Genomic DNA, 123824 nt, shown 5'->3' on the forward strand with positions numbered 1-123824 from the left:
AAAGTTTTCTAAGGATCCTTCCCCCTCAAAGAGGTCACCATTGCAGCTGTCTCAGAGCTGTACCGGGGCTTGGGGAAGCGAAGGTGCAGCCCTGCACACACGCTATGTCAGCAGGACCTCCGCTGCCAAGAACTCAGAGTTGCTACTTTGGTAACCTTTGACTTTTCAAGCAGCTGCAGTCACACGTGACCCAGAGGGCAAAGGTGAGCTGAGGCAGCCTGAGTGCCCAGCCCCTGGCAGAAAGGCCAAGCCCAGGAAGCCCGCAGCTTTAGGAGCTGTTGCTGTGGCTAACACCCAGTCAAGTGCATGGAAAATGCTGATCAATGCAACCAGGCAGAAACTGTTTTAAGACCTTATAGGAAGGTGACAGTCACATTTGAACTTGTTCACATTTTGTATGCTCATATACTCAAGGATTAGTTATAGCTGCTGCATTACAAGAGACTTCAGTTAAAGAAGTTTCATTTCAACAAACTAATAATCTAGGGAAAAGGATGGCTGAAAGATGTATTTATGTTCTGTATGTATGAGGTGGCCACCTGCGTGTATGAAGTGTGATTGTGAGTGCATGAATCCTTACAAAAGTCTACTAAAGTTGCTTTGGATATAGTCACAAAAGACATCAGGTCAGTGTCTTGACAGGAAGGGTTGGCGACCTGCACCTCCCACAGCTGACCCCCAGAGCCAGTTGGCGGGAAATGGCCAAAGCAAGCATGGCCTGAGAGCCAAAGGAACCTGTATGGATGACTCAATAGCCTTTAGCAGAGGAGAGGATACAGATCCTCCTAATTTTTGTGGTTAAAAAAGAAATCGGGGAAATGGAGATTGATACAAGATTTGGGAAAAGTTACTGAGAAAAAGCCTCAGGGAACTGCCACCCTGTTAGGCCCCGCCTAGAAAGGTGTCTGTGTAGATGCAAATGAGACCATGTCAGCTAATAAAAGCTTTATAGGTTGGATTAGAAAAGACAACTTACAAGCTTTAAACGATTTTCAAAAGTTCTTTGTGATATGTGCATCAGCAGATATGCTATATTGATTATATACTTATAGACTTCCCATGAAGCATAGTCCAACTTCTGTCTTGTGGCAAGGGGGACTATTGTTATGGTTGCACTTACCTGTTTCCCCAGCCAAAGTGTTAAATCCTTATTTTAAAGCAGTGGCTTATATGGTACAGAGATGTTGTATGGAGATATTTTGTCAGGGAATCAAGTGTAATACATGGTTCCTATACCAAACAGCAAGTTGATTGGTTGTTCTAAAACAGTGATTCATGGGCAATTGCTTTTGCTCAATTTTGGGGGAAAAATTGATAACCAGTTTCCAGCTCATACTGTTACAATTTGCACTAGTGCATCCTTTTATATTCCCTGAAATTTTAAGGAGTAATCCTGTAAAAAAAAAATGCTATGTTAGTTTTTACTGATGGTTCTTCTAATGGAAGAGCAGCTTATGTTATTGATGGCAAAGAATATGCAGAACAGCTCCCGCTTCAGCTCAGATACTTATGAGCTGTTGCAATGGTTTTCCAGCTTCTAGTAAATGATTCGTTTAATTTGTATACTGACAGTCATTATGTTTTTAAAGCTCTTCAAGTGATAGAGACAGTTCTGTGCATAGGAACTAGTAATGACTAGGTTAGAATACTATTTGGGCAAATTCAGAGTGCCATTCATCAAAGAAAGTCACCACGCTTTGTGGGTCATATAAGAGCTCACTCAAAGCCGGGAGTTGGTGGCGCACACCTTTAATCACAGCACTCGGGAGGCAGAGGCAGGCAGATCTCTGTGAGTTCCAGAATGGTCTACAGAATGAGTTCCAGGTCAGCCTCCAAAACAATACAGAGAAACCCTGTCTCAAAAAAAAAAAAAAAAAAGAGCTCATTCAAACCTTCCCGGCCCACTGGCTGAAGGGAATGGGTCAATGGGTAGATTAACAAAAATTGTGACATTATCCCAGGTGGAACTAGCTCAGCAGTTGCATAACTTTCATCATCAAAATAGCAAATGTCTAAGAAAGCAATTTAACCCTGGGCGTTGGTGGCACACACCTTTAATCCCAGCACCTGGGAGGCAGAGGCAGGCGGATCTCTGTGAGTTCGAGGCTAGCCTGGTCTACGGAGTGAGTTCCAGGACAGCCTCCAAACAATAAAAAGAAACCTTGTCTCGAAAAACAAAAAAAAACAAAAAACAACAACAAAAAAATCTAGTTGCAGAAAGCAATTTAACTAGAGAGACTGCTCATCAAATTGTTAAACAATGTGCAATATGATGTGTACCCACAATATTTACACATAACTAATTTAGGAGTAAATCCTCAAGGTTTGCCTCCTAATCATTTATGGCAAATGGACATTACTCATATTGCAGAATCTGGCAAATTAAAATATGTGCACGTGGCAGTTGATACGTATTCAGGCTTCTTAGTGGTCACCACACAAACCAGAGTAGCAAGCAAGGATGTGATAAGTCACTGTTTAAAATGTTTCACTTACATGGGAGTTCCAAAAGTGATAAAAACAGACAACGGATCTGGATACACTAGTAAAACCATGACAGAACTCAAGCAACTTGTGCTCCAGTCAAGTGGAAAGATCCAGGCACCAGGCAATGGAAAGGGCCCGTTCCTGTCCTAATATGGGGTCGAGGGCATGTTAGTGTTTTTTTGCAGGAAGAAAAGGAGACTCGGTGGCTGCCAGACCATTTGGTGTGATGTGTGGAGCAGAGGAAAACCAGACCTGAGACCAAAGGAGCCTGCCCAAGCCAGTTCCAGTGAGATCTGCTGAACCTGTGTTCCTGACTCCTTGATGTCACGGATTCTACAGTCTGAGAAAGAAAGGAAACAGGTTCGAGATTTCCAGCTCTCAACAAGCCTGCTACATCGACTTCCCAGACCTGTGAGTTCTCATCCTGGAGCCGACCAAGGACTGGAAGACCAGTAGTTTATCCACACCACACCTTGAAACACAAAACCCGTTTTGCCAGTTTTTTCCCTTTGGGGAAAAAGGAATCATTTAGAACAATTAAACACTATTATGGACATGATATGTGGCAAAAGCCACTCTTCAGTATTTGAACAGGACACAGACAAAAGTTTTTTAGTTAACACTCAAGGACTGTGATATCTCAAACCTATTTTTGAACTTTACAAACAGTAGAGCATTGGATTTTAGATAGGGAAAAGGAATTGTGGAGTTATTCATACTCCACCTACCATGAGAACATTTTATTATCCTGTGAATTCAAATTCTGAGAATTGTAACCCAGTCGATTTGTATGTCTATTGTTACTAATCATACTGAAATTATTAATGTTTGTAACCTTTGCTGTGCTGTGTAAGTGTTTATGGATGTAAGAGGTCAGAGCTCATTCTGACAGGAATTTGATGTGATGCTTATGAGTCTTTGGGTACGATGTGATTTGAAAGGCAGACTTTGATATAGCCAAAGTCTTCCCACATCAATTTCAAAAGGCCATTTTAACTTGGTTCATCCTTTCCTTCTGCAGGAGATTGTTGTAGCTGTAAAAGCACATATGTTGCTTAGCACTATCAGGTTTGCTTGTGAGCTCTCCTTGAAAAATTGGCTTAGAGGTGTGTGCCATCAAGCTATGTACCAACCCCTAATGTTCTTTGTTACAGAGGCTGCTGGCTAGAGATGGGTAAGCTCTTCTTGCCTCCAGGAAACCTAAGACAGGTCACACATGACGGAATATGTTGTCCAAGGATGGGTAAGCACTGGAAGGTTGAAGGAGGAGACCTAAGACAGGCACAGCCATCAGTCCTGTTGCGGAAGCACAGGTATTATTTTATTAACTTAAAAAGGGGGAATTGGGGCTGGAGAGATGGCTCAGCAGTTAAGAGTACTGACTGTTCTTCCAGAGGTCCTGAGTTCAATTCCCAGCAACCACATGGTGGCTCACAACCACCTTGAATGAGATCTGGTACCCTCTGCTGGCCTGTAGGCAGAAAGCTGTATACACAATAAATAAATAAAATATTTTAAACAAAAAAAAGGGGGAATTATTGGGACCCGTATATGGAAGTCCATTCCATCTTGCCACAAGTTCAGAGAGCTCAAAATTACTTCTCTTGTCTTTAAGATATTAGCTTAATGGCTGCAGGATGCCCTGGCCTTGATGGTGAATGACTCCTATCTAAATAACAATAGACTTGGGCCCAGGCGAGTTCACACTCATCCTGGAAGGCTGACACGTGCAGCTATGAAGCACCTAAAAGCCAAGTAGTACATGCAATAATTGCTATTTGCCCTTTATACATGATAATAGAAGTCTTCTGCCATTGTTCCAATGGTTGGTTACTTATGATGTATGAATAAACAGAAGTGCATTCAGTATGAACTGAAACTGCCCTCCTGACACTATCCTATGTCTCTGTCTTTGCTTTAACATCTATAGCTAGCCTTTCCTCATCCACACTCCTCCACTCAGGAAGGGACCCAAGGTGGCTCAGCTGGTCCTGACCACAGCCCTACAAACACCAGTCCATGATAGTTTTATGTCAACTTGACATAGGCTTGAGTCATTTGAGAGATGGGAACCTAAATTAAGAAGATGCCTTCTGAGCTGTAGGCAAGCTTGTAGGGCATCTTCTTAGTGATTGATGTGGGAGGGCCAAGGTCATTCTGTGTGGTGGTCCTAGGTTTTATAACAAAGCAAGCTGAGCAAGCCATGAGAGTAAGCTAGTAAGCAATTGTACTCTTCCATAGCCTTTATCAGCTCCTCCATCCAGCCTCCTGACTGTTAGTTCCTGTCCTGACCTCCCTCAATAATGAACAGTGATTTGCAAGCATAAGCAAAATAAACCCTTTCCTCCCCAAGTTGCTATTGGTCATGGTGTTTCATCACAGGAGGGAAAACCCTAACCAGGATACTATGATAGACTCACACATGCACGCACACGTTGGAGACTCTTGAAGAAATGTTCTAGCCCCTACCCTCCCCCAATCTGGGGAGTTCAGAAGAGACCTAATAAATGGAGGTTAGAGCAGTGAGACTGGGGTTGCCCTTCACCAAGTGATACCATCTCCATACTCCCTCAGTCCCCGTGGAGGCAAGTTACTATTATGTCTTAGATTTAAAGGACACCTCTTTCTCTGTTCCCTGCATCCTAGCAGTCAGATCTTATTTGCCTTGAAAGATCCAACTTGAAGGCAGAACAAACCCTTTAGACAGTCCTACCCTAGGGACCATCCTACCTTAGGGATTCAGAGACAGTCTGTGTTCATTTGGATTGGCATTAGCCCAGGATATCATGAACTGGTCAAGCCTCCACGTAACCTTACTCCAGTGTGTTGATGACATTACTTTGTGGGCCATCTGAGGTAGAAAATTCCCAGGGAATCAAACCCCTCTTCAACTTCTTATCTAAAAGGGGATATAAGGTCTCAGGAAAATCAACTCTGCTCAAGTTACACAGTTGGGGATGTTAGTGGGAAGACATAGCCTGAGTCTGAATGGATCCAGTCTATTCCAGTGCACACCCTTCCTCAGACTGTGAGGCAGGGAGGGATTTCTTTGTGGTGACAGGTGAGCTGGATTCCTGGATTGTAGAACTGTTAGGCTCCTCTACCACTACTTGGGGAGAGTTTGTACTCATGCCCAACATAGTATACTAGACATCCTAATTTGAGTGGAATCTTAGTTGTTCATGATGAACCCATGGCTTCCCTCCTGAAATCGGAAGCAAGGTCTCACCATGTTTTTGCTGGTGATGGTACCCCTCCCCTCTGGAAAACAATAGTATGACATCCAGTGTTCTGTCCCTTGTTTCCAATGAAGTGAGGAAATTAAGGTCTTAGTAATCAAACTCATAGGATTAGATTCTGTTGTCCAGAATAATAGTCTTGTGCCCATGGGATATCACTGGGCAATTATATAAAATAAAACCCAAGGGAATTTTATTTCTGTCCTAGGCTGTAAGTTAGATAATGACATCTGACTTCTGCCCTTGATGAGAATGGGACCCAGACTTCACCCAGACATGGCCTCTAGTGTCCATCCCCATCAAAGAATCCATCTGATACATGGGAGGTGGCATTTACTGCTGGAAAGAATGCCTACAATACCATTGCTCTCTCTGATCTCTTGTGTGAACACTAAGCACTTCCTGTGCACTACAGGGCTTTGGTAAGGAAACAGTTCCTAGACTCCTTAACTCAGTTCAGGAGCCGAATATAATATCAAGAGGAACAAGGGTTCCAGCCTGGCCATTGGCTGGCTGTGTCACCTCCCAGTGGCTCAACTGTTTCATCAGTTAAGTCACCTTTTGTCCACATTCTTCTCTGAGTTGGAGACCAGAGAAGCCTTCCTTCCAGCTTCTGGCCCATGCAAACAATCAGGAGTGGCTAGCTAGGGCCAGATAGCCTTAACTTGGGATGCTTCTTTTTTTCAAGGTTACTTGGGTAAACTCAGCATGGAGGTAACAAAGTCAGCAAGCCCAAGAGGTAACTCTGGATGAGCAGGGAGGGTGGGTTAGATTAGGGGGTAGGTCATGACAGTGAGACACGTCTGTCCCTGGCAGCACCAATTTAATTTAAAAAGGGATGATGAGCATTGACGAACCTCTACATGGAGTTCATTTTCTTTGTGGAAAAGTTAGCCACTGGGCAGGAAACTGCTATCGCCCTGACTGCTGACAGTATGCTGTCCAAGCTGTATAAGCAGGACACAAAAGAAAGTGGATGTCAAACTTTGCCGAGACAAGGTAGGACAGCCCTTTAAAATTGCTGCTTCACAGAAAAGTCTATCAGACATCCTAGGCCTGTAGGCCAAAGATGGCTGCCCAACATTACAGAGGAACCTTGGGTGACTGTCCAGGAAGCCAGCCATTTCAGTCATTTCTTTTTTTTTTTTTTTTTTTTTTTTGGTTTTTCGAGACAGGGTTTCTCTGTAGTTTTGGAGGCTGTCCTGGAACTCACTTTGTAGACCAGGCTGGCCTCGAACTCACAGAGATCCGCCTGCCTCTGCCTCCCGAGTGCTGGGATTAAAGGCGTGTGCCACCAACGCCCGGCCATTTCAGTCATTTCTATAGTTTTGGAATTTTCTTGCTCTATACTTGATGTTTACTCAGGTAATATTATATACTTCTTGACTCTTGTATGGGGATTAGAAACTAGATAATATACAGTTTTCCTTGTTACCAAATTGAGAAAAAACTTACATAAGAGCTATAAATTTGCCAGGCAGTGGTGGCACATGCCTTTAATCCCCCCAGCACTTGGGAGACAGAGGCAGGCGGACCTCTGTGAGTTCGAGACCAGCCTGGTCTACATGATCTAGTTCCAAGACAGCCTCCAAAGCCACAGAGAATCTCTATCTCGAAAAACTGAAAGAGAGAGAGAGAGAGAGAGAGAGAGAGAGAGAGAGAGAGAGAGAGAGAGAGAGAGAAATTTATAAGGTTGAGAATCATAAAGTTTAAATTGTTTATCTAAAAAGATATTTTTAGGTCTAAAAAGGTATTTTTATGATGATAATACAAGTTATCATAGAAAGTGGTTTAGGTATGTAAAGTTTCAGACTCAATAAGATAGGATAGATAATACAGTACTTTCTCCAAATCTGCCAAATACATATGGACTAAGCATTGTGAATGTATTTATTTATCTATTTATTATGTAGTGTTCTGTCTGCATATATGCTTGAAGTCAAGATCTCACTACAAATGGTTTTGGGCCTCTGCCTTTCCTGGAAATCCAATACTTTGTTTGTCCCATGGAATGAGCTCAGCAGACCTCCTGGACAACCATGCCTTACCCCAAGAATCCTGAACAGAGGAAGACTAAGACGTTTTCAGGAGTAAATGTGGCCCCACTTGTAATTACAGCACTAAGGCTGAGACAGGAGGCTTGCTGGGAGTTTGAGGTCAACATGGTCTACCCAGCCAGTTACAGACAAGTCAGGGCTACATAGTGACACTATATCTGAAGGTGGGGGATAGCTCAACGTTGACTGGCAGAGCTGGGTTAATTCATGGCCTCTAAGATAAGTCAACTTGGTTGCACTATCTGGCCTGCTGCCTGTGCAGACCACCTCTGTAATGGCTATTTTTGGTTGTCAACTTGACCGCATCTGGAATTAACTAAAACCCAAATGGCTGGACACACTTGTGAGGGATTTTTTGATAATTTAATCATTTGAAGTGGGAAGATCTACTTCCAATCTTGTTTTTGAGGTGAGAAGATACACCTTTAATCTGGGCCACACCAGCTGAGAGCCAATGTGACGGAGATAAAAAAAGGAAACTTGCTCTTTGCCTGCTAGTTTTCACTCTTGCTGGCCAGTCCATCCCTTCACCGGCATTAGAGCATACTCAGTATTCTAGCATGTTCTGGAGACCAGCTGAGACATTCAGCCTTGTGGGCTGGACAACTACTAGGTTCTTGGGGCTTTCATTGGTAGATGACCATTGTTGGACTAGCTGGACCACAGCCTGTAAATCATTTTAATAAACCTCCTTTCTCTCTCTATAGATTCATTCTATAAATTCTGTTCCTCTAGGGAACCCTGACTGACACATTTCATTTTTAGTCTCCATAACAACTATGTTTGCCTATTTCTATCTGGGTGGGCTGGTAGGTAGATTCCTGCTTATCTGACTGACACATTTCATTTTTAGTCTCCATAACAACTATGTTTGCCTATTTCTATCTGGGTGGGCTGGTAGGTAGATTCCTGCTTATCTGACTGACACATTTCATTTTTAGTCTCCATAACAACTATGTTTGCCTATTTCTATCTGGGTGGGCTGGTAGGTAGATTCCTGCTTATCTGACTGACACATTTCATTTTTAGTCTCCATAACAACTATGTTTGCCTATTTCTATCTGGGTGGGCTGGTAGGTAGATTCCTGCTTATCTGCTTACTTGCCTGAGGTCCAGATCCTGACACCATTCTCCCTAGTCTTCCTGTCACAGGAACAGTAAACAAGAGTCTTAACTTCTCCAACATGCTCGCATGGCATGACAGGTTTCACTCTGTGCTGGAGTCCCATTTCAGGTAGTGGGGTTGTTGCCTGCTGTGGCTTCAAGTTCCAGTTGTTGTGAAGACATCCTTACAAAATGTCCATAATATGTCAGATTTGTACATTTGCTCCTGGATCCCCTCAGCGTTTGCTGCTAAGCTCTGGTTGACCCAGGAACCTGGGTTATGCTGACTTCTGCTGCTGCTACTCACTCTCTAGAAGCATCTTCCAGACCTCAGGCCTGTGCTAGTCCCTAGTCTCTGGGCTTCACGGTCCCTATAGAGAAGTTGCTGGTTACTCTGTCCTATCCCCAGCCTGACTCTGTCCAGAAGAGACATCCATTAAGTGCTGAGTGAAGGACCACCATGAGGCTCTTGACACATGAGATCTTATTTTGCTCTTAAATTCCTCCTCTAGTCTTTCAGCCTCCATCTTGTGACAAGTGGCCAGAATGACAGTTGCTGTTAAGAATCAGAGCTACAAACAGATGGTGGTAGCCCACACCTTTAATCCTAGAACATGGGAGTCAGAGGCAGGCAGATCTCATTGAGTTCAAGGCCAACTTGGTCTACAAAGTGATTTCCAGGACAGCCAGGACTGTTACACAGAAAAACCCAGTCTCAAAAAATAAACAAAAACAAAAGGAGTTATAGTCACGTTTTTTGCCTCAGGAGTGGTGGGAAGGCTAGAATGTCTAATGTGCACTGGGCTACATCATAGAAAACTGATTTACTGGGCACATGATACAAGGTCTTCAGTACCATCCCTCCCAAAGCCCATGCCCAGCTCTGAGCCATACCTGGCAGAGGCACAAGTCCAGGCAGATTGGTCCAGACATGGAGTACTACAGGCCACAGGAATTACACATTGAGATCTCAGTATACAAAATCACTAGGCTGACCCATCGGGATCATCAAGCATTCCAGTGGAGGAAACTCCATTTGCAAAGCTTTGGGGACACCTGCCTTTTGAATAGTCATTGTCATCTCTGTAGAACCTTTATAAAGTCATAGCACTTCCCTTTTTCATAGTGGGATTCATCCCAACCCCCCCCCCCCCGCAGTGTATTAACCAATTATCTACTTAAGCCATCTTCAGATTTTTATTTATCCATAGTTTATACTGCCCAAGGATAGAGATCTACACACTTTTAAAAAATAAACTAAAACAGGGTGAGATGGTGAGAGCCTTCATCATTTATTACAGAAGTAGCAAATAATATTCTAGATAATATTCAACCCACCAGAATTAACTTCTGATGGAGAAAATATACTGGGTGCTTTATATTTTCAAAAACTGCCCCAGAGAAAGGAAATTCCTTATCACTGGGACCTCAGGAGTAAGAGCTGCAGTCTCTGATCTCACACAGCCCCTCCCTTTGATCTAGCGCTGGCAGAAAATGCTAATACAGAACAAGTTTCTTTCCACAGCTTATGCAAGTTGCCATGACGACCTTGATGCTGTTTCCAGCTACCACGAAAGCGAAAGCAAATTCCAGGGCATGCATTTTTACATCTATCAATTATAAACTTCTAGTGTTTCTTCCATGTTTTACATTTATCAATCATAGTTTAACCACATAAATGTAATTTTACGGTACTAACCCCTTACTCCTTTTAACCATCCCCCACCTCTAAAGTTTGTCCACAGGTTTTACAAGTCTCCTTGCTTTCACCAAGACGTCCTGGCTTGAGAGATATGCATGCTGTATCTTTGTCGGTGGGTATATAAATTTGAAGCCTTGTGGGATAAAAAAGAACTTTTAGAGAATTTTTAAGGAGAAAAGAACTTTTGAGGAGAAATCTTGGAGTCTTGAGAGAGAACTTTTGAGAAGAACCCCCTTTCTTGAAGAATAAAAAGCCATGAGGAGAATGATATGTGTATGAACGGATTCATTCACCCTCAGACCTGTTAGCCAAACCCTACCCAACTGCTGTAAGCCTCCTGCCTGAAACCTCCTTAATGGGGACCCAGCCTGTAGTCATAATGTTGCCGTACCTGGGATTAGGGCTTAGTAGTATCTGCAGGGCTGGTCCAAGGCCAGGATAAAGGCATCTCTAGAGACCCCAAAGCAGACCTGAGATCTGGAAGCTCACAAGGTGGTAGCCTGTTTGCAGGGGCATGGTCACAAATAAATCAGGCATGGGTCTATAAGTGAGGAAACTCTGGTTTGAACCAAAAGCCCCAGGTCCAGCACCCTGATTCTTAGTTTCCACCCAGAACTTACCACTAGTAGGTACATAGAGGCAGTACTCAGGCCTGGAGTGCGTTATGAATAAGTCCTCTGCCTGGTGGCTGTGTTGGGCTACCTCCACCAGAAAACCCTTTTCCTTAGCCAGGTGTCCTCCGAGTACAACTAGAATTCAGGGTCATTCAGGCCAAAGTAAGGAAATAGTTCCTAGACTCCTTAACTCAGTTCAGGAGCCGAATATAATATCAAGAGGAACAAGGGTTCCAGCCTGGCCATTGGCTGGCTGTGTCACCTCCCAGTGGCTCAACTGTTTCATCAGTTAAGTCACCTTTTGTCCACATTCTTCTCTGAGTTGGAGACCAGAGAAGCCTTCCTCCCAGCTCCTGGCCCATACAAACAGTCAGGAGTGGCTGGCTAGGGCCGGATAGCCTTAACTTGGGATGCCTCTTTTTTTCAAGGTTACTTGGGTAAACTCAGCATGGAGGGAACAAAGTCAGCAAGCCCAAGAGGTAACTCTGGATGAGCAGGGAGGGAGGGTTGGGGACCCTGGGCAGATGGTTTGGAGGAACAACCATTTGAAGAACAGACAAAGTCCAGGGATGTGGAGGGAAAGTGTAATCAAGGAATTTGGAGGCCAGGTTGCAACTGACAGAGACCCAACTCCAACAGGCTTCTCCACTGCGCAATGCAGCAGCCCTGGGTGTCAGGCCTCACGCACCATCCAGGGCTTTAGGCAGGCGCCCCTTTCCTGCCCCCGACTCCTCAGTCTTGATTCTTTTCCAGGCAGCCTCTCCCACTAGCAACTCTGGCCTTCTCTTCCTACCTCTGAGGTAAAAGCAGCTGCTCCTCAAAGCAGTAGTGCCCAGAGAAGTCCTCTAGTTGCTTGGCAGTGAACCCATCTCTGTCTCAACACTGAAGCCAATTTAGCTGACTTGCTGACTTAAGCACTCATTGACCAGGAACCCAACAGTAGGGTGGGCTTGGCCCCCAAAGGCCCCTTAAAATGTACAGGGGCCCTGAACCTACTGTGCTGGATAGTTTTATACCAACTTGACAAGAGCTAGAGTCATCTGAGTGAGAAAACGCCTCCATAAGATCAGGTTGTAGGCAAGCCTGTAGGACACTTTCTTAGTTAGTAATTGATGGAGAAGGCCAGCCCCAATGGGTGATATCATCCCTGGCTGGCAGTACTGTGTTCTGTAAGAAAGCAGACTGAGGAAGCCAGTAAGCAGCACTCCTTCTGGCCTCTGCATCAGCTTCTGCCTCCAGGTTCCTGCCTTGGCTTCCTTCAATACACTGTGACTTAGGATGTGGAAGTCAAATAAACCTTTTCTTCCCCAAATTTCTTCGGTCATGGTGTGAAAACCTAAGACACCTATTGAGGAGTACTCTGTGTGCTTCAGCGTCTGGGGGCCTATGCTTGAGCATGGGGTGGAAGTGAGAAGCCAAGAACCAACATCTCCAAGCAATGGGATGAGTTACAGGGGGCGGGCACAGGCGGCAGCATGTGAGGGTAAAGCCCCGGAAGGCAGCTGTGCAGTTAGGAGGACAAAGATAACGAGGGAGAAATGACAACGTGAAAGGCAGCAAGGGGAGGGCAGGAGACAGGCTAGAGATTTCACCAGGCATTTAGATAAAAGCTGGTTATGGAGTACGGGGAACACTCAGGCAGGCAAGTCAACCCTTAGCCTGCAGGAAACCTCAAAAACACTCATGGAGCTGGGCGAGGCTGTTTCCGAGGCCTAGCTCCAGTCATGACCCTGTGGACAGCCGTCTGGGAGTCATTACCTTACTTCACTGGCCAGCTCGGGGATGGTAGAGCCCAATTCAGCATGGTAGCCAGCCATGCCTTTCTCAGGGAACCTCCAGCCAGGTACCAGACTTCAAGAGGCAGTGATCTCTTTGTCCAGGTGGCTGAGTCTGCCTCATGATCACACCTGCCAAGGAAAGCTGGTCCCTTCCCACCCTCAACCACTGCCAAGGCCCTTCAGCACTTTAAAAAAGTCATCCAAGGAAACAGCACCGAACCCTGGCCCCAGCTCACCTCCGGCTTGTATGTGCACACACTGCTTCAGGACTTTGCAGGGCTTCCATTTGGCAAAATTGTCCTTTGTTAGACTAGATCCTGAGGTCTAATCCCCAACATGTGGACAGCTATCCTGTATATGCTGGACAGTGCAGTGACCCAAGGCTGGGAACCCATGCCTCTTAACCTTCTTGTAGGTGCTGTGTTCTGCACTGGCCAGCTGTCTCAGGACACACCTGTCCCACTTCTGCCATCACGGCGGGCTAAGTTGCTTAGCTGAGATTAGGAAGCCCGACTCCCCCCGCAGCAGCGCCCCCCTCCCCGCAGCCTCCAGCGCCCACAAGACAACGACAAGGGTCAAGGTTGGAACCGTTTATTGCGCCCCAGGAGGGCGGCGGGCGGAGCAAGGCGCCGCGCAACCGGAGCGCGGGGTGGCCAGCGGCGGGCACGGCAGGCAGGCGCCGCCAGGCCATTGGCGCCGCCAGGCCGGTAACCATGACGACGGCCGTTGCCAAGGGTGAGAGCCAATGGAGGCGTCGCCAGGGCCGTTTCAAAAACCTAAAGCAAACAGAACGCAGCATCGCTGGGGGAGGGGCGGGAAAGGGACAGGGAGTGGGGACCTGGGCCAGGCCGAACCGTACGGAACCGGTACACTGCGGGATTGAGACAGAAAACTTGACAACGTCGCCGGCGTCACTTGCGGCCCTTGGGCACCTTGGGCACGCTGGGTTTGGCCGCCTTCTTCACCTTCTTCGCGCCGGCAGCCGCCGCCTTCTTGGCCTTGTGCGCACGCCGCTCCGGCTGCGGCCTGGCAGGCGTCCTATCCGCCGCCGTGCGCGCCTTGGGCGCGGGGCTGCTGGCCGCCGAGGCTCCGCGCCGCTCCGCGCCGCCCTCCAGCTTCTTGCGGTTCAGCTTGAAGGAGCCGTTGGCGCCGGTGCCCTTCACCTGCAGCAGCGTGTCGTTCTGCACCAGCGCCCGGATCGAGTATTTGAGGTAGGTGCGCCCGTTCTGCTGGTCGAACCACGCCACCTTCCTGGCCTCGGCGTAGATGCGCGCCAGAGAGGAGCCGCCGCGTTCACCCAGCTTGCGGATGGTCTCCACAACCAGCTGGCTATACTTGCCCGGTTGGTTCTTCTTGCGGTTCTTCCTTCTCTTGGGCTGCGCGGGCGCCGCAGGGCCGCTCGCCTTGGCCGCCTTGCGGGCCTTCCCGTCGGCGCTCGTCGGCGGCAGGGCCTCCTCAAGCTCCACAGACATGGTGGCCAGCGGGTTAGTGGCAGGCGGCGCGCGGTAGCCTGGGGGCCGCGCCGGGAAGAGGAAGGCGAGGGGCCTTGGCGGCGCCGGGGGGCTGGGGGCGCGCGGCGGCTCCAGGCGGGAGCGGCCGCGGCCGGGCCTAGGACCGGGCGGCAGGGCTGGGGCGCGGGTGGGGGCCGGGCCGGCCGCGGCGGGGCTCGGGGGTGGGATGCGGAGAGCCTTCGGGCAGCGCGGCGGGGCTACGCCGGCTCCGGAGCTCTGGGCGTGCGCGCTGCGCTCTGGCGGAGAGCGCGCCTCGCTCCGCTTTTATTTCCCCGTGGCGGACCACGTTGAGAACAACAACAGCCTGGGCCCAGGCCAGCTCCAACTTGTGCTTCTTGGAGTGCCTTCTGCGGCCGCTGGCTCCTCCGCCCGGGGCTTCCGGGCGCGGGTGCACCCTCAGCAGTGTACCCTGGCTGGGGTCCGAGCCCGCTGCGCGGTGCAGAGGCAGCATGCACCTAGGAGGGGCTCGGTGAAGCGGCACAGAGGTGTGTACCCCACGCTACACGAGCGTGGTGGAGGGGGGCTTCCAGTTTGTGAACAATTATCACGGGCCTGGGGCGAGACCTCAAGGCCCAGAGCTTTGCAAGTGACAGCCAAGGGTGCTCCTCAGGCACCCGAGTTAGGTTTGGGCCCAGGGGACCACAGGTCTACCCTCAAGAGGGGCTTTAATTTGTCCTAACTAACACAGGGTACGCCCTCACGCGGCCGACAGGAGCAGTGCGAAGAACTAGGCGGTTCTGGGGTGGGGGTCTCCTCTGGATCCTAAGGGAGTGCCCAAGGGAGGTGCCCTGAGGTGGCATGCTCAGGCTTTGGGCACTAGGCATCCCAAGACTGTGTCAGCAGAGTCAAGACCACAAGACCTCTCCCCAGACACTGCCTCACTACTTCCTGGCTCCAAGTACACCATTTTTGTGATGCCTAAAAGCAGCTGTCCCTGGTCCCCTAAAAACCAAATGGGGGCTCCAGGATAGGCAAGTGAGATTATGAGCCCATGGGGCATGTCTCAGAGGTGTGGCAGGGGAATGGCTTTTGGGAGTCGAATACTGCAACACTTGGTAAGGGAGGGCTTGAAGGTGGCGAGGTGGCAGAGTCAGGGGGATCTATGTGAGTTTGAGGCCAGCCTGGTCTACAGAGCGAGTTTCAGGACAAGTTTCAAGTCAACGTAGAGAAACCCTGTCACGAAAAAAACAAATAAACCAAAACAAAAACCAAGTATGACAGTGGAGAAGAGGATGGCTCAGGCAGTGGCCAGTCTGTGAAGGACACAGTAGACACCACTTAAGTCCATGCCAACTTTTGGGATGAGTATCAAGCAGTTCCCTGGCTTCGTGTGAAGGGAGCCTTTGCCTGTGTATCAGGAAGGCCCTGACTCACTACAGAGACCTCATAAACGGGAAAGGAAAACCCAAGATTCCCAGTCATTAGAGATGCCTTTCAAATAACTGGGACCACCTCCCTCCCTCCCTCCCTCCCTCACCCTGGTAGTCAGATTTCTCTTTGGGCCTCCAGCTCACAATTAAAGACACAGGGACTTACTAATTATGAAAGCTTGGCCTTAGCTTGGGCTTGTTACTAACTAGCTCTTATAACTTAAATTAACCCATTTCTGTTCATCTACATCCTGTCACCTATACCCATCCTGCTTCCTCCCTGTCTCCTCACATCTCACACACCTCAATTCCCTCTCCTACTTCCTCTCTCCGTTCCCAAGTCCCACCTCTACCTCCTGCCTAGATATTGGATGTTCAGCTTTTTAATATACTAGTCACAGCAATATAACTTCACACAGTGTACAAACATCCCACAACACACCCCATTCAAAGGAGGGGGGGTAAGGAACATTAGGAAGTTGACCGGGGTTTAGCAGAGATCAGAGCCTGAGTTGCCCCATAGTCGATGAGGCACAGTCTGTGTGTGGGGAGACTCTCCTGGACTCACTACCCTCTGTTTCCAGAGCAGCTCATCCTGGTGGCATCAGCTGATGACAGCCACTCCTATCTGCCTCCAAGCAGAAGCCTGCTTCCTCCACTCCTGTGCACTAGGATGCTGCCCACGGGCTCACTTACAGCTTCAGGCAGAAGGACTGACTTGTCTTTCACCCTATCCTCCCAGTCTATTGGTTCCTGTCCATCTGAAGTACCATAGGCAGGAAAAGGAAAGGTAACATGAGAAAAGCCCCTCACTATTGGATCTTGTTTGCTTTTCTTGCTAAGAGTCAAGAAACATCAATGCAACTGCTGAGCCCAAAATTGCTCACAGAAGTACAGTTTTCATAAGGCATCAGAACATCAAATGAACTGTAACTAGTTTGGGGCAGAATGCTTGTAACTGAGCTTTTTTTAAAAATCATATTAGTACTTCTCTCCTGCCTAACATTCAAGAATGCATCTCATAAAAGCACTATTTCTTTTACAAAAGATTTTTGTTTGTTTGGTTTTTGAGACAGGGTTCCTCCTTGTAGCCCTGGCTGTCCTGGAGCTAGCTTTGTAGACCAGACTGGCCTTGAACTCACAGAAATCCACCTGCCTCTGTCTCCCAAGTACTGGGATTAAAGGTGTGCGCCACCACCACTTGGCACAAAAGGAAAATTATTTAAGATTTTAAAGAGTGAGCCAGATCATATATTTTTACCCTACTTTTAAACTTTACTTGCATTTTATGCTTTGCTTAAATCTTTAAACTGTATTGAAATTGTATCCTCTGAGGGATGTAATTTAGTTGTTATAGACACTTCATTGTGATAGTGTTGTGTGTGTGTGTGTGTGTGTGTGTGTGTGTGCACGTGTGTACTCGTGTACAAGTGCATGACTTGGGTGTCTTTCTTGGTCACTCTACCTTTTTTCCTAGACATGGTCTCTCACTGAAACTTGAGCTCCCCAATTCAGCTAGCCTAGCTGGCCAGCAAGCCCCAAGTGTCTGCTTTTCTTTCTGCCTTGGCAGTACTTGACTTACAGATGTGCATGGACAGACCCATCTGGGCACCAGGGATTGGCACTCAGCTACTCCTGCTTGAGCAGCAGAGGCCTCTTACCCACACATCTCCCACCCATTCTCCTCCCCTTCCCCCTTCCCGCTCCTTTCTCCCCCTCCCTTTCCTCTCCTCTTCTTTCCTTCACACACCCTTGTCTTAGAATTGTGTATTAATTATAATTACCCTTAGGTTAGTGGTGAAGGGACCCAGACACAGCTCCTCACCACCACACTCCTTTCCTTAATTTTTTAGGGACCTCTGCTCAGGTCCAACCAATTTGTGGTTTTCATGTAGAAGAGAATTTCAGGACTAGCCACTATAAAGTAGAGTTGGAGATTGTTAGAAGAATGCTCAAGACAATGAAAGCATGCCCGAGACTGGGTTGTGGGCTTCAGTAAGGGAGCCAAGATGAGTTCTCTTAGTAATCATTAGCTGTGTGTACCATTTGGTGGCTCTCAAGTTACCTCTCAAAAGATTGCTAAGAAACCCTTTTCTTTCCCTTCCTCCATGCATAAAGCGTATGAGGACACACTCAGCCATGCATGTGCAGAGGAAGAAGTGGGTATCTTCCTCGATCACTCTCCACCTTATTTTTTAAAGATATTATACTTTGTGTTTATGAGTGTGTATAACACGAATAATAAAAACCCAGAGACAGATATTGGGGTTCAAACCTGTGATCAGACAAAACAGTCAGTCACTAGCTCTTACCTCTACCTCAGACTGAAATGGGTGATCCTGTCTCCACGAATCCTCACAGTACAAAGCAGACTGCACTGCTCTCCACCAAGCCTCAGACTGCAATTCCTGTCTCCTCCTTATATTTCTCTCCACTCCTGTCTTCACCCTCCTAGTGCTGGGATTAGAGGCGTGAGATCCCAGCTGCTGAGATCACCTGTGTGAGTTGTTTCTCTTTTAGACTGGATCAATTTTGTGTAGCTCAGGGTAGCCTTGAACTAACAGAGATAACAGAGATCTGTCTGTCTCTGTCTCCCGAGTCCTGGGGTTAAAGGTGTCTGCCACCACTGCCTGGCCTCTATGGCTAACTAGTGTGGCTGCTGGGATTATAGGTGTGTGTCACCACTGCCTGGCTCTATGGGTGTGGCTAGCTTTGCATTTTGATCTCCAGTAGCTTTATTAAATCATAATAAATGACCACAAATGTTTTGCCTGCATGTATGTCTGTGCACCACATGTGTGCAGACATCAGAAGAAAGCATTGGATCTCCAGGAACTGTAATTACAGATGGCTGGGAGCCACCCCGTGAGTGCTGGAACTGTACTTGGGTTGTCTGCAAGAACTTAACTGAGTTAACTCAGTGCTCCTAACCACTGAGCCATCTCTCCAGCACTACCACCTTGTTTTTTGAGTTGGTTTCTCACTGAACCTAGAGCTACGGCACTAGACTGGCTGGCCAGTGATATTCCAGGGTCTGCCTGTTGCCATTCCCATTATTGGGATTTTAGAGGCATGCTGTCTTACTGGGCTTATATGGGGATGCTAGGTATTTGAACTCAGATCCTCATAATTTTCATACTAGGAAGCACTTTACCCACTGGGCCATTTTTTTTTTAATAAGTGAGATTATAGGGTGGCTCCAAGGATGCCTTGGATGGAAGTACCTGATTAGTTAAAACCAGGAGCCACTAGGTCTACAGAATGGGTGCCGTGTGTGTGTTTTCTCTGTAAATGGGGTTTCTGCTAAGATTCCTAGAAAATTGCAGGCATATGTAGCTGGGGAAAGAGAATGGCCATAATCAGTTACTTGTGTTGGAATTCTTGTTTCTTTGCTGGTGAGAGGCTTCAACCAGATTACAGGGAAAGGGACTCCCCTCTTTTCTCATGTCCCATACTTTCCTCTGTCTCTCTCCTGCCTCACTTTTACTCTCTGAATATTGGAAACTCACTAGCTTTGATCCACTGACTTGTTCTGAAATGCTTTCTGAGAAGCAGACAAGGACCTGGCATCACCTAAGTGGAGGTCTAAGGGAAAGGGGACCCTTTAGGTGGCTGGCATCTGTGTATTCTTGATGCTGCTGACAAGTATACCCCAAACTAACCTGCCCTGCATCTGTCCAAACCCCACCCTCACCCCACCCCACGTCTGAGAGAGGGTCTGGGTGCCAGCCTGTGCTAATGGACTCCAGTCCTGTGCATCAGATAGGGTGAGCTCTGCAGCAACCAGGTTCAGGCCTCAGCCACTAGCCCTTGTCTTCCTTCTACTTCCTGGAGGCTCCTGCCTCAAGGACTCTGCTGCCTCCCAGGATTATTTCCTTCATAGCACTTCCATCATGGGATGCTGCATCTCTGTTTACTTGTGGGCTTGGCCCTGGCTAATGTTTTTTGTTGTTGTTGTTTTTGTGTCTATATGGGTTTTTTTTCTAGACAGGGACTTGCTATTTAATTTTTTTAAAAATTAGAGCCGGGCGTTGGTGGCGCACGCCTTTAATCCCAGCACTCAGGAGGCAGAGGCAGGCAGATCTCTGTGAGTTCGAGGCCAGCCTGGTCTACAGAGCGAGTTCCAGGACAGCCTCCAAAGCCACAGAGAAACCCTGTCTCGAAAAACCAAAAAAAATTTTTTAATTATATTTAGTGGGGTGGGAAGGGTGTAAGGACAGCAGGCGAGAGCCAGGTCTTTCCTTCCGCCATGTATGTATGTCCTAGGGATCAGACTCAGGTTGGCAGGCTTGACAGCAGTCCCAGGACCTGGTATTTCTCCTGCTGTGAGCTCTTCAGAACCGAGCTATGACTGCAGCACCTCCCGCATCAGTCAGGTGGCCTCTGAGTAAGTGACCCTTCTCTCTGGCATTCTTGTGACTGAAAGTTCTGGAGGACTGGGTTTAAGGGAGGCACTGAGTCAGATTGCCATTTGGGGGAGGGAATTTATTTGGATATTAACACCATGGAAAGAGCATGGTGAGGGCTCTGAGCAGAGAACTCAGGCCCTTGAGGCGGAGTGGGAGTCCCTTCTTAGTGGTTTCGGAAGAAAGGGAGGTTTTCTTCCTCACAGTTGGGTAGGCACATCACCAGCTTGCACTCCAGGGAAGGAATGTTGGACTCCACAGCTGTAAGGAAAGTTGGAAGGATGACTGTCTAATTGGGTGGAGCTCATTATACTCATAGCACATAGTCCGGCAGTCTGAGGTCTGTAAACTTCCTTCAGGGAATAATTAGTGTGCCTGCCATTCTCTTGGAAACAGGGCATCTGAGTGTATCAGAGGTCCACAGATACATGGGCTTTTGTAGAGAGCTTGCTATTCCTTCACAGCAGCTGAAGAGGCTGCTGTAGGGGACACACCCTGATTAATTAGCTCCCCATCTGAAACCTAATAGCACTATCATAGCAAGAAGGAAGCCGGTCTACAGCAGTGGTTTCCCCCCCCCCCAAGACCACTTTGTGGTGACCCCCAGTCATAAAATTAGTTTCGTTGTTACTTCATAACTGTAATTTTGTGATGTAAATATCTGTGTTTTCCAATGGTCTTAGGCAATCCCTGAAAAATAATCATTAAATCCTACAGGGGGTGGGGCCCACAGGTTGAGAACTATTTATGGGCCCCTGTTGCTGGCTCTCAACATTTTCCAATACACTGGAATGTTCCCAAGTATCTCCTGTTCAGGCAAGGAGAAGGCTGAGGGCCGAGGGGAAGCTGATTTTCTGGAACGAGATTTCACAGGATTCTGACAACTTGTCTGACCTCCATGCTGGAGAAGATGAGAGGGATGATAGTGTTGGGGTGTCCTGGACCTCTTTATTTGTTCCTGTTCCCTGTATGGCCACTAAATCTTTTTTCTCTACATCTTGTTTGATAGACCTGTTGAGGACTGGTGGCAGGACTTCCTGGGCTGCTAAGGCCCAGCCCTGGTCCTAACAGCTTGAGGACCACTCTCATTTTCATGTAGAAAAAGTAGCTTCAGTGATTGACAGGAACCAAAGTGCAGCCTGACTGAAGCAGCACACACAGACTCGGGAAGAACGACCAGGATTAAGATGCCACAACTTTGGCTGAGTGGCGGGGGCACCTGTTCCCTACAACCGAAAGGTCTCTAATAGTGGGGTTCAAGGATGACAATGAGATGCATTGTGAGGGTCAGGAGTTCATTATAAGAGTTATTAATGCCATAGATGGACAGACAGCAGCATGACTGTCTGTCCAAGGAGAGGTCAAGTCTGCAATCAGAGTCAGGCATCTTCTGAAGGATGGATGGGGTTTCACAGCCTGAAGCCAGGCTCTCTCATTTTGCAGTGAGCAGCAGGGAAGGGGGAGAGGTTGGGGGTGTGTGACCACAGTAGCCACAACTAATTCTCCAAGTGAATGTCTGGGCACTTGGCAGTCTGCTAGCTAAAGATTCATAGGCCGTGCCCTCAGGGGGATTCCCATCAGTATGTGGGAGCTGCTGCAGGTATGATGTCTGAGCAGCAGTCTGGTTTGGATTCTAACAGGCCTGCAGCCAGATACCTGACAGAGCCTGGCAAATGGTGAGAGGGCATGTGGTGTTCTGAAGTCCCAGGTCAGGAAAATCAAGTGGCTTTAGACCTGGCAGGGAGCACAAAGGAAAAGTCTTAGCCCCTAGGATGGTGGGGAAGGTGATTTAAGATGCAAATGAGTATTATGAAGCCAGGATGAGGTGTTTTTATTGGGCTGGGACACCTTTTGTCTTCACCTTCCAGTTTAGGCAATGAGCTACCAGGGGGGCCTTGCTGGTCAATGGAGCCTGGGAACCCCCAGTTGCAGACAGTCCTGGGACCTCGCAGAAGGCTTTGATTTTCTGAGAAAACATGTCCTAAAGAGGCCCCAGTGGAAAGGACTGAGCCAGCAGTCAGGGCTTCACTTTGAGACCCTTGCAGCCTAGGTGTAGAGTTCTCTTTCTAGGGTGCTCCACCCCCGTCTGCCCTCCTGCAGAAGCTGTGCTGGGTCATGCAGAGGTTTGAGGATGGACATGGAGGCCCTCTTTTGCTGTGCTCCATGTCCTGGACATCAGCACACCACTACCTAGGCCAGGTCTCAGATTCCTTTTTCATCACCTTCTCGTTTTCTTTGTGTGCCTTGAGCCCCATTTTAGTTTCTGGTGTTGTAATGTGCACAGATCTGTTTGGAGGGCACCTGTGAACTGGGCTTACAGAGTAGAGAGGGAGGGACAAATGGTTAGAACAGATGGGGGGGGTTAGTGGCTGAAGAAGTGGACTCTAGAATTTGGAATCAAATTTGGTGGGAGACAGCAGCCAGCAGAAACAAATAACCCCTACAACACTTAGGAAAGTCAGATTAGCAGCTCGGTTCCTGGAAGGGAGCTCGTTTATGCCACTCCTAGGTTTCAGCACCAGATGAATGAAAAAATAAGAGGAGGATGACACGACTATTCCTAAAGCATGGAGATTTGTATTGTAGATATAAGGGAGGGAGAAAGCAGGCAGAGGGGAAGAGTCCACGCCGAGCATGGCTGGCAGACTAAACTGGGCTACGAGAGGAGAGGAGGCTAGAGAAGAGCCACCCACCGAGAGGGACAGCCAGGGCCCAGAGACCTCGAGGCGACTGTAGCCAAAATGACTAGGGGTGGGGGCAGAGGAGGAGCACAGAAGCCACGCCCCTGGGAGGGAGCCATCTAGGGGAGGCGCAGGGTGAGAAGTGCTGGGAAGAGCCACAAGTACTGCCTGATGATGGGGGAGGGGCCAGAGTCTGCTTCCGTATGCTAATGGACACCTCAGCCATGTGTCGAGAGTGTGAGATAGTGATAGAAACAGAGGCAGTTTATTAAGAAAGAAAAGGGCACTCCTGAGGCTGTCACCACACACTTCTGATCCTTTATGTTACCGACATAGCAACTGCCTTCCGCACTTGTATACTGTGGGCTTTTCTTTAGCATGGCCAGGTAGACTTCCCAGGTTTCTTTGCGGAGTGACATACACACGTCAGTCTTGATGCCTCTCTCTCCGTCTTGTTACTGTGCTGGCACAGCACCACCGTTTGCTATCCTCCTCGGCTCTGGGGAAGACCAACTTAGAGAGCAGCTCTGCTCAACCCCGATGCTATTTCATTTCCTGTTTTCTGTTCTCACTGGAAGCTTCTGCTTCTTGCCTCTTGCTGTCCCTGCTGTCTGCCCTGGGCCCTGCCACCTGCCCTGTCTTTAGTTAGGAATTATTGTTTCCTATATTTTTGGCTCAAAAAGGGTTGACCAGGGGTGTGCTAATAAAGACCTATTGCTAGGCTTCATCCTAGATGATCTGTGCTCAGTGCCAGAGCTGGAAGCCTCCAGCCTTCCCATCAGAGCCTTGCTCCAGTTGCTCCCAGGACAAGGGTCCCTCTTTACCTGGTGCCAGTTTCCAGTCTTGGTGGACTCTCCCAATGGACCCCTCATCCCCCTCCAATCACACCTTGTTTTTGTCCCTGAAGAAGTGGTGGCCCCTAAGGAGCTGGGATGGGCTGAGAGGCCACTGTGGAAGGGCCTAGGTATCAGAATGAAACAAGCAAGACCTGTCAGCTAGGTTCCCATCTTGCTGGACCACGGACCTCTCTTGAGGGAAGGAGACAAAAACTTCCACCTAGGACAGCAGGGCAGGCCCTGGCAGGGGTTCCTGAGAACAGCATCAGATAGCCGGGAGAGGGGACTAAAGCTTGAGAGACTGGCTAGTGATAGATAGCAAATCTTTGCTGTTGGGTCCATGTAAGCCGCTGCTCACTTGCACACCACTTTCTAGGATCCTGTCATTAGCTAGAGGAAGACTCTGTAGCTCACTACTACACTGCCCGGCACATAGTAGGCCCTCAATAAATATTTGTTGAATGAATGAGAGGCGATTCAAAGCCAAGAACAGATTTTTGAGTGTCTCTGAATCTTTCGTGTCATCATCTCCACAGGGGACCTAGGTCCAAGAGCTTTATGAGGTCTATGCCACCTGACAGGGCTGGTGATGGGACCTCACCTCAGAGCCTAGCTAACTGAGGCTCTGTGAGGGACATAGACACTCCCTTTAATACAGAGAGCTCTTGTCCCACTAGATCTTGGGGGTCCTGAGCTCCCCCACTCAGGAGCCAGTCAGCAGCTGCTGGGCTCCTCCATTGCTTCTTCGCTGCCATCCCAGACGTGGGTGCTCAGCGGGATCTGACTGTACTGAGTCGTCGACACTGACCTCTGCCTAAAGGCCAGTGCTCCGGATCCTGCTCCCTGCTCTCCGTTTGGACTTTATCTCCTGGCCACATGCCCCTTCTTTGCTATTCCTCAACAGGTCATCCTGATTCCTTTTCATTTAAGCTTTTTCTGGCTAAATTATCTTTAATTGACTGCAGTATCCATTCCCCAGTCACAGAGACTTGGCCTTTACAACACTGAGTGATAGGAATCTAGAAATGCCATTCTATCTTCTGTCTTGGACTTATACTTATGAAAGATTAAAAAGCAAAGCAAACCTCACCAAGCCCGCCCCTCCTAGCACTGCTGGGAAGCATCAGAGAGAAACCATCCTTTGTTCTCCTAGTGTCATGGAGAGGTAGCCAGGGCCCTTAGCACGCCTGCACCTTGTCCCAGCCTCCATCGTACATGAAAAAGCTGAGCTCCAGCAGAGAAGGTGGGCCTGGGAGGCGGATCTGGGATACAGTCCAAGCAGATTGCCAGATCCTGGCCCTCACCCTTGCAGGGGTCACATAGAGGCATTCGGTAGGTCACCTCATGAGGGATGAGAGGTTGCAGGGTTGGACAGGGGTTACAGAAGAGGTTCACTCAGCTTCCTGGGTCTCTGGCTCAAAGACAACCCTTAGGTGTCCCAAGGGGGCTCCACATATGTGCAACAGTCCCATCAACTGTCTTGCCTCAGGAAGCCTGGTGGGGGTGGAGAAGTGGGGGGTTGGGCATGCTATTTGTTGGTTAAGGAACATACTGGCCCCAACACCTGTGTACTGCCCACACTGTGAAAGGTTCAGAAGGCTCCAGCTTATCATTATTGACATAACAGAAGAAACAAATTTTTCTGACAATTCTAGACTCTGGGTCTTTTCTATGTAAGGTCAACTCCTATGTAAAAATTGCCCAATAAAACCCAGCCATTTCTGTCCATTCTTCAGTGAGGGCTGCATAAGGAATAAAGCATATTTGGTGGAAAACGTTCATTCCACAAAACTTTTGAATTTTGTGTGTCTTCCCTCCTCCCTCCCCTACCCCTACCCAAGAAGTTTCAGGCCCTGACCTGGATAAAGAAAATTTCAGTTCTGTAACCCATACTTTTTACTCTAAAAACTGTACTATACATTCTCTTTACTTAAAGGGAACGGAACCGACTCAGCGGGGAGCACTTGCCTAGTAGTCTTGAGGGCCTTGGTTTCATGCTGCCACCAAAAAAAGAAAAACTTTACCAAATCAGTAACTTGCCCCCCCCCCATAGAAGTTTTCAAAGTAGATTTACGCGAGCTTTAAAGTTCAGGAAAGGATATATATTCCCCACCACCACCAGCACTAGCCAGAGCCATGATCTAGCTGTGTGGTGACCTAGTCCCTTAGACAGTCCCAGAAAGTGACAAGGACAGAGCACAGCATACACAGCCAAGAGGCGGGAGTTCTCCTATCTCTGGGTCATGCTGTCACTGAGCACGAGGCTTGTAGTTTCAGAGCAGTGTTAACTATTCATCTGGAAGCAAGGGCCAAAGTTCTTGTCTGGGATAACGGTATAGTAAGTAGTGAGTAGGCAGTACAAGGATATGCTTTTCACAAATGTTGCACACACACACACAAAATCAGTCCTGCCTCCCCACCCAAGCCTCAAATAAAAAGGTGTTCTTGATTTCGTTGCTTTCTAATGGCATCATTGCCGTGCTATAGCTAACGACACGTGATCAGCAGAGCACAGAAAGCCAGTGACTGTTATAAGGATTCAGGCATTATGCTGGCCTACCTCTATCACCTGGACTGCACTCAGGCAGTACCCTGGTCAGCCCAGGGTTCCATGGAGGTGCAAAGGACCCTTTAAGAGAAAGACCCCACCCACTTAACGGTCTTTCTAACCTCTCTTTTCCTGCTCCTCCCTTTCCACTCTCTCCCGCTCTCCTCTTTAGTGCTGTTCCTCTAGGGCAGACCCGACTTTTTCTGTCTCCCTCTTCTTTCCTGTCCTCCCTCCCTCTGTCTGTCTCTTTACCTCTTTCCTCTTCCCTTCTCCCTTCCATCTCTGTTCCTAATTGGCCAACACCTGCCCCTCCCTTTGCTCCCTGTCCCAGTAAACTCCATGTGGGTTTGTTGAAGTTTTGTGTTTCATTGTGTTACATCGCGAAGCTGCACCTGCAGCAAAAACAATACCATTTTGGGTACTGTGACTCGGATAGGCTCTCCTAGTGCCTGCATTTCCTCTCCTGGTCTAAGCTGCACTGGGACCTTGTCCTCATCTCTAGTTCACTTGCAACAGACTCATCTTCCAGCTCCCCGACCACTCCCCCCCATCCACCAGCAGCATTGGCTGCTGCAGCAAAGCAACGACTGTGGGTTCTGGGCGGGGACTTCTTTCATTTCTGGCTGGCCTGGGCCAGAACCAGCAACATGGGCGAAGACTTTGGGCACTTTTGTAGGCATGAATGACAAAACCTGAAGAATCAGACTTCTGCGAGCCGGGCATGATGGCACACGCCTTTAGTCTAGCACAGGGGAGGCAGAGGCAGGAGGTGGCCAGCCTGGTCTACATAGTGAGTTCCAGGATAGCCAGGGCTATGTAGAGAGCCCCTCCACCCTCACTTGGGAAGAAAGGCAGGGAGAGAATCAGACTGCTGGGAGTGGCTTGATTCACAGAGGCATTGATCCGATGAGTTTCTGCCCTTGCCCCATCCAAATAGAGAGGCCCTGGGCTTTTTATTTTTCCTTAAGCGTCTATAGGTCCTGCCCCTCTTGGGATGAAATCCGAAGTCTCTGGAGCGAGGTGTCAGCCACTCCCCCACCCCCGTTTTCCTTGAACTCCCATTTCTACCTGGGGGCCCTGTGTTGTTTCCGCTTTGCACTAGTGTCCCCAAACTTCGCCATACCCTGCCCCTCCGCAGAAAGGCCCTCTCCAAACACCCCATCTGAAGTAGGGTTGCCCAACCCCATTTCAGTGACTTTTGCATGTCTTTCCTTCAGGGCACTTCAAGTTTTGTGCGTTTCTGTGCTAGCTAGTCTCTTCTGGTCCTATCAGTCAGTCTGTGTAACCAAGTCCTCTATAACATGCTCACAAGCGTTCGTTTAAGTGAGCTAGGAAGGGCCTTGGCCCTGGTGCTGGGTACCTGCCCTAGGTGCCGCCAGGGGTGTGTCAGGCGACCCACAAGGCCCAGCCTAGGCTAGCAGGGACGAAGGAAGGGCTTGTTTCTAAGTTTGTCCTGACCTGCAGAGGGCCCAGCTCTTAAGAAGGGGCAAGCCTCCTCCCCAGCTCTCTGGCCCTGCTGCGGGAAGCAGCGGCACTGGTGCCAGACTGCCTTAGAAGCTCTGCAGTTGGCGGTTGGGGAAACGTTGGGAGCGAAGCGCCCAACCCCCCTCTTCACCCCATCTCCATGGATACCCACACTTCCCCCACCCACCAGTAACTAGGCGGCCTCTGGAGGCCTCCAGTGAGGACTGTGCAGCAGCCACTTACTGCGCTACCCCACCATGTCTGCTCACAGACCCTTCTCCAGAGAAGCGGTCAGTAGGACTAGGGAGGGGGTTGGGGGTTGGAATGTTTGTTGCCTGCTCAGACCTGCACTAGTATTTTTTGCAGCCCCACCCTCCTCTGTATGATCTGGTGAATGGCTGCCTAGCATAAGCCAGAGAGGGCCCAGAGGTTCCCCCTTGGGCCGTATTCCAGGTAACCTGAGGCCATTGCGTTGGGGACTGCTCCCCTCCCACACATCCGGTGCTTGTAGGTGCCTCCTTTTACTCTTTGCCTAGAAAACCGAAAACACTGCACAGACCTCTGCTTACCTTCTCCCCCAGACTGGACCATGCCTACGAGTGTCAGAGAGGCTGAGGGTGTAAGACCCTCTGTACAGGCCTGTAATTGTCCAGAGTCCCACAGGGTTGCAGCGTCTTTGGTTTGGCTGACCTGCAAGAAGACCCCCGGGGTACCAGCCACCTGAGACCACCTGGAGGAGCTGGCTTCTCCAGTGACTACAGGATGGAGGCCCATTCCTGTATCTTCCAGCATCTATGACTCATTATCTCAAATCCAGACCACTGGTCCCTGTGGTGTCAGGGACACTGCGACCAGTGGTTCCAACACTTGCCTGGGACACATAGCAGCCGCACTCACAACTCTAGTCTGGAATATTGTATTTCTAGTCAATTTTTGTCCCAGAAAAAAATGATAAAACACCAAGAAAACCAAAAAACAAAGCAAAACACACAGACCAGGTCAAATCCTTCTTAGGGCTGCTCAGACTCTCTGGCTGGGAGAGAATAGAAGCGAACCAAAGCACTTCCTGAGGGTTAGAGCTGGAGGGAGCAAAGGCTCTACTGCTGTGTGAAGCTCAGTGTGGACCCAGGCTACATGACCTGCTCGAGTAGTGTGTGTGTGTGTGTGTGTGTGTGTGTGTGTGTGTGAGAGAGAGAGAGAGAGAGAGAGAGAGAGAGAGAGAGAGAGAGAGAGAGAGAGAGAGAGAGAGAGAGAGAGAGAGAGGAGAGAGAGAGAGGAGGGAGGAGAGAGAGGGCACCAGCCTGCGTGCAGCTGGAGTTAGGGCAGTTGTGAACAGCCAGGTGGGTACTGGAAACACTGAGCCTCTGGAAGGGCAGCAGGTGCAGTCATACTTAAAAAAAAAAACCAAACCCACACTGATCCTCGCTCAGTCTGATAGCACATGCCTGCCATCCTAATACTTAGGAGGTTAAGGCCTTGTTTCAAAACAAATCCCTTAGATGAAGACAAAACAGAAGACAGTTCAGTGGTTACAAGCTGTGACCCAGCACTCAGGCAGGTTTACTGTTCCCAGGTCAGAGGGCATCTAGACAGGATGGACGGGGCCTAGAAAATCCCAAACTGCTCCCTTAGGAGTGTTTAAAGTTGTTACTTTTCTTTTCTCAGGGCCTATCCAGTCTTTACCAGTTCAATGTTTTGTTTCTATGAGAAGGAACTCAGCAACTTTCTAGACGCCTGCCTTCTCTGGTTATATTTCTTGAGGGTTCACCAGGATTTGAGAAGGACCGACAAGATGTATTATATACTTGACTGAAAATCTCAAAGACGGTTGAGTTGGCTGTAATGCATCCAGTACTCCAAGGCCCCTTCTGAGCAAGGGGACACTCCAAGCTCAGATAGCATGGTGAAACCCCAGTAAGTTCCCACTCCATTAGGGCTCCGGCTCTGATGGAGTGAGGTGATCTGATCTTTTTTGACTGGAAGGAGATTGCTCCCTTGAGAACCAAGGTAGACACTTAGGCTGCCATTCCTAAACCAAGAGGCTGAGCGAACTGGACCTCAAGAAATGGACACCAAAGAATAGATGGTTTTCCCAAGGAGGAAGGGGCAGAGAGGGCAGGCTCCCCACTCAGTATACCTGGGGAAGGTTCAGGGAGAGGCTCACTCCTCTGCCAGATTGCTACCTCACCCCATGCCCTCTTGGGCCCTCCTGTGAGCTTTGACTAGGTAGGCACAGGCACCTGGGGATAGGCAGCTGTGGGAAGACTTGCTCAGCTGCCTCTTGCTCCTAGTAGTATGCTGGCAAAAGCTGCAGCTGTCTTCCTACGTAGACACCAGCATTGCTCTGAGTTACAGGTAGGGCATGCCTGGAACTCGGAGGCTGCTGATAGAGCTAGCAGGGAAAGTTCCATCTTCTTGTTGGGAGTCACCCATGGGTGCTGGCAGTGCTGAAGGGTTGTCTGTCTGGAACCTATGTGTCTACCAGAGTCTTAGCCTTGGTCTTCCCTGTAACTCTCAAAAGAGGTATGAGTGAACCATATGTGAACTCTGAGACAGGAACTTTGGTGGCAGGAACAGCGTCAGGATGACAAATTGCTGAGAGCCTTTATCATTTATTACAGGAGTAGCAATTAATATTTAGGTATCAACCCACCAGAATTAGCTTCTGATGGAGAAAATGCCTGGGTGCTTTATATTCTCAAAAAGGCCCCAGAAAAAGGCGATCCCTCGTCACTGGGCGTTGGCAGTAAGAGCTTCAGCCTCCTGTCTCACACAGCCCCTTACTCCATTCACTCTTCTCCACATCTTGAGTTTAGCCGGACCGGACGCTTCACAAGTCACATCTCCCCTCTGAGACATGAGGTGTCCTCCTTTTCTCAAGATCTTATCTGCCTACCTGGCTCTTGACAGATAAGCATGCTTGATATCCTTAATACTGTCAGAAAGTTAATTGTATTAGATATATAAGTTGGAAGTCTTGTGGAAAAAAAAAGAACTTTTAAAGATTTTTTTTGTTTTGTTTTGTTTTTCGAGACAGGGTTTCTCTATATTGCTTTGGAGGTTGTCCTGGAACTCCCTCTGTAGACCAGGCTGGTCTCGAACTCACAGAGATCCGCCTGCCTCTGCCTCCCGAGTGCTGGGATTAAAGGCGTGCGCCACCAACGCCCGGCGACCAACAGTGCTTTATTCATCAACCAATAGGACAACATATACACAGAAGGACTTCCCCCATCACCCCTCCACATACATCCCTTCCTCTACCCCAAGCCTCCTTTGTAGCCGTCTATGAGTGAAGAGCTCTCTGGTGGCTTCGCAGCAGGCACCAGCTGTGGGGCTCAGTGGGAGAAGGCTTTATGAACACACCTGAGTCCCCGGCTCCTGTCCCCAGCACTTGGAACAGTCAGTCCATGGGGAAAAGAGAAAGGACCCTTCATTCACATCAGTTTTCCAGATGCCAGTATCAGCTAATAAGCAAAGGGATCAGCTTGCTTGGGAAGGAGGCTGGAGGTAAAGGCTCTGCTGGCTCTTGATGCCTGTCTGTCTGTCCATACCCCCAGCCACATTGTCTCTTCTTCCTTGCTGCCTGTTTTTTGCTTCTTCATGACATCTATGCTGTCATCTTTACTTTCCAACCGCTGTGACATAAACAAAAAAGGACATTGCCCATTCTCTAAACCAGGTACCTGTGAAAAGTTATTTCCTCTGGGTATTTGCGCTTGCTTACAAACTTGAGAAGTACATTTACTCCAGAGTTCCTCTTGAATGTTGGGTCTTATAAGACAAGAGATTCATTAAGGCCAAGGGGCACATAAAAGGTCATACTCAGCAAAGATTCTGAACAGACTTGCCCTTCTTTCATGGAAGCCAAAGAGGAAGAGAAGATACAGGCACCCACCCCAGAGGACGCCCTGCAGAGGAGACAGGGATCTGGACGATGTTCCCGTATATCTTTTTTTTTTTGTAATATTTTTATTTAAATTAGAAACATGAATGCTTCACATGTCAATCCCAGCTCCCTCTCCCACCCCTCCTCCCTTGTCCCTCCACCAGCCCCTCAGCCCCCCACCCAATTCCCACATCATTCCCCAGGGAGGCCCTTCTTGGGGGGATCTCTAGAGTCTGTCATTTCATCCAGGGCAGGACCTAGGCCCTTCCCCATGTGTCCAGGCTGAGAGAGCATCCTCTATTTGGAATGGGCTCCCAAAGATCATTCATAAACCATGGTAAACACTGATCTACTACCCAAGATCCCAGTGATTTCTGTGGCCTCTTCACTGAGACTACATTCATGGAGTCTGGATCAGTCCCCGGTTGGCCTCTCAGGCATCAGTCTGGGATCCCGTATATCTTATATGTCTTACAGATGGGGAGTCATCAGCAAAGGCTCCCCAGACTGTGTCCTTACCCACTGGGATCTCTTGATCATGGGCCTAAGAAGGGAATTGCTGATACTTTTCTGCACACTGGTTAAATCACCACTGTACGCAGACTCTGCATGGGTTCAGAGATCAGACTGGTTTCTTACTGAGGGAAGCTTTGGAGGATAGTTCCCGTGTCATTTAAGTACTTCACAATTTCTGCTGAGAGTTGTCAATATAAAGACCTTCAGGAGAGCCCCCAGAAGCAACAGAGTTTCGCCAGGTATAGCAGAGAGCCCTTGCTGCTGTAGAGTCTAGCAAACAAGGGGTTAAATTTGAGGCCTCTGAAGGCAGAGTGGCATGTTCTGAGTACCTGGGATAGATGATTCTCCTAGGTCTGGCCTCCCATGGTTAAGGGTGGTGTGTAACATCTAATTCCACTTCAGACACTACCTCCTCCAGCCTGGCCATGGCATGGTCACTATCACAGGGGCTTCTGCAGGACAGAAGATATTGCTCCCAATTAGATATCCCTACCCAACTAGGGGTGACTTTAGGCCATTAAAGAGTTGCCTTATCTGTAAGGACACTGTTACAGGTGCTACTTGTTGCGACCTTGAGTGCTTGTCCTGATGGCTGTGCAGAGAGATCCAAGAGGAGAGGTGGATATTAAGAGCCACTGTTGGATAGTGGGCAGGCTAGTTGGCAAATGACAGACCAGCATGTGTCTGGAGCCTTGCTGGTCAAGGCTGAAAGGAACAGTGAGCTGAATGAAACCTGTTTTAGTTGGATGACACTGGTCTGAGACAGGACACAAGTAGTCTAGCAATTATCTGAGGACTAGATGGGACTATAATAGCACAGGCTTGTAATGGGCTGGTAGGCTTGGTTTATGAAGGTTCAGAGGGAAGTTTTAGAGTCCCTTAAAGATTCTCAGGGCCATTCATGTGCTCCATGGTTCCTGGTCAGACATCTATTGTCTTTAAGAGATCAGCTAATGGCTGTAGGATGTCCTGGCCTTTGTGGTGAATAGCTTTTATCTAAATAACAACTGACCTAGGCCCAGGAGAGTTTAAATCTGAAGGCTAGTGATACATGCTGGTATGGAGTGACTGAAGGCAGCCACAGAGTGTCTTTAGGATTAAGGGAAGTAATTGCTCTCTGCCCTTTATACATGATAATAGATGTCTTCTGCCATTGCCCCACCTTTGGATGGTTACTCAAGATGACGCATCAATAAACTGGGCGCATTGAGTATTGACTGACCCTGCCCTCCTGATATGATCTTATGTCTCTTCTTTAATGCCCAGTCCTGAAGACATCAGTACGCAACATATGGCCCCTCAATGTGGGCCTAATATAGACAGGACCTGACAATCGAGGCTAACCTAGGTCAGAGGGACCACGCTGTCAGCCAGACTTGGTAATGTGTTAAGAGTCTCTCAAATGGCACTGGCTTAGTGGCAAAGAGCTGCAGGAAATACCAGGGCTGTGATGACCACTAAGAACAGCCGCAGCTGGCCTGAGTCCGAGATGAGCTGTGTGCTGCAGAAGGCAGAGCCGGAGAAGCACTGGTCGGATGATGTGTGGGTCCAGACACCGGATACTGAGCTCTTATTGTGTTGTTCCCGGGTTCTTCCCTCTTGGAATTAGGAGGGTGTGTATTTTTTTCTATTTGTTTCTCTGGGATTTGTGCAAATGACTTTGCATTGGCTCCTGGGCTTCCCCTAGTATACCAATAGGCTGAGGAGCTCCTACCTTTCTCTATTCCAAATCTGGCTGTGTCTCTAATTCTCTGACCAATCACGTGAGGCTGGAGGGGAGCAGCACCAGTCACATATGCAAATGGCCCTCCTGATTCCTCTCAGGGCTTGTGTGGTCTATTAAAGGAGGACATGGGCAGACAGTGGGGGACTTAGCCATGGATAGGGTGTAGAAACCCTAGTTTAGTCTGGAGGGACCAGACTAGACCTCATTAGTTGCTTGCTGCTTACAGATTTGACAAGTTCATCCGGGTGGACTGAGGAATCATGGAAGCAAGAAGGCCACTCTGATTCAAGACTTCTCTGTCCCCCTCTATCTCCTTGCAGATAGAACTGTCTGGTTCCAAGAAAGGTACATTCAGCTGTCCCTCAAACATGTGGCACAATTAAATCCCCAGGAACTCAAACAACCCTGTCTCTTTCCTGGTTAGGAGGCATGACCCCAATATTCTCTGGGACCCACACACATCCACAGAGCGTTCTTAGCAGTGTACACAGTAGAGGGTATTATAGACTTCCAATCACTTGTCACCCCAAGTCTAGCCAAAGCTTCAGGTTAGACCACATAACCCAGTAGGTAAGACCCATCTGGACAAAATAAGGAGGACAGGTACTCAAGTTCCAGCCAATCGTCCCTGGACTCAACAAGGTATTTCCTGTTCAGTGCAAACCACTGAGTTCAGTGTTAGAGAGGGACAAATGCTTTTGTGTATACATTAAGTTGTCACGTGCTGTTTGGGCTCACTGAGAACTGGCTCTGGAGGTGGGATTTGGCCCTCCCACCCACCATGTTTTGCCTCAAAATGTCTTCCAGTACTCCCTTTCCTAAGTCAGTCTGGCCCTGACACTGTGACAGGAAGAAAGGACAGCAAAATAACCAGAGTAAAGGCCTCTGACTATTATTTATTTCGCAAATAATAAAGCTATGTCTCTGCTATATAATATCCATTCAAAACCAAAAGCAGTTACAGGAGACCACTCCATCCATGTACTGTATGAAGACTGTCCTGTGTTCTAAGGTTTACGTAGGACCTTACCAAGCCCCATAGTTTACCAGCATGTATACAGGTAATGATAATTTATTATGTATGCAGTTTGGGTACAACTTTTATTAAGGAGGTATTGATGTTATGTTCCATTAAGATGGCTAGTGACAAGAGCCTGAGCAAGTTATATAAGGTATGTAGGTCAGAGTTCAATATACTGATGTCAGACCTTGGCTTAAATCAATGGCTACTGGTCTATTCTCTGTAATAGTTACAAGAACTGTCTTAAAGAACAAAAATGTATGTATGTAATTAAAGTTTAAGTGCTTGGATTTCACACAAGAGTTATCTAATATTACACAGTTGTTACAGAAGCAGATACCTTCTGGGTGTTCAATAACCACATTCAGAGGCTATGCTAAGGTGGTCAGAGGGATGAGACGGCAGAATCTTTCCATTTTTCTCTCCAAAGTCAATTAGGTTTTGGGGGACTGTAAGGCATCTCTCAAATGTTAGCTGTGGGGAGTCTCTTATTCTTTTGTTCAGGGCCATGGATACCCCACATGGTGAGCTCTACCCAGTGTCCAGTCTACAAAGCAGACCGTCAATACAGAAGAAAAATGTGCTCCATGTTTCCAAGCAAAGCCCAGGTCAAGCAAAGCCTTTGACTTGTCACACTGATGGAAAATCTGGTACAAGGAGTCTAGAGGAGCCAACGGTTCTCAAGTCTGTGACCCCTGAGGACCAAATATGCAAATGACCTCAACAGTGAAACAAACAAAAAACATGATTATGGTCACATGTATGGCCTTGAACACCCAGCAGGAAAGTATAGCTAAACAGTTTAAGGCAGTGGTTCTCAACCTCTAGGTTGCAACCATTTGAAAACATGTCTGGTGGTCTTAGGCACTGAGACAACTCTCAGTAGCAAAATCACAGTTATGAAATAGTGATGAAAATAAATTTATGGTTGGGCGGTTCCTAAGATCATTGGGAATGTGTTTCCTGGTGTTTGAGAGCCAGAGGTTGAAACCGCTGGTTTAAGGGCATCATATTCTCTGCATATTAGGCTTAGACCCATATGAGTTGTTTACACTGTTTCTAACAATTTTTTTTATTACATACAGTGTTCTGCCTACTACCAGAAGAGGGCACCAGACTGAATTGTAGATGGTTGTGAGCGACCATGTGGTTGCTGGGAATTGAACTCAGAACCTCTGGAAGAGCAGTCAGTGCTCTTAAACTCTGAGCCATCTCTCCAGCCCCCATGTATCTAACAATTTATTTTTTATTTCTTTTGGTTTTTTTGAGATAGGGCTTCTCTGTGTTGTTTTAGAGCCTGTCCTGGAACTCCCTCTGTAGACCAGGCTGGCCTTGAACTCACAGAGATCCTCCTGCCTCTGCCTCCCGAGTGCTGGGATTAAAGGTGTGCGCCACCAACGCCCGGCTGTTTCTAACATTTTTTAACTGAGAAAAACGCTGCCATGATAGGGCGCCAAGCCCTTGCCTGAAGTTCTCCTTTCTACAGGAGAAACAGTTAGCTGTAACTGAACCCTACGAAGTAAACAAACTCCAGGTGATGTGGTGCTCCGTCAGTGGTATGGCATGTCAGTGGTATGGCCTAGCAACGAGAACATTCTGAATCCTGTAAACTAAGGCAGTTCAGTTCTGCTAGAGTGGTGCACAGAGGCAATGTGAAGGGACAGTGAGCCCCCTAAAGGAAGGAGGGAACAGACTCCCCAGTAACCTTCCAGCCCTCAGCATATCCTACTTGGCAGAGGCCATACTCACAAACCAGGTTATAGGAAACAGCACTCATAGTTGTTGCTAGTGGTGGGTGTTTCTGTGTGATCCAGGGCCTCACCAGGCAAGTGTGAGTCTCCAAGTCAAACCCTAAGCCCAGAATTTGGCTGAGGTGGGCATTTCTTCACTACTAGAAACTCAGGAATGTGTCAGTGAAGTATTCCAGGGGTTTAAAAGGAGGGTACAAAGCTGGCTGTATGTAGGAGAATGTATTTGATTTTTTTTTTGAGACACCCAGGCTGTCCCAGAACACCACCTACCTCTACCTCTAGAGATTAAAAACATGTACCACCTCCCCTCCTCCAGCCTTGTATTTGAATTTTTTTGAGACAGGTTTCACAAAACTACGTAGCCCAGGCTAGCCCCCAACTCCCCTTCCTCTTGCCCTAGCCTCCTCACTGGTATATTGTCAAATCTGTCTTGGGGAAATGGTTTTATCAGATCGAGTGTGGCTAGATTTCTGACGGAGGACTGACCCTAAATGCTCAAGAGATCCTCCTGCCTCAGTCTCCTTCTGTTTCATCTACAAGTACATCACAATGCCCAGAAAAATGTAATTTTTAACAATGAGGTCTGTGCCAAGGGGCAGGAGAAGGAAGGAGAGCAACAGGAGCGTGAAGATTCTGGTGAGGAGGTCAATAAAACCTCAGTGGACACACTAAGAATCACTACTGATTAAAGTGGACACTAGGGGGCAGCCTTTCAGGCTTAGCACAGGGTTTATGTATGCTAGGTTACAGGTTTACCACCACCAGAAGAGAAAAATCTGTGGAAAGTGATAACTGTGATTTGGTGCCAGAGTCCATCTGCTTGTCTGACACAGACAGAACCCCCACCCCCACTCTAGGGTCAGGCTATATCTGAAAGCAACAAATGGCCCAAGGTCACCAGCATTTCATGTCCCATCTTTCCCAATACTGTGATTAAGAAAAAGATCCCCACTAGGGCAGCTATTCTTGGGTTAGGCTGACGGCAACCCTGCCTCTAAGTACCAAGAGGTCCAATGAACACAGAATATCCGCACACAGCCAAAGTCTGCAAGGAAAAAAAAAGACAGGGCAGCTGTTCTTTGTTCCTGTTAAGTTTTATTGGCATCACGTTCGTCTCTTTACAGAAGAACTCGGCCTACACCCTAGAATGTAGACTTCTGGAGGGGAAGTGCTCCGGGAAGCAAGCCATGATGCAGGGCAGGACCTCGGGAGGGGACACAACCCAAGAGGTGGGTGAGTTAGTGCTGGGCCACGCCTGGGTGAAGTGGGGAAAGGAGGGGTCTGCTACCTACAGGTACCACAGCCCTGAAAGGAGCGCCTTCTAGAACAAAGGTAGAGTCACCAGGACAGGTCAGGTGGGGTCTCCTTTCCTCTTAGAGTAGGATATTGATCTAAAGGGCATAGTAAAGTGTTGAACACAAGGAAAAAAACAGAAAAGGGAAAAATGAGAATTTAATCTTTGAAATAACAGCAATTTATCCATTGTACACACTACTGTATTATGCAAATCAACCTTTTGGAAAATTTAGACACAGAAGCGAATTGTCTAGTTCAGTTATCCCTCTGGAGAGATGAAAAGCTTTTTGGCTCGTAAGTCTTTGATAAAAGGCGTACATAATTCTTGTGTCTACTGTACAGAATACTGCTGCTAGCTGGACTTTCAAATTTGAGTCTCTAACACTCTTGTAATCCAGACAGGGTTCAACCCTCCACCTTGCACGCCTGCATTAGAGGACTTAAACACACAATCCAGGAATTCCTTACACTAATTTATACATTTTAATTGGTTGCATATATTAACATGTACTATAAGATTCTTTTCTAAGAAGCATTACATAATAAATGGATACTGTAAAAAGATCTGATTAGTTAAAAGTAACAAGCATTAACAGATACATACAAAACAGCCTGTTCAGAATGGAGGGGGGGGCACCAGCCTTCCCACAGGACCTTCAAGGAGGGGTAGGGGTAAAAGACCACAAGACCGTTAAAAAAAAATCAGATACTTAGACACAGATGAACTGTGAACAGTTCTCTCACTGTCCAGTGAACAAAAAGAGTAAGCGTTCCATGCCCACTGCACCCCAGAGCACCCAGGGTCTCTGCCATATGCCATACACAGAGCTCATGGTGGGTAACTGCCCCAAGAGCCTGTCAGGCACAGGCTAGAGTTTGCTTGCTGTGTGTGTGTGTGTGTGTGTGTGTGTGTGTGTGGTGTGTGGTGTGTGGTGTGGTGTGGTGTGTGTGTGTGTGCGTACACGCACATGTGGTGGATAACTGGTGTGTTTCTTTTGGCAGCTGGATGTGAGAGATCACGTTCTGTTCTGTTTAGAGGAGGAGGGACGCATATTGAAGGCCTACGTGTGTTCTTGGTCTGTGAAGGACTCTGTGCTCTGTGCTCACTGCCCCTTCAACAACTGCAGCTCTCTGCAGAGGCCTTCACCCGGTCATTCTTGTCCAGTTTGATGGGTTCAGGGAATTCATTGTACAGCTCCACTTCTGTTTCCTGGTCAGAGGAAAGAGAGAGAGGGTGATGACCTGGGACACAGGGACATTCCAGTCTTCAGCTTGGCCTAGGGACAGACTTGCCCTCTGCCTGCACACAGAAGAGTGGCAGACTAAGGAGGTTTGGTCAGCAGGAGCCATCTCCACAGCAGCATCCTGAGGCTGACTGAGCACAGGGTGCACACCCAGCTCCAGTGCTTTCTGTGGCCCCAGCACTGCCAGTCCTCACCCGTCAGCTCAGCCCTGCTCCCCATGCTACCACGTCCCACTGAGTTCTCTGGACTATTGTCCAGGAGCAGTCCTTCTTCCCAAGGCTCGTTTCCCACATGTTGTGGCCTGAGGGGCAGAGTGGTGGTTAATGTCATCACCTGTGCTGCCTGAGCAGCTAAGATGGGCTCCAGTCACTTCCTGGACTGACACTTGAACCGAGCGCCCACACACCAAGCCTTGGGGCTTACCCCTTAGCACTGTATCCAAGAAGGAAAGTTTCCTAAGCAGTACTGTTTTTATTTTATTCATTAAGTTACAAAAATGTGAAATATCTGTGAATACATGGTGAACACAGTAGGAGCTTTACTAGGGTCTAACATATCAAGTGTGTAACATAGTATTCTTAGTGTACTTACAAAGCTGGGCCACCATCCCATCAGTTCTGAACACTCATCACCCCAAAAGAAACTCTGTGCCACTTAGCAGCCATCTTTACAAATGTAGGAGTGGAAGCCAGGGCTTCATATACGTTAAGGAGGCACTCTGCCTATGAGCCATGCTTCACCCTAGACCTGTCTCCTTTCTGTTGCTATACATAGGGCTTTCCCTATCTTCCTCTGTAGCTTAGCCTGGCCCTGGATTTGTGGGCAATCTTCCTGCTTCTACAAGGAGAGCAAGCAAGCATACCATACCCCGCTTGTTGACACAGGCTTCATTTCAGCCTCTGTGCTAGAGCCTTGCTTCACTCCACTGCTCCTGTGGCTGAATGGCATCCATCTGCAGTAGATGAACCACCTTTTGCTTGGACACTCATCAGCCAGTGAACATTTGTGTTGTTTTGACTTTGGTTATTATAGGCAACAATAAATTTATAAATCATACTCCTGTCAGTACTGATATGTACATTTAACACAAAAAGCGGAGCATGAATAACAGCCTTGGACAGAACTGGTATCAGCCCAAAGTGTATATGCGGAAGCCCTAACCTCCAGTGTGCCTATGCCTGGAGTACACAGATTAGACACGGTTATCTATGGCATCTGATTTCACAGGACTTTTGTGTTTCTTTTTCAGATGGGGTCTCCTCATATGTATCTCAGGCTGGCATTGAACTCACTATGTATCAGAACTTGAACTCCTAGATCCTCCTGCCTCTACCCGGTGCTGGGATTACAAGGCATGTATTACCATGCAGGTTTATGTCATACTGAAGCTAGATCCCAGGGTCTCATGAACACCAGGAGAGCCCTCTATACCCACTGAGCTCGAGCTCCAGAGCTCAGAGCTGTTGCTACTGAGACAGCCCACAGGGTTTATCACACTTGCTCTCTTAGCAAAGCAGCCCTGTTTGGACACAGCCAAGAAGACAGCCATCTACATGACAGGAGAATCTCAAACCCAGTGAGTCAGCACCTTGGCCCCAGACTCTAAAATTGTGACAACAAAATAAAATGTCATATGCATAAGCTGCCCAATCTATGGTATTTTGTTATGGCCCACCCAAGTAGATAATACAATTCCCACAAAAATCTCAACAAGTTTCTCTAGTTGGAAGGTAGTTACAGGTAGGCAAAACTATACACTAAAGATAGTGAAATAAAGATGGTCCAGGTAAAGCTGTGGTTCTCAACTTGTGGGCTGGGAGCTGGGATCCCTTTTGGAGTCGGGCATCAGATATTTACAATTCATGAAACAGCAATGAAATATTTTTATGGTTAGGGTCACCACAACATGAGGAGTTGAATAAAGGGTTGTAGCATTAAGATGGTTGAGAACCACTGAGGTAAAGGAACCCAGGCATGGCCAAGACAGTCAGGAATTCTGGAAGAAGAGCACTGGTCACACTTCAAGGGAACAACAGCTACTTCCCACACTCACTCCTGCTGGGAATGTGGGTTCTCGGAAGGGAAAGGACCAAAGCTGAGTTATACCCAGGCCTTTAAAATGTATCTGACAGAAAGATGACTTTTTCTTGTTAGACACAAGGTTGTCTACATCCCAGGGTAGCCTCAAATTTGCATTGTTGCTGAAGCTGGCCTTAAACTCCTGATCCTCCTGCCTCCGCTTCCCAAACGCTGGGAAGATAGCATGTTCTACCACATCTGGTCTCTTCTGTTTTCTGTGCAGTCCTAGACCTTTCCATCCTCCACTCCCTTACCTCAGCTCCCTAAGTGCTGAAATGTCAAGCAAGCACCACCACAGCAGCTAAGAGCCTTTTCCCCTAGGGCCAAAGGCTATCAAAAACAAGAGCTGGAGAGGAGATTAAAGGAAGTTGGAAGGTAGGCAGAGGTAGTATCTACTCCCCAAGAGTTGATAAGGTCACTCTGGGCATACTCTCGAGGACCACTTCTGAAAGGACCACACATTGGTGTAAGGACCCTTAGTGAGTCAGGGAAGTAAAAATCCCCAGGTATCCTCGTCTGGAGAATTCAAAAGGAGACCTAGGTTCCAGGAAAGACAAGATGAAATATTAAAAAGCACAACAAATCTCATGAGAATGCACAAGGGGTCAGCCAAGATTCTGTGCTGGCCATTCAAAGAGAATATCATTGTTGTGGGATATTTTGATACTTGACACTCCTGAGACTGTTCAATAAAGTTATACTTTGAATTAGGGCAGAGCCAGTGACTTACTGATTTGAGTTCTCTTGGTTCTGGGATAAGGGAAGAGATGTGTTTTTGGGGTGTATCCAGCCCAAAAGGAAGGTCAGCTAGCTGCTACTCAACCTCTCTGAGCTAGCAGGTTTTCACCCCAGCCTTTGACTTCTGAGTCTTACTGATAGAGATTCAATTTAAAACTACGGGTGGGGCACTGACAGAGGGGCCATGGGGTGGCAGACAATGATGAAAATGTCAATAGTTTCATATGTAGCTGCTAAGCTGACAGACATCAGACCACCAGTAGCCAGCCTAGGAGGAGAGGCTCAAAGGGACAGTGCTATGAAGACAGCAGTTAAGAGTTGTGGCACCACTTACAGCTGGGGAGCTTCCCTGGGTGAACCACCCAGCCTCATCCTAACAGCAGCTCAGTCTAACAGAGCCTCTAGGGGTCATCTCACAGAAAGAGGAACAGCCGGGTGGAGGAAGCCTGACGGGTGCCAGTCAACACAACAGAAATAGGAGACAATTCCATGGGTTTGAATTTTCACATGGATACATACATACATGCTAAGAAAAATCCATGGAGGGTAGACTGGAGGGTGAAGAGAGCATGTTGGGAGGGCGCTTTCTCAGCATTTGGATGAACTGCCTGGGTAGGCCTACCACCACTGTCATGAAGCACTTTTGCATTGCCCCTCTAAGCCAGGACTCCTACCTCTGGAACAATTCATTCCAAGTCTCTGTCACCCACACAGCCAGTAGTTCTGTCCTGCTGAGAACCAGTGCATTATCAACCCAGCTTCTTAGAGGTGGGAGAACCTGCCTTGACTTTCAAGCTACCACCTACCTCACGTGTCCCTGCAGACACATACTGTTTTCTATATTGTGCATGATGACACCTTGTAGCCTGCTTTAATTTTCCATGGCCCACATTAAAAAAAAAAAAACCCATACTGTGACAAGTCCCAGGATCCTCTCTAGATTGGCTACACTTCCAGCACTACTATGTTGTCCTAGCTAGCCTTGAATTTGCCATCCTGTCTCAGCTTCCTGCAATAGTTGGAATTACGGGTCTACATCAGAGGCCTAGCCTCTACACTGCCTTGGCACATGGTACCTTCTCATAGAGGAGAGTAGTTGAAAGCTCTGAGTTCCCTGACATAGTTTGCTTATATTTCTTACTTGTGTATGTACATAACTACTCTCAGGAAAGTGTCACCTCATGGTTTGAGATTGAGTCAGAGGACCATGATCACCCTTCAGCGATGGCCTTGTGTCTTGAGGCAAAGGGCAGAAGCTCAGACATGATGGCAGCTGGGATCTGATTCAAGTTCATCTCATTAACTAGAAGCATTGCTAAGCAAGAGGCCTCAGGTGGCCTGATATCTTCAAAGTCCAGGAGCAAACAAGCCCACACCTCCTTCACCAGGGTGTCTGTTTTGTTCCCCCAAGGTCTTACTATGGAACTCATTCAAGGACCAGGCTGCCCTGGAAGGCTCTGTATCTTAGGTAAGTGTTCTATCACCCAGCCATACCCCAGGTCTGCCCTGTGTCTTCTACACGACTAACAAAGCCGTGGATCTCCAAAGGACTGAGGCAGAGTATGCTGTGACCTACCCATCCAGAGAAGTACCCTGGTTTTTCCAGCTGCAGCTTGGGAAGAAAGGCATCTAGGAAAGAACACAGGCATCACCAGAGGGCGCCCTGCAGCTGCAGAGCCCTGGACCCACCTGTTTAAGGGCATTCCGAGCAATTGTCTGGAAGGCCTGCTCCACATTGATGGCTTCCTTGGCACTGGTCTCAAAGTAGGGAATGTTGTTTTTGCTGTAGCACCAAGCCTGTGCCCTCTTTGTGGCCACCTACAGGAAGGAGGACATTAGTGACGTGAACAGTGGACAATGACTCAGTCCTCTCCAGCACAAGTACACAAGTGAGAACAGATCTGGGAATGAGGATGAGTGTGGCCTATAAACCTGGAGGTCTGGTCACTCTGCTGTCCAGTCAGACCTTATGGCCCTTAGCAGTGTGCCACAGGTCAAGAGCCAATCCCAGGAGGTGGAAAGTGGCTCCACGCCCATCTCTGGTATAACCCTTTCCACTTGCTCATCTTGGGCCACCTGAAGAAATGGCAAGTGGCACAGGTTTTGCAGCGCTCACCCCTTAGAGCTCTCCTTCCCCTGCCCCAGCCAAGAAACAGACAAAATCTGGAAAGGGAAAGAGATAGTCAGAAATAAGCTGAGCTAAAATTAACAAAACCATGTTCCAACAGAAATGCTGTGTAGAATCACAGCTGAGCCAACATGACTCAAGGCCCACAGCATTCTTCCATCCTGAAGTGAGAAAACCAATTCCTTCCTTTAAGGTACAGAGAGGGAACCGAGGTCCTGAAAACAAGACAGCCCCACATCAAAGTTGGCTAGGGTCAACCCAGTGACAAGCACTCCCACTAGCACCTTCCCAGATTATTCTGAACCTGGAAGAGAGCCCTCCAAACTCCAAGGTACCAGAGGACCTGTGATGGTAAGTGTTATGTTAGCACTTACTTGTCTGTTTTCAAGGTCAATCTTGTTTCCCAACACAACAAAAGGAAAGTTCTCAGGATCCCGGGGGCTGGCCTGGATAAGAAACTCGTCTCTCCAGCTGTCAAGGGTTTTGAATGTGTTAGGGGCAGTCACATCAAACACCAGAACACAGCAATCTGCACCTCTGTAGAAGGCCACACCAAGAGACTGGAACCGTTCTTGACCAGCTGTGTCCCAGATCTGCAAGAAGCAAAACACCTAGTCTTTAGGAGGTTCTCTCTTCTCTCTCTTCTCTCTCTCTCTCTCTCTCTCTCTCCCTCTCTCTCTCTCTCTGTGTGTGTGTGTGTGTGTGTGTATGCAGGTACACACGCATGTACAGGGGGAAGAGACATGAGCCTCCTCTATCTTCTCCCAGGTATGTACACAGAACATGAAGAAGGTACAGCCTCAACACTTATGTATTCTGGGAACTTCCTAAGGGCTTGATTATTGTGCTTTATGTAAGTGTTCTATGTAGCCACACAGGCACTGAACTTGCAATTCTTCTGCCTCAGCTTCCTTGGTGTTGACATTACAAGTATGTATTACCACCAGCTTTCCTAAGGGTAGTAGAAATAAAACATTACTGACTAAAATGAATATTTCTATCAATGGATTTTGAACAATGTCAAAGTGGTATTTGTTCTTAGTTTAATACGAAAGCAAAATTAATTAAAAACCCTTACTAAAAGATCTGGAGATACAAGAACAACAGAGTAGAAGCTAGCAACTGTTCAGCACAGTTACTGTCCTACATGGCCATGTTTCACTTAGGTGCAAATGGTATATGGAACTTAAAAAAATAAAAAAGAGTAGAAAGAGGAAGAGGAGGAGAAAGGAGGAGGAAAGAGGAAAATTGAGGCATTATTCCTGGCAAGTTTCTAAATCTACCTTAGCTTCAATCTTACAAATTTCATATTTGTCAATTAATAAAGAACAAAAGAATACAACCCTATGTCAAATGGTCCTTTCCCAAATGAAATGTTTTCTCTTTTATTTCCCAAATTATACCCATATATTTTACCTATCCAATGCTTTGATATAATTTTTTATATCAGAAGAAATTTGGAGATGGAACACATGGACCCATGAATGCTAAGTACACATTCTACCATCTGATAAGTATTAATAAAGCCACTACTTATTTTACAATTTATTTTTTTAAGAGTAAACCTATGGTTGGAGATGGCTCAGCAGTTAAAAGCACTTCATGGATACTAGGGTTTGATTGCCAGCTCCTACATGTCAACTTGTAACTATCTGTAATTCCAATTCCAGGATATATGATGCCTTCTTGTGGCAGGCAGAAATGTGATGCAGAGACATGCATGCACATGAAACATTACCCCGTGACACTTTCTCCTCACTCCCCAGGAGTAAAGTGGTTCCTGAAGAAACGTCTTACAGCAATAGTACTGTCCTCTTCTCATATCCAAACTTAACAGCTAATAGTACCCCCTACCTGATTACACTGCACTCTATTCCCTGACCATCCACACTCATATGCAGGGCTGCAATGAATACTCTTGATACTTCTCTCCTCCTGCCCACACTGAGAAGAGCACCACGCCTGCCTGCCTGCCTGCCTGCCTGCTCCATCTCAACATTATTCCAATTCCCTGCAATCAGGCTTCCTGGCCACTAAGGTTTCTCTGTGACTGCCAGATAGTTGTACTCTGCCCACTTAACACAGGCTGCCTGGCAGCATGTGCTCCTGTTCAGTAATTACTTTGGTTATTTGGGAATCACATTATTTAGGTATTTGATTTAATGTGGTCGAACTCAATCTTGACCTTTTATGACTTGTTCTGGCTGCACTTTAAATGTCAAAGGTCAAAAACAGCCTCTACTTTCCATCAGAACTTTGTTTTTCGAGACAGGGTTCCTCTGTATTGTCTTGGAGCCTGTCCTGGAACTCGCTTGGTAGACCAGGCTGGCCTTGAACTCACAGAGATCCACCTGCCTCTGCCTCCCAAGTGCTGGGATAGAACATTTTTATTTTATGCTTTTCTTACCTCACTCAGATCCTGAAGCCTCTAGCTACTCTATTGAAAGTTCTGCTCCAGCCCAAGTGGGAACGCTGTCCCTCAGAGTTCCCAGCCAGGTCCTATGCCTGTGTCTCATGGGCCTTCTGTGTGTCTGTGCCAATACCACTGTTCAGCTTACCAAGACTCTGAATGCTCATGCACACCTAACTTGTAGCTTCCTCAACAGTATCAGAAAGGTAAATGGTAAAACACAGCTACCAATACTCTTCTACTGGACATTACAATGCATAATTCCAATCCTGGTTTCCTTATAGTAGGACCCAAAGTGAGCCACACCTGAGGATCCAACTAACAGCTGGCCACAACTTTAGTGGGCATTTATGGTTTCCCTCTTCATCATTATTCCCAGACATAGTCTTAAACTCCTTACATGGGATTAGGTCTTGTAATTTGGAGATTATTTAAAGTTATATGGGAGGGTATCCTGTGGTGATATACGGTTTATGATCTAATAAAGCCTGCCTGGAGATCAGAATGCAAAGCTTGCCTCAGCCATAGAAGCTGGGTGGTGGTGGCATACATCTTTAATTCCAGGACTCGAGAGATAGAGGCAGATGGATCTCTGTGAGTTCAAGGCCACCCTGGACTACATGAGAGTGTATCAGTCTAAAAGAGAAACAGAGCTCAGGCCTTTAATCCCAGCACTAGAGAGAATATAAGGAGCTCAGTGCAGTCTCAGGAGCAGTCTGAGATTTGGTGAAGAGCAGTGCTGTCTGGAGATGCAATCTGAGGTTTGGTGGATCGCCCCTTTGGTCTGAGCACTGGTAGAGGTGAGAGCGCTCTGGTGGATTGGCCGCTTTGCTTCTCTGGGTTTTTATTATTTATACTACAGTATCCTTACATTCAATGTTGACATGACAACTCAAAAATCAATTTTAATATAAAAATTATTCCTAATTAAAAATTTCATTATTTTTTTATTCTATGAGTATTTTGCCTGCGTGTATGTCTATATACCTCATGCATGCTTGGTGTCCAAAGAAGCCAGAAGAGAGTATCTGACTCCCCGGGACTAGAGTTACATGTGATTGTGAATACCACAGAGCATTTGGGGATTCAAACCTGGGTCCTCTGGAAAAGAGCCAATGCTCTTAAACATTTCACCATCTCACCAGCCCACAATGGCCTTGAATATACTCTGTAGGTGAAGATGGCCTTAGATTTCTGATCCTCCTGCCTGCAGCTTCCAAGTGCTGGGATTACAGGCAAGCACCACCACACTCATTTTTATGCTGTTCCAGGGAATTAATCCAGAATTATATGCATGTTGTGCAATGTTGTGGAATATTATTTCAAGATGTGTTACATTTGATTATGCTTTGGAACATTTGTTTAACGATGTTGAATTCTTTTATGCTGCATTTGTTTAACTGTGAAACTGTGTAACTTTGCTTATCCAAAACACCTGATTGGTCTAATTAAGAGCTGAATGGCCAATAGCAAGGCAGGAGGGAGAAATAAGTCAGGCTGGCAGGGGAAGAGAATAAGAGAAGATTAGAGGAAGATCAAGGAATGAGAGAAGGAGAGAACAGAGAAGATGCCAACCACAGAGTGAAAGCAAGAATACAGAAGAAAAGGAAAAAGCCCAGAGGCTTTATGTGTGTGATTTATTTTAGGAGCTGGGTGGCTGGGTGGCCGGCCCCCAAAAGAGCAAAGAGTAAAAACAACCAACAATGCAAGTGCCTGAAGCCTTGGACACAATATAAAAGTTGTATCTGGGTAAGGAAATATCTTAGACCCATTCTGAGTAGACACCAAGGCAAGCTAGCTATCTATGCTTTCTTGGCTCCACAATGCTGGAGAGAGAACCCAGTGTCTCATGTGTCAAAGCATGAATTACTCTAGCTCTATGCTTTTAGGTTTGTTTTGTCCTTATTTCTGTCTGCGGGGAAGGGGGGAGAACCTGATGGAGGCCAGAGGAGAAAGAACTCATGTTTTCAGTATGAAATAAATCTGAAAACCTACATGACTATGCCTGGAGCTATGGATTAGTTGGCAACCTCATGATCCTTCCTTGGCTGCCATGGCCACACTTTTCTTGGCTCCTCTTTGGTCTTTTGAGAGTAGGTATCTTATGTCATTTATGTACATTTTTTTATGTATCTGTCCTGAGAAGTTGGTATTTCTGGATCTCTGAATTGGTGCAATGTCAGTTCTGGGAAATTCCTGGCAAACTTCATCTTTAATCTTTTTTCTCCAGAAACTGATTAAAGGAGAATCTGTGCAGAAATACACATAGCTCAATGGGAGAGTGCTTGCTGGGCCTGTGTAAAGACCTAAACAAAATACAAACAGCAGCTGGGCAGTGGTGGCGCACGCCTTTAATCCCAGCACTCGGGAGGCAGAGGCAGGCAGGGATCTCTGTGAGTTTGAGGCCGGGCTGGACCAACAGCCTCCGAAACAATACAGAGAAACCCTGTCTCGTAAAATCAAAAAAAAAAAAAAAAAAAAAACACAAACAGCAGGCGGATGTGCCCTCACACAGCCCCCCCTCCTTCTGCAAATCACCCATTTTCTGAGAAATCTTGGGCGGCCATTTGGTTTCCTGCAGTCTCTGGTTCCTTTTGTTTGTTTTTCTAAGACAGGGTCTCACTAAGTAGCTCTGGGTGTCTTTCACTCTGTAGACCAGGGTGACCTCAGAGAGATCCTCCCGCCTCTGCCTCCAGAGTGCTGGGAGGAAAGGCACAAGCCACCATGTCTACCCAGTGTCAGGTTTTTTTTTTAAACCTTGCCCAACCCCTGCAGCTTACTGTGCTTCTACAGTTTAACAGTGTCTTTCATCTATTTGGATGTTGTTTTTTCGCTTTTAATAGTTCTAAATTTCCCATATCCTCATTTTTATAGCAGTTTTTTTCCATTCTGGTTTCTATTCCCATTTTTTTTTATAAAAAAAAGACAGTCATTATGAAGAGATTTTGTGACATATGATTTCCTCATATGGTCAGGAGCATATCTTCTCACTCCAATTTTTTTGTTTGTCTGTTTTTGAGACAGTGTTTCTCTAGTTAACAGCCGAGCTCTTCTGGAACTAGCTCTTGTAGACCAGGCTGTCCTTGATCTCAGAGCTCCGCCTGCCTCTGCCTCCTGAATGCTGGGGTTAAAGGTGTGCACCACCATGCTTTCTCACTCCAATTTTAAGTGCCCCACAAACTAATCTTGGTTTCTGTCAAGAATGATAGAAGTTTTTTTTAAATTCAAGATAAAGTCCTGTTCTTTGAAGAGTATAAACTTAGATTCTACACATATGAAGCTGGATCTGGGAAGGCAAATCTTTAATTCCAGCTCCTGTAGAGGCTGAGACAAGAGATCTGCAAGTTCAAGGTCAGTGCCTAGGCAGCAGTTAAATGATACCTGTCTCAAAGACACCAGTTTAAAAAGGTCTGTGGACAAAACCCAACAGCAGAGCACTTGTGTAGCGCTTAACAGAAATCCCATGTAATTTCAAGTTCCCCACTCCCCAAGCACACACCAAAAGCAACCACCACACATGGACAGGCAGACAATGGAGGAATGCCTCAAGCCTATGAGTCCCCCAAGCACGGGGACACCGTGGGCCTGTCTCCCTGTCCTGCTTTTACAGGTGGTGTGGACTGTCTGTTTCTCAGCTTTAGCTCCCCACATGAGCATTTTACAGCCGAAATTTAAAAATCATCCCATCTGCTGAGGGATAATTCTTTTGTACACCGTGAAGATGTCTCTGTTTAACCTCCCCCACATAAGGCATCTTCTGATTGGCTTAATAAAGAGCTGAATGGCCAACAACTAGGCAGGAGAGGACAGGCATGACTAGCAGAGAGAGATAGGAACTCTGGGAGAAATCTGCGTTGAGTGGGATTCCCCAGGAGACTTGGAGGAAGTTGGACACACAGTATAAAGCAGTAATGAGCCATGTGGCAGAATTTTAGTTGGGAACAAGCGTAATCTAAGGCCAAGCTTTCATAATTAATCAGCTACACCCATCTCATGGCAGGAGCCCCTGAGCTGATCACAGTTTCACTTTCTTCTTTGTTCCTATAATCTGGAAATTTCCTTTTCTCAAAGTTGGTTTAACTTTCACTCAGATACTTTGAAAATCTCCAGATGTGTATATGTGGGTGGCCGGAGGAAGGCTGACTTCCATGACCTCCGCTCTCCCTACCTTTGTGCTAGGTGTGGTGGCAGCAGCCCATAGTCCTAGCACTCAGGAAACAGAGGCAAGACCAGACATTCAAGGTCATCATCATCTGCTACAGAGATTCAGGCCAGCCTGAACTTATGAGACCCTGTTGTTCCCCAAAGCCCATAAAAGGCTAAATGAAATACTTTATTCAACAAAGAAAAGAAAGAGGGGCTGGAGAGATGGCTCAGCAGTTAAAAGCACTGGCTGCTCTTCCAGAAGACCCAGCATCTGCATGGCAGTTTAACCCTATCTGTAATTCCAATTCTAGAGGATTCAACACCCTCAAACAGACATATATGTAGGCAAAACATCAATGCACATTAAAAATATAAAAATAAAATTTTTAAAGAAAATGGGGTTATAAATATGAGAGCCTAAAATCTGGTCATTATTGCCCACATAAAAGCCAGACATACACATTGGGAGCATCTATTATATATAATGCTAGTACTACAACAGGGCATATGCAGTAGGAAAATGAGAAAAAAAGACCCTGACTCAAAACAAGGTAAAAGCTGGATATAATGGTGCACACCTTTAATCCTGCAGTTGAAAACAAACACAGGTGAATATTTCTGAGTTCAAGGCCAGCCTATTCTATAGTCAAAGCTATAAAATGAGATCCTATCCTGTCAAATAAATAAAGAGGGAGGGGCAGAAGACAAAGATCAACACCTGAAGTTGTTTTCTAACCTGCACACTCATGCTGTGGTACACACATACCTGCATTCACACACATCGAAAAATTAAAATATGGGTGCCAGCCCTCAGCTCTGATGTGAAACTCAAAGATTAATCTTCTCTTGTCTCTTTAGTTTGATGCTGCTATACCAACTACCTGAGTGGTCATTATGGACCAGAAGACAAGACAAAAATATTGGGATTCTTTTTCTAGACATGTTTGTGCACAAGAACATGTATATACTACATAAATCCTCAACAACAAAAAGTGTACGGCCATAACATGAAGATTTTTGAAAGTGTTTTTCAATGGAACCACTAATACACTTGGGGCATTAAGCTAAGCAGACACATGGAAACACTAGACTGACTTAACAGAACTCAACCTTTTAAAAAAGGTTGAGTTGGAGAGATGGCTCAAAGGTTAAGAGCACTGGCTACTCTTCCAGAGGTCCCGAGTTCAGTTCCCAGCAACCACATGGTGACTCACAACCATCTATAATGAGATCTGGTGCTCTCTTCTGATGTGCAGGCATACATCCAAGCAGAACAGTGTATACATAATAAGTAAACCTTTAAAAAACAAACAAAAGGATTTATTTATGTGTTTGCCTGCACTTGTGCACCAAGTTGCATGCCTGGTGCCTGGAGAGCAGAAGAGGGTATCAGATCCCTTAGAACTACACTTATACGCCGGGCAGCAGTGGCGCACGCCTATAATCCCAGCACTTGGGAGGCAGAGGCAGGTGGATCTCTGTGAGTTCGAGACCAGCCTGGTCTACTGAGCGAGTTCTAGGACAGGCTCCAAAACAATACAGAGAAACCCTGTCTTGAAAAACAAAAACGGGAAAAAAAAAAAAAAGAACTACAGTTATGAACAGTGGTGCTGGCAACTGGTACCTGGAGAGCAGAAGAGGGTATCAGATCCTTAGAACTACAATGGTGCTGGCAACTGAACTGAGCCATCTCTCCAGCCCCAAAGGCTAGAAATAGAATAGGCAATAAACAAACAAAAGCCACCTTAATATCTGCTATAAGAAGTTAGGAAACACACAAAGGTTTCTGATCTGAAGCACTGGACAAAGACACTAAGAGATAAGCTGTATGGTGGCTCAAGACTTTAATTCCAGCAGAGACAAGTGCATCATTTTGAGTTCACAGCCAGCCTAGAGTACAACGTGAATTCCAGAAAAGTCATAGATACATAGATAGATCCTACAACCACCAATCTTAAAAAAGAAAAGAAAGAAAAATGAAGGCATTTTGGAAAACAGTAGGGATCCATCGGTTGCTAAATTTAGGGGGGGAAAAGCAGCAAAAACCAGACAACAAATAAACCTAGATAAATTAAATTTTATAAAAATTCCTAGTTGTCATGATATAAAATTCAAAGTTAGGTCCCAGCACTCGGGAGGCAGAGGCAGGCGATCTCTGTGAGTTCGAGGCCAGCCTGGTCTACAGAGCGAGTTCCAGGACAGCCTCCAAAGCCACAGAGAAACCCTGTCTCGAAAAACCAAAAAAAAAAAAAAAAAAAAAAAAATCAAAGTTAGGGTTGGGATCTAGCTTAGTGGTAAGAATATGTGCACTTGGCATACAGGAGGCCCTGGATTCCATCCCTACCATGCTCCACTCAAGTTTAAACTGGTTGCCTTTTATTTTATCTAACAATTTTATGAATATAATGGTAGGTTTCAGAAATAGGGAAGAGAACAGGTTGCTGTGGAATAATAATTTCTGTACACTGTAAATTATGCTGATTGGTTTTATTTTAGTAAAGAAGCTGACTGGCCAATAGCTGGACAGGATAAAGTAGGAGAGAAAACTAGACTGGGAAGGAGGGCAGAGTCAGAGGAGTCGCCATGGAGACACGAAGAAGAACAGGAGGTACAAGATGAAAGAGGTAACGCCACGTGGAAGAATGTAAGCTAATATAAATGGGTTAATTTAAGGTATAAGAGCTAGTAATAAACCTGAGCTATCGGTCAAGCAATTATAATAAATATTGAGTCTCCACAGTTAGTTATTTGGGAACTGGTAGGTGGGAAACAAAAGTCTGCCTACAACAGGTAGATGTGAAAAATAATTTAGATTCAATAAGCTGGGCCTGCAAGAGGGCTCAGCAGATAAAATGTTTTTGGTCAGTCCCAGAACACACACAAAGATAGAACGAACCAGTCCACAGAGTTGCCCCCCTCCCCCCCCGCACACACACACACACACACACACACACACACACACACACACACACACACACACACACACACACACAAGTAATACACTTTCAGGGTAGCAGCTCTGCAACAGCTTACCTGCATGGTGACAAGTCTGTCATCAACCATCACCTCCTTGGTCAGAAAGTCTGCTCCTATTGTGGCTTTGTATTGGTTACTAAACTTCTTATTCACATACTGGTTCATGAGTGATGTCTTTCCAACACTGGAATTGGAGAAAATCACAAGTCTAAGTCAAATTAGGGACTGAAACTAACTTGTGCTTTCAATTTAAAAAGCAACCTGTCTGGGCTTGAGATAGCTGAGTTGGTACAGTGCTTACCTGACACACACAAGGCCCTTTAAAACAAAACATTTTATCAAAGCAACCTACCTGTCACAATTTCAAACAGGTGCCTCTCTCTCAGCCAAGGGGAGCACTGACAAATCACCCTACCATCACATACTAAAAGGTTTGTATTTTCTTGGGATGGTGCAGGGGGAGGGGCTGGCAGGATGGCTCAGCAGGTGTGGAGGTTTGAATGAGAAAGGTCCCCAAAGGCTCATATATTTGAGTACTTGGTCTCTTGTTGGAGGATGTGTCACTGTGGATAGGCTTTAAGGTTTCGAAAGATACCTCTACACTCTGCCTAGCGGCTGTGAGTTCAATACTAAGCTCCTAGCTACTGCTCCAGTACAGGCTGGCATGCTGCCATGCTCCCCACCATGAGTCATGGACTCCCCCTGTGAACTGTAAGCACCCCAATAAACTCTTGCTTCTGTAAGTTGCCTTTGTCATTGTGTCTCATCACAACAGTAGAAACGTAACTAAAACATCAGGTAAAGACACAGCCAAACCCAGGGTTCATAAGGGGTGGCGGTGGGGAGTGGGGGTGGTTCTTGCAAATTATACTCTGACCTCCACACATGCACCAAGGCATGTGCAACTCACACACATATACAGACACAAAATGAATACCCCATACACATACAAAATAAATAAATGTGGTAAAAACAAATACAGGGAGAGGAAGGATTAGCTCAGTGACAGTGTCCCTTTGTTTCCAACACAGCATTACAAAACAAAAACACAAAACAAGAAACCATAGTACAGATGTCCATCATATATGGAACACAGTTTATAAATTTCAGTACAGGTAGCTCAGATGGCAGAGCTGATATATTAATTTTTTTTCCCTTCCGGAAGGCAGGCAAATATATACTCCCAAAAGAAATTTCTTTGCCGGGCGTTGGTGGCGCACGCCTTTAATCCCAGCACTCAGGAGGCAGAGGCAGGCGGATCTCTGTGAGTTCGAGGCCAGCCTGGTCTACAAAGCGAGTTCCAGGACAGCCTCCAAAGCCACAGAGAAACCCTGTCTCGAAAAACCAAAAAAAAAAAAAAAAAAAGAAGAAGAAGAAGAAGAAATTTCTTTAATAAGATGACTCTGCCATTGCAAAACCATCACTGTGATCTCAGACGTTTAGTGTGTTACTCAGTTTGACTAAGCAATACCAGGAAGAAGCCACTGACTTCAGCTGACACAGAGCAGAAAGCATCAGTACACAGCCAGAAAAGAATGTTCCTCCAAGCCAGGTGGAGCACCTCATGCCTGGGATCCAGTGCTTGAAAGGCTGAGGGAACAGGACTGGAAGCTTGAGGCCAGATTGGTCTACACAGTGAGTACAAGAGCAAGCTGAGACACTTTTTTCTTTTCTTTTTGGTTTCAAAAATAAAGCCTAAGCAAAGCACAACAAAAGAACTTATGAGATGGCTTGGCAGGTAAGGTACCTGCTGGCAAGCCTGATGACCTGAATTCAATCCCCAGGACTCCAATGGTGAAAGGAAAAACAACACATTATCTCCTGACCTCTATACACACATGTACACATAATAATAAATAAAATGTAATATTAAAAGAAGGCAAAGAATGTTCCTCCCAAGGAATTTTTTAAAGGTTTATTTATTTATTACATATACAGTATTCTGCCAGAAGAGGGCACTACATTGAATTGTAGGTGGTTGTGAGCCACAATGTGGTTGCTGGGAATTGAACTCAGGAACTCTGGAAAAACAGTCAGTGCTCTGAGCCACCTCTCCAGCCTACTCCCAAGGAATTTTTTTCACCAAGAAAACTTACCCACCAAGTGTTTGCTTAAGGTAATGCAAACTTTAGCTCTAACCTTTGTCCATAGTTTTCCACAAAGTAACAATCATATTCAGAGGACCTAGACATACACACAGTCCAAGGCAACAGTACTTGGCTGGGTGTAGCTCAATGGCTGACCACTGACTTCATGTGTGAGGCCGTGGGTTCCATGCCCTGTACTGCAGCATAATAGAACTCACAGGGGGAAGTGAGGTCTGTAATGGATGGAAGTCCTGAGACTAAGTTCAGCTAAGTCAGGGCAGCACAATCTAAGGACCGTATCATTTCTGACAGACACTATGCCTGCACTCCATTCCACTGGTATACAATTGCAGAAGCAAGGGTTCCTTAAGCAACTCAAATAGGCCAAATGAGCTTTGGAATAGAGGGGAGCACCTTCCTTTTACATGTTCTTAATGTCTTCTTAAACAGGGTCTATGCTGTCCAGACTGGCTTTAACCTTTCAGGCTTAAGTGACCATCCCATCTCAGCCTTCCAAGTAGCTCGTGTGACAGGCATGTGCCACTGTGCAACTTACTATTTTTATACACAGACCCTCAGTGAAGTAAGGCTGTCATGAGTCACATAAGAAACCAAGCCCGAAAACTGTAACAGAAAACTGGGAGGCACAGGCAGACAGGTCTCTGTGAGTTTGAGGCCTGCCTGGTTTACACAATGAGTTCCAGGACAACCAAGACTACAGGATAAGACCCTGTTTCAACTCCCCTCCCTCCCCTCCAAAAAAGGAAAAGAAAAAGCCTACTAGACAACCTTAATAGACATTGAAGAATTCATTACTTGGTAAGTGGGCAACTTAGAAACAAAATCCAGTCTTTTGGTCCTGGCTTTTCCACAGACAAGCCTTGGTCAGACACAGGAGGAAGGCATTGCACATGTGGGCAGACCCACATCTGCATAGACAAGGTACTAATAACAAGAGATCATAAGATCAGCACCGGCCAGATGATACAGAAGGAAATTCATAAAAATGAATATCATTTATTGCATTCAGACTCCCCACTCCCACCCCCCAAACAAAACCCAAACCCAAACATGTTAAAGGAAACAGTGATACAGCTGTGGCAGAGTGCCTGCCTAATGTTCAAGGCAAACATAAGCTCACATGCCCATGCTAAAAATCAAAGAACAAAAATACACAGCAAAGGAACATTTAAATCTCTTCTATTATCCCAACATTAAGACTAGAGTAAGGCCCAGAGCAGAGTGTAGAGCTGTCAGTCATGGCATCAGTGAAGTGAAGCTTCAAGCTCATCTGTGAGCTCACATCCGTGAGAAACACTTACCCAGAATCTCCCAGGATGATGACCTTCAGCAACACTTTCTTCCTAGAGGTCATCCTTTAAGCTGCAGGAAGGAGGAGAAAAGCACAGGTGAGCTGAGAAAACACCAAAGAGGACATTGCTCCTGGACTGCCACTCTACCCAGCCAGGAAGAGAGCTCCAGCCTCACTCAGATTGCCCCTGGGTCCTGATAGAGAGCAGTATCCTCAGCAGAACCATGAACCCTTGAGCTAGCCTACACAGCAGGGCAGGAGCTGCAAGGATGAAGACATTGCCCTCTCTCTCTAATGCTGGATCCATTCCTAAAATCAGCAGTTGGGACTAATGCTACAAACGCAGGTGAAGATTTGCCTCACTGCTTAAGCACTACTTTCTCAGCAAAGGAGCCACTTTACTTATTTTTCATTTTGTTTTTACAAGACAGGGTTTCTATGTACCTCTCTCTCGGTGTCCTGAAACTCTCTCTGGCAGACCAGGCTGTCCTCAAAAGTTTTTTCTGCCTCTGCCTCCCTGGTGCTGAGATTAAAAGCCTGAGCCACACACCTGGCTAGGAACCACTTTATTTAAGCAGCACTGGTGCTCATTAGTTTTATGTCAACTTGACACAAGCTAGAGAGGAGGGAACATCAATTGAGAAAATGTCTCCATAAGATCAGGCTGTAGGCTGGTCTGTAGGTCATTTTCTTAATTAGTGGTTGATGTGGAAGAGCCCAGACCTTTGTAGGTGGTGCCAACCCTGGGCTGGTGGTCTTGGATTCCACAAGAAAGCAGAATGAGCAAGCCAGGAGGAGCAGTCCAGTAAACAGCTATCTTCTATGGCTTCTGCATCAACGCCTGCCTCCAAGTTCCCATCTGGTTTGAGTTCCTGCCTTGGCTTCCCTCAATGAACTGTGACTTGGGATATGTAGGCCAAATAAACCCCATTGTCCCCAAGGTACTTTTAGTCATGGTATTTCATCACAGCAATTGTAACCTAACAAAGACACATCACTGTTTTGGAATAGAACATTTGTTTGACTATGTAAAGATGTGTTGCATTTGTTTGTCTATATAAAGATGTGTTATTGTTTTACCTTGTGTGCTTAAGGCACCTGATTAGTCTAATTAAAAAGCTGAATGGCTAATAGCTGGGGAAAGGAGGGATAGGCAGGGCTGGCAAGCAGAGAGGAAAGGGAGCCAGGAAAGCAGGATGGACAGTGTCTAGATGAAATAACCGAGTCTTGAGGCAGCACATAAATTAATAGAAATGGATTAATTTAAGTTTAAAGCTAGCTAGAAACAAGACTAAGCTCAGGCCAAGCATTCATAATTAATAAGTCTCTTTGTCATGATTTGGGTGCTGGCGGTCCTAGAAAGCCTGCTACACACCAGGCTCTCTCCCCCAACTACTGTTTGCTGCTTTAAGCACTTATACTCATCTGTATGTATGCTATCTATATTCTCCCTTTTCTAACAGTTTTACTCACTGTGTACCATTGCCAAGTAAAGAATTAACAAACATGGGATTAGCAGATGAACAGTACTTGGCAGTGCAACTCTAGGGATGATGTTTTAAAAAAAAAAATCATGCTTTGGGGTGGGGTGGGGCAAGGAAGGAGGACAGTGGCAGTGGGAGGTTACACAGAAGGAGTAAGGAGACCAAGAAGCCACTCAATCTGGAGAAGACATGCCCACTGCTACTGAAAAGTCTTCACCATCAGTAATGGTCACTGCCGCAGCCAAATGTAGAATTCTCCCTCAGAAGCATGCCTACCTGAGGGAGGGCTGCAGATCTACACTTGTGGACATAGCCTTGAAAGACCTGGAGTGAAAGAAGTCCACCCTGAAGCTGGAACAACACACACTTCATTCGATTTTGCAATTGTTTCTATGGCTCCTAAAAGACCTGGCTATGGAGTTAAGGAAGCCAGAAACATGTCTTGAGAAAGGGTCCTGACTATCCTATGACCCAAAGTCACAGAAGTCCTGGATAGGTGGGTGATTGTTTGGACTTAGCAATCACCCTTCCAGACCAAACACCACCTCCTTCAAGGTAGATGAGACCACATGAATATCTGTTTATTTTCTGGAATTTATTTTTTCAAGTAGTTCTGTAGAATAAACCTTCACACAGGAAAACTGTACACAGAAAAGAAAGGGAACGGAATGGCAGACTAGGCTGGCAAGCCACCTCAGTGGGTAAAAGTCTTTGCTGTCAAGTGTGACAACTGAGCTCAATGCCTGAGCCCCACATGGTGGGGTGAACTGACCCTGTCCCCCAAGCTGTCCTATGACCTTCACACGTACCTTAAGTCATACAAATGCCTCTCAGCTTCAAACATACACTCCAGACAATATATGAAATAAAAGTTGTAAGAGGAAGAGAGCCCAGAAATACAGTATCATTACCTTAAACAACAGAAAGCTAACGGACTGAAATTGAACAGAACTGCAAACGGTAGCAAAAACTTCTTACTGGTTAAAAAACAAACGACTGGAAATGCTAGCAACTCGCAGGTCAGACAGTACCAATGCTGATGTCCTCTAGCACAGTGGAGAGAGAAGGCAGGAAGTAGTGGCTCAGCTACACTTTCTGGAGTGCCCAGAAAAATGAGAGAGTGAGTGATAGCTGGTTCTGAGAGGGCAAGAAGAGTATCAGTATCACCAGTCGGGTAAGGAAGAAGGAAGGGGATGAGGGGGTGGCTCTGGTCGGGTCACTGCTATAAAATACTGAGGTCATTTTTGAGGAGAGCTTGGAAGACAGGATTCAGTAACAGGTCACACTGACTTGTGTACCTCTCTCCGTGCAGCAATGCCCTTGGCAATTTAGCTACTGACTCCAAATCCAGGCTCCAGACTCCCAGGGCAGAGGTCAGATTGTGTCTTCAGTGACAGTTCTGAGGTGTCTACAAAGTGGCCTTTACTCTTTCTGCACTACCTGGGCAGTTGAGGTTCTATGTGTGATCTGAGGCACTCTGCTATCTTGAGAGGGAAGTTGGAACAGCACAAAACTCAAAAAAGACAGCCATGTTGCCACTCTTTTTTTTTTTTTTTTTTTTGAGACAGGGTTTTTCTGTGGCTTTGGAGGCTGTCCTGGAACTAGCTCTTGTAGACAGGCTGGCCTCGAACTCACAGAGATCCGCCTGCCTCTGCCTCCCAAGTGCTGGGATTAAAGGCGTGCGCCCGGCTTTGTGTTGCCACTCTTAATGGGAACAGTTACCAATCACAGTCCTTCCTCTTAATGAAGCTGTTGCCTCCACCCACACGTTTGTGTGTGTGTGTGTGTGTGTGTGTGTGTGTGTGTGTGTGTGTGTGTGTGTGGTTTTCACTTGTTTTTGAGATGCTGAAATGTATTAAGACTGGAATATATATATACATATATATATATATACACATACATACAGCATAATGGTCATGCCTAATTGATATGTTCTAGGAATTTATGCCAATCCTCTTGGTAAGTAGTTGCTAGTCTATAGTTTACTTAAAACTACCATCTCTGAAAAATTCAAAAGGAACCTGCAAAAGAAATCTGACAGACAAAACATCTAAGATGAGAACAATGAAGAGTCACTCAAATGTCTTGCTTTTCCCTTGGATTTATTCATGTATACAAGCATTCTGCTCACATGAATGTCTGTGTACCAAATGTATACAAGAGACCTGCAGAAGTCAGAAGCAGCTGTTGGATCCCGTGGAGCTGATGTTACAGACTCTTGTGAGCTATCATGTGTGTGCTGGGAATCAAACTTGGGCCATCTCTCCAGCCCCATGTCTTACATTTTTAGTTCTATCTCTCTCCTGTGGATTTTGGAAGCGCTACTCTAACATTTATTTTTATTTTTTTCTGTGTATGAGTGTTTTGTCTACATGTGTATATGTGTACCATGTGGAAGCTCTAATACATGATCTCTAAATTATTCTACTGACAGAACTCTTCAGACCCAGGACCATCATCAATGGGTGCCATAATAATCTTACTAAATTAGCTAAACAAATAAAGGTGGCAGTAGACTACAAGCAGAAATCATACCAAACACAGACATAAAATACTTGCGAGTGGGAAGGAGACACGAAACAAAACAGTGTAGGAAATGTCATAATGAAACCTGTTACTCTGTATGCTAACTGTATGTTCACATGTAGAATCCTAAAATCAAGTTACGCTGAAGGCAGTCATGATAACTTTGAGAACTGGGAACAGATTCCCATACACCCAGCCAGGACCTGGTCTAAAGTAGAAAAAGAGCAATGAGTCTTTCAGGCAGAGAGAACAGCATGTTCATAGGTCTCAGAGAAAGAAACAAAAGCCAACCTATTAACCACATCATATGGGGCCTTACAGGCCATGAGGAAGTCCTGAAACCACAGTCTAGAGAAGCCTACCCCATGAAGGCCCAATACTGGGGAAGACTGCAGCTATCAACATAAGAAATGATGACACTAGAATGTAGTGAGGCTAGGAGGAAATGGCATCCAGGAACAAGAGATATGGACAGTACCCTTATTGACAAGAAGATCACAAGAAACGTAGGGCTCCACTAGCAAGACAACTTGGTAGTTAGAAACAAACAAGGTAAACAGGATGATCGTGAGTCTGAAGCTAGCCTTGGTACATGGTACAGTCAAGGGTGTCTAGGCTGTATTATGAGATGCATGATAGATGGATAGATGGATGGGTGGGTGGGAGGGGATAATGTGATCAGAGGGAATGTTTGTGTTCAAGATTTTAACACCTTATGCTAAGTTGGAAACGCCTATAGCAGAAGAAATAAAAAACCCAGTGACAGATATTGGGGTTAAAGCTGAAGATCAGACAAGCAAAGCAGCCAGTCACTAAAGAGTTCTCATCTCTACCGAGGCTCAGACAGAAAGGGTAATCCTGTCCTAAGATTGCATCTGAGACTGCATTCTGCCTAGACTGCATCTTTCTACTGTCTCCTCCTGCCTTATCCTCCTCTCTCGCCCAGCCATATCACTCCTGTCTCCATCTCCTCTTAGTGCTGGGAATAAAGGAGTGTCACTCCAAGTGCTGGGATCATCTTTATGTGAGCTCTGTTTCTCTTTTAGACGGATTCAGTCTCTAGTAGCCCAAAGTGGTCTTGAATTCAGTCTGCCTGTCTCCTGAGTGCTGGGATTAAAGGTGTGTACCACCACTGCCTGGCATCTATGGCTAACTAGTGTGGCTGCTGGGATTAAAGATGTGTGCCACCACTGCCTGACTTCTATGGTTAGCTAATGTGGCTAGCTTTGCACTCTGACCTTCAGGCAAGCTTTATTTGTTGTATCATAAACAAAATATCACCACGAACATAGTGCAATATACAATATACAAAATATAGTGCAATATACAAGAAAACTGATGGAAAGAGTTACCTTTTAGAGGCTTGCTATGTGGGAAGTCAAGTAACACCAGGCAGTACAAGCAGAGCATGGCAAAGGGGGGGGGGGGACGACACACACACACATGCCAACAATCCTTGAAAAGAAGCATTCCTTCCTAGGCACTGTCAGAAATGAGTTCCAGAGGCTCAGTGGCTAAGAGTTGTAACAGCTGTGGGGACCTGAGTACAAATCCTCAGAAGCCACATGAAGAAGCTAAATGTGGTAGCTGGTGTATATCTATGACCCCACTACCCCATGATGAGATGGGGTAGTCTCTGGACAATCTTGGACAGGCTACCCTGACCTACACAAACAGGGACTATGATCAACACCCCAGGTTGCCCTCTGACCTCTCCATACATATATCATAGTTTGGGTGGGGGCTTCAAGACATTTTACTTGTTATTAATCCATCTAAAGCATCAATACATTTCCCAGAAAGTAGGACAGAAAATGTGAAGGAAAAAGAATAGATAAAGAAAAAAGAAGCAGGGGAAGGTGTAGAGGTCTGGAATGAAGACAAGTAAGACTGACTGACGGGTCAGCTCCTGAGAGCTGACTGTCAGGAGGGTAAAGGAGACAGGTGGGAGGTGGAGAACGGCTCAAGGATGTAGGTTCAAAGCCGGCAGCTAACCATGGCATACATAGGAAAGTAACCATGTTCAGAGACTGTTAAACCTTACAAGTAACCCTCTTCTCAACTAAGTCTCACTCCCAACCTCCAGGACCTACTGTGCAGTAACCATGCACACCTCCCTAGCCCCTGGAGCAGGTCTGCTCTCCTGAGTAGTGATGCTCTAGACACCATGCCACTCCACCTTTTATCATGTTGGATGTGTGACCACATGTCCTGCCAGGAGATGGGGGGAGGGAGAGGGCACAAAATAATTCATTCTTTCATGCTAACTTTCCAAAGCCTGGTAAATACTGTGGATAGTGTGCAGTCCTGCCCAGACCTTCTTTCTTTAGACACCCATTTTTAGGTGCTTCCAGCTCTATCAGGGACTATGATGCTGTTTACTCTTATTCAAATAAAGATTTTAAGCCTATTAGTCATGAAAAAAGGCTGGGTGATAAATCTGGACAAGAAGATAAAATGTGTGAAACAGCAAGATAATATGAATAAGTATTCCATGTGCCCTCCCTTAAGAGAAGAACCAATTTTATTTTTTGATATGCTACTGTTCAAAATATGCTAACAGGACCTCACACACACTAAGCAGTTGCTCCACCTGTTGGAAATACTACTTCTTTTTGCTCAGTGGCCCAGGAGCATTAAAGGGCTGAATGAAGAAGAAAGCAAAAATCCAGGAAGATTACATGAGACCTAAAAACTATTGGCAACTCCCCTCCTCTCCCCTTCTAATTTCAATAAATTCTATCCATGGTTCTCTCTCTTACTGCCATGATGTACAACAGAGGGAAACTGGCATGCATTTATTAGAGCTAAGTTGTAGAAGGTTTTTGCTATTCATTTCCACAAGCCAGTCTTAGTGCCCTTAAACACTACTGTCCCTTTGTGTTGGCCTAAGGAACTTGCATGGTGCTATCAGCGGTGACCAGTGGTACACTGCTTGTAAGGGAGCAGGAAGACAGGAAGAAGCTTCCCAAGCCTTGAGGAATCAGCCCACACCACCAGGGAGAACTGCTGTGACCCACACAGTACAGATCCTCTCAGCTATTGCATAAGTGACAAATTGTTGCTTAGAACTTAAGGCCTACAGAGAACAGTACGATTGAATGATCACAGCTAGAGACTTCAGACAGCATAGTTTGAGTCCCTACTCTTCAATGACATCTTTCTAAAAGAATCATCCTCTAGCACTCAAACATTCAATTTCCATGGGGATCAAAGTGCCCAATACCAGGCTAGGTTCTATATTATAGTTCTACTTTTTTTTTTTTTTTGTATTTTTTACTTTTGGTTGGGGATATTTTTGTATCCCAAGCAGACCTTAAACTCCATATGGAACTGAAGCTAGAGAGGTTTTGAATTCATCTTTTGCTCCCACCTGCCAAGTGCTGGGAGGCACCCTCCACCACACCTGACTTTACAGCCTTCCTTCACTGCCCTGTTCAGAGAAGGTTCTTAAAGAACTTGAGATCACATCCCATACTACAGACAAAAAGCAGAGACTCCCAAACTCTCAGGAGATGGCTACATGTTTAGATTGATCACTGGTGAAAGAGCCAGTGCTAAGACCTATGAGGACGTTCAACTGTTATGGAATTGTGTACACTGTAAAGATGTCTCTGCCTAGGGCATTTCTGATTGGTTTAAAAAGGAGCTAAATGGCTAATAGTTAGGCAGGGAAGATAGATGGAATTTCTGAGGAGAGGAAGAAGAGGATGCACCTACAGGACACAGAACAAGTCCAGACATATGAAAGGTAACGAGCCACATGATAGAACGGAGATTAATAGAAACAGGCTAATTAAGTTATAAGAACTAGTTAGAAAAAAGCCTATTTATTATTAGGCTTTATTTGTGGACTGCTACACTTAACAGATAAATATTTACTGCATAAGCCTGACAAATAGAAAAAGAATCTATTCCACATAGTTCCCTTCTGACTTCTACATGCATACCATGGCAAGCACATGTTTGGACATGGCCCTGCCCTATGTGTAGACACATACAAATAACAGCATGCATGGATGGACGGACGGACGGACGGACGGATGGATGGACGGACCAGAGATAGGCAGTATCAAGACCAGGCTATTTCAATTCCAGCCTTGAGAAGAAACAGCAGCAGTGGGAGAAAACCCGGGTTTAAATCCCACCCACTTTAACACATTCCACTGCATGAACTCAAACATGTCTCTTCTTTCATGTGAAAAACAAAAATCCTAATTACAATAATGCAGAGAATATTGATACTATGTCACTTGACATACGAAATATATCTGGAAGCCGGGCATTGGTGGCTCACGCCTTTAATCCCAGCACTCGGGAGACAGAGGCAGGCAGATCTCTGTGAGATCGAGGCCAGCCTGGTCTACGAGTTCCAAGACAGCCTCCAAAACAATACGGAGAAACCCTGTCTCGAAAAACCCAAACAAACAAACAAACAACACGGCTTCCAGGACAGCCTCCAAAACAATACAGAGAAAGCTTGTCTCAAAAAACCAAAAGAAAAGAATATATCATCACATGAGAGCCTTAGTAACTTGGATAAAAGCATTTAGCTAATCAACAAGTATTATCCCATTCTCTCAATCCCACTGCTGTGGTCTCCCATGCCAGCTTTGCGGTTTTTGCTCCATTACCCATGCATTCACTGCATGTGTCACTGACTAACATCTTCATCCTAACATGTGTTATGCATTGTATACTTCCTAATGTTTCAACATGCTTTTAACATGGAAACTCATGTTCTGTGCAGGGTTCTTGTTCAACAAAAAATGGTAGAGAGAGCTTTATGAACTTAACTAGCTAACACCAAGAGGAGAAAAAGAAAGCAGTACTGAAATCATTGGCCCTTGTCTCCAAGTGATGATTCACTCCCACAGACCAATCTGAATTCTTGCTATATGTTCCTGACTCCTTAAGTTTATTACTGCTCACATAGTCCTACTCACCCCAGGCTAAAAGATCCTATCCTCTGATTTTCATCCTCTAGACACAACTGATTTGACTTCTGCTGTGGAATAATCCTCTTGTACACTGTAGAGATTTGTCACTTGAATCAGTTTAGTAAATAAAATGCTGATTGGCCGGGAGCCAAACAGAAAGGGTAAGTGCGGCAATCAAACTCAGGATTCTGGGATGAAGGAGGGCAGAATCAGAGTCACCAACAGACACAAACAGAGCAAGATGGGCGTGCGGTGCCGAGAAAAGGGATCAACCCATACGGCAAAGCACAGATAAGAAATATGGGTTAATTTAATCATAAGAGTTAGCTAGTAACAAGACTGAGCATTTATAATTAATATAAGCCTTTGTGTGGTTATTTGGGATTCAGTTTGCAGGACAGAAACTTCTACCTATAGACTTCAGATGCCCAATCCCAAGCCCCAATTATAAATTCTGGGTAAATGGTCAATGATCATGATCTAGGAGTAGTAAACACCTAGTCCAGTTCAGATGCAAGTCTAGTCCTGCCATGGATCAAAAGGGGCCAACTAAGTTTCCTATCACATGGTAAGCAAAGTGCTGAGCTCTGTGACTTCTGCAAGGTCAAACTAGAAACCAAAATGGCCAAATTCAGGAGTTACTACACAGCTCCTCACTGGATCAGGAAATCTAAGCAATTTCATAAGTTAAAAGGCCAGTTATAAAACAAAACCACAATACCTAAAACTCAGCCATAAAGGATCCTTTGAAGTCATTTTATCTTGCAACTGGAAAAGTGGGCTTAATGAGTAAGAACACTTGTTGTCTGCCTGGTCTACAGAGCGAGTTCCAGGACAGCCTCCAAAACAATACAGAGAAACCCTGTCTCGGAGAAAGAAAAAAAAAAACTTGTTGTGCAAGCATGAGAACCTGAATTCAGATTCTAGCACACACATAAAAAAATCTAGGAGTGGCAAATGCACATGTCTATAACCTCAGTGCTGTGAGGAACACCAGCCTAGCTCCAGGAGTAAGAGACCCTTGTGTCATACAGTAAGGCAGAGTGACAGAGCAGGACACCCAATGTCCTCCTCTGGCCTCTGTGTGTACTTGCACACCCACATACCCCCTACCTCCACACATGTTGTTTTATCTAAAGTCTTTACCAGTTTAAGACCCACCCCAACCCACCACCTCCTGTGCAGTTGCTGTTGAGCCGAAACCATCTATTACTCCCTTGCTGCTGCTTTTGTGAGGCAGCTTAGTATCATGAGCATCCTTCAACACAAGACATCCTTCGACTGACAAGTCTCTCCAGAATCAAGTAGAACACTCTTGGTTCTTACAACTCTTCATGAAAGGTATTCTAGGTTCCTAATGTCAAGATCTATGAATAGTATGTCTCACTGCTAGACATGGTGGCCCACCCCTTTAAGCCCAGCAACAGGGAGGCAGAGGCAGGTGGATCTCTGAGTTTGAGGACAGTCTGGTCCACATAGTGAGTTTCAAGCCAGCCAGGACTACGTGAGATTCTTCCTCAAAAAGCAAACAAATAAAAAGAAGTTAATGGTATAAGAATGTTACCTGAAGACAAAGTATGAATGAAAACTTTACAGCTCCTCTCAAACCTTCCTCAGCTTTCAAGTTCTGAACTATATAAGTCATGAATATGATTAGCCTTAATAGTCACAGCAACAACCACAATGACACTTATTTAGCCTTCATTATGCTATCACCTTCCTTAAGTCTTGATCATGCATTCCCAAAATGTTTTCATCAGTATTTGGTGGTCTTAGATCTAATAGGCACAGTACACACATTAGTACACTTATGGACTTAACATCTTCACTGGGTTATGTTGCTAGGTGGTAGAGTGCTTGACCTGGGGAGACACTGTAGGGAAATGTCTAGAGACCCAAATAGGAGAGAAAAATAATGGAAAAAGCTTGAGGAACACTGGTTAAGACCTGAATCTACAATACAGTCATTACTAGCCACTGTTGGCTGTATATAATAAAATCAATTCAATAAATTAGACGCCTCTCCTTAGCAGCACTAGTTCATTTTAAGTGCTTAATAATCACCAGGAATTAAATGCAGATATGGACACTTCCACCATGCCAGAAATTTCATTGCTCAGTGTGGATCTAAAAATTTGAGGGCATTTTACTAGGATTAATGTATAGCCTGTCACCTCAAATCTCAACCTATAATCACTTGTTTCATTACCTGGTATTTAACCCATTTCTCCTGTTCCTGAAGCCACAGCATAAATCTTGGTTTTTCAATGGCAAACACTGGATAATATCTAATATATAAATTCTTCATAAGAATAGTACACTGTACATTTCAAAGTGTTTTTTTATATTTATGTGTATCAGTGTCTAAATGTATGTTTGATGGGGGAAGTCCTTCTGTGTATGTTGTCATATTGGTTGATGAATAAAGCACTGTTGGCTAATAGGGATGCAAGATAGGTGGGACTAGGAGTCAAGGAGAATTCTGGGAAATGTAGTTAAGAGAAGGAGGTCACCATGTAATCCTGGGGAAGAGAGGATGCCTAGGATACCGCCCTCAGAAAGATAAGTCCTTATAGAAATATATGTTAGTAGTCATGGGTTAATAGTTAAGACCAATGAGAAGCCGTGGACATTGGCCGAAGTCTCTGTGTGTTATTTTGGGGGCTAAGGCTGCTACGGGGCCCCCGGTGGGAATCCCACAACATATGTTTATGTTGAAGTCCCTGGAACTTGAGTCACAGACAATTGTGAGCTGCCATGTGGGTGCTGGGAATTGAACAGGAGACCTCTAGTAGAGCAGCCAGTGCTCTTAACTGCTGAGCCATCTCTCCAGCCCTTCAAAATATTTGTGACGGTGCTGGAGAGATGGCTCAGTGATTAAGAGCACAGGCTGCTCTCCCAGAGGTCCTAAGTTCAATTCCCAGCAACCAGATGGTGGCTCACAACTATTCATAATGAGATCTGGTGCCCTCTTCTGGTGTCCACACATACATGCAGGCAGAATTCTGTATACATAATAAATAAATAAACCTTAAAAAAAAAAAAAGAAAAATATTTGTGACCATTGTCTCAGCAGACTATAGGTGCCCAAACCCTCTCTGAAAGTCTCTGGGCTGGGCGGTGGTGGCGCACGCCTTTAATCCCAGCACTCGGGAGGCAGAGGCAGGAGGATCTCTGTGAGTTCGAGGCTGGGCTGGACCGACAGCCTCCAAAACAATACAGAGAAACCCTGTCTCGTAAAAACCAAAAAAAAAAAAAAAAAAAAAAAAAAAAGTCTCTGGAATCCACTGAGACTAAGCTTCAGTTAAGGATCCTAACAATTAAGAATAACATGGTAGCAAAGGGAAATGCACCCACAGCACCAGAGGGATAATCACCTGGGCAACACCAGAAGATGCGGCTTCAATGCATCTTTTACAAACTGTGTAAGCAGTTCCACCCTGTTTGAGTGAAGTTCTACACAGTCTGGACAGATAAGAAAAAGGCCAAGGGATCTTATGCCATTTTGTAAGGCAATCACATGGATCACAAATAGTTTATTATCAAATACAAAACTCAGGATGTCAAACTATTAATAGAAACAACCTACAGAATGGGAAAATATAGATATGGGAATCATATACCTCAATAAGGAACTAAGAGGCAAAACATATTAGCAAAAACTCATAGGATGAGAACAACCCAAACAAACACAAGCAAAGATAGACTGGAAAAATGGCTCATTGGTTAAGAGCACCGCTCTTCCAGAGGACCCAGGTTCAATTCCCAGCACTCATGTCAGGTAGTTCACAACCTCCTATAATTAACATCCAGGGGGATCTGGCATCTTTTGCCACTGTTAACACCTGCATTCACTTGTGTGCTCAGGAACACACACACACACACATACTTAGATATAATATTTTTGTAAAGGTGAGCAAAGAATCTAACAAGCATTTCTCAAAAGAATATACAAACCACATCAGCACACCAAAGGGACACCCGCATACCCATGTTCACTATGGTACTGTAGTTAGGACATGAAATCAGCCAGGTATGCAACAGATAAATGGATTAAAAATGGTAGAGCATACCTGTAATCCCAGCACCTAAAAGTAGGCACTTAAGGTCTGAAGCTCATGGAAAATCAGGAGCTTAAAGGCATCCTCAGGTACACTGTGAGTTTGGCATGAGACTGCCTCAAAAGTTAAACAACAACAACACACACACACCAGAAGAGGAGCCTGTGAGATGCCTCAGTGTGTAAAAGCACTTGCAGAAAGCCTGAGTTCAGTTCTTAAAACCTATAAAAGGCAGGAATAACTAACTCCAAAATATGTCCTTTGACTCCAACAGTGTGCATGGTATGTGCACATGCATACACAGTGGTTTTTTTTTAAGCCAGACAAAAGAAAAGGAAGGAAAATAATACCAGAAAATAATACACATATACCAGAGTATCATTTAGTCATAAAGAAGGATGAAAACTGCCAGGCATTGGTGGCTCACACCTTTAGTCCCAGCACTCCAGAGGTAGAGGCAGGTGGATCTCTGTGAGTTCAAGGCCAGCCTGGTCTACAGAGAGTTCCAGGACAGAGAAACCCTGTCTGGAACCTCCCCCCCCCAAAAGAAAACTGTCCTTTGCTGCAAAGTGAGAAAAACTGTAGGAAAGTACACTAAGTGCAATAAATTAGACACAGACAAATATACCATGTATATGAGAGGTTAAACGTTTTTTTCCAAAGTAGAATGTCCACTAGAGGCTGGAAAAGATGTGGGCTAGAGTGGGAAAGGGAATCTGGTTGGCATATGCTTGTCACCTGGGTGGTGGTGGCTCATGCCTTCAGATTCAGCACTTGGGAGGCAGAGGCAGAAGCAGAGGCAGAAGCAGGTGGATCTCTGAGCTCAAGGTCAGCTTGGTCTACAAAACTCCAAGACAGCCAGGGCTGCACAGAGAAATCCTGTCTTGCATAAGTGAAAATAAAAATCCCACTAAATTCCATTTATACAACTAACACTGTTAGTGGACATTCTTGAAAAGAAGATACACAAAATAGCTAGCAGGTAGTAATGGCTGGTGAGAAATGCTCACTATTGTTAATATTCAGAGCATTTCAAATAAAAGCTACAATGAAACATCTTCATATTAAACGGCTATTGTCAAAAGATCAAAGCAAGGGATGGCAATGATGTGCACAGAAAGGAAACCCTCAGTACACTGCTGACACGGATCTTAAGAGCCATGATGAGGATCACCTGGGGGTGATGTCCCCTCAAAATAAAAAGTACTAGACCCTGATCTATAAATCCCATCACCAGATACTCAAGGTGCATATGAAAATAACATGAATGTGTCAAACATATTGTTTTTATGTCTTGTCATTCCAGCAATACCCAAGACGTGGAATTCAAACTAAGTACATATACCACAACAGGTTTAAAGGATACAGATGTGGTTTATATTTGCAATGGAATACTATCCAGCCTTAAAGGAAATTCCAAATATTTTTGATAGTTTATAGACCAGCATTTCTTGCTACAGAGATGTGCCTCATTTGTGCAGAAGAATCTGCCATTCAGAATGAAGCATTAAGGGTTTTTTAAAAAGTACTGACCCTTTAGAGGTCATGCTAACTTCAAGAATCAGAGCCTATCACACAAGGTATGCACTGGAGGCTGGTAGCCTCAGAGTCTACAGAGATTCTCCTTTCTGTGAGCTCAGTTTATTTTATTTATTTTTGGTTTTTGAATCGGGGGCTCTCTATATTACCCAGGCTGCCCTGGAACTCACTATGTAGACCTGGTTGGCCTTGAAGGCATAGAGATCTGCTTGCCTCTGCCTCTTCAGCAATGGTGTCAGTGATACATCTGTGATTTGGAGGAATACAATCAAGGTTTTTTCCCTAGGAGTAAGATGTCAAAACTATGAAGAACTGTTAAATTTTTAGAACTTCCGGCTGTGCTGAGATGGCTAATCTCAAATTCTCAATTTAACTGACCCAGTGGGATCATCTTGAAGACTGACCTCTGAATGTGTCTGAGAGGGTGTTTCCGAACCCCAGCTGCTGTAAACTAGTATACTATAAACAAGTATTTGACAAGCAGCAGCCTAAGGGAGGAGTAGCTATCTGGCTTATGGCTTGAAAGTAGCCAGTCCCTCATGGCTGCAGGAGTACGGGACAGTTGGCCATTATGCATCCCGTTAGGAATGCAAGATGAATGCTAGTGCTCAACCTGTGTTCTCCTTTTTATTTAGTCTAGGACCCTAATCCATGGGACAGTGCTGCCCGCATTCAGGTTGAAACTTCACTCCTCAGCGGAACTTCCAGAAATAGCCTCTAAGACACATTCAAAGGTGTGCCTCCCAGGTGATTCTAATTGGTTAAATTGAGACTTAAGGTTAACCTTCTTTTTTGTTTGTTTTTTTGTTTTACCGAGACAGGGTTTCTCTGTATTGTTTGAGGCTGTCCTGGAACTTGCTCTGTAGACCACGCTGGCCTTGAACTCACAGAGATCCACCTGCCTTTGTCTCCCAAGTGCTGGGAGTAAGGGCATAAGATTAACCATTTTAGCACAGCTGAAGTTCTAAAATAACAATCACGGCCAGTGAGGTGGCTCAGGAAATAATCAAGTTTGTTGTGCAAGCCCAGGGATCTGAGTTGCAGTCCTAGAATCCACGAAGTTGTGTGGCAGTATCCTGCTGGACTGGCACTAGAGTGATAGCAATTAGCCCTAATTCCCTGCTGGGTGGCATCTGGCCTAACTCCAGAGAGGTAGCAACTAGCTTAATCTATCCTTTGTTGATTGGATACCTTTTGTCTCTCTATGTGAACTTTGTTTGGGACTTTCCTAAGGATAAAAAGGTCTTATGCAAAATTTGGTTCAGAAAACTATGGTACCTAATAAATCAATAATTTGCACTTGGCACTGTCCCTCTGGAAGCCCTGTTCAAGTTGTTCTGAGCATATGGTAATCAACCGGCTAAAGTGCAAATACAGAGAATAAAAATGCCCTGAGGGTAGGGAAAGTACTTCAGTTCACTGAGACTGGGCTCCCCTGCAACCACAAAAAAGGGCTAAGTTCACTCTTTTTTGTTTTTGTTTTTTTGTTGTTTTGTTTGAGACAGGGGTACTCTGTAGTTTTTGGAACATGTCCTCGAACTCAGAGATCTGCCTGCCTCTGCCTACCTAGTGCTGGGATTAAAGGTGTGTGCCATCACCACCCAGTCTATTATTAAAGTGTGAGTCTTCTTTCGACGACCTGAGTGAACCCACATCTGAGATAAAGTTGACCTCTGGACATAGGTAAGCAGGCAGGCACATACACACTTTTCAAAGTAAAATAATGAACAGCTGCAATCAAAAGACCTCCACATAAAACAAGGGCTGTAGGTGAGTCTAATACCACCTTAGTTGAGGGCTACGAAAAAGCCTCCCCAAAACAAGCTATGTACTGGGGCTGGCAGCTCTTGCAGAGAACCTGGGTTTAATTCTCAGCACCCACACAGTGGCTCACAACTGTCTATAACTCCTGCTCCAGAGGATCTGATACATTCTTCTTACCTCCACAAGGACCAGACACACATGTGGCAAACATACATACAGGCAGGCAAATATTCATACATCAATTCCAAAGCCATGTAGGACAAGGAAGGGAACCTGAGGCAGGAAAAGCTTAGGTTCAAAGTTGACCAGGGTTACTAAAAAATAAATAAAAATTAAACTGTACTCCACTAGGGAGTTGGCTACATAGGTAAGCACTTGCCAAGCAAGCATAAGGACTGGAGTTTGGGACCCCAGCACTCATTTAAATAACAGCTGGGCAGACAGGCATGAAACCGACAAGAGATCCCTGGAGCAAGCTGGCAACCTAGACTGGCAGCATCAGCAAGCTCTAGACTTATTATTGAGATGCACCTCCCAATATAGGAGGTAGAGAGTAATAGAAGACACACCATAAACATGCCAAAAATGTACCTTCAACAGGACCAAAAAAAAAAAGCAAAAAGATAAAAATGGCAAATTTTACTCCACATACATTGTATCACAATAAAAAATTGGGGGGGATATCCGTTATATGTTTGTTACTATTATCAGTTGATACTAAATCTAGGAGAAAAAAAAGAAAGTCAAAATCTGAACTTGTGCCAGTACTGCACTACTGTGACTGGCATAGCTTTGTTTAGCGAAGTTTCACTGTATTCAGGGGAAGTAAGGCTGGGCTGGAAGTTTGTCTCCTGCCTGCCTCAGCCTCCATAGTGCTGGGATTTCAGGTGTGGTTTCCTGTGGTGCCTGGCTTGCTTTGATGTAAAATTTGAAATCAGGAACTGTGACCACAACCTAGTTCTGGGTAGTCAAGTCAATTTGGACATTCAGAACTCCATAAATTCCCACATACATTTTGGGCAGGTTCTAATTTTTTTTGTTTTTTTGTTTTGTTTGGTTGGTTTGTGGGGTCTGTTTTGTTTTTTGTTTTTTGTTTTTTTTTTTGACAGGATTTCTCTTTGCTAGTCCTGCCTGTTCTAGAACTCAGAGATCTGCTTGCCTCTTCATCTGTTTACTCGAATTAAAGGTGTGGACCCCCACAGCCCAACATTCTTTTCTTTTTGAAACAATCTATGTTGTAATCCCACACTGGCCTTGAATTCTAGATCCTCCTGCCTCTGCCTGCTAAATGCTGAGGTTACAGGTGTATGCCCCAATACCCAGGAAAGGTAGATATTTAAAATTGAGGAGTGCATGAATCTGCTACTTTGGATAGCACTGTGATTCCATCATGGTCATCAGGATTCTGCCATCTGTTGGACAGACTCTACAGTGCTGTAAGTGCAAATACTATCCAGAATGCACAAGCTTCCATTCATTTTCTTTAGTGGTGGCTACCTAACCACATGCAGTCTCTGGACTCTGCCATAACGAGTTGGATTAACACTTCTTCCTTTCCTGGATATATTCGCTTAGTCAAGAAAATCCAGGTGGAGGAGAAATACCTATTTAGATGCATTACTAGCAAATATTTATTTTGTTCTCGAACGTGCACACACCTATATGCATATATACATATTACTTAAGTTAGTACCCTCATCTGTGTTATTATCCTATAAAGCCATCATCCTGCAGGTAAGAAACCCATAACTGTATACAGCTCAACACTGTGTTGTGAAATATTACTTTAACTAGGCAAAATGTGTTGTTACATTTGTTTATGCTGCAGATTTTTTTTTGTTGTTGTTGTTGTTTGTTTTACAAGACAGGGTTTCTCTGTATTTTTTGGAGGCTGCTGGTCCAGCCCGGCCTCGAACTCACAGAGATCCACCTGCCTCTGCCTCCCGAGTGCTGGGATTAAAGGCGTGCACCACCACTGCCCGGCTATGCTGCAGAATTTTAGTTTAACTGTGTAAAGGTATGTTATGTTTGTTTACGCTGCATTTGTTTAATTATGTAAAGATGTTTTGCTGTCTCTGTATTATGATTTGGGGGCTGACAGCCAAAGAAAGCGTGCTACAATATCGGTTCTTTTTGTTTTTTGAGATAATCTATCTACATAGTCCTGGCTACCCTCAAACTTAAGAGTGTCTCCTGCCTCAGCCTCTGGAGTGCTAGGATTAAAGACCTGGACCACTACATTTGGCTCAACATTGCTGCTTTAGAGAACCTCAGCTGAAGTAGGACAAAAACTTTACTTTCAAGGACCCCCCGTTGGTTTTTTTTTCTTTTTTCCGAGACAGGGTTTTTCTGTGTAGTTTTGTAAACCAGGCCTCAAACTCAGAGATTCCTCTGCCTGTGCCTCCTGAGAGCTGGTTAAAGGTGGGATGCCACCACCTGGATTTCCTTTTATGTTAAAGCAACTCATGCCTGTTAATACCAGCACTCCCAAGTTGAGGAAGGGGGACTGCTGCAAGTTGGAGGTCAACCTGGGATATAAAGTAAATGCCAGGTCAGGTCACCTTTCAAAAACAAAGAAACAAACAAAACAAGGGGCTGGAGAGATGGCTTAGCAGTTAAAAGCACTGACTGCTTTTCCAAAGGACCCAGGTTCAATCCCAGCATCAATATGGCAGCTAACAACCATCTGTAGCTCCAGTTTCAGGGAATCCAATCCACTCTTCTGGTCTTCGCAGGCACTGCACACATGCAGAGACAGACAGACAGACAGACAGACAGACACACACACACACACACACACAGACACAGACACAGACACACACACACACACACACACACACACACACACACACACACACACACACACACACACACCAAAACCTCTAACTAAGACTCTTAGGCAATCTTGCCCCCACCCACTGCTCCCCTGTACTGTATCTACCTTGAACTTTCTCATCTAAATAAATCCCTTGTATTCTGTGGGGGTGGGGGAGTTCTTTTTGTACAGCTAGTTCTATAAAAATAACCATTGTTGGCCAGGCATTGTAGCACACACCTCTGGAGGCAGAGGCAGAAGGATCTACAAAGAGAACCTGTGTCACAAAACAGTAACTCACAACAAAAAATTGTACACAAAGGTGGAGCTGAGGTTGTGGCTCAGTGGTCGATGCTGCTCAGAGCCATGGGTTGAGCAGTCCCAAACTGCAAAATATAAAACATTATTATAAAGCCACTGCAATTTTAACTTTTAGCATAACATATCATTATCTTCATGTAATCCTCTTGTTGATGGCCCCTCACATACTTAAATTCTTTAGTGCAGGAAAACTGACCCCCTTCTCTAGCACAGCACTCAGCATGATACATCCTGAGACTGCCTGTATGCTGACTACACTTTCACTTCCCCTGAATCCCAAGGATAGAACTCAGTGTTCTCTACAGCACCAACTCACTTCTTGGTTTCTGATCAGCACTGTTTTATAGGTGAGGTTAATAATTAACTATACAGACCATCTGCCCATTATATACACACTCACTCATTCTAACTACACACACTAATAAGAGTTAAGTGAATCTTTCTCTAACCCTGCTTGCTTTAAAACCCTACTTGGCTTTAAAAAAAAAAAAAAAGACCAGAAGACTAGAAGGTTCCATCCTTTACAGAGACAACAAGCAGATTGTGAACCCTTTGCAACTTCAACCTCATGGGTTCATAGAACCGCAAAGACAGTCGTCATTTGGCAGAAGCAGCTGGGTAGGTGCAGAGAGACAGACATCACATGACATGTACAGATGATTAACTCAGGCTCTAAAAGATAGCAACAAAAAATGGGAAGACTTGGCTGACCCATGAACTCTCTTCCTGTTTAGAAGGTGATCATTTTCCTCAATTCAGATGGCTAACATTCCTTTAAAAGTTCTGTAAAGAAAAACTGGCCCAGGGATCAACTCTGTAAGGACTAATTAACTATCTCTTGATCTGCCAAAACAAGAGGTGGCTCAGCAGTTAAGGGCACTGACTGCTCTTCCAAAGGACTTGAGTTTGAATCCCAGCATCTTCATGCCGGTTCACAGTCACCGGTAAACCCAATTCTATCACACATCTGCTTCGGGTCTCCTTGAGGAACCAGGTAGAGAAGTAACTGCACAGACATACAAACACATAAAAATCAAGATTTTTAAGTTAATAAATAGAAAATCCACATGTAATAACTCCACACAGGAATAGTATTAACAAACAGTAAATATTCTACAATGTAGATTATGAAGTAACTTGTACTTGTGAAATTTTGTTGTTGTTGCTGTTCAACAGTCCAAGTGCATGCTCCCATGTAGGTGTGTGAGTATGTGTAAACCAGAGGTTCACACTCGGTGTCTTCCTTTATTGCTCTCCAACTTGCATTTTAAAACACAATCTATCACTAATCCCATGACTCACCATTTCAGCAACAATGGATGGCCAGCAAGTCCCTGGGATCCACCTATCTCTGCCTCCCCAATCTCACAAGAGTGTGCCACCATATCCAACATTTTTGTTGGTACTAATGATACAAAATCAGGTCCTCAAGCTTGCAGCCAGCACTTTATAGACAGAGTTACCTTCCCAAGACTGTTTTCAAATGCAGCAGGAAAAGACCAGAGAAGACAGAGTAGGAAATACTTAGGAGTTTCATGAACATAACTTAAATCTAAAATTTGTTTCTTCAAGGAGTAATCCAATAATCCATTACTACTGCCCCAGTAAACCCAGGGCTCTAGGGGTCAAAAACAAGTCTTCTACCACTGCATATTTGTGAAAACAGACGCCTACACAGCACTCGTCCCAGGTACACTAAACAGGGAAAGTACTTAGCTTCTTCACTCTTTGAGGACCTGAGAAAAAGCTTCCTCTCAATATCTAGAGGACTGATTGTGCTGGTCAAGCTGATCAAAGGAGTTGTCAGAAAACTGCCTGACTTACTAAAACATAGCACAAAGCAGAGGAAAACTGCCCAAAGACAGGAAAAAAGGTCCGTGTAGGTAGGGAAGTCATGTGATAAAGTAGTATCTTGTGAATGAGGAATGGACAATATAATTAAGCACTAAACAACAGGCATCTGGAAAAAGATCCTGGCTACAAAACAAAAACAAAAAGGAAAAGAAAAAAAATTCATACATGGACCAAGGACTAGATGAACAGCTGTTTGTCCTGTACAGAAATGACATAACCCAGAGAAGAAAACAAAGTGGCAGATCTGACACAGGAAAGTTTGTTTCTACAAAAACACATCACCCGCCAAATTTCATCAAGAAAACAAGCCAAGAAAAAGAATCAAAACTCTGTTATCTGAGTCATTTATAGATGGAGGGAAGGAGGGGCTCACTTGAGCTTTGGCACAGAAGAGCAAATTCACAGAGCACGAAATGTATTTTTAAAACTAATAGTTACTTTTCCAAATGCTATGATAAGATGTCATGACCAAGACAACTAATACAAGGAAAGGTTTGTTTAGGCTTACAGTCATCACCATCAAGGCAGAGAAGCTTGGTGTCAGGCTGGCATGATAACTGGAGCAGCAAACAGCTCACAAGAATGAACTCAAAATGGTACAAGTCTTTAGCTTTCAAAGCCAGATCCTAATGATCCTAGTTCCTCCAGCAAGGCCACACCTCTAGGTCACCCCAAACAGCACCAACTGGGGCCCACCCACTCAAATGCCTGAGACTATGGCAGACATCTCATCCAAACTACTGCACTTAATCTATCAAAACTCAAAGTATCATTTAACAATTTTCCCATTTGCTAAGTGGACAAAATTAAGAAAACTGACAGTTAGCCAGGTGGTGGTCACATGCCTTTAATCCCAGCACTCAGGAGGCAGAGACAGGAAGATCTCTGAGTTTGAGACCAGCCTGGTCTGCAAGAGCTAATTCCAGGACAGCCTCCAAAGCCACAGAGAAACCCTATCTCAAAACACCACCCCACCCCCCAAAAAAAGAAAGAAAACTGACAGTTGACACCTATATTATCACCTTTCACTGCCCCTTGGAACAAAAAGAAATTTTAAGTGTGTGTGACCACTGTATCTTAAGGAAATGATTGATAGGTGGCAAAAAGTAAACATGTATTCTTTTTATTTATTTATGTGTTTGGGCTTTTTGTCTGCATGGATGCCTGCATACCACATGCATGTCTGGTGCCTGCAGAGGTCAGAAGAGGGCATCAAATTCTTGGAACAGGAGTTAAAGGCCATGGTGAGTGACCATATGCTTGCTGAGAATTAAACCTGAAACATCTAATAGATCCTCCAGTGGTCTTAACCCTTGTACCATCTCTCTAGTCCCCTAAATTCTTTCCTTGCAGGGTTAAAACTAAAATGTGCAGTTATCACAAGTCATTAAAAAACAGCATATAATAGATGAGGGATGTGGGTCAGATATACCACCTACCTAGCATGTATGGGGTCCCGAGTCTGCTCAGCAGCACAGCAAAAACAAAAGCCAGCACACATTACATTACATACATACACACATTACACATGGCAGAATGTTTACAAAGCTACTGAGTGTGTGCTGTGTGGTCCCACTTTAAAAGTGTTTTAAATAACCACCACATTGTCTAAATGGACTTCTATACTAGCAAGGCAGAGTGAGCCTATAACCCTAGCACTTGGGTAGCAGAGTTGGGATTACAATTTAAGGTCAGCCAAGACTGCACAATGAGATCCTATCTCTGAAAAAGACTTCTATACTGCTTTTGTAATTTATAAGCAACTCGGAAGGACAAATCTCAGGTGATGAGGTCATGCTTTCCTCTCACAAAGAAGTAAGTAAGGCAAAGCTTCATGCCAGTGGTTTACAAGGGCTAATGAGAAGCATACACTCCTGTAATCCCAGTAAGGGAGTCAATGCCAACCTGGGCTGCAAGTGAACCTATCTCAAAAAAGGTCAACAAGTTTCTATGACTTAGAGCCAGAGTATTGAAAATACTAACGGTTTTTAACAACAGGTAATTGGTTTTGTTGTTGTTTGTTTTGGTTTTTCAAGACAGGGTTTCTCTGTAGTTCCTGGCTATCCTGGAACTCTGCCTCATGATGATGGGATGGCATCCATCAGTAAAAGGATAGGTAGAAGGTGTAGGATGTCAGTGCTGAAAATATGGGAGGCAAAGGTGGGAGGTTAGACTGGATGTTTCTTTCATCCTCATTGTGTGCAGAGAATATCTCCAGGTACCTAGCAAAGGCTATTACACTTATCCCTTAGAATAAATCTATTTTGGAGAGTGAGTCTTGAATCAAGGTGACAAGCCACTTCATAAACAGAGCTAAACTCCCAAACCAGGCCTGGTGGAACCTACAATCCCAGCACTGAGGAGGCTGAAGCATGAGGAATGCCAAGCCTGGGACACAAGGAGACCAAGATTCAAGCAAGCCACACATACATAATGCAGAACTAAGCTCCTTTCAGCTTTTAAGTTAACCACCTGCCTGGAACAGGAATCTCTAAAAAGGCTTGTTTCTTTCCACCACTTTAACAGACATGAGTGTTCTCAGCCCTGTGCCTACAGACTACACAGTAGGATCACTCTTAAGATGTTGTGACTTATTCTAGCCAATGAGCCATAAGCATAAATGATGAGTCATTTTTGGCCTGGAACAATTCCCTCTAGGCCCAAGAGCAGTTTGCTTTTCCATTGCCCTGTCACGGATGCTCGCTCCTTCAGGAGTAGGAAGGATGCATGCAGGGCTGGAGTTGAGCTCAGTATGGAACACTTGCTGAGTATGCACAAGGCCCTGGTTTCTACCTGAAGAACAAAAGGAGAAGGGAAGCATGGAAAGGAGTGGGCCTGTTATTTCAAGTACAGGCCAGTCTGGGCTAACAAGACAAGGCTCCTCTCAAAACAAAATATAACAGACTCTGGGGATCCCCCATAGAGTGCCTCACCCTCCCTGGGGAGCCACGGGAAGATGGGGAGGGAAGATGGGATGGGAAGATGGGATGGAGGGCTGGTGGGGGGCGGGGGAAGAGAGGAGAGAGAGGGAGCTAGGACTGACATATGAAGCAGGCTTGTTTCTAATTTAAATTTAAAAAATTTTTAAATACATAACAGAAAGCCCAGCAGCAAACCAAGAACCTGTGCTATTGCGCAGTCAGAGGCTGCTAAAAGTACAGCCTCACCTGTTATGTCTGATGTTTTAAAGGTCACTGCCTGGAAACTTGTCACATCACAAACAGAACAGCAAGTATAGCTGCCTTATTTTGTTTTGTTTTTGAGACAAGGTTTCTCTGTGTAGCCCTAGCTATCTTGGAACTCACTCTGTAGACCAGGCTTGGCCTTGAATTCACATAGATCCACCTGCTTCTGCCTCCTGAGTGCTCGGACTAAAGGTGTACACCACCACACCCAGCTTGTATAGCTGGCTTTTAAAATGCTGAAACACAAAACATAAAATTGAGGAAGGCAGATCTTCACTGAAGATGCTATTCCCACATTAGGGTCACAGAGTCTTCTGCAAACTTAGCACTAGGTGCTAGTCCCAAACCCTCTATGTAGTGGCTTCACGATACTGAAGATCTTCTTGGAGGAAGAAAGTGACATGTCAAGAAGTTTAATTTGAATTTGTGAAGCTTAAACGACGAGATGTACAGACTGTTCATATTCTAGGTATCACATTCCCACAGGGAGGAAAAATCAAAGGCAATTTTCAAACAGTAAGTTCCTTGGAAAGCAATTCTTGCTAGGAGGACTTTGCTCCACCTACAGCTCTCAGGGTGTCTGTTTTTAGGGGTGAGCAGGGAAGGGAGGAGCTTAAAACTTGTATTTGCTGGTCTATACCAAGCAGATGTATCTCGAAAGTTGTCTTAAGCTACATTTTTAAACAAACCTAGAACTAAATAAGAGGCAAAGGTGACAGTGCTTTTTTTTTTTTGCTTTTTGGTTGGGCAGGCAGGCTGAAAAGCAGATAGCTAGTGACACAGGCAGTTATATAAGAACTGTTTTCAACATCTCCAGAAATTTTTATTCCAACTCCAGATATCACAGACACTTCGATCAATGACAGCCTGGCCATAAGCTCCTAAAAAGAACCTGCAAGGCTGGCTGATTGAAGAGGAAAATCCAATTAATTCTCTTCTTCCACCCCTATTCTTCCCATTTTAACCTACTATTAAAGACAATTCTGGGGTGGGATTATAGCTTCATGGTTGAGTGCTTGCCTAGCTCCTTTGAAGCCATAAATCAACCGTGATAATAAATTATCTCAAGAAAGGGAATCATAGGATCGAAGACAGATCAGGCACCAGAGTGACCTCGAGTGATCTAAAGGTATAACATCAATTGGCAAGCTAAGCAATAGTGGAAGGACCACCTCGAATGCCCATTCCTGATAATGAACTTGATGTCTATAACTATCCGGGAGCCTTCATCCTGGGACTGATGGAAGCAGAGGCAAACACACATCTAAGCATTGAACTGAACCCAAGGAACCCAGTGACAGAGAGAGAGGAATGATGAGCAAATTGGCAAAGAATGGGCTGGCAAAACCAGCAGAGACAGCTGATCTGAACAGGGGAGTGCTCTTGGACCCCAGACCGACAGTGGGGAGGCCAGAATGGGACTGATCTGGACCCCCCCAAATGTGAGTGTCAGTGAGAAGGCCTGGACAACCTATGGGGCTCTGAGCTGTGGATCAGTGTCTATTCCTGGTATACAATCTGTCTTCATGTGCCTATAGCACAAAGAGAGATGCTCTCTCAGCCTGGACTCTTAGGGGAGTGCCTTGACCCTACCAAGAGTAAAATGATAGACTCTAGACATCCCCTATGTGGAAGTATGTGGCAATAGGGTGGGAGGGAGGGTGGAAGGGGAGTGCGGGAGGAGGGGAGGGAGAGGGAACTGGGATTGACATGTAAAACAAGCTATTTAAAATTAAAAAAAAAAAACTAACGATAAAAAAAAAAAAGAAAAGCATTCCTCTCCCAGAACTAGGGCATACCCAGCAGCTGCTACTTCTCTTTTTTCCCCCCAAGACAGGGTTTCTGTGCAACAGTCCTGGCTGTCCTGGAACTTGCTTTGTAGACCAGGCAGGCATTGAACTCAGAGATCTGCCTGCCTCTGCCTCTGAGTGATGGAATTAAAAGTGTGCATCACAACAGCTCAGCTCAGGAAATGTCTACCTGGTACAGCATTAACAACAGTGGCGTCTCCTAGCCGCGATGTCAATCTTCCCACTAAGTCACACTTCCACGTTGTTATCCAGACTTCACTAAGGCCCTCTTCTCCCTACTGTACTCAAATAACTTTAACTTTTCTTTAAGCTATTTTTAGGACTCTCACCTTCCTGGTTCTACAATAATTCCTGAATCTCCAGAACTCTTAATTTTACATTCCCTGGGCTGGAGAGCTGGCTCAGAGGTTAAGAGCACTGGCTGTTCTTCCAGAGGTTCTGAGTTCAATTCCCAGCAACCACATGGTGGCTCACAACCATCTGTAATGAGATCTGGTGCCCTCTTCTGGTGTACAAGCATACATGCAGGCGGAACACTATATATATAATAAATAAATACATCTTTAAAAAATTTTACATTCCCATAGCTGATGGCAACCTTTTCTTATAGTACACAATAAAAATCTAGTAAATTAACTACTGATCCAGAAACTACTCACAAGCTACCAAAAGCAGAGTTGCAGGTGCAGACTGTTAAGTTTTAAAGGGGACTGAGATTTGGGAAGAAGCAAAGCCGTATAACACTTCAAACTAAGATCTGTTGTTCAAAGCTCATGATCATTCATCCAAAAAACCAGCAGTCTGATGCCAGCGAACATCTCACATGTGCATGAGGGACTCCAGCCCTTTACTAAGGAAGCATCAGATCCACAGTCTGAATGCAAGCAACCCCTGCGTGGCTGAGATGGACTCTTCAGGCCAAGCTCATCAGATCAAAGATCCTAAAAGTAAAGATACCACAGAGGTGGCCATGGAAGGCTTCTCTTCACCACCACACTGAAGTCATTCTGTTTTTCTAACCTCAGAACATACATCATTTCATTACTTGTTTTCCTTTCTAAGGTGATCAAGCCCAGGGCCCTGCATATGCTAATCAAGGATTTCTCAACCTTCACCTCTAACAGGTAAGTAAGACTGTTAATAGCCTCAAACTAGGGCATGTTTTGATACAGGACCTCTCTGGCCCACTCCAGGTCTCCCTGCACTGGTAAGGGAAGAGGGGGCCACAAAAGGTCAGATTCTGTGAGCAGAGGCCCTGTCCACTGACATAAAACTGTGACCCATCCCTAACCCTCCAAGCTTGCCCATTCATGCATGCATTCCAAGCCTAGCCCCAATTCAGAATGGGACTTACTGCAGGGTAGGATCTTTAAGGGGTTATGGGTTAAAAGAAGTCATCAGCCGGGCATTAGTGGTGCACGCCTTTAATCCCAGCACTCGGGAGGCAGAGGCAGGCGGATCTCTGTGAATTTGAGGCCAGCCTGGTCTACAAGAGCCAGTTCCAGGACAGCCTCCAAAGTCACACCTGTCTCAAAAAACCAAAAAAAAAAAAAAACCAAAAAAAAAAGGTCATCAGAGTTGACCTTTATTCAGTATATTTATTCAGTATAACTAAAAGGAGGTCAGGACACCACACAAACGAGGATGATATGAAGGGCAGGGAAGAGGCTTCAGAAACCCCTTCTGTCCATCTGTAGTTCAGGTGCATAACCTCCAGAGCCTTGGGAGAACACACTGTCGCTGTTTAAACTACTGGATTCATAGCATATAAGCCTAAAACTCAGCCTTTCTACTTTTTATCTTTTCATTTCTATTTTGAAATAAAGGTACCCTTATGTTATCCAAGCTCATCTTGAACTCCTGGGCTCAGCTTCCAGAGTAACTGGAACTACAGATGCACACCACACCACCAACTCTACTTAATTTTAAACATTTTAATCGCATAATGGAATATTATGGTGCAATGAAAATAGAATTAAAACCACACTTACATGAGGTTTCAGAAAAGTCAAGGAAAACAGATTTAGAGGAATGACTGCACAGTGGATAATTCCATTTACACAAAGGAGTCCAAACCAAGCAAAATTCGTCACAGTGTTAGAAATCAGCTGCAGCTGGCTTCATGTTCCGAGCGTGGGAGTGGGATAGGACTGGAGCTGGAGGAGATGTTCAATAAATAGCTTTACAAAAATGAAAAAAAAAGAAAGGAAGAAAAGAAAATCCTCATTTGAGTTAACAGCAGTAAGGAGCTAATGGCTTGAAAGAGGCAAAAGGAGTCCTTTAAGTTTGTGAAAATTCTTTAAACTGCTCATCTACATTTATTTCCATACAGATATGTGCCCGCTTAAAAAGTGGGCCATACATGATAGCACTTGCCTTTAATCCCATCACTAGGGAGGCAAGGGCAGGAAGATCTCTTAAGTTTTAGGACAGCTTGGCCTTGAGTGAGTTCCAGGACAGCCAGGGCTACACAGAGAAACCCTGTCTGGAAAAAAAGAAAGAAATAAATAAAAAAATAAAACTATATGCTTGCAGGAAGAAACTAGTAGGTAGAAAAGTCAAAAACTTTTCTTTCTTGTTCCTACCTTTTTAAAAATCTGATTAGTTGCCGGGCGTTGGTGGTGCACACCTTTAATCCCAGCACTCGGGAGGCAGAGGCAGATGGATCTCTGTGAGTTGGAGGCCAGCCTGGTCTACAGAGCGAGTTCCAGGACAGCCTCCAAAGCCACAGAGAAACCTTGTCTCGAAAAACCAAAAAAAAATCTGATTAGTTTAGTAATCAGCAAAAAAGACGTGACTTTACATTAGTAGAAGAAAGATATACAAGCATAAGAGGTCAGCTACTGAGCCCTTCAGGAAACTCCTGTGATAGGAAAGGCCAGAGGGCACTCCACTCTTATCTAGCTGACCATCCAACCAGTTCCAACCATCCCAACAAGAAACACGGGGCTGTGAGCATACAAGTACATTCCCTGGGACCCAAGAGTAACAAATACTAGATGCATATACAGGAAATGCTGGGTGGGAGGGTTTCTACAAGTCAACAATGTTCTTCCTGCAGTCATTGACTGCACAACACTGGTCAAAGCTTTTTTTTCCCCAGTCAGGGTCTATATAACTCTGGTTGTCCTGGAACTATATAGACCAGGCTCTCCTCACTCACAGAGATCCACCTACTGTGATTAAAGGTGTGTGCCAACCTACGTGGACTGCTTTAAAAAGGGCTTGGGGGGCCCTCACTGTGTTGCCCTAGCTGGTGTGTAACTCACTATGTAGATCAGGCTGGCCTCAAACTCAAAGCTTTACCTGTCTCTACCTCCCAAAAGGAACTGCAAAGATGGCCTAGAGTCACTCTAAGGTACCCAGATCTGGTAAGTGTAAGGAGAATTGTTAGTAGACTGACCAATCATTCTATCTAAGAGACACAGGGATGGATGTCTACAGTCCCAGCACTTAGGAGGTAATAGGATTAGCTTAGTTATCTTTAGCAATTTAAGGTTTCAAGGCCAACCTGGACCACAGAAGACCCTATTTCAAAAGTAGGTGGCTATGTTTACATATGAACATCAGTCCACTATTGTTTATAAAGTCCAGGCTGAGATTTTTAAAGATTAATTCATAGTAGCTTTGTTACTGTGTGTTCAACTCAAAAGTTTACTAAATTCAAGTCAACCTTTTAAAAATCACACTGACACACAGACTAGAACACATGGTGTTAACCTTTTTGTTTTGCTTTTTTGGTTTTTGAGACAGGGTTTCTCTGTGTAGCTTTGTAGGCCAGGCTGGCCTTGAACTCAGAGATCTGCCTGCCTTTACCTCCTGAGTGCTGGGATTTAAGGCATGTACCATCACTGCCCCTACCATTTTAATTTTTATTAGCATGTATTTTGAATTTATCTTCATACTTGTAATAGTGCACTTCAGGTGTATGCAGTAACTGTTATAGGCTCCTGAAGCCAAGTGAGTTAACTTCCTAAAGCAGCCATCTTCACTTAATGCTAGGGAGCATCAAGAACCGCCTTCACTCTACCTGGCAGCATCATAAGCAAGGCTGAGTGAGAAGCAGGTCAGGCTGTGCCATCCCTACAAACCACTCAGGTCCTCAGGCTGCCTCAGATCTGCTCTGTGCCAACACAGGCAATCCTAGGAGACCAGGAAATGGACAACAGAATCAAACAGATCTCCAAAGCAGTGATGACATCACCAAACCAGAGCTCTGGCTGGACTCCCACCCTGTGCATTAATTACTGCATCTTCAAGCAGATGAACAAGGCCAATACTGCATGTCACATCACCACCGGAGCCAAATCCCAAGCTTCCTTCCTTCCTTCCTTAAAGGGACATTTTGCAAGAAGCTATTCTTACATTTGGTTTTGGAATCTGAGTCTGCAGTACTAAAACTGAAAGTGGTCAGAGAGACTCCTAAAGCCGGTTTTGATTTTAACCATCACGTCAGTTTTACCTTTGGTTTACAAATCACAGCTCACAACCACTATTAAAAGTTTAGCTTTGTTTTTGCTTTTATTTAAACTTTAAAACATAAATGCAAATAAATTCTAGTTAGTAATGTAGTCTAAAGGTGAAAGATGTGAGGACAAATAACTCAAGAAAACTCTGCAAAATGCCTCTGCAGCAACTGCAGGCAGTGCAGCTCCCAGACCACGCAGTAAGAGCAAAGGCCAGCATAGGTGAGAGTAACACAACAGTAACCCCAGTAGAGCAGAAAGGAGGAACCAAAACATAAGGGAACTTCAGAGCCCTTCCAAAGAGGACCCAGCTCTAAGAGGAGCTGCTGGTAAGCCCAGATTAGCAGGTCACCTCCTCATTACTTTCCCAGGGAAACAGTCACCTGTCTCCACCATATCTGCTCACTTGGATGGAGACATCATTGAAAAAAATGGAAGACTGACGTCAGCCCCAGGATCTGGGTTTGCACCATACTTTCATAGAAAGGTTAATGACAAATATACAGTATTAGTGCTGATCTCTTTGAAGATGGAGTAACAGAAAATCCAACGACCAAACTTTCTTGCCTCACTTGGTGGTGGAGCCAGAAACTAACTCACAGCCCCTTTCCTCCACTGTTCTCTTAGAGGGTTAGGACCTCTGATTATGAGGCACAGTTGGCACCAAAAAAAGAAAACCAGAAAGTCACCCATGTGGTTGCCAACAATTACCTGGAAGACTACACCAATAAACTATTTTTAGAGCAACTTCTCAGTTCCACCCCCCTGTATTTACTCAGGCAGTTCTCCCTTCAGAGGAAAGCCTGGGCCCTTTAAAGGAGGGAACCAGAAAGCCGAGGGGAACAGGGGGCACAGGTTCTTTTTTAATCCAGAATGCACCACCAAGTATGGCAGGAGCTACAGTAAGCTTTCTTGTCAGCTGAAAAGGAAAAGCCAGCATATCCAATGTGCCTTTGTTCACACATTACAGTGTACTGTACCAAGTGGCATCCATTTCCTCTGGAGGGAGGACAAAAATATCACTTACAACAAAAAGGGAATCAGGTTTAGTGTTGATGGTTACTCTTCAAAGAGGTGATCAGTCATAAACTGTAATGTAATCCTCTCTTTCAGGAATAAACCATGCAAATGCTGTTCCTAAAGTTCACAAAGCTGGGGGCTGACTATGCCTCAGTCACTCTACAAGCATGAGGATTTGAGTTCAGATCCCCAGGACTAACATTTCAATCAAGAAAAAGGTAGTTACAGAGACATCTATAACACCAGTGTGTGTGGGGGGGGGGTGTGCCTTGGAGCTCATCAGCTAGACAGCTTAGAAGTGGACGAGCTCCAGGTTCAGTAAAGAGACCCTGTCTCAAAAAGAAAAAAAGTTAAACAATTAAGTAAGACACCCAACATCAACCTCTGGCCTACACACATACACATGTGGATATACCACACACAAAAAGTTGGCAAATATTTCAAGATGTTAACCAGAACACTAAACTTTTGGATATCTGATTCACCTAAGATTAAAAACAAAAACTATTTTTACAAAAGCCCCCACATTCTTTCTATAATCCAGTCATTTCAAAACATAGTTCTAGTTGTGAGGCTCAGCATTATACAATTCCTTCAGGACAGACTCATGCCTGTCTCCCTGAGTCAGGACTCAGTAATGCCTGACACATACATGATGGAAGAAAAACATTTCCTAAATGAAGCTGCCAGTCTGCTCTAAACTCACAGATTACATAAAGTTATAGCTCTTAAGTGTATCAGCTGGGTGGAAAAGTACATGCCAGGCACTCTCGGATACCAAACTTTAGCTTGGTCAGCTTCAGAAGTAGCTATAACTCACTTTTCAGCTCTTACACTCAATTCTGAACCAAACCTCCCAATCGAGAAAAGAAACACATTAATAGATTTTCTTAACCCAATCATGCGGGCATCAGCTGCTGAAGTCACAAGGAGGAGACAAGAGTCTGTTCTTTGGGAAGCCAAAGACAGTATTTTCAACAGTGAAGATCAACAAGCCAGGCACCCGAAAACTCTTGTAGAAAGGAAGGTGCACACGGTAGGCATGCCAGAACTGACTCAAAGGAAAGATCTAGATACCAAAACTATTCAAATTCAATACATATCTTGTCAGAATTCAAGATACTCTGATTCGGTGACACTACACTATCGTAATATGACTTGTAAGTCACAACTGCAAATGCAACATGGCTTTAAGGTAGGACCAAGATGCTCTCAAGTGACATCACTAGGCAGGAGGTGAAGAGGGGTGCCGATGGACAGATAACAGGTGTCACGCTTACGGAGCATCTAAAGCAGAAGAGGCCAGAGGCCAGCAGATTGCTAAGTAGCCTGAGTGCCGACACTTCAATCTTTCACTCTGTAACTTATCAGCGGCGTGACCTTGGACCACTGACTTAACCTCTCTGTTCTTTGATTTCTCTGTAAGTGGACCAGTACTGCCTCGGTGCTTCGGAGGACTGCTGGGAGAATAGGAAAACCTGTGCTGTCTAGCAACGCAGCCCAGCAAACCAGAAATCTTTAATCTTCACAACGTTCCTCCCAACACCCGCACGATTACCAGCCTGGAGGGCACCAGGCCGTTTGAAAGGCACTCAGGAGGTCCTTCCCCCGAACTTCGGAGATGGGATTTACCGTGCAGGACCCTAAAAGCTGTGCGGCGGCCGGGGCATGTGACGCGCCAGGCAGCGCTGCCTCGGTGGCCGGCCCGTACCTCTTCCCACCCAGCAGGGCTGCCGCCGAGGACCGCGCCTGGCCTAAGGATCCCCGTACCCACCGCCCGCCGGGTCACCCCGCGCCCTCCGACCTCCGCCCGCCGGGCGCCGCCCCGCCTGGCCCGACCCGGCTCTCGCCGAGGACGCCAGGCCCGGAGGCCGGGACCGCGGCGGAGGAAGGGCGGCCCAGGTCCGCCGCTCACCGACGGGTCCGCCGAGGAGACAGAACGCAGGCCGCGACAGAGAAGTCCGACTCCGGCTCCAGCAAGCTCCCCGGAGCTGCCCAGCCGCAAACACCGTAATCAACGCCGCCGCCCCGGGCTTTATGGCCAAAGCTCCGGCCTTGCACCAACTTCCGCCACCGCCGCCGCCCCGAGCGGAAGTGCCTGTCACGAGACACTCGACGCCAGGGTTAGGGGGAGGAGCCCCGCCTCCACTTTGCGTCACGTTCCGGTCGCGTCAGGCCCTGGCCCCATTGCTCGTGGGGTAAATATGGCGGTCTCCAGATGGGGGCTGCCATCTTTGAGGGTCGTGCAGAAGCCGGAGCACGCCATATTAGGCCGTCGTCCCCCGATTACACTCCTACCCTGTTACCATAAAGAACGCTGAAGAAGAGAAAGCAGTTCGACCTTTCCGGAAGATGCTTGTCAGTCAGCCATGTGGCATGCAGGGTGTGATTCAGGGTCTTCTGATCCCACCAGGTGCAACCAATACGGTGGATGGAAACGATCAGTTACAGTGTCCTCAGTGATGGAGACCCAGAGGTGAACTAGACGCTACTACATAACTGGGCAGGATAGATGATCCAAGAAAGCAGGAAAAGAGATTAGATTACTAAACTGAAAAGAGACACAAAAGGGTGATTGGAGGCACAGACTTGGGACTTATGCCAGGGAGATAGAGACAAGACAATGGGAAGGCTAGATCTAAAATTCATTTAATTAAAAGGTTCATAAAAAGCCGGGCAGTGGTGGCGCACGCCTTTAATCCCAGCACTCAGGAGGCAGAGGCAGGCAGATCTCTGTAAATTTGAGGTCACCCTAGGCTACAAAGCTACACAGAGAAACTCTGTCTTGAAAAATAAAAATTAAAAAAAATTTTAAAAGGTTTACAAAGACAGACTAAACATATCTCTAGCTAGTACCAAATTCCCTCCTAAGCCCTACTTACTTTCTTTTCTCTCTCTCTTTTCCTCCTTCCCTTCTTCCCTCTCTCTCTTTGACTGGAACTCACCAAAAAGTCTTGAACTCCAATTAGGCTCAAGCCTTCAGGATTCTTTTTTTTTTTTTTTTTTTTTTTTTGAGACAGGGTTTCTCTGTGGTTTTGGAGGCTGTCCTGGGACTCACTCTGTAGACCAGACTGGCCTCGAACTCACAGAGATCCGCCTGCCTCTGCCTCCCGAGTGCTGGGATTAAAGGCATGCACCACCAACGCCCGGCTAGCCTTCAGGATTCTAAGGTTACCTGTCTCAAAAAATCAAAACAGAACTCTGGGGCTATAGGCTCTGTCAGTATATTTTTCTAGTAGCTTATATAATATTTCGATTTCTAAGGGACTACCAACTCATTCACGAGTACCAATGAATCCCTTTGTGCTAAGTTAACCTCTCAAAGGTTCTGTCATTTTCCAGCATCTCCAGGCTGAGGAGAGAGCCTCTAACACATGACTTCTAGGGGGATTCACTCACACCATACCCTAGCAATATCATCAGCTGCCTGTAGACAAATGGGACAGGACTTGCATACAGGAAGGGAAGCGTTGTATAAAAAGTCCCAAAACAGATTGAGGTGGGACCACAGCTCATAGTTATTAGTGAATAACAATAGCACAACAACTTTAGGAGTTCTCTAAGCTGGGCAGTGGTGGAGCACACCTTTAATTCCAGCACCCAGGGGGCTAAGGCAGGTGAATCTCTGAGTTCCAGGCCAGCCTGGTCTACAGAGCGAGTTCCAAGGAAGCCTAAAACTAGAAATCCTGTCTTGAAAAAACTCAAGGTTCAGTGATAGAACCCACTTACCTGGAATTGCTAAGGACCTAGTTTCCATCCGTAACACAACACGCACACACACTCTGAGCTCACACATTTTCACCCCAACCTTTGAATTTCGAGTCTTATTTATAAATAGAATGATATTTAGTTAAAGCTACCTTTAGCGACATCAACAGAACCAGTACCTGAGGGAACAGAATTCCTACCAGGCTGCAGCCTGAGTCACCAAGCCACTGCTAGAGAAGCAGGTGGGTAACTGCAGAGTTGCAATTGCTGGATGAACTAGCTATAGATTAGGGTGCAGCCACTGTGCCAAAGTTAGAACAACAAATACTCTTAACTAATGAGCTGTCTTTTGAGGCTACAATGTGTACATTTTTTTTTTTATATTTCCTGATGTTGTTGAATGACACTTTAAAATGGCACACTTTAGAGTTCGAGACTAGCCTGGTCTACAAGAGCTAGTTCCAGGACAGCCTCCAAAGCCACAGAGAAACCCTATCTCAAAAAAAAGCAAAAAAAAAAAAAAAAAGGCACACTTTAACAGTACACAACTCTATGGAGCACTACTCAAAATAGTTCAATAGCAAAATTTGTTTATTTTTATTATAATTTGTTGCTTTTTTATCTGCTGCAGTGGTTGCATCTGATCCTATTGCTTTCTCAGCTGACTTCCGAAGCTACTGCCGCCGGCTCTGAAGTTGTCTCAGTCCCTCCATAGCAGGAGCCAAATGTTGGGGTTTTGTTGTTGTTGTTGTTTCAAAGACAGGGTTTCTTTGTGTGGCTTTGGAGTGTGTCCTGGAACTCACTCTATAGACCAGGCTGGCCTCAAGCTCACAGAGATCTGCCTGCCTCTGCCTCCTGAGTGCTGGGATTAATGGCATGTGCCACCACCACCCGTGTCTAACTTTAAAAGTTTTAAAGTTATTTTTAAAAGTCAAATTGCAAGGCTACATATGGTGGTATATACCTGATGGCCTGACACAATCAGGTCCTCTTCCTTCATGCCCTGGGATAAGAATTGAACAGGTAGAGAATTGTTCAAGTTAACAATAGAATTTTTCTATAAGCATCTCCTTTCAGATGTGTGTGTGTGTGTGTGTGTGTGTATGCACATGTGTGTTCCCATGTATGTGGGACAGATGTTGATGTCCAGAGTGCTCCCTCTGGTTCAGCTAATCTAACTAACTAGCCATCATGGTGGGCTGCAGTATTAAGCATGTGGGGATTTTGTTTTGCAGCAATAGATGACTGATAGAATAATTTGGCCCAGTGTTCCCCTGAACTAATGGTTGGAAAGTGTGGTACTCTAATCTCCAGAGGTGGCTAGCAAGCAGCATCCCCGAAATCTCCATCTCTACCCCTACCACTGCCTTGCTCTCCTTTCCAGCTCTTGGAAGACAGAGGACAGCACCACGCCATGTGCTACTCCTTACAGGTTGCCTCAGGAAAAGAGACACCTGTGTGCCTGGCTGTGTCATGACTCATGCCTCAAAAGCCAGTCTCTCAGGATCCCTTTTGGCAATGGTGGGGAAGGAAAATCCAAAGCCAAAACCCCACACAGACAGCAATTTGTGCAGACTCCCTCACCCACCTTCTTTCCTAGCTGCTCCTCTGGGTGTGCTGAGGGAGGGAGCTGTGGTGGTCCAGCTCTACCACCTGCTAGTGAACTCCCAGAACCTGTTCTTCTCCATTCTTAGCAGACTTCCTGAAATCCTCCTCACATGTGAGGTCCACTGTACTCCGTCCTCAATTATGGCTCTCAGTTGTCAACCAGGAAAATGTCCCCGTCCACATTACAGCCAGGGGTCCACCACAATCTGCTCTCTGCTTGGGCTCCCGTGTCCGGTTTCCTTCTCTCTGCCATTGTAGCTGAGCAATGTTTCACCAGCAGTTTCCAGGATGAGTTATGACACCATCTCCTGTCCATACCTTGCCTATGCTTGTCTCTATGCTGACAACAACCTTCCTCTTCCTTTACAGGCAGAGTAAGTTTTGTTTTCCTGAGTCACTGGCTGCTGTCCCCTCTGGGAAGTCCTCCTTGAGTGTCCGACCTCTTTGGTGACATCAGGGCCTCTCCTGGGTCACACCAGCTTCTTTACTTTCTTCAGATAGCATTTATTCTGCTGGATGAATGTCAGGCACAAAAAGTTCTCCATAAAAAAAAAAAGTTCTCCATCAACTTCCCTTCCACCATGCATGTCTGTTGCTAGAAAGCAGCTGTCCAAACTGCTTGTAGGCGTGGCCACACAAGTTGCTCCTGCCACAGGTATGAAACACAAGTGATGTGTCACAACTGCTCAGATGCTTTTAAGTGGGTGTGCCTCTTGACACACTTGTTGTCCTGTGATCAGCTGTCTCTAGACAATGAGAAGCCCCTTTGGAATGGTGCTGGCATGGTACCTGGGACCTGTTGATGGAGGGGAGATACCAGCTGTTTGATATGGAGTTTCTATGGAGACGTATTTGTCTCATAGCCAAGTACTAGCCAGCCCTATATCCTTAGCTTCCAAGATCAGTCAAGGTAGGGTGCATGGCATCAAGAGTGGTATGGCCATAGGCCAGATATATTGTTATAGCATCTAGTGTTATCTTACTTAGAACGTACTTACTTAATGTTCTGTTTACTCCTTGCTGGACAACCTCTTTGCTTGACTGGCCTTAAAGGAAAACAAGGATTTTTTTTTTCAGTGAAGGGAAGGGGGACAAAGGAGCATTAAACATATATGCAATGCTGACAGAATGAGTTTTACCTTCCTGACTCACCTGACTACCTGACTGCTGCTTCCTCTGGGAAGAGCTCTGTGAGTGTCACTTCCCTGGTGGCATTAAGTATGTCTCCTGGGTCACTCCAGCTTCTTCCCTTTCTTTGGATAGCATTTATTCTGTTGGACTAATGGCAGAGACAAAAAATGAATCTCACTGAAGGGCAGGAAGGTCCCAGACACTGCCCCAGGCATGGGAGTTATACCATTAAATGATCCAGACAAGGGCATGAGCATTGGGGGGACAATCATTGTCAATGTGAGCCCTTCAGTGGTGATGGGGGAAAAAGCAGCATCATGAGGAGGGTGGAGGTGAAGCTGAATGGGGCAGGAGGCTCCTCTGCATCCTTGTTTGACTTATTCTGTCACACTCACCACTGTCTAATATGTTTACATTCCCCTCATTCGCCTGCTTTCAGTTTAATTTTTATTTTGCACTACTAGGAATTGAACTCCGGATCAATGTATGTTAGGTAGGGCTATATATGCACACATAACCTGCTTTGGTTTTTGTCTCCTGCACAAGAGCATACATTCCCGCAGGGCAGAGACTTTTGTTGGTCTTATTCACTGAGTCCTCCTATCAGACCTTACCTAGAGCTGTCTGTGCCTGTTCAAGGAGTGAATAAATGAATGATGCTCACAAGCTGGGTTGAAATAGAGTCTTCAAGGCTCCAGGGTCTTTGTAGGCAAAGAATATCTGAGACACACACGGATAGATCAAGGCAAGCCACCCTCAGCCTGGTCAGGATACAACCAGAGCAGGGCTTCAACCCACAAGGTAGACAGAGTGGATAAATAAATGGAAGCAACTCTGTTATTTACGACTCTGAAGTGAAGGCTGGAAACAAGTGTGTGCAGAGGTCAGAAGGAGCAGAGTTAAGAGGGCGACAGCTGTGGGAGTCGCTGAAGGGAACCCACAGTCAAGGTGTCACCTAGCTCTGTGCCGCAGGGGCATCTCTGGGGCTCACGTTCCTGCCTTCAGTGGGGTACTGAGGGTGGAAGGCTCCCAGCTGGTGACTCAGCAGAGGCGGTTAGGTCACAGCTGGGTCAGTGGGTTGGGCCTTTAGACAGCTCATCTTCAGGGGGCTGTTAGGGATGAATGTAAGTGTCAGGCTGTTAGGCCGGAAGTGTGGCCTGGTTGAAGAGATCACTGGGCATACGTGCTTGAAGGGTCACCTTGTCTGTGACCCTTCTTGCTTCCTGTCAACCATCAGTTGAGCAACTTTCTTTCCCCAGGCGCTTCTGCCATGATGTTTCAACAGACTGGACAGAGACCTCCCAGCTAAAATGTGTTATTTATCTCAGGTACTAGAAAGTGACTACACACATGACTAAAGTAGCCTAATGACTCTGGAGTTGACACCCTGCCTATGGGGCAGGAATTGTCACCCTCATCCCATAAAATAGGGAAATGAGGTTAGGCACCATGTTCAGGACTCTTAGGGACAAGAGATGGAAATCCCCTTTGAATTGGCGTGTGCTTCTTTGGCAGCCTAGAACAGAACCTGAGAGCAAAGTCCAACCTGATGTTGCTGACTGTGACATTCAACGCAGTGCAGCAAAACCTTTGCAGAAAGAGAAGAGAGCAACAAGGTGTGTTCATAAACTGTCCACAGCAGCACAGTGCTCCATCTATTCCATCTGTCCCACAGATGCTGCCAGGTCAAACTCATGATGCACAGGATAGCATGAATGTAGATGGCTATGGCTAGTATTTTAGCACAAGCATTCACATTTGCTAATTCTGACAGCCCTGGTCCTCAGTATTACCTCTGGGGGCATCATATGAAGGCTTTACCTTTACCTCTCAGCACCTCCCCAAATTCTAAGTCTAGTTCCTTAGTTTACCCTGGGGAACGGTGTTAGTAAGATCATTGTAACAAATGCCTGACATAATTTATGAAGAAAATAGGATTGTCTCTTGGTCTTTTGCCAAGATCAAGTGCAGTTTAAAGAGAAAAGGCTTATTTTGGCTCATGACTTTGGAGGTTCTAAGCCTGTACACACACACACACACACACACACACACACACACACACACACACACACACCCCACTACCACCACCACCACCACCACCACCAACAACAACAGAAAACAAGCTTTGGAGGTTCCTGTCTGTGCTGATTAAATTTTTGTCAAGTTGACACAGTTAGGGCCATCTGAGAAGGGGGGATGTTAACTGGGAAAATGCTTCCATCAAACTGACCTGTAGGCAAGTCTGTGGAAGCATTTTCTTGATAAATTATTGATGTGGGAGGGCCCATCACACTGTAGACAGTACCATCTGAGTAGATAACTCCTGGGAAGTATTAGAAAGTTGGATGTGAGCTTGGAGCAAGCCCAAGGATCTGAGTTAGATTCCTAGCACCCATGTGGCTGCTCACAACCACCTATAACTCCTGTTTTAGAAGATCCGATCTCCTCTTCTGGTCTCTAAGAGCATCAGGCACACAAATGGTATTCAGACATACATACAGGGGTAAAACACATCCATACATGTAAAATAAAAATTAAATAAATTTTTTTGGTTTTTTTTTTTTTTTTGGTTTTTCGAGACAGGGTTTGTCCTGGAACTAGCTTTGTAGACCAGGCTGGCCTTCAACTCACAGAGATCCGCCTGCCTCTGCCTCCGGAGTGCTGGAATTAAAGGCGTGCATCACCAACGCCTGGCATTAAATAAAATTTAAAAAAACACCTGGAGGCAGGGGTGGTTTGGGCCTTTACTCCCAGAACTCAGGTGGCAGAGGCAAGTGAATCTTTGAGTTTGAAACCAGCCTGGTCTACAAGAGCTAGTTCCAGGACAAGTTCCAAAGCTACACAGAGAAACCCTGCTTTGAAAAATTGAAATAAGTAAATAAATAAAAGAAAAACCCCAAAGAAAACAAAACAAAAAAAAGCACAGAGTTGGAAAATGAAAAGAAATAGAACCTCCAAGATTATGGTTTTTATTTTTTTTTTTTTGAGACAGGGTTTATCTGTGGCTTTGGAGGCTATCCTGGAACTAGCTCTTGTAGACCAGGCTGGTCTTGAACTCACAGAGAGCCACCTGCCTCTGACTCCAAGTGCTGGGATTTAAGGCTTATGCCAACGTAGGGCTGATTGTGGTTTTTAAGAGCTGTGACTTGGGAAGTGATTAAGTTGTTTATGAGGGCCCTACAGTCATGAGTGGCATTAGTGGCCTTAGAACATGGCTGCTGGAATCTGGTCGTTCTTTTTGCCTGCTTCTGCCATGTGAGGACATAGCAAGAAGGCTCCATGTTGGAGGCAGAAGGCAATAGCCCTCCCTAGTCACTACCTGTCCTGGTGCCCTGACCTCAGACTTCCCAAACTCAGAGCTTCAAAAGTAAAATTCTACGGTCGTACATTTCCCTATGTATGTTGTGTGTGTAGTTTTGTTTGTTGCTGTTTACAAGATGGGGTCTTCTGTAGCACAGACTTTCTTTGAACTTCCTATGTAGCTAACTAAGTATGAGGGTGGCCTTGAACTTTTGATCTTCCTACCCCCACCTCCTGAATGCTGGGATTGTAGGTGTGTATGTAAAAGTGATCATTTAAAATACAAAAATCGGAGTGGGTGAATGAATATGCAGAGTTTCTAACATAAAAAAAAACAAAAACAAAATCAGGGGTTTGTGGTTAGCTCAGTTTATGTGGTGCTGAGGGTCAAACCCTGGACCCCATTTCCCAACACAACTCTGAATTTAACATCCTCCTTTAATTGGTTTGTTGTTTAATTTTTTTAGTTTGCTTTTTGACACAGTGTAGCCTTGGCTGTCCTGGAACTCACTTTGTAGACCAGGTTGTCCTTGAACTCATAGATCTGCCTGCCACTGCTTCCCAAGTGCTGGGATTAAAGGCATGAGCCACCTGCCCCCTGCTGTTAATTTTTTTTAACCCACTGTATCCAATTAGTGCTGCTCCTTTGTGCATGGGACTGGGGGTCATCCACCGGACCATGGATAGATTGCTATCTTTTAAATGAACGAATGAGCTAACTTTCGTTTCCATAGTACCAAGCAACAATTACCTTAAGCCACTGCCCACAAGTTCCCTTACCTGGCAACTGACAAGAAGCTTCAGTCCCTCCATGTTATGAGATGGAGTGTGCTCAGTACATTCACACAGTCTCTCCCAGTGAGGGGAGACTTAATACCCATCACTTTGTAGGTGGTAAATGATCATGCAGAGGCTCAGAGAACTCCTGGGAAAGGCTGCAAGAAACAGGTGTCATGGAAGCTGGAGATTGGGTGGGGTAGCCAAAGATGGAAGAGGAGGGTGCAGCTGGGCATGTGGACACAGCCTACCTGAGACACTGGACCAATAAGAACTTTCTGGGGAAGACTCTTGGGCAAAAAACAACTATGATAATAGAGTAATTCTCTCTCTCCTTTGATTTTTCATCATTGTGTATTTATTTAATTTATTTGAAGCAGGATGTCATGTTCCCTAAGAGCTGGGATTATAGGTGTGTGTCAATATACGAGGCTAAAATTGACTTTTTATTTTTATTTTTGACAGTCTCTCACTATATAGGCTGGCTGCCAGTTCAATGTTTCAAGATATTTGGTTACACTCTGTAAAGATATGTCACTGTGATTGGTTTAATAAAAGGCTGAATGGTCAATAGCTAACTAAGCAAGGTTTCTAGGCACAAAGGACACTGGGAAGAAGAAGAGGGAGGCACCAGCCAAATGGAGAGGAAGGAGCATTGGCAATACAGAGTAAAGGTAACTGGGCCACATGAAAGAACATGGATTAAAAGATATGGGTTAATTTAAGTTATGAACTAGTTAGAAACAAGCCTAAGTTATCAGCTGAGCTTTCAATAATTAATAGTAAGTCTCTGTGTCATGACTTGGGACCTGGCTGGCAGGACAGAGAAAGACTACAGTTCGAGGCCAGCCTGGTCTACATAAAGCAGTGATTCTCAGTCTTCCTAATGCTGGGACCACCCCCTATACAGTTCCTCATGTTGTGGTGGCCCCCAACCATAAAATTATTTGGTTGCTACTTCATAACTGCAATGTTGCTACTGTTATGGATCATTATATAAATATCTGATAGGCCTGGTAACTGATTCCACTTCAAAAGGGGTTGTGACCCATAGGTTGAGAACTGCTAACATAGAAAATTCTAAGACAGTGAGGACCATGTACAGAGACCCTGTTTCAAAAAGAAAAAAGAAAATAAAAGGAAAACAAACAAACAAATCTGTCCTACAGACCCTTTTCCCCCTACTGGGTTGCCTCATCCAGCCTTGAAATGAAGGCTAGTTCCTAGTCTTATTTCATCTTATGCTGTGCTCAGTTGATATCCCTAGGAGGTCTGCTCTTTTCTGAAGGGAAAGGGTGGAGCAGTGATCTGGGGGAGAGGGGAAGTGTGTGTATGGGGGAGGGCGAGAGGAGAGGAAATGCAGTTGGGATGTATTATATGAGAAAATTAAAAGAAATCTAAGTCAGAGGTGAGGATGTAGCTCAGTTGGTAGAGCACTGGCCTGAATGCAATCCCCAGCACTGCACAGCACGGAATTGGTGGTGCATCACAGAAGGTGAGGCAGGAGGAGCTCGGCAAAATCAGACATTTGCAGCTAGTCTGTCTTGTTGGACTTTCTTTGGACCACCAGCCCCCAGATAATGACAGGCAGATGTATTATTAATTATGAAATTTTGGCCTTTACCTTAGGTTTTCCCCCAGATAGCCCTTATAACTTAAATCAATCCATTTCCATCCATCTGTGTTCTGTCACATGACTCTTTACCTTTCCTCCATTCGGCACATCCTACTCCCTCTGTCTTGATTGCATGTCCTGTCATGCCAGATTATGCATGTAAGTAGGTATTACTCTTTTTGTTTGTTTTTTTGGTTTGCTTTTTTGAGACAGGGTTTCTCTGTATTGTTTTGGAGGCTGTCCTGGAACTCGCTCTGTAGACCAGGCTGGCCTTGAACTCACAGAGATCCACCTGCCTCTGTGCTGGGATTAAAGGCGTGTGCCACCAACACCCGGCTGTATGTATTACTCTTAGCTGTTAATGAAGAGTGACTGACTGGTGATTAGGCAGAATTTTCCGGGCAGATGGAATGCTGGGAAAAAGAAGGGTGGAGTCAGAGGAGACACCATGAGATGTAGATTGAGCAGGAAGGGAAGTGCGTACATGAGGTAACCAAGCCTCAGGGCAGCGCATAGCTTGATAGAAATGGGTTAAATTTAGTTATAAGAAGTAGTGGAGCCGGGCCGGGCGTTGGTGGCGCACGCCTTTAATCCCAGCACTCGGGAGGCAGAGGCAGGTGGATCTTTGTGAGTTCGAGGCCAGCCTGGTCTACAAAGTGAGTTCCAGGACAGCCTCCAAAGCCACAGAGAAACTCTGTCTCGAAAAACCAAAAAGGAAAAAAAAAAAAAAAACAACTAGTGGGAAAAAAAGCCTAAGCTGTTGGCTGAGTATTTATAGTTAATAATAAATCTCCATGTGGATGTTTGGGGAACAGCTGGTGAGACAGGAAAGTCCACCTACAAGCTTCTAACCCTGAGTTCCTCTCTTTGCCCAGGAGTCCCACCTATTTTCTTCTGCCTAGCTATTGGCCATTCTAATCTATATTATTCAATCAGATGCCTTAGGCAGGTGAGGCAAAACATAGACACATCTTCAATGTAAACAAATATCCCCCAACAAGCATTAAGCTGGGTCATGAGGCTGTGGAAAGAGCCTTTCATGGCCATGAGGTTCATAACAGGAAAAAGGAGGAAAGGGTAGTGGCCAAGACATGCTCTGCTGTGCAAATAACCCACACAGACACCTCTCTCTCTCTCCCACTCTCTCTCAAACGTGTGCGCACCCACAGTCCTCATCTATGCCTTCGGGGCTTCTTTTCACACATAACATCAGGGACATGACCCAGAAGCTACCATCGTATCTGGCACCTCCCCTCTCTCCCACTTGCTTTTCCTCATTCACCAGCTCTGCTTCAACTACACTGGCCTCTGCTGTCCCTTGAACAAGGTGTTTCCTTCTGTACAGAACTCCGCTGTTGTTATGGCCACCGGCAGCACTTTCTGTTCATGTAGGCTGACTGTGTCACTTGGTCTTGCTCAAATGTGACCTCAGAGAGGATTTTTTTGGACACCCATGCCTGGTATCCCCTACTTTCCATTATGATTCCTTAGCATTTTATTTGTTTATTGAGATAGGTTCTCTATATGTAGCCCAGACAGGCCCCTAACTCTTGGTGATCTTCTGGTGTCAGCTTCCTGATTGCTAGGACTAAAGGCTATGCCTACTATTCCTGGCTACAAAACATCATTTTATTGTAGTCAGACTTTCTCTGTACTTCCAGCTCCCAGATAAATGACACTGAAACTTCTTAAGTGTGAAAGCTTGGCCTTAGCTTAGGCTTGTTCCCAACTAGCTCTTAAAACCTATGTTAACCTGTTTACACTAATTACATTCTGCCACATTGCTTGTTAGCTCTCCTCCATACTATGTGTCTGACTCTGTGTCTCACTCTGAATCTAGTCTTCTTCCCAGAGTTCCTATATCTTCTGGGAAGTCCCGCCTATCCTCTCATGCCTAGCTATTGTTCAGCTCTTTATAAAACCAATCCAAAGGTACCTTGGCAGAGACACATCTTCACAGTGTACAAAAAGATTGGTGGCGCACACCTTTAATCCCAGCACTCGGGAGGCAGAGGCAGGTGGATCTTTGTGAGTTCAAGACCAGTCTGGTCTACAGAGCGAGTTCCAGGACAGCCTCCAAAGCCACAGAGAAACCCTGTCTCGAAAAACCAAAAAAAAATAAAATAAAATAAAACCAATCCAAAGGTACCTTGGCAGAGATACATCTTCACAGTGTACAAAAAGATTATCCCACAACATTTTTATCGACTGCATCCCACTAATCACCTGATGAATTTCATTGTTTATTTTCTTCATACTCCTGTAGGGTAGTGGGTGGTGTACGTGTATGCATATATAGGGAGATCCATAAGCAGACTTTTCTGTCCTGCCTACCAGTTCCTAAATAACCACATAGAAACTTGTTAATTATAAATGCTTGTCTGATAGCTCTTTTTTGTTTTTTTGGTTTTTTGTTTTTTTGTTTTTTTTTTTTTTGCTTTTTGAGACAGGGTTTCTCTGTGGCTTTGGAGGCTGTTCTTGAACTAGCTCTTGTAGACGAGGGTGGTCTCCAACCCACAGAAATCCGCCTGCCTCTGCCTCTGGAGTGCTGGGACTAAAGGCGTGCACAGCCAATGCCCGGCTTGTTCTTATAGCTTAAATTAACCAATATTTCTTATCTACACTCTGCCACATGGCTTCCACTTTGCTCAGTATGGCAAGTTCATCTCCTGCTTCCTCTGCCTCTCCTGGGGATCCCACAACGCCACCCTCTTCTTCCCAGTGTCCTCTTAGTCTGGTTCTCCTGCTTTCTTTATCCTGCCTAGCTATCGGCCATTCATCTGCTGTATTAAACCAATCACAATGACATATACTCACACAGTGTAAAAGAATATTCCTTGGCGGTGGTGGCGCACGCCTTTAATCCCAGCACTTGGGAGGCAGAGGCAGGCGGACCTCTGTGAGTTCGAGACCAGCCTGATCTACAAGAGCTAGTTCCGTGACAGCCTCCAAAGCCACAGAGAAACCCTGTCTCAAACCCCCACCCAAATAAAGAATATTCTACTGTTTACGATTTTTAAAATCTGACTCCTGATTTTTTATTGATAAAATAATAATTAGATAAATGCTTCATTCCACATTTCCCCCTTTTTGTCTAAATAAAAAGGAAGATTTTTAACTTTAACATAGTAAAATTATATACAACAAAACAGTTACTAAGTAAGAATTACAGTTAAAATATCTAGTTCATTTGTATTTGGAAAATTTAGAGAAAATATTCTGTTATTTATCTTATCTTTGTGAATCTACAGTTTTATGCCTAATTTATCTTTTACCTCAACTAAGGAAAACTTTAAGTTTAATTATTTAGTCTTCAACTCCATCAAAGACCCCCAAAAGGAGCTGGGCGTTGGTGGCACAGGCCTTTAATCCCAGTACTTGGGAGGCAGAGGCAGGCAGATCTCTGTGAGTTTCAGAACAGCCTCCAAAGCCACAGAGAAACCCTGTCTCAAAAAACCAAAAAAAAAAAAAGACCCCCAAAAGGGTGTAATGTTACCTAAAGACAGGGACATCTGGCTGCTTGGACAGTCACCCAAAGTTCTTCTGTAATGTTGGGACATCCAACTTTGGCCTACAGACCTAGAACATCTGACAGACATTTTTGAGAAGCAGGGAATTATGAATAACTGTACTACTTTGGCTTGGCAAAGTTTGGCAATTGCTTCCTTTTGCATCCTGCTGGTCCAGTTTGGACAATATACTGTCATCAATTGAGGCCAGGGCAGTTTCTTTGCCAAAATACCTAGCTTTTTCCATGCAGAAAGCCAACTCCCTATTGTTTCTTCCATGCCCATCATATATTCTTTTAAGTTAATTGGTATTATCAGGAGCAGATGTGTCTTACTGTCATGAAAAAGACTTAGGTTATTAAATACATTAAATGCCATATTCTATAGATCTTTGAAGTGTTTGAAGACCATATATCTATTTAAATACATTTTTAACCTTGAAAATATACCTAACATGAATACAAATTTGATTATAGATGACTATTAATCTATATTTCTTTTTTTCTGTGTTTTTTTTTTTCTGAGACAGGGTTTCTCTGTGACTTTGGAGGCTGTCCTGGAACTAGGTCTTGTAGACCAGGCTGGCCTCGAACTCACAGCAATCTGCCTGCCTCTGCCTCCCAAGTGCTGGGATTAAAGGCATGGGCCACCACAGTCCTGCTTATATTTCTTAATTATACAGTACATATTTAAATGAGTTACATAAACACAAACAAGAGTAGAAAAATATATACAGTACAACAAAATTAACTTTAAATTTGTATTGATAAGCCAAAATTTATACCAATGTAAAATTTTTGAGATTAATAGTTATTTTTTTGGAAAGGGTAGATTGTTGAATCTACCCTTTTATCTCATCATTTCTATATTACATCCCCCTTTTTTCCTTCAGAACAAGATCTTTGAATTTAACTTTTTTGTTTAGCTTTTTTTTCCTATGAACAATAACAACTTTTTTTTTTTTTTTTTTTTTTTGGTTTTTACGAGACAGGGTTTCTCTGTATTGTTTTTGGGGCTGTCGGTCCAGCCCGGCCTCGAACTCACAGAGATCCGCCTGCCTCTGCCTCCCGAGTGCTGGGATTAAAGGCGTGCGCCACCAATGCCTGGCTAAAGTATGCCATTTTAAAGTGTCATTCAACAACATCAGGAAATATAAAAAAAAAAATGTACACATTGTAGCCTCAAAAGACAGCTCATTAGTTAAGAGTATTTGTTGTTCTAACTTTGGCACAGTGGCTGCACCCTAATCTATAGCTAGTTCATCCAGCAATTGCAACTCTGCAGTTACCCACCTGCTTCTCTAGCAGTGGCTTGGTGACTCAGGCTGCAGCCTGGTAGGAATTCTGTTCCCTCAGGTACTGGTTCTGTTGATGTCGCTAAAGGTAGCTTTAACTAAATATCATTCTATTTATAAGTAAGACTCGAAATTCAAAGGTTGGGGTGAAAATGTGTGAGCTCAGAGAGGCAGAGTAGCAAAAAACTAACCTTCTCTCCTTTCTAGCATCTTTGAAAGCCCCATGCTTCTGCTCCAGCAAACCAGAAAAGCCTGTGCCACTCCAAATCCATCCCTACTGCTTCCTGTGTCTGTCTCTTCTGGATGCCCTCTGATACTCTGTGGTTACTTTCTGTCAACTAGTTGCTAACTCAGCCTCCTCACCCAACGTTTATTTCATTTAATTATTAATGAAAATGCAAACTTGGAGTTCACAGTGTGATCAAATACCCGCCCCAACAACTATTGGCTGCTCTTCAGGTGGACCCAGATTCAGTTCCCAGCATCCAGCTGGTGACTCACAACCCTCTGTTGCTCCAATTCCAGGGCCTCTGATGACCTCCCTGGCCTCTGAGTACACCCGGAATGCAAGCGGTACACAGACAGCATGAAGGTGAAACACTCATACAAATAAAAATTAATTTAAAAATTTTTAAAAAGTCGGAGCCGGGCGTTGGTTGGCGCACACCTTTAATCCCAGCACTCGGGAGGCAGAGGCAGGAGGATCTCTGTGAGTTCGAGACCAGCCTGGACTACCAAGTGAGTTCCAGGACAGCCTCCATAGCCACAGAGAAACCCTGTCTCGAAAAACCAAAAAAAAAAAAAAAAATTTTTTTAAAAAGTCGGGCATTGATGGCGCACGCCTTTAATCACAGCACTGGAGAGACAGAGGCAGGCAGATCTCAGTGAGTTTGAAGTCAGCCTGGTCTACAGAGCAAGTTCCAGGACAGGCTCCAAAGTAATACAGAGAAACCCTGTCTCAAAAAAACCAAAAGGAAAAAATTAAAAAGAAATATACAAATTGCTCCCTGCCTCCAGACTGTGGCTTAGGATTCTGGGAAGTGCTTTAATGCCTGAGTGGTGGGGGTGCTTGTTTCTTTTTGGACCCCACAACTCTGACACCAGGGCTCTTCAATCCCTTGGAACTTCTTTGGTGATAAGCATCTTTTTTTTTTTTTTTTTTTTTTTTTTTGGTTTTTTGAGACAGGGTTTCTCTGTGGCTTTGGAGGCTGTCCTGGAACTAGCTCTTGTAGACCAGGCTGGCCTTGAACTCACAGAGATCCACCTGCCTCTGCCTCCCAAGTGCTGGGATTAAAGGCGTGCGCCACCAACGCCTGGCTGCATTTTTTTTTGTTGTTTTTTTTTGTTTTTTTTTTTTTGTTTTTCGAGACAGGGTTTCTCTGTGGCTTTGGAGGCTGTCCTGGAACTTGCTCTGTAGACCAGGCTGGCCTTGAACTCACAGAGATCCGCCTGCCTCTGCCTCCCGAGTGCTGGGATTAAAGGCGTGCGCCACCAATGCCCCGCTGCATTTTTTTTTAAATTAAGACAGGCTTTTTCTGTGTAGCCCTTGCTGTCCTAGAACTCACTCTGTAGACCAGGCTGGCCTTAAACTCAGAGATCCACTTGCCTCTGCCTCCCGAGTGTTGGTATCCCCCAGCATGCAGGGCTAATATAAGCATCTTTTGTTCTATTTTTTTTTTTTTTTTTTTTTGGTTTTTCGAGACAGGGTTTCTCTGTGGCTTTGGAGGCTGTCCTGGAACTAGCTCTTGTAGACCAGGCTGGTGCATCTTTTGTTCTAATAAACAACTCTGGCAGAATAAGATGGTGATGATCACTAATAGCCGGTAATGTAATCCACCACGCATGCATAAAGATGCTACCCCCAAAACCCAAAGGACAGGGTTTGGAGGGTGCCCAGAGCTGAATGTGCAGAAGTCCCGGAGGGTTGCATACCGCCTGGGGATGGTTAGGAAGCTCTGTACCCTCTCTCCACAGTGACCCCCACGGTCTCTTCCATGTCGCGATTTGATAGTATTCTCGATACCATGCTCTACACTAACTGATAGACGTCAACAAGTACTCCCCTGGGTCTTGTGTGTTTTCTTCTACAAGTCTGACAGTTTTAGTCCTTTTGGTTAGCGTTCTGATGATTGTTATAACCTATTAAATTAGAACAGTGTTTGGGAAATGTAAATTGAAATGTCCTTTTGCTCAGAGGCTTCTCAGCTCTTAAATGCCACCTCCTGCTTCTATCCCCTGTTCCATCCCCTGGGGATCAACTTGCTCTATCTTATACCCCTTCTCTGATTTCACCCAGTTCCAGGCACCTGGCCATAACATGCTGTTCCCCAAACATGCCAAGCACATTCCACATCAGGGACCAAGTACTGGATGTTCCTCCTGCCAGGAGCATCTTTTCAGGCTCCCAACAACCTCACCGTCCTAATGAGGTTACCTCTGTCCCTGCCACCAGCTCTTTTTCCTTCTTAGGGCCTGTAACCTCTACTTATCATTGCTATCTCACTGTATCCCCTCAGGTGAATGTGTACTCTAGGAAGGCTCTAGGCTTTGAATATGGCTCCCAAAGTTCAAGGGTTGGAGACTCAATCCTCTGTTCATCAGGGTTTTTTTTTTTTTTTATGAATCACAAGGGCTCTGCACAGTTAAGTTAGTTACTGAGAGTGAATTTTCTGGTTACCAAAGTAGGCTGGCCCTCTCTTGTCTTTCTGCCATTGGATGACATAGCATGAAGGCACTTACCAGCTATGCTCCAAGATCCTGGCTCCCAGCCTCCAGAGTCATACGTTAAACCTGTATTCTTAATAAATTACTCATTTTATAGAGAGATGAGAAGAAAATGTGCAAAGGCAGAAGGCAGGGTCTTGATCATTTACATTCTAATGCGACCATCAACCAATCTTGGCAGTATTATGCCGGGGTTTGGCCTGTATTATTAGTCCTACCTTGCAGGGGCATCTATTCCAGACTGATGTCTTTGGGGCTGTGATTGGAACAGCCCCAGGTATGACCCTGAGTGAGGGAGTGTGGATGAAGGAAAGCCTACCCACCCAACGATGTTAGGGACCAGACAGACATCTGGTCATCTCAGGAGGGCTTTCAGTCATTACTGGAGACCGTGGTTTATTTCAGCATCATCTTAAATAATTTTCCAAATGTGGGGGTACTGGCATAAGACACCTATTATCATGTATAAAGGGCTGGATGGGAGACATTTCCTTTAATTCTAGAGATACTCCTAAACTGCATGTACTCAAGCCCTCAGACACTCCATAACAGCATAACACCAGCCTTCAGGCAAATCTCACTAGCCCTTAGAGTGGGTGTGGATTCACCCAGGGCCTAGGTCTTTTGTTATACAAACTAGAAACCACTCCCCACCGTGGCCAGGCTACCTGGATGAAATCAGCTGACATTCAAAAGGCAACAGGAGTTCTGAGCTCCTAGAATTCTGTGGTTGAGCTGAGGCATATTTCTGAAATATTACATTTGGGGGGCCAGACAGTATTAAGTATCAAACATAGGGACTCACATATGGTAAACACACACTAGCACCAAAGCTGTCAATTTGAGTGTGTGTGTGCGTACAAGCATGTGTGTGTGTATGTGTGTGTGTGTGTATGTGAACACACATGTATATGCTGGTGAATATGCATGCCTATTCACATAGAGAATAGAATTCATTGTCAGGTATTGAATTTTTTTTTTTTTTTGAGACAGGGTTTCTCTTTGTAACAGCCCTGGCTGTCCTGGGACCAGCTTTGTAAACCAGGCTGGCCTTGAACTCACAGAGATCCACTTGCCTCTGCCTCCCGAGTACTGGGAATAAAGGCATGTGCCACCACTGCCCCGCAGGTATTAAATTCTTCTTTAACATTTTTCCGTCTACTTATTTGTGTGGCAGAGGCATGTGTGTATGGCACATGAGCATGTGTGGAGGTCAAAGGAGAACCTCTGGAGTCAGTTCTCTCCACCATCAGCTACTGGGGATTGAACTCAGGTCTCAAGCTCTGGGAGATCTGTCTGTCTCTGTGTGGTGGGGTAGCCACCAAAGAATGTTAGTTGGACACAGCCAATAGGAAGTGTTTATTAGCTAGCTGGTGATGACAGTAGGTGTTAAGGATCACAATGTAGTCTCGAGCCTTTCTCACCGTGAGCCTCTAAGTGCAGAAACCATAGCCTGGGTTAACATACTTCCGTTAGAATAGTTACCCAACAGCAGATCTACAGAAGCCAAAAGGCAAGGTTAGTACATTTAGAGACTTTCCCAGAACTATGGACTTTGATGGATTAGGTATTTGTTTTCATTTTGGCAGGTGGTGCTATGTATGTGCTAAGTTTTGTGGCCTGAATGGTACTTCCATCATGCAGTCAGTTGTGCTAAGATCTGGGGCCTATTACATCTGCCCCTCCCTTTTCCTCTAGGAGCTAAGGTTAAAGGGTTAACCACCAAGTCTCACTTTTACATGCATGCTAGGTAATCAAACTCAGGTCCTGTCCCAGTTAGCTGTTAGTGAAAAGTCCCAACCTGCAATCAATCACCACGAACAAAGACCCACAAGTGAAGCTTTGCCTCAACCAGCTTGGCTGGCGATCATGCCTATGAGAGGTTGTCATGACTGAAGACTGACACGGGAGGCCCAGGCATACTAGGGGAAATACCACTTCAAGGCAGGTAACCTGAGCTGTGTAAGAAAAGTAACTGAGTAAGAGCCAGGGAACAGGCCAATAAGCAGCCTTCCTGCTGCCTGCTGCTCCAGGTTCCCACTTTGAGGTCCTGCCCTGACTCCCCTCAGGGGTGCACTGTTATCTAGAAATGTAAAGTGAAACAAACCATTTCCCTAAGTTGCTTTTGGTCTCAGTGTTCATCACGGTAATAGAAAAGCTAACTAAGACAGGTCCTCATGCTTGCACGGCAGATACATTACCAACTCAGCTATCTCCCTGCCCCTCAAAACCTGTTTTTATCTGAAATGTGGGCTCTGGCTGATCAAGCAACTTGTAGGTCACAGTCTTGAAATTGAGGGAGAGGTATACTTTTTCAGAACACGGATTTATTGCTCTCTAATGTGGCGTGGAGTTTCTGTCCCGCCTGATCCTGCAAAGGGACCTCCCCCATCTCTCTAACGCTCACCTCTAAGTTTCTCAGACCGGCAGACAAATGACATCGAGAAACTCAGGGAATGCAGATATGAATCTCTGAAGGACATTGACTCCAGGTTCCTGAGGAAATGTGCTTTGTCAAGAAGCACAGAAGGGCCCATTAGAAGACACGGCAAACACCAGGAAGGTGGCGAGTGCGTGGAAGGCGAAGGCCCCTGTGAAGGAAGCAGGGACGCTAAACCCAGGAGGCTAAAGGGCCTCAACCACAAGCTCTACCAACTTGTTTCATGGCTCTCGGCAAGCTTAAAAAGCAGATTTGTGGCTTTGCCAACCAATGAATGAAGCCTATACCAAGGTGGAGGCTGGAGCTCTGGTCCAAGCCCTAGCTTATATCCCTGTTGTTGCTCTAACACCAACTCGAGCTCCTAAAGATACCCAGGTTCTCCTGAAGGCCCCACAGTGAAGACCTCAGTCTGTCAATATGAAAAAGACGGACGGGTGGGACTCCATCCCCAGGTCCCTCACCATTGAAGATGGCTGGTGTTCTGTATTGCTTTTACAAATAAATTCAAGGCAGAAAAAAAAGAATGTGTGGGGTATGAATCCGTGGCAGAGCACTTGCAAGACATGAGCGCGGCTCTGGGTTTGATACCCACTACTAAAAAGGGATGTGTGTGCGCGCTGCTTTTTCTCTTACCATTGTCCTGAACTGAATATGAAGGCAGCCAGAATTTATCTGATTTTGTTTTTTAGTTTTGTCTACTTATTTTTACATGTATGGGTGTATTGTCTGCACATATGTGTATGGTGCCAGTGGAGATCAGAAGCAGGCATGGGATCCCCAGGGACTGGAGTTGCAGACAGTTGTGAGTCACCATGTGAGTGCTGGCAACTACACCTGGGTCCTTTGTAAAGAGCAGTCAGTGCTCTTAACCTCTGAGGAGTCTCTCTCTAACTCAAAATAAAATGTATTTTAAAAATTAAAGCAATGTAGCAGGGGGTTCCTTAGGCTAATACTGACTCCTGAAATGTGAGCATCATGGTTGCAGCTTTGTCTTTTCCCGGGAGATTCCCAACAGATGTGGCAATTATATTTGTTTACTTATCCACCTATTTATTTAGCTATTTTGAGGCAGGGTCTCACTCTATGTAGTCCAAGATAACTAGAGTTTACTATGCAGCCTAGGATATTCTGTCTCAACTTCCATGATGCTGGAACTACAGGGCTGTGCCACCACACCCAATCTGTACCCTGGAATTTTAAAGCCTTTGAGAAGCTCTGAAGTTAGAAAAGGTTAAAACTGGGCAAGGTGCCACACAGCTGTGATCCCTGCACTCTTGAGGTAGAGACAGCCTGGGCTGCATGAAATCAGGTCTCAAAAGAAGAGCTACGTGATGGGTGGCAACACAGACCATTAATCCCAGCACTCGAAAGGCAGAGGCCAGTCTGGTCTACAAAGTGAGTTCCCGGACAGTTAAGGCTGCACAGAGAAAGCCTGTCTTGCAAAAGGAAGGGAGGGAGGGAGGGAGGGAGGAAAGGAGGGAGGCAGGGAAAGGAAAAAGGGAAAGAAGAGAAACAAAACTGCATCTCAGGGATGGAGAGGTACTGATTGGTTAACAGCACTGGCTGCTCTTCCAGAGGACTGGACCTCAGTTCCCAATGCCCATAGGGCACTCACATCTATGTTATGATGTCCTTTTCTTGCCTCTGTAGGCACCAGCATGCTCACAGTGCATAGACATACACAGGCAACACACACATACACACATAAATAACAAAAATAAAGCAAAAATTACATCTGTCAGTGCTCCCTGCAGGGAGCAAGTGGCCAGGTGACAGGGCGGAAGTTGCTGGGCCTGCTTCCTTGAATTTTCATGAAGGAAGAGCTGAGTAAGTTAGAAAGTACAGTTGGTGGCTTTGTATTCCCCTTCATCCTGTCTGAAGCTGGCCAGTGATGGGGAAGTGTCACAATCACCTTTGATCTTGAGGGGACAGTTGAAAGATGAAAGCCACAGGATAAGGAAGACTGAGCATAAAAGCGACATTGGTCCCTAGTGACTCCACGGTGACCTCTCGGTTAATGAGAAAGATGAAATGTGTGCCTGGTTGAGGAACTACGGCATGTGTTTGTGATGCTGGAGATGAACCCAGGCCTTGTATGTACTCGGCAAGTGCTGTACCACTGAGCATACATTCTTCATGTGTTGAATTTTCTATCAAATGATAAAAGGATAAATCCAAATTGTTTTTACCAAATGGAATGATCAAGCCCTAATTTGTTACTTTTTTTGTAATTTATTCTCTGTGTATGAGTGTTTCGTCTGCATGTACATATATATGTGCACTGCATGTGTGCCTTGTGCCCATGGAGATCGGATGAGGGCATCCCATCTCCTGGAACCAGGTGATTGCAGGTGCTGAGAACTGAACCCAGGTCATTTGAAAGAACAGCAAGTGCTCTGAGCCACTGAGCTCTCTCCAGACCCTTGTTTGCCGTTTTGTGCTATACCTGGGGTCTGGATAAAAAGCAGTTCATGGGTACACAATGGAAATGGTGTATCTCAACGGTGGGAAAACCAAACAAACTGAGAGAGAGGTGATGGTTGGGTCAGGAACTTGGGAAGAGGTCCGAAAGGACAGGCCTGAGGCTTCCTGGTGGGAGTTGGAAAGTCCCTCAACACCTGCCTGGGGCTGGGTAGAAATGTCAGCACCACTGCGTGGAAGAAAAGAGGATGAGATCGGAGCTCCAACTCAGGGAAGAAAGACCACCCCCATGGCTAGAGCGCTACACAAGTATGTCAGGTTTCTGAGAGTGAGTAAGCACTTACAACCTCAGGAAGTTCCAGAGGGGGATGGACACTTCCTGATAGGATAACTGATGCCGAGGGAACTTGGAGGTTTGTGTTCCATGACTGCTGAGAAACTTGCCACCCTGTACCAGTGCTCAAAGCACAAAGCTTGATTCTAAAATGGAATTTTAGAAACTTAAAGAGAGCATCCATTTGAGGTTGAGGTGACAGCCTTCCCTGCAATGTACTACTCTTCCTTAGATGAGGCTAGGGTCATTTAGATAGTCAGCCAGGAAGTCTTCATATGTGTCTTTGGGTAATTATTATGCTGAAGATATTTATGGGTTTTTCTTCTTAGTGGCATTGGGGGTTGTGGGGATTGAACCCAGGCCCTCATGTGTGCTAGTGAAGTATTCTACCACTAAGCTATATCCCAGCACCTCCTCTCCCCACCTCCACACCACCCTACCTCTTTGAGACAGGGGCTTTGTTATGCAGCACTGGCTAGACTGGAACCCTTGCCTCTGCCTCCCAAGTACTGGATTAAAGATGTGCACTTTTGTGGGATAATCTTTTTGTACACTGTGAGGATGTGTCTCTGCCTAAGGTGCCTTCTGATTGGTTTAATAAAGAGCTGACTGACTGCTTGGTGATGGGGCACACCTTTAATCCCAACACTAGGGAGACAAAGGCAGGCGGATCTCAGTGAGTTCCAGGTCAGCCTGGTCTACAGAGTGAGTTCCAAGCCAGCAAGGAATGTTACACAGAGAAACCCTGTCTTAAAATACCAAAATAAATGAATAAAATAAATAAAAATAAAGAGCTAGCCAGGAGAGACTAGGCAGGACTTCTGGGCACAGAGAGGAACTCAGGGTTAGAATATGGCACCACAGGAGACACTAGTGAGACACACAGGGAGTTGGACATACAGAATGAAGGAGAGATAAAAGACTTGCAGCAAAACAGATGAATAGAAATTGGTTAAATTATAAGAGCTAGTTTGAAACAAGTCTAAGCTAAGGACAAGCTTTCATAATTAATAATAAGTCTCCTTGTCATTATTTGGGGGCTGGTGGTCCCAAAGAAAGTCTGATAAGAAAGCTTACTATACACTATCACTCCTACCACTCCTACCATCCTCGTCACCCCACTTTTTTATTTTGGGATGGGGTCTCACTATTTTAATTGCTTTTCTATTGCTGTGATCAAACACTATAGCCAAGGCAACTTATAAAAGAAAACATTTAATTTAGGGCTTAAAGTTGCAGAGGGGTAAAAAAAAAGTTGCAGAGGGTTAAGAGTCCATGATGGCAAATCAAGGGCATGGCATCAGGGGTAGCTGGGGGCTCACATTTTGATTCACAAATTAGATGCACAGAATGAGAGAGAGAGATCGAGAGAGAGAGAGAGAGAGAATAACATGAGTCTTTTGAAACCTCAAATCCTGCCCCAATGGACACGCCTCCTTCCTTTCTAAACTGGGGATGGATTATTTAAAAGTAGGAGTCAATAGGTACCATTCGACCATACACACTAAATTATCCAGGCTGCCCCAGAACCTGTGATCCTCTTGTCTCAGCCTACTGAGAAGCTATGATTGCAGGCCTTTGACACCAGGCCTGAATAAGATATTTTAAGAAACTATTCATTTTTTACCATGTTTATTAAGCTAAGATATGCTCAAAACAACAAGAAAAGTTGTAAGGAACTATCTTGAAGAAAATGTGTAGTTCTGCCTCCTGGAAAGAGCTAATTGTACTTTAGTATCAATTGTTTTCTATATTCATTTTTTGAAACTTCCATTCTATTTTACACGGCATTTGATGGTGTTTTAATTTTGTGTGTGTTTAAGACAGAACCTAATGCAGCATAGGCTGACCTCAAACTTACTTTGTAACTGAGGAAGGCCTTGAGTTTTTGGTTTTCCTTTCTCTGTCTCCCAAGTGTTGGAACTACAAGCATGTGTGACGCTGCAACAATAAACGGCACGCTTGTTGAGGGCATAGGTACCTGTTTATTGTAGAAATTACAAATACCAGCAACCCAGATGAGTCAAGTAGTTTTCTGCCACCAAACTGGAAGCCTAAAAAGAGCTTTTATTCCTTCCTCCATACATGCCCCTAGCCACGCCCAAAAATGGGCCTGGCTAGTGGCATAGTTCCGCCACCCTGTCTCTAGTCATGCCCAAAGTGGGTGTGGCTAGTGGCGTAGTTCCGCCCTTTCGTTACCACATCCGTATGCATCTTCAGAGCACCACGTGGCTAATGGCGGAGGCCTAAGTTTCCCCCTACAATTCCCCTTTTAGTCTAAAAAAGATATTTAAATTTAAAACAAAACTAACTTGTGTCAATGAACAAAATGTCTCAAACATCTATCCCATCTAAACCTAAACTTATCTGAAAGAAACACCGAAGTCTGAACCTCCTTCCAATCCTAACTCTAAAATAATTGAAAATTAACACTAACAGGTATAAACTATCCTATAATATCAATAGTAGGGAGAGGGGGTGTGGAATTCTCAAAACTACTTCCTGCTGAGATGACAGTCTCATGGGTACCTGTGAGAAGAAAAATGTTATTGTAATAAAATCTTAAATAGATTAGACAGCCAGGCGGTGGTGGCGCACACCTTTAATCCCAGCACTCGGGAGGCAGAGGCAGGTGGATCTCTGTGAGTTCGAGGCTGGGCTGGACCGACAGCCTCAAAAACAATGCAGAGAAACCCTGTCTCGTAAAAACCAAAAAAAAAAGTAGATTAGACAGTCTCTGTTTGGCAGGAGATGCTTGATTGAAGTTCCTGACTGGAGTTCTAGTGTTAATTGAAGCTCTGGCCAGATTGTACAAGGTGCACTGAATCAGATCCTTGGTCTGGAGTTGTGTCCAGTGATGTAGTTAAAGCCGGTTTTAGGATGGTGCTTGTCAGGTGGAGTCGATGACATGGGGCAGTTCAGATGCATCCAGTCGAACCAGGTGGAGTTGATGAAGTGGAGCCCCATTCTCTTTCTGAAGCAGTTGAAGACTGTTGTCAGGAAATCACTTGTTCTCTGGAAAACTCAAACACTAATGTTAACAAAGAAATATTTTAACTTTTATATGTATGTATACTGGAAAAGGTGACAATAGGGAAGATGGTAAACATGAAGGAGATTAGGCTTTTTAGAAAAGAAATCCACAGATAACTGTCCCTAATTTTATTTTCTTCTGTCTTATATCAATGGCTCTTTGATATAATACAGAAATTTTGAATTTTATTTAAACAATATGATTGAATTTAGAGTAGGAGAGCCAATCCAACTCCAAAACCAGCTTCAGTTAAATGAATGGGGACTATAGCATATTAAGAAACAAAGAGAAATGGGTATTATAAAAAACAATATAGAGAGATTTAGACTTTGATACCACACAGTGAGTTATTATTTGTTTGATGGTCCTCAGGGTAGCTATTAATTCTTCTTTATATATTATCCTTCTGTGGTCTTGATGGAGTTGAAGACAGATAGTTATAACCATAGTTTTCCTTAGTTATGATAAAAGATAAGTTACATGTAAGACTTTAGACTCACAAAGATAGGATAGATGATATTTTCTTTAAATATTACTAAATATTAATGTACAAAATATTCTATATTCTTACTTGATAACTGTTCTGTTATATATAATTTGACTATGTTAAAGTTAAAACCTTTCTTTTTATTTAGACAGAAAAGAGGAGATGATGGGAGATGTCACTCTAAAATCTGTCTCTTATTGGTTGTTGAATAAATCACTGTTGGCCAATGGGGAAGCGAGATAGGTGGGACTAGGAGTCAAGGAGGATTCTGGAAAAGAGAAACACAGGGAGTCATGATGTAGCCTCCAGAGGAGTAAAAGGTCCGGACCCTTTCTCCGGTAAGAGAAATACTTAGATTAACAATTATGAGGTAAATACTTAAGTCAGAGATAGCCAGTAAGAACCAAGCAAATGGCCAACAGCTTCATAATTAATATAGCCTTCTGTGTGTTTATTTGGGACTGATGCAGCTCTGGAACCAGGCTGGCGGGAAGGTTGCACTCAATACATGTGTCCTTATACCTGCCTAGTGTCTGTCCTTCCTTTCTTCTCTTCTCTTCTCTTCTCTTCTCTTCTCTCCTCTCCTCTCCTCTCCTCTCCTCTCCTCTCCTCTCCTCTCCTCTCCTCTCCTCTCTCTCTCTCTCTCTCTCTCTCTCTCTCTCTCTCTCTCTCTCTCTCTCTCTCTCTCTCAAGTTGGAGTCTCACAATGCAACTCTGGCTGACCTGGAACTCTCAAGAGATCTGCTAGCCTTTACTTTGTGATTACTGGAATCAGAGAAATGTGCCACCACATTTGATCTCAATGTTTTTGTTTGTTGGATTTTGACAAGTTCTTACTGTGTACCTCTGGCTGACCTGGAACTTGCTATATAGACCAGGCTGGCTTCCAATTCATAGAGATCTACCTGCTGCTTTATTTTTTTGACCAGTCATCCTGGCCTCTAGCTCACCATATAGCTCAGGCTTCCCTGAACTCCAGATTCTCCTAAACACTGGAATCACAGGTGTGGTCCATTATTGCCAGTTCTTGCTTGCTTGTCTTTTGGTAATGGCACTGGGGATTAAATCAAGGGTTTCCTGCTAGGCAATGCTCTTCCACTGAACTCTACTATAGCCCCACCTACCCTCACCACTTCCTTTTACTTTATGTTGAGGCAAAGTGTACTGGGCAAAAATATTGCATCTTTCTTTGGAGCACCAGCTTCTGAATACTGACACTTAAATTAGCCCATTTATATTAATCTATGTTCTGCCATGTGGCTCATTACCTCTCTTCAGTGCCATATGTCACATCCATCCACATCTGGCTGATGAAATCCCTCACTCCTCAGATGCTTTCCCATAGTTCCTATCTCTCCCTGTAAGTCCCACCTATCATCTCCTGCCTAGCTATTGGTTGTTCAGATCTTTATTAAGCCAATCCAAGGGTGTTTAAGGTAGGTGAGGAAGGACAGAGACACATCTTAACACAGTATATAAAAAGATTATCAAAGATTATCCCAATTGCAGAGTCTCACTGTGTTGCCCAAATTGTTGTTGTTTTTGTTTTTTGAGACAGGGTTTCTCTGTAGCTTTGGAGGCTGTCCTGGAGCTATCTCTTGTAGACCAGGCTGGTCTCAAACTCACAGAGATCTGCCTGCCTCTGCCTCCTGAGTGCTGGGATTAAAGGTGTGCACCACCAACGCCTGGCTTGACCTTCAAACTTTATGCTGTGGCATAAACGTGCAAATAAGAAATGTAAAGAAGTAAACCAGTCAGAAGTTGTCCTAGTCCACATGGGCTACAACAACAAAACCCATGCACAGATTGTTTACAACCTGAATGTCATTTTCCCCAGTCGTAGAGGCAGGCTAATCCAAGGTCAAGTCCAGCAGATTCGGTTTCCAGGGAAGGGCTGCTACTCTTTGCTTATGGATGGAACTTTCCTGCTGTGCCGGTCATGGTGGATAAGGTCAGCTAGTTCCTTCTGTCCCTTTTACGAGAACACTAATCTTAATCATGGTGTGATACAAAAATGAGTATTTTACATTGGCATGGGATTTTGGTTTATTGATACAAATCTAAAGTCAGTTTTGACTCTGGTCTGACAAATGGGGAACCTGCATAGGACTGAACTAGACTCCCTTACTATAGGTGACAATGGTGTGGCTGGGGCAATATATGAGGCCACTAGCAGTGGATTCAAGATCTAACTCTAATGCACAAACTGAATTAGTGAAGCCCATTCTATACAGAGAGATACCTTACTCAACCTAGACACCAGGGTGGGGGAATGGGGGGGGGGCAGACTTAGTAGATTTTCTAGGAGAGACCTTACCCTCTCCAAGGAGCAGGTGGGAGATGGGGGGAAGGAAGTGGGGGGAGCAGAAGGAGAGGAGGGAGGGGAAAACTGAGATTGAAATGTAAAAAAATAAATTAAAAAAGAAAAATGTAATACATAGTTAAGAAATACAAATTAATAATAATATATAATAATCAAAATTACAGTCATGTGAGTTAGGTTTTTCTAGATATGCAGAGATATATTTCAGATGGATAGATAATCTTCAAATACTTCAAAGATCTACAGAATTTGGCATTTAAAGTATTTTAAGAACTTGAGCTTCTCATGACAATGAGGCATGTCTGCTCCTGGCAATTCCAATCTACTTCATTGAAGATGATGGGCACGAAAAGAACTTCATATGGAGTTTGTTGTCTTTATGACAAGAGCTAGCCAATTAGGTAAGAAACTGTTCTTGCCTGGGCTACTTGGTTGTATGCTATATACAACTGGACATGCAGGACACACAGAAAAATGACTGACAAACAAGACGGGACAATCTTTCAGGGGTCCTGCCTCATGGAAGAGTCTGTCAGACATTCCTCAACAGAAGAAATCAACTGATGAACTTTGCCAGTACAAGGCAAAACAGATCTTCAAATTTCCTGCTTCATTAAAAAGTCTGCCAAATGCTATGGGCCTGTAGGCTAAAGATGGATGCCCTAACATCACAGAAGAGCTTTGGGTGACTGTCCAGGCAGCCAGTATCTCTGTCATTTCTAGAGTTTTAGAAATTGCTTATGCCGGGCCGTGGTGGCACACGCCTTTAATCTTAGCACTCGGGAGGCAGAGGCAGGTGGATCTCTGTGAGTTCGAGGCCAGCCTGGTCTACAGAGTGAGTTCCAGGACAGCCTCCAAAGCCACAGAGAAACCCTGTCTTGAAAAACCAAAAAAAAAAAAAAAATTGGTTACAATGCACTTCCAGTTTTCCAGTTTACCTAGGTAATATTATATCTTTCTGGGGTCTTTGATGGAGTTGAAGACAAATACTTACAGTTTTCTTTAGTTATTATTTTTTTTTTTTGGTTTTTCGAGACAGGGTTTCTCTGTGGCTTTGGAGGCTGTCCTGGAACTAGCTCTTGTAGACCAGGCTGGCCTCGAACTCACAGAGATCCTCCTGCCTCTGCCTCCCGAGTGCTGGGATTAAAGGCGTGAGCCACCAACGCCCGTCTCTTTTCTTTAGTTATGACAAAAGATAAATTAGATATAAAACTTTAGGTTCACAAAGATAAGACAGATGATAGAGTATTTTAATTTTGCCAAATGCAAATAGACTAAATATTGTAACTGTAATTCCTGCTTGATAACTTTTTTTATATGTAATTTTACTATGTTAAAATTAAAACCTTCGGGCTGAAGAGATAGCTCAGTGGTTAAGAGCACTGGCTGCTCTTCCAGAGATCCTGAGTTCAATTCCCAGCAACCACATGGTAGCTCACAACCATCTGTAATGAGATATGGTGCCCTCTTCTGGCCCACAGGCATATATGCAGACAGAATGCTGTATACATAATAAATAAATCTTTAAAGAAAACCTTCCCTTTTTAATTAGAAAAGTGGAGATGATGTGGAATGTCCTTCTATATTGTAAGCATGAGTTTTCTGGCCCAGCTGGTCCCACGGTCCTTGAGCCCCAAATGAACACACAGATGCTATATTAGTTATAAAACTGTTGGCTGATAGCTTGGGCCTCTTATTGGCTAGCTCTGTCTTAATTATTAACCCATAACTGCTAATCTATGTATTTCTACATGGTCTTATCTTACCAGAGAATGCCTCTTGTCCTCTCTTCCTGGGCTCCCATGACGACTCCTCTCTGCCTACACCTTCCAGAATTCTCTTTGTCTGGTAGGCCTGTTTATCCTTCCTGCCTGGCCACTAGCCACACAGTGTTTTATTCATCAACCAATAAGAGAAACTTATACAAAATAACATCTCCCATTACTATGTGCTGTGAATGTGTGTTGCTTTTATTGGTTGATAGATAAAGCTGATTTGGCCAATGGCCAGGGAGACTATAGCTAGATGGGAAATCTTAACAAACATACAGAGGAAAAAGTAGGCAGAATCAGAGAGATGCCATGTAGCTTCTGAAGGTGTAACAAGCTAGAGTATTACTGTTAAACCACAGCCTTGTGGCAATACATAGATTAGTAAAGATGGGTTAATTTATGAGAGAGCTAGCCAGTAATATGTCTGAGCCATTGGCCAAACAACTGGAATTGATATTAAGCCTCAGAGTGTTATTTCATAAGTGGCTGTGGGAACAGAAAACTTCCAACTACAACAGTGGCTTTGTGCATGTGTGCAAATCAATGCCAAGGCCTAGGAATCAGGACTTCCTCATATGAAATGCTGGGGATATACTTAGACCATCATATTTAGTATGAACATTACCATGTCTACACATTTATTGTCAAGTACAACATTTATTGCTGCCTAAGTGAGTCTTTCACTGTACAGCATGACCCCTTCAGATGAATCCTGTAATTATTCACATTTTACATATGAATAATGTCATAGGTGCTTCTGACACTTTAACTTTTATTCATTTTTTTAAAAGTCTTTGATTCCTTACTTTGAGTTCTTACACATCAGTGTCATTGCTAAATAAAATTATAGACAAGATTCCTAAAGTCTGCTGTTAGGGTAAAAAGGAAGATCAGTGCTGTCACAGAATCTTTAACCTGTGTCTCCTTACAGGGCTGTCATGACTTGTGATGCACTGTAAATAACTGTGTGTAAAACAAAACAAAAATACCTTCTGGCAAGATGGACATGGTGGCACACACCTGCAACCCTAGTACCCAAGACGTTAAAGCAGACCGGGTGGTGCTGATGCAGCCTTTAATCCCAGCACTGCGGAGGCAGAGGCAGTCAGGTCTCTGTCTCAAAAAAAAAAAAATTAAAAAGTTAAAGTAGAAAGATCATGAGTTTGATACTTGCTTGGGCTACATAGTAAATTCCAGGACAACCTGAGCTAATGAAACACATTTAAAAGTCATGAGTGGTGTGATCCCAGTACTTGGAAGGTGGAAGCAGGAGGATCAGAAGTTAAATCGTAAAGCAAGATGGAGGCCAACCTGGAGTACATGAGACCCTGTGTCAAAAAAGACAAAACAGCCGGGAGGTGGTGGTGCACACCTTTAATCCCAGCACTCCGGAGGCAGAGGCAGGCGGATCTCTGTGAGTTTGAGGCCAGCCTGGTCTACAGAGCTAGTTCCAGGACAGGCTCCAAAACAATACAGAGAAACACCCTCCCCCCCAAAAAAGGACAAAACAAAACCTAAAAATCAAACCAACTCAAACAAAACACAAAAGAAACTTCTAAAGACTTCCATGTCACCTGAGAACATAAAACACAGTAGTTTTTTTTGGTTGTTGCTTGTTTTTTTTTTTTTGTTGTTGTTGTTTGTTTGTATAATATCCCTGGCTGTTCTAGAACTCCCTCTGTAGACCAAGTTGGCCTTGAACTCACAGAGATCCACCTGTCTCTACCTCCCAAGTGCTGGGATCAAGAGTGTGTACCACTACTGCCCCACACATAGCAACTTTTTACAATAGCAGAATTACTTAGTCAAATATAAAATGTAATCAACTGTCTCTGGTTCTATCAGAATTTCCTGATATTAAAGTATGTCTGCAACCTGTATTTATTTATTGCAACTTTGATGAAACAGCTGAATAGTGGAAGTTATCCAGGTGTTCATTAACAGGTGAATAGATGAATGTTCTATATAAATACAGTAGATTATTCAGAAGAGAAATGAAGTTCTGCTGTGTCCTGAAAACATGCTTGAAATATTAAAAACACTGGGCTGAATTAAATAGACCAGATACACAAGGTTCCATCAAAATGTGCTATACAGAATAGTAAAGTTCAGAGAGAAAAAAAAGGTAGAATGTTGGTTGTCAGAGCTTGGGGTTGGAACAAAATGAGGAATTACTGCTTCGTGGTAGACTTTCAGTTCAGTTATGCAAGATGAAGAGTCCTAGAGGTTGCTTATGAAATACTGTGGGTGTGCTTTGTGGACTATGCACTTAAGAAGGGTTAGATGCCAAGCTTTGGGTTATGTGTATTTTGCAATAATTAAATATATTTTAAAATGTATCCAAGATTAATGCATATGAAGTATAAAGATAACAGCCAAGTATGATGGTGCATGACTGTATACTCAGTACTTTGGATGGGGGGGCAGGAAGGTCAAGAGTTCAAAGGT

The 123824-nt window shown here is 45.1% G+C and overlaps 2 protein-coding genes and 1 long non-coding RNA gene across 3 annotated transcripts; 1 reads left to right on the forward strand and 2 right to left on the reverse strand.

Moving 5' to 3' along the window:
- Window positions 1-13556: 13556 nt before the first annotated feature.
- Window positions 13557-14587, reverse strand: LOC101832360 (histone H1.10). The gene has a single exon (XM_005071138.4). It carries the CDS (start codon window positions 14451-14453, stop codon window positions 13893-13895), a length of 561 nt encoding a protein of 186 aa, XP_005071195.1. The 5' UTR covers window positions 14454-14587; the 3' UTR covers window positions 13557-13892.
- Window positions 14588-26620: 12033 nt separating this feature from the next.
- On the forward strand, window positions 26621-45174 carry LOC121137084. Its single transcript, XR_005874306.1, has 2 exons — window positions 26621-28087; window positions 40036-45174. It is a non-coding gene; the product is annotated as an uncharacterized LOC121137084 (long non-coding RNA).
- Window positions 37776-90948, reverse strand: Rab7a (RAB7A, member RAS oncogene family). The gene is made up of 6 exons (XM_040738923.1): window positions 90815-90948; window positions 57124-57184; window positions 53772-53898; window positions 44557-44775; window positions 43744-43872; window positions 37776-39203 (listed from the first exon to the last, which is right to left on the reverse strand). The coding sequence occupies exons 2-6, from the start codon at window positions 57174-57176 to the stop codon at window positions 39108-39110; spliced, it is 624 nt and encodes a 207-aa protein (XP_040594857.1). The 5' UTR covers window positions 57177-57184; window positions 90815-90948; the 3' UTR covers window positions 37776-39107.
- Between the last annotated feature and the right edge of the window lie 32876 nt (window positions 90949-123824).

This window comes from Mesocricetus auratus, unplaced genomic scaffold (genome assembly GCF_017639785.1).
Source record: "Mesocricetus auratus isolate SY011 unplaced genomic scaffold, BCM_Maur_2.0 Super-Scaffold_100676, whole genome shotgun sequence".
NCBI lineage: Eukaryota > Metazoa > Chordata > Mammalia > Rodentia > Cricetidae > Mesocricetus > Mesocricetus auratus.

Excerpts from the sequence above, each read along its gene's own strand:
- LOC101832360 (XM_005071138.4), bottom strand. The coding sequence starts at position 14,453 with ATGTCTGTGGAGCTTGAGGAGGCCCTGCCGCCGACGAGCGCCGACGGG.
- Rab7a (XM_040738923.1), bottom strand. The coding sequence starts at position 57,176 with ATGACCTCTAGGAAGAAAGTGTTGCTGAAGGTCATCATCCTGGGAGAT. Across the intron at positions 53,899-57,123 it reads ATCATCCTGGGAGATTCTGG|TGTTGGAAAGACATCACTCA; the intron begins GTAAGTGTTTCT and ends CTCCAATTCCAG. Across the intron at positions 39,204-43,743 it reads CTCGGAATGCCCTTAAACAG|GAAACAGAAGTGGAGCTGTA; the intron begins GTGGGTCCAGGG and ends TCCTCTGACCAG.